This window comes from Mustela putorius, unplaced genomic scaffold (assembly GCF_011764305.1).
Source record: "Mustela putorius furo isolate JIRA1106 unplaced genomic scaffold, ASM1176430v1.1 tig00003983_pilon_pilon_pilon, whole genome shotgun sequence".
Classification (NCBI taxonomy): Eukaryota; Metazoa; Chordata; class Mammalia; order Carnivora; family Mustelidae; genus Mustela; species Mustela putorius.
In genome coordinates this window covers 19,202,077-19,346,255 of record NW_025422123.1, presented here as the reverse complement: position 1 = coordinate 19,346,255, position 144,179 = coordinate 19,202,077, and the positions used below count along the sequence as shown (strand labels likewise).

Genomic DNA, 144,179 nt, shown 5'->3' with positions numbered 1-144,179 from the left:
TACACAAAAACTAAAGAGAAAGAAACCCAAACTTAACACTGAAGAAAGACATTAAAGCAAAGAGAGCAAAAGAGGCAAAAAGGAACAGAGAACTACAAAAGCAACCATCAACAACTAGCAAATGTCAATAAGTACATGCATATCAATAAGTATTTTAAATGTAAATTGACTAAATATTCCATTCAGAATATAAAGAGTTATGGAATGGATGAAAAACAGAGCCCATCTATATGCTGCATACAAGAGACTCCCTGTAGACTTCAAGACACATATAGACTAAAAAGAAAGGGATGGAAGTGAGGAAAAAAAGCTGCAGTACCAATACGTAGACAAAATACACTTTAAAACAAAGACTACAATAAAAGACAAAGAAGGACAATCATAATGATAAAGGATCAATCCAGTAAGAGGATATAACAATTATAAATATCTATACACTCAACACAGGAACACCTTGGTACACACAGAAAAAATTAACAGATATAGAGGGAGCAACTGACAGTAATACAACAATAGTAAGTGACTTTAACATTTAAAGCAATGGATAGATCATTCAGACAGAAAATCAACAAGGAAACAGTGGTTTTGAATGGCCTGTTAGACCAGTCAGATCTAACAGATATAGAACATTCCATCCAAATACAGCAGTATAAACACATTCTCAAGTGTTTATACTGCAAGTATATATGGAACATTCTCCAGGATAGATATGTTGGTCCTCAAAGCAAGTCTCAATAAATTTAAGAAGATTAAAATCATATGATGCATCTTTGCTGACCACAAAAATATGAAACAAGAAATCAAAAGAAAAAAATCTGAGAAAAATGTGGAGGATAACTTGTTACTAAAAAACCAATGGGTCAACCAAAAAACCAAATAGGAAATCAAAAAAATACATGGGGACAAAAGAAATGAAAACACAACAGTCCAGAATCTTTGGAAAACCCAAAAGACTCCACCCCGAAACTACTAGAACTCATACAGCAATTCAGTAACGTGGCAGGATACAAAGTCAATGTACAGAAATCAGTGGCTTTCTTATACACTAACAATGAAAATACAGAAAGGGAAATTAGAGAATAGATTCCATTTACTATAGCACCAAGAACCATAAGATACCTGGGAATAAACCTAACCAAAGAGGAAAAGGATCTGTACTCGAGGAACTACAGAACACTCATGAAAGAAATTGAAAAAGACACAAAAATATGGAAGACCATTCCATGCTCTTGGATTGGAAGAATAAACATTGTTAAAATGTCTATACTGCCTAGAGCAATCTATACTTTTAATGCCATTCTGATCAAAATTCCACCGGTATTCTTCAAAGAGCTGGAGCAAATAATCCAGAAATTTGTATGGAACCAGAAGAGACCCCTGAATCACTCAGGAAATGTTGAAAAACAAAAATAAAACTTGGGGCATCACATTACCTGATTTCAAGCTTTACTACAAAGCTGTGATCACCAAGACAGCATGGTACTGGCATAAAAACAGACACATAGACCAGTGGAACAGAGTAGAGAGCCCAGCTATGGACCCTCAACTCTATGGTCAAATAATCTTCAACAAAATGGGAAAAAATATACAATGGAACAAAGACGGTCTCTTCAATAAATGATGCTGGGAAAACTGGACAGCTATATGTAGAAGAATGAAACTCAACCATTCTCTTACACTGTACACAAAGATATCTCAAAATGGATAAAAGACCTCAACGTGAGACAGGAATCCATCAGAATCCTAGAGGAGAACAGAGGCTGTAATCTCTTCGATATCAGCCACAGCAACTTCTTTCAAGATATGTCTCCAAAGGCAAAGGAAACAAAAGTGAAAATAAACTTTTGGGATGCAGTAAAAACAGTTCTAAGATGGAAGTTTATAGAGATAGAGGCCTATCTCAAGAAATAAGAAAAATCTCAAATAAACAACTTTACATCTAAAAATAGGTAGAAAAAGAAGAACAAACAAAGCCCAAACTATTTAAAGGAAGAAAATAATAAAGGTCAGAGCAGTGATAAATCAAATAGGGACCAAAATAAATAAATAAATAATCAATGAAATCAAGAGTTAGTTCTTTGAGAAAATAAACAAAATTGATAAAATTTAGCCACATTCACTAAGAAAAAAAGGATGACACAAATAAGTAAAATCAGAAACAAAAGGGGAAGTAACTGATAGAAATACAAAAAATTATAAGAGAATATTACAAAAAATTATATGCAAACAAATTGGGAAATCTAGAAGTAATGGATAAATTCCTAGAAACATATAAGCTACCAAACTAAAACAGGAAGAAATAGAAAACCTGAACAGCAAACAACCAGCAAAGAAATTGAATCAGTAATCAAAAATCTCCCAACAAGCAGAAGTCCAGGGCCAGAAGACTGCCCAGGGGAATTCTACCAAACATTTAAAGAACAGTTAATACCTATTCTTCTCAAACTGTTTTCAAAAAATAGAAGCGGAAGGAAAACTTCCAAACTCATTCTAGAAAGCTAGCATTACCTTGATTCCAAAACCAAAGACCCCACTCAAAAGAATTATAGGTCAATATATGGAACCAGAAAAGACCCCAAATAGCCAGAGGAATGTTGAAAAAGAAAGCCAAAGTTGGTGGCATCACAATTCCAGACTTCAAGCTCTATTACAAAGCTGTCATCATCAAGACAGTATGGTATGGCACAAAAACTGACATATAGATCAATGGAACAGAATAGAGAGTCAATAAATAGACCCTCAACTCTATGGCCAATTAATCTTTGACAAAGCAGGAAAGGGTGCAATAGAAAAAAAATAGCCTTTTCAACAAATGGTGTTGGGAAAATTGGACAACCACATGAAGAAAAATGAAACTGGACCATTTCCTTACACCACACACAAAAATAGACTCAAAATGGATGAAAGACCTCAGTGTGAGGCAGGAATCCATCAAATTCCTTGAGGAGAACACAGGCAACAGCCTCTTCAACCTCAGCCACGGCAACGTTTTCCTAGAAACATCACCAAAGGCAAGGGAAGCAAGGGCAAAAATGAACTATTGGGACTTCATCAAGATCAAAAGCTTTTGCACAGTGAAGGAAACAGCCAGAAAAACCCAAAGACAACTGACAGAATGGGAGAAGATATTTGCAAATGATATATCAGGCAAAGGGCTAGTATCCAAAATCTATAAAAAACTTATCAAACTCAACACCCAAAGAAAAAATAATCCAATCAAGAAATGGGCAGAGGACATGAACAGATACTTCTGCAAAGAAGACACCAGATGGCCAACAGACACAAGAAAAAGTGCTCAACATCACTTGGCATCAGGGAAATACAAATCAAAACCACAATGAGATACCACCTCACACCAGACAGAATGGCTAAAAAAACAACTCAGGAAATGCCAGATGCTGGTGAGGATGCAGAGAAAGGAGAACCCTCCTACACTATTGGTGGGAATGCAAGCTGGTGCAGACACTCTGGAAAACAGCAGGGAGGTTCTTCAAAACGTTGGAAATAGAGCTACCCTACAACCGAGCAATCACACTATTGGGTATTTATCCTAAAGATACAAATGTAGTGATCCGAAGGGGCACATGTACCCAAATGTTTATAGCAGCAATGTCCACAATAACCAAACTATGGAAAGAACCTAGATGTCCATCAACAAATGAATGTATAAAGAAGAGGTGGTATATATATACAATGGAATACTATGCAGCCATCAAAAGAAATGAAATCTTGCCATTTGCACAACATGGATGGAACTAGAAGGTATCATGCAGAGTGAAATAAGTCAATCAGAGAAAGACAATTATCATATGATCTCCCTGATAGGAATTTGAGAGGCAGAGTGGGGAGTTTGGGGGTAGGGAAGAAAAAAATGAAACAAGATGGGATCGGGAGGGAAACAAACCATAAGAGACTCTTAATCTCACAAAACAAACTGAGGGTTTCTGGGGGGAGGGCGGTATGGAGAGGGTGGTTGGGTTTATGGACATTGGGGAGGATATATGCTATGGTGAATGTGGTGAATTGTGTAAGCCTGATGATTCACAGATCTGTACCCCTGGGGCAACTAATACATTATATGTTAATAAAAATAATTAATAAAAGAAGAAGAAGAAGAAAAAGAATGCTTAAAAATTCCAGAAAATCCTTTTTTATACCATCCATATTAAATGTCTTTAAAAATAAAGTAAATAATAATAAAGAATTATAGGCCAATATCCCTGATGAACATGGATGTAAAAATTCTCAACAAAATACTAAGAAGTTGAATCCAACAATACATTAAAAGAATTATTCACCACAATCAAGTGGGATTTATTCCTGGGTTGCAAGTGTGGTTCAATATTCACAAATCAATCCATGTGATATGCCACATTAATGACAGAAAGGACAAGAACCATATGATCCTGTCAATAGATGAAGAAAAAGCATTTGACAAAGTACAACATCCATTCCTGGTAAAAACCCTCAACAAAGTAGGGAGAGAGGAAACATACCTCAACATCATAATGGCCATTTATGAAAGATCCACAACTAGTATCACCCTCAATAGGGAAAAACTGAAAGTTTTTCCTCTATGGTCAGGAACACAGATGTCTACTCTTACCACTTTTATTAAACATAGTACTGGAAGTGACAGCCTCAGGAATCAGACAACAAAAGGAAATTTAAAAATCCAAATTGGCAAGGAAAAAGTCAAACTTTCACTATTTGCAGACAGCCTTATATTCTAGGTAGAGAACCTTAAAGACTTCACTAAAAAATGGCTAGAAATGATACAGGAGTTCAACAGGTCACAGAATGCAAAATCAGTGTACAGAAATTTGTTGCATTTCTAAAAACCAATAATGAAGCAGCAGAAAAAGAAATCAAGGAATTGTTCCCATTTATAACTGCAATAGAAACCATGAGACACTGAGGAATAAATCTAACCAAGGAAGTAAAAGATCTGTACTCTGAAAACTAAAGAACACTTATGAAAGAAATTAGAGAGGATACAAAGAAATGAGAAAACATTCCATGCTCATGGATTGGAAGGAAAAATATTGTTAAAATATCTGTACTACCGAAAGACATCTAACATTTAACACAATCCCTATCAAAATACAGCCAGCATTTTTCATAGAACTAGAACAAACAATCCTAAAATTTGTATCGTACCACAATAGACCCCAAATAGCCAAAGCAATCTTAAAAAAGAAAAGTAAAACTGGAGACATCTCAATCCCAGATAAGAAACTCTCAAAGTCTTAGAGAACACAGGCAGCAGCCTCTTTGACCTCAATGGCAGCAACTACTTCCTAAACAGGTCTCCAGAGACAAGAGGAACAAAAGCAAAAATAAACTATTGGGACTTCATCAAGATAAAGACTTCTGCACAGTGAAGGAAACCATCAACAAAACTAAAAGGCAGCCTACAGAATGGGAGAAGATATCTGCCAATGACATATCTGATAAAGGGTTAATATCCAAAATATATAAAGAATTTACCAAAATCAACACCCAAAAAACAAATAATCCAGTTAAGAAATGGGCAGAATGCATGAATAAACATTTTTCCAAAGAAGACATGCAGGTGGCCAATAGACACATGAAAAGATGCTCGATAACACTCATCAGGGAAATATAAACCAAAACCAAAATGAGATAACATCTCACACATGGCAGAATGGCTAAAATAACAACTAAGGAAACAATAGATGTTGGCAAGGATGCAGAGAAAGGGGAGCCCTCTTATACTGTCTGTGGTAATGCAAACTGGCATAGCCACTCTTGAAAACAATATGTAGGTTCCTCAGAAAGTTAAAAAATAGAACTACCCTATTACCAAGCAATTGCACTGCTAAGTATTTACCCCAAAGATACAAAAGTACTGATTTGAAGGGGCATATTCACCCCAATGTTTATAGCAGCATTATCAGCAATAGCCAAATCATGGGAACAGCCTAAATGTCCATCAACTGATAAATGAGTAAAGAAGATGTACACACCACCTATATAGTTCCATGTATAGAGATATATAGTTATACATATATTAAATCTATAATGGAATATTACTCATCCATGAAAAAATGAAATCTTGCCATTTGCAAGGACATGGATGGAACTAGAGTGTATGATGTTAAGTTAAATAAGTCAAAGAAAGACAATAAATAAATACTGTATGATTTCACTTATATGTGAAATCTAAAAAACAAAATAAACAAACGGAAACATACTCTTAAATACAAAGAACAAATTGGTGGTTGTCAGAGGGGAGAGTGGTGAGAGGAAGGAGCAGAATAGATAAAGGGCATTAAGAATTACAAAATTCCAGTTATACATTAAATAAGTCACAGAGATTAAAAGTACGGCATAGGGAATTTAGTTAATATTATTGTAATAACATTGCATGATGACAGATGGTTACTATACTTATCCTGGCAAGCACTCAGTGATGCACAGAACTGTATTGTGATGTAAATCGATGTATTGTACACTTGCAACTAAAATAACACTGTATGTTAATTACAATTTAATAAAAAATAAACAATTTTTCAGGGCACCTGGGTGGCTCAGCTGGCTAAGCATCAAACTCTTGATTTTGGCTCAGGTAATGATCTCGGGGTCCTATACTTGAGCCACACATCAGGCTCTGCACTCAATCAGGCGTCTGCTTTGGATTCTGTCCCTCTCCCTTTGCCCCTCACCCTGCTCATGCTCACTCTCTGTCTCTCTCTCTGCCACACCCCTAAATAAATAAATAAATAAATAATCATTTTTTAAAGGATAAAATAAACAATTGTTTGAAAGAGGGGGAAAAATGACCGTGCTTTTCTGGGAAACTCCAACAGATCATGAGGTATCATCCTTATTGCATATTGTTGGATTTGATTTACTAAAATTTTGTTTAGTTTTTTACATTTATATTTATCTGTAGTTAAACATAAATGTAGTTTTCTTGTGATCTGTAGTTTTCTTGTGATGTCTTTATCAAGATCTGATAGTCTTGTACAATGAGTTGGAAAATATTCCCTCCTCTTCAATTTTTCAGAAGAGTTTATGTATCACTAGAATTTTATCTTCCTTAACTGTTTAATATAATTCACAAGTGAAGCCATTTGTACACAGAGATTTCTTTTTCTCCCAACTTTGAGGTATAAATGACAAAAATTGTGTGTGTGTGTGTGTACATATATGTGTGTATATATGTATATATATGTGCTTTATATATATAAAAATGTATATGTATTTATAAATACATACATATATAAAAATGTTTATATTTATGTGTGTATATTTTTTAACCCAAAAAATGGGATACTCCACAAAACATACGACCCATTTTCTTTAAAAAAAAAATTACAAAGAAAAAAAGAGTGCAGATGAACCTCTAGATTAAAATAAATGTAGGAGGTACAGTAACCAAATGCAATATGCAATATCTACTTCAAAAAGTTGTAGATGAGACAATTGGGGAAATGTGACAACTGACTAGATACTTGTTACATTAGGAATTTTATTTATTATTTTAGCTATGATAAAGATATTATGCTTTATATATAATTTTAGATACATATATATAAGTAATCAAAGATGATATAATATAGTTTTGGTGATTTTCTACAGAACAATATTGATGAGGAGTGGGGAGAGGTTATGGAGGAAGTAATATTGGCCATTTGTTGATAATTGTTGAATCTGGGTAATATATATATATGGGGGGAAATGCATTATTACACTATTCTATCTTTATCTTGGTAAAGTTCTACCTTTATTTTTTCCATAATAAATTTCTTTTAAAATTCTAATAGTCAAACCTTATGCCAGAGACTCTTACTCAGTTGGTCTGGGATGAGGCACTGGCATGTTTTTAAAGCTCCAGATAATTCTACAGTATAGCTAGCATTGAGAACTAACATTACAGGCTGAGTTTCTTAAGGACAAGAGCTGTGTCATGATCCTTTTTATATTCCAAGCAGTACTGGGCACATAGCAGAGTCTCAGTAATGTTAAATGTTTAATGAAATTATAAGAACAGCACTCTGTATTTTTACCTGACTTGGGGAAGATGAGGAAAAGACTGAAGAAATACTGCAACCTCAAATGAAGGCTGGATAAAATAAACTAAGAACCAGCAGCCTGTCTGATTGTCCTTTGTACCGACTTTCCCCTGCCCTCCTTCTGCCAGTCCAACCTCCACCTTCGACCACAGGGAAAACTGTCTTCATTTTAGAGCCACTCCACTTATCCTCCAGACAGTCTGGATAAATTATATTAGACAAGTATGTCAGGGACAAAAAAAAAAAAAATCAGAAACAGTTTTGGTATGTGAGAAGAGGTCTTTAAAATTACTAACTCAGGGGCGCCTGGGTGGCTCAGTGGGTTAAAGCCTCTGCCTTCGGCTCAGGTCATGATCCCAGGGTCCTGGGATAAAGCCCCGCATCGGGCTCTCTGCTCGGCAGGGAGCCTGCTTCCCCCTCTCTCTCTCTCTCTCTCTGCCTGCCTCTCTGCCTACTTGTGATCTCTCTCTCTGTCAAATAAATAAATAAAAATCTTTTTAAAAAAATAAATAAATAAAATAAAATAAAATTACTAACTCACACTCTTTCTGGGATCAACAGTACCAGGATCATTAATGAAAATTCACTCTTTTTTTAAAATAGATTTTATTGATTTATTTGAGAGAAAGAGAGTGAGTGGGAGGGAAGAAGAGAGAATCTAAAGCAGACTTCCCACCGAGCACAGAGCCCAATGTGGGGCTCAATCACATTACTGCAAGATCATGACCCAAGCCAAAACCAAGATTCAGACACTTTATAGACTGAAACACCCAGGCACCCTGAAAATTCACTCTTAACCAGCCAACAGATTTTCCATTTTTGAATTAGTCAGTTGGAGAGGAAGGATCGTGCTCCCAGGTTTAAATCTCATAGAAGTGCTTGGAGGGAATCATTATCTCCTTTGCATTTTACCTATCCACTGAGGACTGTACTTGCCTGCCAATGGCCACCTTACAGGGACAGCTGGATTCAGGCAATAGATGACCTCTCACCAGGACATCTGGGGCTGGTCCCTTCCTTTTCAGATACTTATTTATATCCAGTTGCATTCTGAACATCCCACAAACACCTCAGACTCATCTAAAAAAGTGAATTTATCATTTCTACCAAACCTTCTCTTCCTCTCATATGCTCTAGCTCTAATGATGGTACCTCCATACACCTAATCTAGAAACCCAGGTTAACCTTAATATCCCTCTTCCTCAAACTGGATATCTAGGTAACTGGTGGGTCCTGCCAATGACATGGCCCATATACCTCCTAGCTCCATCTCTATCTCTGTGTCGTGGTTCAGGTTTTCTACTACAGCAGGTATCCCTTCAAATCCACTTGCCCACTTTAGCAGAATAATCTATCTAAAATGATAATATGTCCATGTTATTCCCAGGCATGGAACCATCAATGGATCTCCTTCATTTTCTAAATTAAGTCTAAGCTCCTTAACTGGGTATACAAGGCCCTCTACAATCTGGCCTTTGCATACTTACATAGTTCTCATTTCTAATCACCCGAATTGAACATTTTATGTACTAGCAATTTAAAAATATGTCTAAGTCCACACATCCTTTTTCTTGCTCCTGCACTTTTGCTAAGACTATTCCTCAGGATGGAATGTCCCTTCTCTTCTCTCTAACCTTTAGTCGTCTGACCAGACTCCACAACCTTACCCATACCTTCCTCTTCTACGTCCCAACCAAGTCATCACCTTATAGGAAGTCTTCACTAATCTGAACGCACATATATATATGCATACGCATACACCATCCAAGTTAGGTTCAATGTCCTTCTCGATGCTATCATGACACCCTGGGCATTTTTCTATCACTACAATTAGCAAATGATTCTCCACTCATTTGTTCATATACCTACCTTGTGCAAAGAACTGTAGTCCATTGAGATCCACAGCTGTGTCTTAGTGTTTTAATGTCTCAAAGGCCTGGCTGGCCTACTTCTTGGCATGCAGTAAGAACCAAATATCTTTGTTTTGAATGAATAAACAAAGGTGTGATGGATTAGGTCAAAGCAGGCATGCCAATGGAAAAAGTACAGCAACCAAATTAATGAAATCCTGAATCAAAGCAAGAGAAACAAGAAAGGGGGGGTGAGGAGACAAGAATGAGGAGTTTGAGAGATCAACTCATGGAGCTTTAGCATCTGAGCAGAGGAAGAGATCGTGGATGACTTGGTGGCATCTTCCTGTGGTGATAGAAGGGAAATGAAAATGCAGGGAAAGTTATACTTTTGTGAGGGGAGAGACAAAATAGTGAGTTCTGGTTTGGACATGTTGAATCTGAGGTATCAGAGAAAACAAAGTGGTTGGAAAGATGGGAGTTACAGACACTGAATGGTGTTGAAACCATGGCATTACTTAGTTCAGCCAGAAAAAGTGTAGACTGAGAGTAAAAAGACTATGTGTTGTCTTTGATCTGCATTTTAAAGCTTTTCTTATCCCCTTAATGTTCTCCCTGACACTTGTTTTAACCTGATTTCTTTGTACTAAAATTGATGTGCCCTGGAAGGAAGAAGAATCCAGAGTGTGATCTGCCTGTCCAGTTTCCCCAGAAATAGTTTGACAAGGGGTTGCCTCCTGAGACCAAATGTATCAGGGACAAGACGGAATGACAGAACCTTCTGTTTGCAGAGGAAGCTGGTCCATCACAGATGCTATCCTGGATGGCTACCATTAAAGAATTAAGAAATACTTACACATCTTTCTGCTTTGTTCTACTTTTAAAAGTATGTCCTCAAACTATCCATATATACAAACTTGATTTCTCATTCCTAAATATTACAAGAATTTTAAAAAAATCATATATAGCCACTTTCACATAGGTGTGCACTAGACACTGCAATATGCTTAAGTTCAAATAAAATAGTTTCTGGACCTAACCTAATGGATATAAAATAACAGTTTATAAGGCAGGTTTCGAACTTTAAAGAAATAAAGCAAAGAAAGAATTGCATATATTAGATCTTGTTTTTTCTTTTATTTCTTCACTTGGCAAGATTTACTAAGAATCAATCATTTGTCAGGCTCTTACTACAGCTTAGGAACGTGGTCATGAATGAAACACACATGGTTATTTCCCTCAAAAAGCTTGCAGTCTGTTGTGGGAGAAAGCAATATGATTTGGAGGATGAAAATTAGAGAATGAGGGGAGCCTGGGTGGCTCAGTGGGTTAAAGCCTCTGCCTTCAGCTCATGATCCCAGGATCCTGGGATCGAGTCCTGCATTGGGCTCTCTGCTCCGTGGGGAGCCTGCTTCCCCCTCTCTCTGCCTGCCTCTCTACCTACTTGTGATCTCTGTCTGTCAAATAAAAAAAATAAAATCTTAAAAAAAAAGAAAATTAGAGAATGAAAATAGTGTACTAAGAGAAATAGGTAAATATTTAAATGAACAATATAAATGGCAGCAGAAGGGAGAAGGATGAAAAGTGAGGGAGGGAGGAATTAGATAAAATATAAACAGAAAAGGAAAGGCACAGCTACATAGAACATAGGTGCAAAAATCCTCAATAAAACATTATCAAACCAAAGACAGAAGAAAGAGAAATTAAGGAGTCAATCCCATTTACAATTGCACCCAAAACCATAAGATACCTAGGAATAAACCTAACCAAAGAGGCTAAGAATCTATACTCAGAAAACTATAAAGTACTCATGAAAGAAATTGAGGAAGACACAAAGAAATGGAAAAATGTTCCATGCTCCTGGATTGGAAGAATAAATATTGTGAAAATGTCTATGCTACCTAAAGCAATCTACACATTTAATGCAATTCCTATCAAAGTACCATCCATCTTTTTCAAAGAAATGGAACAAATAATTCTAAAATTTATATGGAACCAGAAAAGACCTCGAATAGCCAAAGGGATATTGAAAAAGAAAGCCAACATTGGTGGCATCACAATTCCGGACTTCAAGCTCTATTACAAAGCTGTCATCATCAAGATAGCATGGTACTGGCACAAAAACAGACACATAGATCAATGGAACAGAATAGAGACCCCAGAAATAGACCCTCAACTCTATGGTCAACTAATATTCGACAAAGCAGGAAAGAATGTTCAATGGAAAAAAGACAGCCTCTTCAATAAATGGTGCTGGGAAAATTGGACAGCCACATGCAGAAAAATGAAATTGGACCATTTCCTTACACCACACACAAAAATAGACTCAAAATGGATGAAGGACCTCAATGTGCGAAAGGAATCCATCAAAATCCTTGAGTAGAACACAGGCAGCAACCTCTTCGACCTCAGCCTCAGCAACATCTTCCTAGGAACATCGCCAAAGGCAAGGGAAGCAAGGGCAAAAATGAACTATTGGGATTTCATCAAGATCAAAAGCTTTTGCACAGCAAAGGAAACAGTTAACAAAATCAAAAGACAACTGACAGAATGGGAGAAGATATTTGCAAACGACATATCAGATAAAGGACTAGTGTCCAAAATCTATAAAGAACTTAGCAAACTCAACACCTAAAGAACAAATAATCCAATCAAGAAATGGGCAGAGGACATGAACAGACATTTCTGCAAAGAAGACATCCAGATGGCCAACAGACACATGAAAAAGTGCTCCATATCACTCGGCATCAGGGAAGTACAAATCAAAACCACAATGAGATACCATCTCACACCAGTCAGAATGGCTAAAATTAACAAGTCAGGAAACTACAGATGCTGACGAGGATGCAGAGAAATGGGAATCCTCCTACACTGTTGGTGGGAATGCAAGCTGGTGCAGCCACTCTGGAAAACAGCATGGAGGTTCCTCAAAATGTTGAAAATAGAGCTGCCCTATGACCCAGCAATTGCACTACTGGGTATTTACCCTAAAGATACAAATGTAGTGATCCAAAGGGGCACATGCACCCGAATGTTTATAGCAGCAATGTCCACGATAGCCAAACTATGGAAAGAACCTAGATGTCCATCAACAGATGAATGGATCAAGAAGATGTGGTATATATACACAATGGAATACTATGCAGCCATCAAAAGAAATGAAATCTTGCCATTTGCGACAACATGGATGGAACTAGAGCGTATCATGCTTAGCGAAATAAGTCAAGCAGAGAAAGACAACTATCATATGATCTCCCTGATATGAGGAAGTGGTGATGCAACATGGGGGCTTAAGTGGGTAGAAGAAGAATCAATGAAACAAGATGGGATTGGGAGGGAGACAAACCATAAGTGACTCTTAATCTCACAAAACAAACTGAGGGTTGCTGGGGGGAGGGGGATTGGGAGAAGGGGGTGGGATTATGGACATTGGGGAGGGTATGTGCTTTGGTGAGTGCTGTGAAGTATGTAAACCTGGTGATTCACAGACCTGTACCCCTGGGGATAAAAATATATGTTTATAAAAAATAAAAAATTTAAAAAATAAAATAAAATGTTTACAGGAGCAAAAAAAAAAAAAAAAAAAAGAATGGCTAAAATCAACAAGTCAGGAAATGACAGATGCTGGCAAGGATGTGGAGAAAGGGGAACCCTCCTACACTGTTGGTGGGAATGCAAGCTGGTGCAGCCACTCTGGAAAACAGCATGGAGGTTCCTCAAAATGTTGAAAATAGAACTGCCCTATGACCCAGCAATTGCACTACTGGGTATTTACCCTAAAGATACAAACGTAGTGATCCGAAGGGGCATGTGCACCCGAATGTTTATAGCAGCAATGTCCATGATAGCCAAACTATGGAAAGAACCTAGATGTCCATCAACAGATGAATGGATCAAGAAGATGTGGTATATATACACAATGGAATACTATGCAGCCATCAAAAGAAATGAAATCTTGCCATTTGCGACAACATGGATGGAACTAGAGCGTATCATGCTTAGCGAAATAAGTCAAGCAGAGAAAGACAACTATCATATGATCTCCCTGATATGAGGAAGTGGTGATGCAACATGGGGGCTAAAGTGGGTAGAAGAAGAATCAATGAAACAAGATGGAATTGGGAGGGAGACAAACCATAAGTGACTCTTAATCTCACAAAACAAACTGAGGGTTGCTGGGGGGAGAGGGGTTGGGAGAAGGGGGTGGGATTATGGACATTGGGGAGGGTATGTGCTTTGGTGAGTGCTGTGAAGTATGTAAACCTGGTGATTCACAGACCTGTACCCCTGGGGATAAAAATATATGTTTATAAAAAATAAAAAATTTTTTTAAAAAATTATCAAACCACATTAAACAACACATTAAAAGGATCATTCATCACGTTCAAGTGGGATTCATTCCAGGGATGTGAGATTGGTTCAATATTCACAAAATCAATGTGATATACGACATTAACAAATTATATAAACCATATTATCTCACTAGACACAGAAAAAGCATTTGACAAAATTCAACATTGATTTATGATAAAAACTCTCAAATCTCAAAGTGAGTTTAGAAGGAATATACCACAACATAATAAAGGTTATATATGAAAACCACACAGCTAACACCATACGCAACAGAGAAGAAAATCTTTTCCTCTAGGAAAAACAACAATGTCCACCCTCACCCCTTTTATTCAACATAGTAGTGGAAATCCTAGCTGCAACAAGAGAAGGAAAATAAATAAATTGGTAAGGAAGGAGTTAAACCTTCACTATTTGCAGAGGATATGATGCTACACATAGAAACCCTGAGATCTCCACCAAAAAACTATTAGAAGCCTTTAATGAATTTAATAAAATTGCAGGATACAACATTGTTATACAGAAATCTGTTACATTTTTATGCATTAATAACAAAGTAGCAGAAAGAGAAGTTAAGAAAACAATTCCATTTTACAATTGCATCGAAAACAATAAATATCCAGGAATAAAATTTACCAAGCAAGTACAGGACCTCTGAAAAGTAGAAGACTCTGAAGAAAGAAATTGAAGACAACACAAACAAATGTAAAGACACAGTATTGTTTATGGGTCTGAAGAATTAATACTGATTGTTAAAATGTTCATACCATTCAAAGCAATCTATAGACTCAGTGCAACCCTTATCAAATACCAACAAGCATTTTTCACAGAACTAGAACAAATAATACTAAAATTTGTATGGGACCACAAAAATCCCAAAGAGTTAAAAGCAATCTTGAGAAAGAATAAAGTTGGAGGTATCACAATCCCAGATTTCAAGATAGACTACAAAGGTATAGTAATCAAAACAATATGGCACTAGTACAAAAATAGACATGTAGATCAATGGAACATAATAAATCAGAAACAAACCCACACTTATATGGTCAATCTAAAATACAAAAGAGGCAAGGATAGTGTATTCTTTCCAATAGAATATTGCAGTAGAATATCACAATAGAATACTGCAAAGACAGTCTCTGCAATATATGGCGCTGGGAAGACTGGACAGCTACATGCAAAAGAATGAAATTGGATCACTTTCTTACACCATAAACAAAAATGAACTCCAAATGGATAAAAAAGCCTAAACGTGAGACCTGAAACCATAAAAGTCCTAAAACAAAACATAGGCAATAATCGCTTTGACATTGGCATTATTGTCTCCTTGGGCAAGGGAAACAAAAGCAGAAATAAACTATTAGTATAAGACCAAAATAAAAAGCTTTTGTACACTGAAGGAAACCACCAACAAAACAAAAAGGCAGCCTGCTGAATAGGAGATATTTGCAAATAGTATATCCAATAAAGGGTTAATATCCAAGATACATAAAGTGCTTGTACAACCCAACACCAAAAATTGAATAATATGATTAAACAATGGGCAGAGGACCTGAATAGATATTTTTCCAAAGAACACATGTAGATGACCAATAAACACATGAAAAGATGCTCAGCATCACCAACCTTCAGGGAAATGCAAATCAAAACCATAATGAGTGGGGTACCTGGGTGGCTCTGGAGGTGATGTGTCTGCCTTTCGCTCAGGTCGTGATCACGGAGTTCCTGGATTGAGTCCCAAGTAAGGTTCCCTGCTCCGCAGGGAGTCTGCTTCTCCCTCTGCCTCTTTCCATGGCTCATGCTCTCTCCCTCTCTCTGTCAAATAAATAAAGAAAATATTTTTTTAAATGATGAGATATCACCTCACACCTGTCAGAATGGCCAGAATCAAAAAGACAAGAAATAATAAGTATTGGTGAGGATGTGAAGGAAAAGGAACCCTTGTGCACTGTTGGTGGGAATGGAAATTGGTGCGGCCACTATGGAAAATAGTATGGAGGTTCCTCAAAATTTAAAAATAAAGATACAATATGATTCAGTAATGCAAATATTGGGTATTAACCCCCCCAAAAAAGAAAAACTTATTTTAAAAAAATATATGCACTCCTTTGCTTGTTGTAGCATTATTTACAATAGCCAAGACACGGAAGCAACCCAAGTATCCATCCTATCAATAGACGAATGCATAAAGAAGTAGTAATGTGTGTGTATATACATACACATATACACATAAATATATACATTAGCTATGAAAAAGAATGACATATAGCCATACACAACAACATGGATGGATGTAGAGGGTGTTATTCTAACTGAGATAAGCCAGAGCCATATGGCAAAATCCATATGATTTTACTTGTATGTGGAATCTAAAAACCAAAACTCAGGAACAAACAAAAAACAGGAACAGACCCATAGATACAGAGAAAAAACTAATGGATGCCAGAAGGAAAGGTAGTGGGAGTTGGGCAAAATAGGTGAAGGCACATGGGCAGTAGAGGCTTCCGGTTATCTAATGAATAATTCTCAGGTTGAAAGTTTAGGCAACATAATTGATGGTGTGGTAATAGCATTGTTTGGTGACTGATAGTTTGGTGACTGTCCGTGTGAAACCTGGGTTTGCTAACTGGCATTTAACTAAAGTCAAGCTCCTACCTCCCACAGAAACTGGAAGACAGTAGCCTGTTCTATGTTCAGGTGTTGGCTGGAACAAACAATAAATTCTTTTGGCAGCCTTGGATTGTTTCAGGCAGAAGCTTTAGGAGAGGCTAGGGTCATCCTAGACCCATCCTAGTGGGTCATCACACACTTGTATGAGCAGAGCATAATGGATAGAGTTACTGAATATTCTATCACATCTGAAACTAATACAATGTTGTATGTCAACTATACTTGCATTAAAAAATTTCTTTAAACCATAAAAAAAAAAAAGCAAAAGCTGCTGTTCATCAAAAGATGTCATTAAGGGGCTCCTAGGTGGCACATTTGGTGAAGGATCCAACTCTTGGTTTCAACTCAGGTTGTGATCTCAGCGTCATGAGATCAAGCCCTGAATTGGGCTCTGCACTCAGCGTGGGGTCTGCTTAAGATTCTCCCTCTGCCCCTCCCCACTGCTCTCTCTGTCTCAAATAAACAAATCTTCATAAAAAACAAAAGTGCTCCAAAGACTAGGAGCAAATATTCACAATAAATAAATCTGACAAAGGACTTTTAACTAGGATATGTAAAGCACCCCTATACTGCCTTAATAAGAAGATGAACAACCCAATTTTTAAAAGGTTTTATTTATTTATTTGAGAAACAGAGAGAATGTGAACAGGAAGCAGGGGGAGGCAGAGGGAGAGGAAGAAGCAGACTCCCTGCAGAGCAGGGAGCCTGATGCTTGGGCTTGATCCCAGGACCCCAAGTTCATGACCTGAGCTGAGAGCAGTTAACTGGCTGAGCCACCAGGTACCCCAACAACCCAATTTTTTAAATGGGCACAAGCCTTGAACAGATACTTCAAAAAAGAGGGCATATGAATATCTAATAAACACATAATTATATCTAATAAACACATATCTAATATCTAATAAACACATAAACACAAAGAGGATTATATATGTATATATATTATATATATCATATATATAAATATATATATATATAAACACTCATGAGGATTGGTTGTAAGGGAAGTGTAAATTAACCTTAATATCATTGCAAATTCACTAAAATGATTAAAATTTTGAAGAATGGAAACATCACATATCAGCAAGAGTGTGGAACCAACAGAATTTTTGTTTTCTCAAACAGAATTTTTATCATTGCTTGTGAAAAGGTAAAATGGTACAACCACTTTGGAAACCTGCTTGGAAGTTTCTTAAATAGTTAAACATACATCTAATCCTATGACCCAGCAACGCTAATGCTAGTGTTTATCCAAAGAAAATAAGACATATGTCCACAAAATGCCTTACATGAAAATGTTCAGAGCACCTTTATTCCTAATAGCCAAAAACTAGAAATATCCCAGCTATCCATCAATAGAATAAGCAAGCTGTGGTATATTCATACAACGGGGTACTATTCAATAGTAAAAATCAACAGACTGCTAACTACATGAATGAATCTCCAAAACGTTATACCAAATTTAATAAGTCAGACACAAAAGAGTACAAAATGTGTAATTCCAGGTTCGTGAAGTTCTGTAGCTGATCAATTTATGTGTTAGAACAGTGGTTACCTCTGTAAGTGGCTGGTGTTGACTGGTCAAGGTGTGACGGACCTTTCTGGTTGATGGAAATATATCTATACCTTGATTATCTCAGTAGAGGTGTGAGTTCTACGGGTGTAAGCATTTGTTAAAACTGGTTTAACTGTATGCTTAAGACTGTGCATTGCAGGGTCTCTAAATTCCATTTCGTCAAAAAACAACATATTTCCTGCAAACAACTCTAGCTCTTTAATGCTCTCACTTTCAGTAAAGAGTACATAAAGATTTGAAAGCTATTCCTATACATGCCCACCTTAATTTTTTTCCTTTTTGACCACGATGAAAAGAGTTATCAGGAGCATCATGTCGAAAAATAAGGGTCACTATATCAATAGCTATAAACCATAGCAGACCAGAATATCAGAGAACACAAATCAAATTACCAATTTCAAATACAAAGAGGCATAAAATAAAAAGGAACATTGTACATTTACAAAATATACATAATAAAGGCTAAGGAATGAAAATTTATTATTTTTTTTAAAGAGATTCTATTTGTTTGAGAAAGAGACAGACAGAGAGAGCACAAGCAGGGGGAGTAGCAGAGGGAGAATGAGAAGCAGTCTTCCTGCTGAGTGGGAAGCCCAACCTGGGGTTGGATCCCAGGACCCTGAGATCATGACCTGAGCCCAAGTCAGACGTTTAACCCACTGAGCCACCCAGGCGCCCCTTAACTACTTTATTTATTTATTTATTTATTTATTTATTTATTTATTTTCGGCATAACAGTATTCATTATTTTTTCACCACACCCAGTGCTCCATGCAATCAGTGCCCTCTATAACACCCACCACCTGGTACCCCAACCTCCCACCCACCCCCACCCCTTCAAATCCCTCAGACTGTTTTTCAGAGTCCATAGTCTCTCATGATTCACCTCCCCTTCCAATTTCCCTCAACTCCCTTCTCCTCTCTAACTCCCCATGTCCTCCATGGTATTTGTTATGCCTTAACTACTTTTAAATGATCGAGCCAGGGACGCCTGGGTGGCTCAGTTGGTTGGACGACTGCCTTCAGCTCAGGTCATGATCCTGGAGTCCCGGGATCGAGTCCCGCATCGGGCTCCCAGCTCCATGGGGAGTCTGATTCTCTCTCTGACCTTCTCCTCGTTCATGCTCTCTCTCACTGTCTCTCTCTCAAGTAAATAAATAAAATCTTTAAAAAAATAAAAATAAATGCATAAAAATAAAAATAAATGATCGAGCCAGATATTTGAAAGCAAAGGTCACTTTCCCTTAGTTTTAAGGGAGCAAGGTCTTAAATAACAAGCCTAGCTACACAATTGTTTCTGTGTATCATCAGGAACTAAGAATGTGGAAGTTATTTAAACTAAAATTCTGCTCCCAATATTAATTTTTATTTATTTTGGGAGACCAGAGATAGAACTAAACAGTTTATTTATTGGGATTTTAGCAGAACACCGTATAGACAATAAACCTAGTTTTTTTGGTGATTCAAATTTAGCAATCTTTTTGTGGAGTAGTGTGATGAAAGTTATCCCTTGTTTCCTTATAATATTTTCTACCGGTCTGGAGACTTTCTATTGTGATCAGAGTAGATACTTTCCCACTTGTTCTTTATTTTCTTGACCTATTGACAAAGATTCTCTCCTTGACCTAAACGCTAGCCAGGTTTCTCTGAGCCCTCTTCCTTACTAGGCTCCACCCTGGGCCTATAAAGAGGTCAACAAACATTCACATAGTTTCGCACAGCTCAAAGCCAAATCCCTTGGATGACCATAGCCCTGGCCTAAAGCTTCTGCCGGAGACAATCCAAAGCTGCCAAAAGAATTTGTTTGTTCCAGCCAACACCTGAAGATAGAACAGACTACTGTCTCCCAGTTTCTGTGGGAGGGTAGGACCTTGACTTGAGTAAGTGCCAGTTAGCAAACCCAGATGGGTTTCACACGGACACCCACCCGCCACCTCTGGCTTTTTGGAAGTTTTTGCTTTCCTAATTCTAGAGCCTTCACTCATCCTCCTCGCTATTCCTTTGTTCTCTCTTTACGATGCCCAGCCAACTCTGTGCATATCAAAGTTGAGCTCAGTTCACACTGGACTCTTTTCCCTGTTGCAATAATATATTAATGTTTAAAATCTGCCCTTACCACTTCAATGTCTGTCTTTGATTCTACTCAGCGGTCACCAAAAACAAGGTGAGCGGGGTAGAGCCTACAGGGGCTCGCAGTCAAATAGCGGATAGAGCACATGCGCAGTAAATATAAACTCAGCTACTCAAGGATAGAGACCAAAGAGTGGCAGAGATTTGGGAGTAGAATGATAGAACTGAATCAAGAAAGCTTTTTGGAAAGGATGCATTATGATAAAGCAAGAAGAGGACACACATCGTTTTAAAAAGAGCGGGGGTACCTGCGTGGCGCAGTCCGTTAAACAACTGACTCTTGGCTTCCGCTCAAGTCCTGATTTCAGGGTTGTGAGATGGAGCCTCACATTGGGCTCCATGCTCGGTGCAGAGTCTGCTTAAGACTCTCTCTCCCACCCTTGTCCTCCGCCCCCAAAATAAATAAATCTTTAAAAAATAAGTTAAAAAGAGCAAATGGTTACAGCCGACCCAGACCTGCCAGAGATGGAAACCAGTGATGGGCATGGATATTGTTTGAGCGACAGACAAGTTTAGCAAAAGTGGAGGGGTGAGGGTCCTAAAGGAACAAAGGAGTACTGGGAGTTAATCCTGCTTGATAGAAAGTCTGTAACTCAGGGGAACACCTGCTTTTGGTTTAGTCACAGAGCATCCCATGACAGTCGTCCTCCTGAGCTGCAATGGGCACTTTCCCAACATGGCCAAGAACAGGATCTACCAAGGCAGAGGGGAGACCGGGTGCAAACCAGGAAAGGCTTCCCAGGCTCGGGTAGCGACCCTTAGGAGAATATTCTGAGAAGCCAGGGATGCAGGGAAGAGGAAAAGCTGAATCAGACCCCCTGAGCATTTCAACCTGTAGCTTTTGTGCTGTGTCTCACAGCACAACGGACCAGAGTCACTTGAAGTCAGTTACTTGAGGTCAGGACGCTGGTAGAGATAAACTTTGTTTCCTTCAACTTTTCAGGGTTTCTTGTTCTGGTTTTTTTGTGCGGTTTTCTTTTGCTCCTCCCCTGGTTTGGTTGGCTAAGGCCACAATCTGAAAATCTGGAGATTCTCCTGTCTGGATAGCAGAGCCCATGTTTAGGTCACCTATAAATAAACATCCTACCACCACAGCTCTCAGCTTTTGGAAGTCCCCCCACCCCTTCCAATCAATTTACTCCCAAAGTATCTCTGAAACCATCTCCAGGGCTTCCCTGGCTCAGATCTCAGATCTGTTACACTGTAACCATCAACTGCAAGTCTCTGCCTCGCTCCACTGTTTCTAGCTCTCCTCTCCGCTCAACCCAGTGTGTCAGAGATCCTATCAATCATGTAAGGCCCAGATCTGATTTTGTCACATCTCTACTGAGACACCCTCAGTGTCTCTCTGCACTACTTAATTGATAAAGTCTAAGCCCGCAGCACAGAGGCATCTGGCCCAAGAATATTTTCTACCTCAGAGTCTATCTCTCCTTTCCTCTCAGGCCAGCCCTCAACACCTAGATCCCTCTCCTTCTCTCTTCTAAGTGTGAGAGAGTTGCCGTTCTTCAGTTATGCCGAGCATTTTCATTTCTCTGTGCCTTTCCTTGCATAGTGTGCTGTCTGAGGCCTTCCTCCCCACACACCGCTGACCATCACTCTTTACATGGCCTATAACATCAGCTCAAGCTCTCCTTCCTCCCGCCAGGAACCCATCTGGACTCCTCCAAGCAAAAGGAATTCTTCCTTCCAGTTTTCCCCCAAAATGTCTCTCTATTGCCATTCTTATTGCTTCCCCCATATTTACCCCTATAAATATACCCTTTGTTTAAATGGTCTTTTACCAGATTATGAAATCCTGGAAGGCAGAAATGGAGTTACATGTACAATCTGACACATAATGATCTATTGCCACCAAACATTTACCACTTGCTCATAGATCTTCATCTTCCTTCCATCCAGACTGTAAATTTTTTGAGGAGTTAAATCATTTTGTTCCGTTCATCTTTCACTTCTTCAGCCCTTACTATTGTGATGAACCTAGGTTATCCTTTTATGTAGATGAAAGGTAGACTAGGTCTAACACTGGGTGATTCTAAGAGCAAGGTGTGGAAATCCAAGAAGTACAGCATACTGACTTTACAAAGGCTGCTTAGGCAATATTGATATTCAGGACCGGAATAGTAACTACTCTCCCCATTTTAAAAATATTTTATTTATTTGAGACAGACAGAGAGAAAGAGAGAGAGAGAGCACAAGCATGGAGAAGAGCAAGCAGAGGGAGAGGGAGAAGTAGACTCCCCACCGATCAGGGAGCCTGATACAGGACTCGATCCCAGGATACGAGGACCATGACCTGAGCTGAAGGCAGACGCTCAACCGACTGAGCCACCCAGGCACCCCAGTCATTACTCTTTCTAAGTAGAAAAGATAAATAGGACCAATGAAGAGCCTCCTTCTGTATGTTCATGTTTACTGACAGCCTACCACGTGCCCCACACTGACCTAGGCATAGGGGGGCATACCAGAGAACAAAACTACACAAAGTCCCTGCCATCTGTGGAGGCCAGGTGGGGAGAGAGACCACAAACAAAGGCTTATAGGGCATGGCCAGGTGGCAATAATTCCAGAAACCAAAAACACTCTCCATTACGCTACTATTAACAACAATAGTATAAACCTGGGTAAGGAGCCAGAGAGTGATGAAAGGCAATGGTAATTTACAAATGGCAAATGGTAGGTAGCTCTCTCTAGAGGATGCTAACATGTGCCTGAAATGTTGCCAGGAGGTCCCCAAGGCCATCCTCACCCCAGGCTGAGGGCAAGCCACTGCTGTTGCTCAGAGCCCAGAGCTTTGCCAATAACGTGCACAAAGGTTTGTTTAAGTATCAAGGAGAAGAGCTAAAGATGTTGGTGAGGAAAGAGATGAATGGGGAAAGAAATTATAATAGAGCCACAAAACAGAACATTATATAATCATAAATGGTGTTTTAGAGATTTAAATCTAGAAACACAGGCTCCAAAATGTGGCATAATAAACTCTACAGATGTATGCTCTCATCCAAAATATAATTATGTATATACATACATCAGCAGAAAGTACAGCAAATGAATATCACAAAATATTAACAGTGGTTGTCTCTAGTTGAAAATCTCACAGGTGAATTCCATTTTTCTTATGCTTTTTTTTTATATTTTTAAGTTTCCACCTCGAGCATGTCTCACTTATACTTCATTTGATTGTGGTAGGAACCAAGATCTACCCTCTTGACTTTTTAAGTGTGTGATACAATATTGTTAACTATAGATACACTGTTTCAACTCCTTTTTCATTTTCATTTTAAAAATATGTATTAAAAATAATTCAAGCAGTACAGATGTGCGTAAGGTAAAAGGTAAAAATCTCTGCTTTATCCAACCCCACTTCTCTCCTGAGCGCTCCCGTATCTGTTATCTGTCAACAGGTTTTTCTGTGCCGTTAGAGAATTTATATATGCAGACATAGGCATTCATAGTATTATTCCTCACCACCCCTCATGCAATCATGATGTGTATGCCTTTATTAATCTATTTTTTCATCTATTAAAAAAAAAACTTAAATACATTCCTGTGTCAGAACATAAAGAGATGCCTCATTCTTTTTTCAGCAACTGGGTAGAATTCCCTTGTTTGTTCTCTTGTTCTATAATTTATCTCACTGGATTGTTTCCAACTTTTTGCCATTGCAAAGAGTGCTGCAAACAACAGCTGCCTGCAATTCAAGGGTTTCTCGGGCCAGCAGTTATCTGATTGATATTCAAGTCCTCAGAGAAAGACCAGCTTAGCTCTTGCGTGCTTGGACTGATTGTGTCTTCACACATCTGGTTTCACCACTGATTTCTGAGGGTAAGAGGATTTCTCTGCTCCTTCAGCTAGAGAGCCATTTCTGAGATTGGCCAGAGTGTCAGGTGTTGTCGTGAGCAACATGTACACGCCTGTGTTGTGTCCTCTTCTAGTTTGCACTGGGTACCATATTAGAGAATATTGATACTGCATGCCCTGTTATAGCATCTTTCTTTATCAGGACATGAAGCACTTTTGAGCCAAGGCTACTCAGAGAAACAAAAGTGATTAAAACAAGAAATTTTGACAACATAAGCTTTTTTGTCTCAATTAACTATGGAAGTACATATTGCTTACAATTGGCAATTGAGTGAACATGGGGCATGGATTTGGCAATGGCGGTAGCTGCCATTATAACAAGTTTCAACCAAGCGGGAGGCTCCTCAAGGGAGTAAGGCAAAACCGGAGTCTTTTCTGAATTTTCAGACCCTGATCTTTATCAACCTGCCTTGCTTAGAAAATTCCAGGCATCTATAAAGCTCAGAAAGCTTATTTCCCTCTTTCCACCTAAACCTGATGAGAACCAATCACAGTGATCGGTTACCTATGGTTTCTAGAAGCGCAGTCATACAACTGAAGTTCTAGGTCGGCGCTCTGCTAAAGCAGCAAAGAGCAAAGTTTAAAAAAAAATGTAGAGATGGTAGAGATGGTAGGTGATTCCCTTAATGTCCTACTCCCTGAATGCACTAGTCTCCATCTGGAGCCAGTCATCAACCATGAGACTGTTGGGTTTAGATAAATAGGACTGTAGCAACTGGGGATTCTGAGCATCTGACCAAATGATGATAAATTCTCTGAAAGTCATTTTTAAAGCCCATGTTTAATGGGATAGACTTTGGTCAGGTCAGAGTCATATGAAATTCACAGCTTCTGGCACAACACAACCCGTCCTTCAGAAGAGTAATCAAATTATACATTAAGCTATTAAAATGAAAGTTTATGCAGTAGGGTGCTTAATCAGAACTGGAAAAGTGGTTCCCTCCTCCTGGGCATTTGCCTTATTAATGAAATGTGGCCAAAGGTCCCATGCTGACCAGACACAAAGGTCCAGATGTTGAGTAAATGTGTAACAGGAGGGTAACAAAGACAACTCCAAAGGTGACTGGGGTGCAAAGGATTGGTTGTTTAAATGTAAAACACAAAAAAAGTTGCTAAGCAAAATTAGAATGAAAAACTAAGCATATGTTTATGTATGTATTACTTGCTAAAGTATATATGTATAAATTGTGTTTTTGAAAACAAAGATGACAGGAAGGAAATAAAACATCACTAGTGAGTTATGGGTAGCTTGGGTCATTTTCTTCAAACTTTAGCATTCTATAATTCAAGTTTTCTACAATGAATCTGTATCACTTTTGTATACCAAAACACATACAGAAAGGAAGTCTTTTTTTTTTTTAAAGATTTTATTTATTTATTTGACAGAGAGATGACAAGCAGGCAGAGAGGCAGGCAGAGAGAGAGGAGGAAGCAGGCTCCCTGCTGAGCAGAGAGCCTGATTTGGGGCTCGATCCCAGGACCCTGGGATCATGACCTGAGCCGAAGACAGTGGCTTAACCCACTGAGCAACCCAGGCGTCCCTCTTTTTTTTTTTTTTTTTTAAACTAAACTGACGTTCAACCCAAAGAGCTGGAATCAGTGCTTATCTAAAAGCAAAAAGCAAAAATAAATAAATGTTTAAAGATTAAAAAATAAATAAAAGCAGATTTAAATTCAACACTCCCTGCTATAGAGATCCTATCATGATTCTTAGCCAAAGCTTACTCCAATAAGGGTTGGGGCAGAGGTTTTGGCCAAGAGATTGTGGGAAGTCTGGTTTGGCTCATGTTTCCAATAACTCTCCTCATTCTGAGACCAGGAAAGGCAAGAGAGGACAGGTGCTTTTGCTTGCTGGTCAAATAGTGATCAAATTCAAATCAGTGACTCAGCAGCTCTATTAGGACACAGAATCACACCTCCTGACCTCAGTCTGCAACTAATGGTCAACAGGTCATTTGAAGGCAGCCTCACAATTATTAAATAAAGCAAAGGTGCTGAAAATAAAACAGCTTATCATCTCCAACAAAGAAAAAGAGCCAAGAGAACCATGGACAAGACTCTTAATTCTTCTGATCCCAGAGATGTGAAAAAATATTGCCAACCTGGAAAACAGGAAGCATCTGGTTATTTTACGAAGAAAGGAGTCAACTACAAAAAAAGAACAAGGAGAGGAGGAGAAGGTACACAGATTGAAGCATTCTTGGTCAGAAAGAGCAGGAGGTGATGTAATGCCTGACATTTGCTGGAATGTGTGCTACTCTGAGGCAAAGGTTGAATATTTTAAGGAAAAGTTAAAAATATAGCATCTGTATCAGGCTCCACCAGGCATGAACTTCCAGAGACACCTATGTATATGGAAGGAAGTAACAGTTTACCACACAACCTGGCTATCACATACCACTTACTGAAGAACTTACCACTGACAGTTGGAAGAAGATGCATCTTTGTTTTTATCAAATAAACTCAGAAAAATAGTACTAAAAAACCTAGGAGTTTCAGAAGAGGTTTGTCCTGCTGCTTACAATGTCCACTGCAATCTTGTTTTTTATTGTTGTTCATTTTTGTTTTGGGTCCCCCCCCTAAAGATTTTATTTGACATACATCCCAAGTAGGTAGAAAGTGGGGGGTGGGTGGGTAGGTGTGAGGAGCAGGCTCCCTGCTGAGCAGAGAGCCCAATGTGGGGCTGGATCCCAGGACCAAGGCTAGGCTTTAACCCATTGAACCACCCAGGTGCCCCTGTTTTGTTTTGTTTTTAAGATTTTTATTTATTTATTTATTTATTTGAGAGAGAGAGCACCTGAGCATGAGGGATGGGGAGTGGGAGGAGGCAAAGAGGTACAAAGGGAGAGGGAGGAGCAGACTGCCCATTGGGCAGGGAGCCAGACCTAGAGCCAGATCCCAGGACCCTGAGATTATGAGCTGAGCTGAAGGCAGGCACTTAACCAACCAGGCCACCCAGACACCCCAGCTGCAGTGTTTAAAAAGTCTTCCCTCATCAGCCAGTCTGGGAGGTACTGACCAGCCCAAAGAAAGCCTAAACTGTGGTGTTTCCGTCAAAGTGTTCAGGAGCAGAAAACCTGCCCAAGTATGTACATCTCCAGTCTGTAAATTGAGATCTACCAAATCATTTCTGCCCATCTTTTTCTTAGCTGTTTATAGGCATGGGTTTTCACTCATGTATCTGTATCTGCCTATTGACCTGTGAGCTGGACCCACATACTCGGAGGTTTCCCTACCTCCCCTGTCCTTGGGATGTGGGGTGCTTGCCTTTCCTGCTCCCAGAGGCAACTCCAAGGACACAGCCTTGAGATAGGGATGTGGTTATTGAGAGCACTGACACTGTACATGACTGAACCTGGTCAAAGCCACCTTATAAACTTTTAAGATTTGGCCGGTGGGTGTGAGCCACAACTGTGAGGTAGGAGCACTGTGGTATTATTAAATTACTGATTTTTCTTTTCTGAAAATACATTTGAGCATCACTTCTGGGGAAACTACAACTTTAAGGGACTCAGTCTCATTTATTTTCCAAAGACGAAAGCAGAAACTAAATTACCCTCATTGTGCCAAGTGGCCATCATTGGTTGGGTTTGTTGTTTAAATTTTGTCAAGAAAATAATCCCATTTCACTCACTGTGCCTTTTGTCATTAGGGAAGGAGGAATGACTCCCGGTTCTAATTACCTCAGTGTGCCTGTCTAATTTAAAGTCATGTTGAGAGAGGCTCCATTCCAATTTCTGGGTCAAGCTGAATTAACCCCAAGCGGAGCCACTGGAAGTTGTTATGTGCAAAGATTGCTGTTACCATTTAGAAATAAGTGCACTACCTAAATTTCGTTAGAGAAAAACTCTCCACCTATAAAAAATTGCCTTATGGGGTGCCTGGGTGGCTCTGTCAGTTAAGCATCTGCCTTCCACTCATGTCCTGATCCTGGTGACCTGGGATCAGCCCTGCATCAGGCTCCCTGGTCGGTGGAGAGCCTTCTTCTCCCTCTCCCTCTGCTGCTGCTCTGCCTACTTGTGCTCTATGTGTATGTCAAATAAATAAATAAAATCTTTTTTAAAAATTGCCTTGACAAAAACAGTTGTGATTTGACTAATCATTTTGCCTCTTTAAATGATGAGTGTTGTGCAAGTTGGATACTCAATGAGCCCACACTGCACTGTGGATACATATCTGTGTTTAGGAGCTATGAGAACAGAAGGTGCTGTGTACAGAAAGGTTGCTTTGAAGCAATATTTGCAAAACATGCAAACATCTGTATCTGTATTTGAAAAAAACAAAACAGGTTTTTGTTGCTTAAAAAAATTGTTGTTTCTCATCTTGCCGCAGTCCAAGATAAGCCTTGTATGCAAGTTCCCTTTGCTTATTAAACCTGCCACCTACAAACCTGGAGGGGCCTCTTCATCCTCTCTCCCTCTCCTCCGAGTACAGAGGCTGGTTTCAGATTTCACCAGGGAAATTCCAGGATGCTGGTGAGCCAACAGCAGGTCCTGCCATCCCCCTGGAAGGAATTCACCAAGGTTTTTATAGACTAATCCCTACACTTGAGTGCACAGAGTCAACATTTATTAGATACTTCTGAACTTGATCATTTCAAAGAATATTTTTGTCGTTTACGGGGGAGGGGGGGATGCCCTTCCTTTTCCCCTTGAGCCATTCTAGCAGATGCAGGTAGATGTTACGCAGACCTGTGCTGTCAGAGCTGCCCCAGGTTGCTCTCACGTACAACTGGAGATCCTATGGCCATAGTCAACCACGGCCACTGGAAACATGCTAAAAAATGTTTAACTTAAAAAAAATGTATACTAACCATCACAGCTTGCCTCTAAAGGACTATAATCTTTTTCTTCTTCAGGTCTTGATGATTCTTATACCTCTTTTTATTATTTTATTATTATTATTATGTATTTCTGTCATCAGGATGAAAGCTATTTGAGGCAAGATTTGTCTTACTCATCTTTTTTTTTCCCTTGTCTTACTCATCTTTGTATGGCCTCTAAGACTTAGCAAGTGGTAGGAACTCATAGGTGTTGAGATGAATTAAAACTAATAATTTGGCATCAACCATATGAGGGATACTGTCCTACATAATTGGTACAAAATATCCAAAGTTGCATTCATTGTATCATTCACATCTAGCAATCAAAAGCCTATTCATTGACCTACATTTGTAGTGGCTAATGTCACTAGCATTCTCCCAGATACCAATCACCCTCACTGATTCTCTCCATGAGCCACCTAGTTGTATTGTTTCTCCTTGTACGGCTTCTCTTCCCGCTTCTCATTTCTTCTGTCCTGCTCCAGGTCTAGTATTTCCTAGCAGGCACCATAGAGGACCCTCCCAATTTGTCTCAGTCCTCTCTAGTGAACCCTTCTCACCACCACCAGGGAAACCTCCCTCATACAGATAACCATTTACTTTTCCTCTGCAAAAGCTTCAAAACATTCTCAGTTACCCAAGACCTAAATGGCCTCTTCAAGGCCCTCTGCTCTGATCTCAGCCAGGCCTAATTTCCAGCTAATCAGTTCCACCAAACCCTTAAGCAGGCCCTTTGCCACTCTGTGTCTTTACGCAGACCGTTCCCTAAGGTTTCCAATGAAATTCAGATTTGTTGGGGCCAAGTTTAACAGAAAGATTTATGGGAGGATACCTGAAACTTCCTTGGCTATTAGAAATCATGCATTTCTTTAGCTGTAAGAGCACAGAAGAACCAAACCTGGAAACCAAGATGCTCAACATCTCTCCTATCCTATATACCATGCAGGGAGCAAACTCCATGGGAACAAAACAATGAATGTACATTTTGACTCTGCAAGGGCAGGGATTTCTGTCTGTTCTGTTCCCTAATCTCCCAAGTTATTAGAACGGTGCCTATTACATAGCAGAAACTAAATAAATACTGGTTAAATGGGGGAAAACATCACAAGGCATGTTGTATATGGGAGAAATTGGGGCCAAGATCCACTTCATGGGTACCCGCTCAGTACTGGCAGTGTGTGAACCCTGGGGACAACATAGGAATCAGGAAACCATGTTCCACTCTTGAGGAGCCTGAAGTTCACAAAAGGAGACAGCATTGAGAGATAATTTGGAATAACTCAAGTGGGGAATCTTTGAAGTTAGGCCTCTATTTCCTCAACGGTCAAGGAATAAATCAGCTAAACCTTCTATGGTCCCTGGCCGCTTCTTAAACATGTCTGTGTATTTCCCAGATGAAAGCCCCTGGAGGCCTGGGCTGTGCCTCTCATCTTTGTACTCCCGCAGTACCTGGTGCAGTACCTTGCAACTAATCTTTGCTATCACCTGCTTTTGTCATTAAACTGACTGGGCTTCAATTTTCTAATTTTTTTTTAAGACTTTATTTATTTAACAGACAGAGATCACAAGTAGGCAAAGAGGCAGGCAGAGAGAGAGAGAGAGAGAGAGGAAGGGAAGCGGGCTCCCTGCTGAGCAGACAGTCCGATGCGGGGCTCAATCCCAGGACCCCAGGGATCATGACCTGAGCCGAAGACAGAGGCTTTAACCCACTGAGCCACCCAGGTGCCCCAATTTTCTAATTTTTTAAGGCAGAAATAAAAGTAGAGGTAAAGAAGAAAACTTCTCCCAACATTCTATTAAGAAACCGGTAGCTGGGGCACCTGGGTGGGTCATGATCCCGGGGTCCTGGGATTGAGTCCTGTATCAGGCTCTCTGCTTGGCAGGGAGACTACTTCCTCCTCCCTCTCTCTGCCTGCCTCTCTACCTACTTGTGATCTGTCAAATAAATAAATAAAATCTTTAAAAAAAAGAAAGAAAGAAAAAGAAACGTGTACCTCCCTCTTACACTGTTGATAGGAATGCAAGCTGGTGCAGCCACTCTGGAAAACAGCATGGGGTTCCTCAAAATGTTGAAAATAGAGCTACCCTATGACCCAGCAATTGCACTGCTGGGTATTTACCCTAAAGATACAAACATAGTGATGCAAAGGGGCATGTGCACCCAAATGTTTATAGCAGCAATGTCCACAATAGCCAAACTATGGAAAGAACCTAGATGTCCATCAACAGATGAATGGATCAAGAAGATGTGGTATATATACACAATGGAATACTATGCAGTCATCAAAAGAAATGAAATCTTGCCATTTGCAATGACGTGGATGGAACTAGAGGGTATTATGCTGAGTGAAATAAGTCAATTGGAGAAAGACAACTATCATACGATCACCCTGATATGAGGAATTTGAGAGGCAGGTTGGGGCATCATGGAGGGGAGGGAGGGGAAAAAATGAAACAAGATGGGACCAGGGAGGGAGACAAACCCGAAAAGACTCTTAATTTCAGGAAACAAACTGAGGGTTGCTGGGGGGTGGGGTGGGAGAGATAAGGTGACTGGGGGATGGACCTTGGGGAGAGTATGTGCTATGGTAAGTTCTATGAATTGTGTAAGCCTGATGATTCACAGACCTGTACCCCTGGGGCATATAATACATTGTACATTAATAAATAAATAAGTAAATAAATAAATAAGAAACGGGTACCCCCAGTAAATAAACCCTATGATATGCGACAGCATAGAAAAGAACAGGCAGGAAAGCTTCCACATTCAGACAATGACCCAGGCTTTGAGCATTTTCTTAACAACCTTAAGCCTTGGCTTCCTTTTATCCATATTGTGTGAAGAATTATACCTGCCTCACAGGATTAAGAGAACCTAATCAGATAATAATGTGAAATTATGGGGCACTTGTGTGGCTCAACTGGTTAAGCGTCTGCCTTGGGCTCCAGTCAGGATCTCTGTGTCAGGCTCCCAGCTCAGTGGGTTGTCTGCTTCTCCCTCTGCTCCTCACCACACCCCCTTGTGCTCTTTCTCAAATAAATAAAATCCTTTTTTTAAAAAAAGTTATGTGAAATTGCTCTCTAAGTATGAAGAACATTCCCTTCCATTAGTTAATACTATTCCCATATGTGTGGCTACAAACCCACTTTGCACTGCCACTGCCTTCTTCCCTAACCTAGTCAACCAAGTAGAGTATAGAAAGATTTTGTCTTTTGTCTCATAAATTCCCTAGATTTAAACTACTGCCTGTCACATGTGTAGAATTTAAAATGTAGGTAAAAATGGACTCTATTATTGTTGGAAATATTTGTTGATCAGTATGAGAAAAGAAAATAAAAAAGTTAGGAAAACAGGTTAAATGTTATAAGTACTTTTGGTTCATTGCATTTAGAAAAAAAAAATGACATACCAAAAAATAAGGAAATTATTCAAAGAAGAGAAACAAAAGTTCACAGAGACATTTACTGCAAAATTATTTACAACAATGGAGAATCGTGGCTTTTAACCCAGCTCTAGTAAAGCAGAATTTATGTAACATATTCTCTTGAGCTCACCCCCAGTTTTTTGGATTCAGTAGATTTGGTCCAACACCTAGAAATTTGCTTCGAGCCCCAATGGCTCAAGCAATGGCTATGGTGCAATTATTTTTTTTAATATTTTATTTATTTATTTGACAGACAGAGATCACAAGTAGGCAAAGAGGCAGGCAGAGAGAGGGGGAAGCAGGCTCCCTGCTGAGCAGAGAGTCCAACGTGGGGCTTGATCCAAGGACCCTGGGATCATGACCTGAGCTGAAGGCAGAGGCTTTAACCCACTAAGCCACCCAGGTGCCCTATGGTGCAATTATTAAATGGACATTTTTAAAAAGATAATGTAGGGGCACTTGGGTGGCTCAGTTGGTTGTGACTGACTCTTGATTTGGCTCAGATGACGACCTCAGGGTTCTGGGATGAAGCCCTGCATTGGGACAGGCTCCGTGCTCAGCCAGGAGTCTGCTTGTCCCTCTCCCTCTGCCCCACCCTCAGCTCATGCTCTCTCTCTCAAATAAATAAATAAAATCTTAAAAAAGATAATGTAGCAATATGGAAAAACATGATAATTGCTTATAAAATGCAAAAATCTGTGTTCAGGGGCACCTGGGTGGCTCAATGGTTAAGCCTCTGCCTTCAGCTCAGGTCATGATCTCAGGGTTGTGGGATCCATCCCCACATCGGGCTCTTTGCTCAGCGGAGAGCTTGCTTCTGCCGGTCTCTCTGCCTACTTGTGATCTCTCTCTGTCAAATAAATAAAATATTTTTTTTTAAAAATCTATGTTCATTCAGAATCAAGCAATACGTGGATTTGAGATTTTATGAATCCTTCAGAAAAAAACAAACAGCAGTTGTTTCTGCCCTTCCCAGAAGCATTAATAATTAGTGGAGTCACTTTAGCAAAATAGCTTAATTTGTCAGGAGACAAGAGGACAAGCCACAATGCAGAACCATGCCATTAACTTATCATAAAAAAAACACAAACCGACAACTACACAACTACTACCAGAAATTGAGAACCCAGAAATGTTGGCATCCTGACAATTTAGTGTGCAGATATTATAGTCACACACATATAAAACTACTGTGGCTCTCCCAGAACCACCCAAAAGATTAAAGAACTTTGACTTTACCATTCGTTAGTGTTGTTAGATTAATCCCTTGGCACCTTTAGCTGAACTGCATTCTCTGGTACTACAGACAAGAAGAATCAAGAAGTTTGCTAACTTTAAAGAAGAGGGGGAAGGCAGAGGGAGAGAGAATCTCAAGCAGCCTTCATGCCCCAGAATGAGCCCGACATGGAGTTCAATCTCACAACCCTGAGATCATGATCTGAGCTGAAACCAACAGATATCTAAATGACTGAGCCACTCAGGTGCCCCAAGAAGTTTGCTAATTTATAAAATAGTGATTTTTTTTTTTTTTTAGTAGTCTCCTGTTTGGAGCCCAATCTTAATCTCGGATAATTTAAGCATTTAGTAGATGAGTACCTTTCCGTCATGCCTCTTCACTTCCCTGGGAAACTGTGTCATGCTCCTCTGTCCCATTAACACAGGCGTGGTGGATGCTAGAATCATTACCAGGTTGAATTAAACCAGCTGTGACTTAAAAGATTCAAGCCAAAGTCCATCTTCTCTCTTTTGAGATAACTACCTCTAATTCCTACTTTGTGGAGAGCAAACCTAGCCATGAACCTCCGAGCCCAGAAATAGCTTTCTTCTCAAAACGGACAGAAAGAAACAACGTACTCTAGTAACTCAATTACTTGTGACATCTACAAACATAATGCAAACTCTTAGCCATGACCCTGCCAGCATAATCAGGGCTAAGGGTAAACTCCCACCAAAGGCACTGTTTACACCAGAGCTGATCTGTAGAAATTTGGATATTAAAAACCTACTCTTTCAGGGGCACCTGGGTGGCTCAGTTGTTAAGTGTCTGCCTTGGGCTCAGGTCATGATCTCAGGGTCCTGGGATCAAGCATAGGGCTCCCTGCTCTTTGGGGAGTCTGCGTCTCCCTCCTCTTTTGCCTGTATTTTCTCTTGGTCTCTTTGTGTCCAAATAAATAAACAAAATCTTTAAAAAAAACAAACAACAAAAAAAAACAAATAAAAAACCTACTCTGTCATCCCATACCAGCAACAGTGCTATACACAGTCAAGACAAGTCAGACAGGACATAATCCTATGCCTTACAGGGCTCTTTTAAAAGAACGAAGGCACACTAAACCTAAAAACAGCAATAAATATAAAATATACAGAAAGAAAAAAGGCTTATTTGGTGCAATCTTTTTAGCAGTGCTACATGCTTCTGATCTCATTTGGGTAGAGAAGCCCCCTGCATTGTTTTGTAGAGTAGTAAACTCATATTCTGAGGATATAGATTTTTCTTCAGGGAACTTGGCTTTCTCCCCAGTATCGTCCCAGTGTCAGAGCCATTTTCAGCCCAACTCAGGTGAAATTTTAATTCTGGAGCGGTCCACGTCCTTCTGATCTGGGGAGACCTGAGGCTTGGCCCCAGTGATGGCTATTCTTAATCTGGGGCAGAACTGGACGGTTTCCTAAACTGTGGGAGGGCTTTAAGGATATGCTGGAGTAAGGTCCAGGGGACCAGTGTATCTCAAACTCCTGAGAACCCACAAGATCAGCCCTCAAGCAATTCTGGACCCTATATCTCCCACTGGCTTCCCTGAGCAGCAGACCAAGTTGAACAAATTTGTCTCCCATTATTGTTCTCTCACCTTCTATACAACTTGTCCTTGAAACCCAGGACGCACTCCTGAGTTGGGGTCAACACTTACCTGGCTTCTGGGTGATTGGAAACTGCACGAGTAATAGGACAATATCGAACACGGGAAGATAATCATTCTCCAAGAGCAATATTCTGAAAAAAGGGGTGGTGCAGTTTTGGAGGAATGGAGTCAAGGGACCGAGGGATTCAAGATGGATGACCCTTCTCACAGTTTTATACAAAAGATCCTGGGGCACTAAGAGAAAACTTCCCAAGCCAGTGCTTCTTTATAGACGCCGGAGCAGATTGCAAATACCATCAAGAACACACTGAAGAAATCCCACTCTTGTGATTAACCTTACCTGTGCCTCACCCTTGTATCTCACCTCACCTGTACCTCTCACCTCAGATTAAAAAGCTCTTTCACATGTGGTATTCATTTGATCCCACGACAATTAAGAAACATCACGCTGGGATGACTGCCAAGTTATCCTGTTACTGCAGAGAAAACTATCTCTAGAAGGTTCCCACTTCAGCCACAAAAAAAAAGCCCTTCCTGGATGAAACCCTAGTGTGCGTCCCCTCCCCCCTCCATCCAGGCTTTTCTGTATGCATCTTTTTATACACAACCTATTCAGCCAAGTCTTAAATTTTTGGATTCATCATAATGTGCTACCCTCTTGCCCTCCTTGCAAGCGGCCTTCCTGGTGCAACATTGGTGAACTCTTCACCACAGATGTGTATTCATCCTCTCCCAAGGTCCTCCATTGTCTAACCCACTGCTTTCTGAAAGAACATGGATGAGGAAGCCATTTTTGTCATTTAAAAGTGGCTTTTAAATTAGTAGCCAAATTTAGTAGTAGCCAAATTTTTTGAAAGCAAAAAGGAATAAGTGAAATTAATTTTTGATGTGGTGAGATGGACATAAAATTCACATTCAAAGGCATTTAGTCTATTCACAGTGCTGTGCAAATATCATCATTGTCCATTTCCAGAACACCTTCATTAACCCAAACGGGAATTTTATACCCATTAAATAGTAGCTCTCCAATTTCTCTGGCCCCAGGTAACATTTATTCTTCTTTCTGTCTCTATCAATTTGCCTATTCCATGTACCTCATATAAGTGGACTCACACAATGTTTGTCCTTTTGCCACTAGCTTATTTCATTCATTTCACTTTCGAGGTTCATCTGTATTGTAGCATGGGTCAAAATACCATGCCTTTTTAAGGTTGAATAATATTCAAATATATATCCCATTTTGCATATGAATTCATCTGTTGATGGACATTGGGGTGTGACTATCTTTTCAGTATTTGCTGCTATGAACATTGGTGTACAAGTACACGTTTGAGTCCCTGCTTTCAATTCTTTGGCTATATACCTAGAATTACTCTAAAACTATGTTTTACTTAACCCAATATATCCAAAATAGTACCATTTCAACATGTAATCTTTAGAGAAAAATGAGATCTTTTATAATCTTCTTTTGTATGAGGTCAAAATCCAGTTGAGATGATAAATTTTCACCAAAATTCATCTGTATTTGGATTTCATAAAACTTAATAAAAAGTAGAATCACATAGCCATGTTGTCCCAGATATACTTTAGGACATGTCCATAAATCAAAATTAAACAGAATTTAAATTCAGTTCCTCAGTCATGTTGCATAAATGCTCAATCCCCACCTGTGGCCAGTGACTTCCACACTAAACAGTGAGGATCTAACTGACAGGCTAGATAGAAATGCTTCTCTCTGCCCCCAGCACGGCCTCCAGCCTGCCTTCTCATCCGGCCTCCCACTCTTCCCCAGCATGGATTCTAGATAGAGAGAGTCTCAGCATTAATTCAAGAAATATTTATTGAGCACTGGCCATGTGCCACCCATTGCTAACTGCTGGATATGATAGGAAACAAAACCATGTTCGCATGAAGCCTGAAACAAGTGGGGCCAGCAAACATAAAAACAAGTAATTTCAGAAATGACTCTATCTTATACATTGTTATAAGCCCACTGAGGAAAAAATGATGCAATGCCAGCGCAGGCAGATATCAAAGAGATAATCACACAAAGAACAATATCTTAGAAATTTTTGAAAAATGTATGGGGAAAAAAAAAAGATCTGATGAGAGTTGCAACAGTGGGTTTTATTTAGAAGGGGAGCTTCTCAAAGGAAACGACTCAGAGAACAGATGGGCTAGGAAAAGAGGTACAGAAAGGGGACAGTGTAAGTGACCAGGCAGAGGGGAGAGCACGTGTAAAACGACTGAGGTGGGAAAAAGTTTCATCTCTGAGAAACAAAGAGAGGAATTGAGTACTGTGCGAGTAAAACAACGGTGCCCTGGGAGGATGGCAGGTAGGCAGGACCTGCTTCATGCAGGGCTTCACATCGTAGGAAGGATTTGGGATTTGGGACCAAGTACAATGTGGTGTTAAAGGATGTTGAGGGATATTGGGTTGGCTGGATTGGCTTTTTTTTTTCTTTTTTTTAATTAAGGCCATTCTGGCTGCTTGGTGGTCCTAACTCTTCAGCATGGAGCCTACAGGGGTCTTCCTTTCCTTCCATATTTTGACCTACTTCTTGGTGAGAGCTCAACTATAATTCTTGCCTTGTATTTACCTATTGTCACTTTATGTGCTGCCCTCCTTTACTGTTATCCATACACTAACTCACTAATGTCCCTTAATCCAACTGGAACCTTTTCCGGCAGGCAGGAAAAGCTGCTCACTCATCTTTGTGTACCCACAACACGAAGCATGGAGCAGATATACTCAGCCAATCTGCTAAATCAGATTTTGTTAGAAGTCTGATCATAGCTTGCTTCTTTCTGCCTGCAAAAAGCATTCTGTGACTTCATTAACTCTGTCTTTAATCCAAATTTTCTGTACTCTGTTTGCCACAAAGACTGAAGTCCCTGATCAAGACGCAGGGAGCCTTCCAGCATCCCTTCTGGCTATACTTAATTACGAAATGTGTATTTGTTTCAGGTAAAGCAAGGGTTGCAAAAGGCTTCAGCCAACATGTGACCGGGCATTTCAGAACTTCAAGGAACTCTCCTTCCAGAAACCTTCAAAGTTCTGGCATGAAAAGTATGCACTTAACAGAGTTCTCAAGAAACAGAAACTCATCTCCAAGAGGTGCTTGCGCTTGGCTAGGTGTACTGTCTTTAGCTAAGGACTCCAAAAGCGTTAGATTTCTTCCCACCTTCCACTTAAAGTGGATTGAAATTTCATCATCTCAGGAAAAGAAAGGTGAACAGGATCCAAACTTTTAAATTTACAAATCTGTGACCTTGGCCAGATTAATCTGGGGCCTGTTCTGACATCTGAAAAGAGCGATAATACCTATTCCTACAGACTGGCTAGGAGAATTAAACTTGAAGTGAAAATATCAAGCAGCAGTGATCAAACTGCTTTCTATGCCTTTAAGTGTTTGGAGGACTAGGTAGGGAGTGGTGGAGGAGGTGAGGGAGTGACTTTTGCCACCAATTGAAAAGTCACTAGGTATCCTGTTAACTTTCCTGGTGAATAAGACATAATGGAAGATAAATCAGACTGGGAGAGCCCATTTATGAAATATTCCAAAAGAAATATTTTCAGTATCACAATTTATGAGGATATAAGTAAATATAATTTTAACCTCAGCAGGGGCAGTCTTTTGTTATACTTCACTCTCCGGAGTGGACACACGTTAACAAATTCTACACAAGCCGAACTAACGGATTAGTATTTTTCTTAAATGATTTTTTTTTTAGATTTATTTATTTATTTATTTGACTGAATCACAAGGTAAGGGGGGGGGGAGCAGGCTCCCCGCTGAGCAGAGAGTCGGATGTGGGGCTCTACCCCAGGACCCCGAGATCACAACCATGACCAGAGCCCAAGGCAGAGGCTTAATAACCCACTGAGCCACCCAGGCATCCCAAATTCACCGATTATTTAAAAAAAAAAAAAAAGAAAAGAAAAAGACCAAAGATGAGTAACGATTTGAAGCTTCTCTCCAGAGGCTTTTCCCCAGCACCAGACTTGGGCTGAGCTGCTCACAGACACGTTGGCTTCCTCATCTCCCTTTTTGCGCCCATCACACAGCTGCACCCAGTCGCGCGTCTGGGGACGGGGAACGTAATACGCTCCCATCTGGATGCTGGGGGGCTGGGTGTGAGGGGCATGGGGGACCCCCGGAATCAAGGCCCCGGCCATCCTCTGATTCCAGGACTCCGCAGTCCGGACCGCACAACCCTCTGCTCCCGGGCTCAGCGCTTCCCCCACCCGCAGTCGCCGGCCGGGTCAGCGCTGGGACGAGGCCGGTCAATGCCCGGGAATGACCCGGCCTGGGCGCGAGCTCGGGGCGAGGAAGGCGCGAGCGCGCGCCTCACGAGGCCCCGCCCCATCGCCAGATGCGGCGCTGTTGGTGCACGGTGATTGGCGGGTGCGGCCGCGGGATGAATGGGGTGACCGCGGCGGGGGAACGGGGCGGGGACGCGGAGGGCGCCCCGGGCGCGGGTGGGGGGAGAGCTGCAAGGGGCGCAGGGCGGAGGCGGCACCGCCCTGTTCTGCGGCCGGCCAACGGTCCCCACACCCAGCGAGTAGAGGAAGGGGTTCCGGGGGGCGGGCTCTGGTTCCCGGGAGGGGCGGGCTTGTGGGGCCCGGAAGTGATCGGGGCTCTAGAGGGCTGCGATGCAGACTAGGGAAAGTGGGGGTGGAAAGGGAGAAGCTGCTCTTTCCCCCAGGCCACCGGCATAGGGCATCCCCGCCTCCTGAGAATCCCTTCTGGGTGCTCCGTGCGTATTGTGCAGAGGGCCTTGCTCTTCGGAGGGAGAGCTGTGATTGGAATCCTCGTCTGGACCTCCCTGTGTGGACACGCAGCTTTTTTCCATTCCTACACCAGTACCCTTTTTTTTAGCTTCATATTTCACGTTCGGTCATTCAACAGATATCTATTATGTGCCTACTTTATGCCTGACACACCCCAGTGGGCAAGGCAGATTCTTTCCTAACATCCTGGAGTTTAAAGGCTAATTAGGCAGATAGGAATAAAAATAAGCAACCAAAACAGTTACAGATTGTGCAAAGTGCTGTGACCTGAGTATTTGCTAGAGACTGAGGAAGGGGAAATGCAAGAAGAGACTGATTTTACCCAGGATATTAGGAAAGACCAATGTGAGAAGGTGACCTCTAAACTGAAGCCTGGAAAAGGGGCAAGTGAACAGTGTTAAGGTGAGAGTATAGCCTTTGCAAAAACCTTGCTGCTTCAATCCCCTTTTTTCATCCTCTGCAATATCTGACTTTTCATAGGACTTTTTTTTTTTTTTTTTTTTTTTTTTTGCACTTCTTAAGTGCAAACACTTTTTACCAAGTATTGTAGTGTTACTATCTCAATTCCTGGCACATACCAGGTCCCCCCAAAATATTCCGTAAATATATAATTAGCACCCACTGATTTCCAGATACACTATTAGGTGCCTAGGACTTTTAAAAGTGACCTGAGCATTCATGAGTGTTTCCTGAATATGAATTTTGTATTTTTATGCTTGTCCTGTGTATCCACCATGGCACCATTTATCCCCTGTCTTTGGGGATTTTTCTTGAACACAGAAACTTTCCAGGCTTTCATGCTTTCAGAGCTTAATTGATCCAATAAACTAACTGGGACTACCTATTAGTAAGTGAATGTACAGTGTGTTATTCTTGTTATATAATGTTTGTGTCCGTTTTTCTGTTTGTGTTTTATTAGTAACTAACCTGCAATTCCTTAATTCAAAGCAATATATGAAATGAAAATTTGAAGGACTTGACTGGCCCACTGAGTTAGAAAATGTTTGTTGGTGTTGGGCTGAGAATGTACATCCCTTCTCAGTATGCCCTCATTCCACAGAGCAGTACCTTGCTTTGTTTACAAAGTGGCATGCCTTGATCTCCACCTCCTCCTTTTGAAATTTGTCAACCTACTCCCATGTGTGTAAATGTTTTCCTGGAAGCACACTGGGAAAGGCAACTTCTTATAACTAAAATATTGACATAGTTATCAAAACACTAAGCATACATTGATTGTTCCAGCAAATAAATAAACTTTATTCATTTGATTCTGTTTTTAAAAAGTAAAACTATTGACTTATCTGTATTAGTTGTCTATTGCTTTGTAACAAATGATCCCAAAACAGTGTCTTCAAATGAATTGTTTTCTCCCAACGTTTCTATAGGTGAAGAATTAGAGCATTGTTTACTTAGCTGGGTTTTATGTTTCAGGGTTTCTCACAGTCTACAATCAAGATATCGACTGGACCTCGAGTCATCTTAAGGCCTTGATAAGGAAGGAAGCACTTCCAAGTTCACTCTTGTGGTCATTGGCAAGATTCAGTTCCTTGTGAACTGTCATACTGAGGACCTCAGTTCCTAGCTGTCTATTGGCCAGAGGCATACTTGATTTCTTGATTTGTGAGCATCTTCAACATAGCCCCTTTATTTCTTCAAAGTATGCAATCCAAAACACTGAATAGAGATTGCCAGTAAGATAGCAGTCAGTTCTTTCCTAACCTAATCTTGGAGGGTCATTCCATTATTTTTGCCATACTCTTTCCATCTGTTAGGAACAAGTTACTAGGATCATGAGGAGCACTTTCAGAAGTCGCAATCATAGGACGCCTGGGTGACTCAGTAGGTTAACTATCTGACTTCAGCTCATCTCACGATCCCAGGGTCTTGGGTTGGAGTCCTACATCAGGCTCCTTGCTTAGCGGGAAGCCGGTTCCTCTCTCTGCCTCCAGCTCCCCCTGCTTGTGATCTCTCTCTCACTCTCTGACAAATAAATAAAATAATTTTTTAAAAAGTTCCAATCATATTATCAGAGCCCATTAAGCTGTTGAAATGAATTTAGGACTCTAAAAGTCTTTTTTGCATATCGTGAAACAGCTTCCTATGTCTTATTTGCTATCTTTATCATGAAGAAAGTGAATGGTCTTTTGAGAGTCTAGTTCATAAACTTTTTTTTTTTAAGATTTTATTTATTTATTTGACAGAGAGAAATCACAAGTAGATGGAGAGGCAGGCAGAGAGAGAGAGGGAAGCAGGCTCTCCGCTGAGCAGAGAGCCCGATGCGGGACTCGATCCTAGGACTCTGAGATCATGACCTGAGCCGAAGGCAGCGGCTTAACCCACTGAGCCACCCAGGCGCCCCTAGTTCATAAACTTTTATGCCTACTAAATATCTGGCATACCACAAAGCTAGAGGAACAAAGATGATACATGACACGTTTTCTGGCCTTGAGTTGGGGAAGAGAGATATAAGCAAATAATTATATTAATATTATAAGTGGTTTTTAAAAAAAAAAAAAAAGTGGGGGGGGGGCCTGGGGTGCCTGGGTTAAGCCTCTGCCTTCCGCTCAGGTCATGGTCTCAGGGTCCTGGGATGGAGCCCGGCATCAAGCTCTCTGCTCAGCAGGGAGCCTGCTTCCCCCACCCCCTCTCTGTCTACCTGTGATCACCCTCTCTCTGTCAAATAAATATAATCTTTAAAAAAAAGGGGGGGGGGAACGGCCTGCACAGAGCACTCTGATTATGAGGAGATAGGAAAGAAACATTTTGTTCTAGGTCAAATTCAAGGAAACATAAAGGGTGGGAGAGGTGGAGACAAAAAAATCAAGAAAAGATTACATATAGTTTAAGACTATGTAGAAGTTAATCTTATTGATCAGCAAAATGCAAAAGTAATGACATACATCTGTACCTTTTATTTCTAGATCTTAAATAGCCTGAAATTGCCTCAGTTATATGCTTCTAGGGTATCTGACAGCATTTTCAGTTTTATATCTGAGCTCATTTTATTGAGATACATCCAACAGAGTGCAATGTGTCATTTAATCATTCACATTAGAAGACAATCCTGTAATGCTCTTTAGCTGAAAGAGAATTGACTTAATGAAATTAACCTTAGGGAATGCACTTAAATTTGGGGGGGAAAAAAAAAGATGTGCTTCATATCCAGATGCTGAGCAATAATTTACAAAACAATTGAATCGCAACACACTCTTGTAGATTTTTAGGTGAATCTCGGCATGCATTCACTCCTGGCAAACAGTGAACTTGAGACTGTAGAAAGAAATTGTACTACCAGTTTTTGACATGTAAGGGCATGTCTGATACTGCAAGGGCACAAAAGCAAGGCCTTTTATAATAATTATAACTAAAATATCACATGATTTTTAGCATGATTAAATCATCGTTTGGAGAACCTGTTTTGTGAATGACAGTATAAGGGCAAAGCATATTCTATACTCTATCCCCGGTACTAAAATCACAAGGAGCACTTACAGAACACACCGGTTAACCGGAACATATTCCACAACAATAGACACCTCATGGCTACTCTTTGCCAGTAGCACTTGATTTTTGGCTAGAAGTTTGGTTATTGTTTGTTTTTGTCTACTCCCCCAAATCCTTAGCTCTTTAATATGTGATAGAATTTTTAAAAATCAAGTTATGAAAGTTATGAAATAACCAACAAAGTAAAAGACACCATTGAGAATCTGTCCTGTTTATAAGAAAATCTTATCTTTAACATAGCTAAGGATTTGAAGAAGTTGAGAACTGAGATTTAAATTCAATCTTAATATTAAAAGTAAATCGATAGTATGTCAGACAGTGCTAAGTGCTAAGGAGAAAAATTAAGCAGTGTAAAAAAGTTCCAGAATATGGGAGACAGGGAGGAAGATGGTGCAAATTTAGGGAGTTTAAGGAGAACACTCTAGGAAGATGATATTTAGAGAGATGAGAATGGAGCAAGAGTGTAAGCCTTAGAGACTTCTGGCATGGTGGAAGAGTAAGGATAAAGGCCCTGAGTCAAGTCTAGTGCTAGGGAGGTAATTGTGGGTAGAAGACAAAGTAGCTTTAGAAGGTCGGAGAAATGACACAGGTGCCAAGTCAAGAAGCACCTTCATAAGCCATTGTAAGAGTTTCGATTTTTACTCTGAACTGAGATGAGAGGTTGATTGATGGTTTAAGTACACAAGTGACACTCTCTGTCTTTGGTTTTAAGAGGATCACTCAGGCTACTGTGTTGAGAATAGACTGTAGGAGGCAAAAGCAGTAAAGGTCCAGGCTATTGGAAAATTCTGGGCATCAGCTTATTGTAACATAAACCAGTGTTCGTGGTAAAGTTGGTGAAAAGTAATGAGATTCTGGATATATTTTGAAGATCAAGTAGACAGAATTTAGCTGATGCATGTCTGTATGACGTCAGAGGAAGACAGAAGCTAAACATAACTCTATGGTGTTTGGCTTGGGAAACTGAACAATTAGAGTTGCCATTTACAAAGCTGGGGAAATCCATAGATTTGAGGGAAAATCAAGAGTTTCTTTCTTATTATTTCAATTTGAGATGCCTTTTAGAGATCCAAGAGAAGTCATTAATAGGCAGTTACATATAAAAGTCTAGACTTCAGGGGAAAATACACTTAGGAGAAATACATTTGGGAGTCAGTAGAGTATAGATAGATCCCAAAGTCATGAAAGACAGTGATAATAACGCCTAAGAAGTAAATGAATATACAGAGGATTGAGGACACAGGCTCCTTTCATTGTCCAGTAACTCCTGGGTAGAGTACTAAAGAGTGTATAAAAGGAAATTGAGAAGAAAAACTAGAGAATCCAGAAATAGTTCAGATTGTTCATTCATTCCACAGATACTTATGAGCATCTGTTCTTTGCCAGAGGTTCTACCAGCCTTTGAGAAAACGTGGCAGACCAGGCATGGGCCATGCCTTCAAGTAGTTCACTTCCATCAGGGTGAACACTCAAGGACAGGAATAGAGATAAACCCCAGTGCAGTGAAGAGGAGTCGCCTCAGAGTAACAATGGGCGTGGAGAAATGACTCCTTGTTCTGCTAGTAAAGGAAACTGCCTTTAATCTATCTGCCTCCCACAAAGATAAGCCAGGCCAATGGGAACCCCTGGCAACAAGATAACAGAAAATACAAATTAGGAGATAAGAAAAAAGTAAGATGGTAGAAAAGGGGAGAGGGGAGGAAGTAGGAACCAGTAGAGACTTAACAGTGATATCCTTAGCATAAACTCGCTTATACCTGTCCTATATTTTAGTCAACTTTCAAATGTCCAGAGGCAAACATAGACTTATATTTAATCTCAAAAGACAGGTTTCATTATGTTATGCAAATACCTCCTGAGCACTTACAGTATTTCATCCTGAAATGAAACAAGTCTCATTAATAAGAATTGCATTCTAATGAAACCTTCCATTGTATTTTTTTAAAGATTTTATTTTTAGGTAATCTCTACACCCAACGTGGGGCTCAAACTCACAGCTCTGAGATCGAGTTGCATGCTCTACTGACTAAGCCAGCTAGGCACCTCTCAATTGTATTTTTTTAATTCAACTACAGATGCTACAACAATGGAATATATTTCCCAAGATGTTAAATTCTTTTTCAAGAGCAATATTGGAGTAACATTCTAATATGCTTGGAAGTGTGTGGTTGGAGGAGATATCAGACCATTGATGAAAATTAAGAGCAGAAGGAAAAAATAAAGAAACACAGGAGGAAGAAGATAAAAAGGAATAAAATTGTTAACTATTTAATGAAAACAATTCGACAATCACTTCTTAGGGATTATTGTACGGATGTTGTAAAGAAAAAGGCAAGAGTTACAGGGTTTTTTGCTTTTGTTTTTGTTTTTACTGCACTGTACCTGGGTTTACTCTTGATAGGTTGGTTATAAGGACTAGGATGACTCCAGCACAGTGTCTAGAACCTGGGTGGCCAAGAATCTGATTCTGACAGTAACTAAGATACTTTTCTTGAACCCTGGCATTGAATCCTAGGCATTCTTTTGATTTATTTTGGGAAAAACAAAAACAAAAACAAAAAACACATGTTTAAGTTGGGGAGTCATTTCAGGTCTACTGCTTTCCTTAAAGCTTTATCCATGAATGTGATAGTGCTGCAATCTACCATAATTCATACTGTGGTCATGGTAGTTTACTCTGCTGCGTGTAAGATGAGCTTCAGGCCGGGGGAGAGGGGAATTCTCCCTAAATCATATATGTATTCAGAACCCTAAGTCTAGCTGGAGGAAGAAAGAGAACATGACTTTATTACTTTAGGTTTAAGAAGAATCAATAGTCCTGGGACACTATCTGACAGAAGTTTGGAAATCTAGAACAGAACATGGAAGCACCAGAGGGGTGATGCTGAAGGTGAGAAGAATTCATTCATTCACTCATTCAAAACGTATTTACTAGGCTCTTAGTATATACCAGGGACTGTACTAAGATCTGTGGGCAAACAGTGAGCAAAATTCAACATGTTTCCCCTCCTGATGGAGTTTACAATCTAAAGCATTGATTTTTAAAGTGGGGGGTACAAGCGTCCTATGGATTGAGCCAGATGGTACAGTTAGGAAACAGCATGCATAAAATATTAGAACTTTGTAGTTACTTTTGCCTTAACCTAAGAAAAAATATTTAATGTATGATTTGACAGTTATATAAGTCCATAATTAAAAAAAAAACACAAATATTTTGGTAGTACAGGCTTAAAACATTTTACTGATAAGTGAGCACAATAAAAACAATTGAGTGTACTTGATATTTTTGGAATACCAAGTTAAATTTGAAACTTTTAAAACCGGGAAAGACAGAACAGAATAGGGTAACAGAGAGCTGAACTAATGCCAGCCTTGGGTTGCTAGCAGAAGAGTGAAGAATCAATAAAATATCTTTACCAAACTCTTCTATGTTTCTAGCACTTACTTTTCACATGGCCCTTATCAGAAATCTTATTTAATCTGTGTATCTCGGTTTCCATTGTAGCATTTACCACTGCATGGTGGTTGTGTATCACCTTAGGCAGAGGGGTTCTTTGAAGTGTATTATTCCTAACAGCTAGCATGGAACTTGACAAACTGAAGCCATTTAATGTTTGTGGTGTTGAGTGACAATTGACTATTAAAAGTCTCAATTATTTGTGTATGTTTAAATTTTTAAAATATTTTATTTATTTATTTGACAGACAGATCACACGTAGGCAGAGAGGCAGGTAGGGGGAGGGGCGGGAAGGGCGGGGGGAGCAGGCTCCCTTGCGGAGCAGAGAGCCCCATGCAGGGCTCCATTCCAGGTCTCTGGGATCATGACCTGAGCAGAAGACAGAGGCTTTAACCCACTGAGCCATCCAGGCACCCCTGTGTATGTTTAAATTGCCTTATTTGTATACAGTTTGTACACCTGTATTCTTACTGCAATGGCCCAGTGCCTGGAACACAGCTGGTACATGATAAACACTACACTGTAATTATGTAAAAGAATTTGCTTACATTAAATGGTTGACTATGCTGGCTCAATGGACATAGGTAGTAAGAAGGCGCAAGGAAAAAGGCTTAATTTCTGGAGCTTGATATGGGGCAAGGGTGGATTACTGGGATGACAAAGGCTTGAAGTTACCCAACACCTGTAAAAAAAAAAAAACAGCGAGGATCTATTTGTGCCTGGAGCACAAAACACTCCGCCTTAAGTGTTTACATTTGTCTATCTGAAAAGGTGTCACTTGCTTGGCCACCTTTCCTCCTTTTAAAAACCTCTGGAATAATTTCTAGAGTAGAAATGAAGTTGGCAGTGACCGCTGAGAAAGAGAGTCCCTAAGAAAAATCACAGTAAGGGAGCTCACTAGAAGATCAATTTTGAGTGCTTTTCGCTGTTGCCTTGTCTTGCTCAACTGCAGGCCTTCGCTCTGGTGGTCCGCGTAGGTATTTAACCCTTTCAGCTAAAACCAAGGGGAACTGGATGCCTTTCAGAATCATAAAGGCGAGTGGGCTTCCCGTCGTCCAAACGCGGCCATACAACCATGCCCTGCCTGGCTTTCCGCGACGCAGGGTTCAGGGCATCAGGAACTTCACCGCCGCTATTGCGCAGGCTCTGCGTTCCACGCAGGCTTATTAGAAGGCGACGGGGGAAAATTGCCCGGACACACGTGAACCCGAGGGCACCAACCCGGGCCTCGGCTCCCCGCTGCCTCGGATTCTGGAATTTACAATCACGAAAGTTCTATTGTTTCGCTATTGGCTCCAGGGCCGCATGACATCATAGCGCTTGATTCAGCCTTCGGGCGCCGATTGGCTGGCCGCGCCATTGTGACGTCACGGTCAGCCCACGTTCTGATTGTAGATACCCGGCGCCTTCCTCTTCCCATCGCGGCGGTTCCGCGCTACCGGAGCCTCCCTCTCACAGCCTCCTCGGCTCCGCTGGCCCCGGGCGCCGCTGCCGCCGCCGCGCCGCTTCGCAAAGCTGCGTCTGCCCCTCGGACTACGAGGTAAGCCGTCAGCTCCCTGGAAACTTCGCCTGGGGCCGCCGCTCGGCCATGACACCGGCGCGGGCGCGCGGCCGGGACGCGAGGGCTGCGACCCCGCCGTTAGGACCGGACCCAGGGCAGTTACGGCCGCCGGCGCGCGTCCGCGTGGTGGAGAAGCGCGGCGGCTCCCGGGGCACGGACGGCCGGTGCGGGAGCGCGGTGCCGGCGCGTGGCTGGGCGCCTCGGGAGTTCCCCTGTGCTGCAGGCTCACCTGCTCCGCGAGGGGAAGCCGCCGGCGGGGACGTTTGCTCGCTGACAGGCGCCGCGGGGACCCACACTGTGCCCAGACCACGGGCGGGAAGAGGACTCTCAGAGCTCGAGCCCGCCCGCCCTGTCGGGATGAACTCGCAGATGAGAGGACCAGGGAAGCGCCCGCCGGGAGAGAGAGTGCTCTCGTTGGAGCAGAACGGAACCTCGCTGAGTTCGGAGAACCTCTGCCGGCTCGCGGGTCCGCTCGGCACCGAGAGCCATGGCGCGCCCTCCCTCGCCCCGCGCGGAGCCCGCGGAGCCGGCAGTGAAGGGACCTCCCCCATCCCCGCCGGCCTTTCCTTTTTCCCTTTCCTCTCCCCGCCTCTGCCTCCCGGAGGGAAGCCCGCTAGCTCAGGGCCACTCGGGTTTTATTAAAACCAGAGAGCTGCGGCCGGCGGTACTCGGGGAGGGATGAGGCCGGCAGGGAAGCGGAGGGGGAGGGTGGGGGGGCGGGGACTCGAGGGCGATCTGGGCGGCCCTTTGGGGAGTCCCGGCGCGGGAGCGGAGGACCGGGAAAGAGGAGCGCAGCGCAGCAGCGGCTCTGGGCTGGCGAAGCCCCAGGTCGTGGCTTTTGAGACTTGTAAGGGAAAGTGCCCTTTTACAGTTTCCACGCTTGCAAGACTCGCTCCTCTGTGCCGCTTCTGCCCGCCCGCCCGCGTCTGGGTGGTGGTGGGGCGGGGGGGCGGGGGTGGGAGTCGTGCCTGAAGCAAGAGTTGTTCTTTTGAACTGTCTCTTGCAACCGTTCCGTTCTCTTGCACTTTAAGGGTGGTTTCGCCTTCTCACGACTGTAGTTAAGCTCATCTCCCGGTTTCTTGATTGCAGATTTGGAGAATGCATTAGGCCAACTTTGGTGCTCCAGGAATATGACTCTTCCGTACGTGGGGCTTACATATGGAAGAAGCCGGTGCCTGACTTATTAGCTGGGCTGGGGAACCGAGAGGTGCCAGCGGTGGGAGTTGGAGGGGCGGAGGGCGGGTAGGATTGTGGCGAGGGAACAGCCTTAATTCTCCAATAACGGACCCGAGGCAGGAAGTGCTTTTTAGAGTTGTGCGGAAGAGCTAATGTTGCTTGTGAGATTTAGTAACGTGTTCTTCTAACTGCTTGGTAGATAACCTGTTGGTTTACACTTGTTTTACTTAAACATCTCAGTCAACAGCATTTGGTGCAGAATCTGCAGATACCGACATGGCGGGTTTTGCGTTCTATGACTGTGGATGTACGCTGTAACTTTGTATATTCGGTTAGGACACGAGTGAATTCCTTTTGTAGTCAGCTTCAGATGCTGCCTGGGATTCTCCTTGTAAGCTCCGCGCTTGAAGGAGAAATGTAGCTCACGTCCCTTTTAGCTTCTTACCCCAGATTATAAATTCTCATTGCCGGGAGCTTTTCTTGTACTGTTTCTCTTTTTGCATTTTCTTTCCCATTTCTAACTGAAGACAAAAAGGAAAATGTCATTGATGGCTACAGATGGCTAATTTTACAGAATATGGAACTTCGCTGAAAAGTGAAAGTAGGAAGCATATTAAAATTTGTCAGATTTTTCAAGAAAAGTGTCTATGACTTCAAACACTATCCTCGTCCCCTTGACCCAATTTTCTTATGTATAAATGGGTGTTTTCTGTTGCAGAATTTTTATAGATTTCAGGAGCTACTAATGGAAGTCTGGCTTGGGGTCCACCAAATAGTGGTTTAATAAATGCTTCCTTATTTTTCTTCCTGGGAAAGTGAGATTTAGAGGATGTGGCCAAGAATAAACCTCAAGAATCTCAGTTTTAATCTTAAAACTTTAGGTTTTCACAGATACAAAATCCAGTAACCTTATGAAGTCACTTTTGAAGTGAGGTAGGTTATCTCATTGCCTGGAACTAGCAGAGCCTCGTTTTTTCCACCTGACCTCTTAGAGACCTTAACGTGTGTGCAAGGATCTTTTTTATTTTTTTAATCTTTTCAATATTATTCAATATTTTCAGTATTATGCTCTCAGCATAATATTGATTGCCATCCTGCTGCTAGAGGTGAGTCTCAATCCTTGGCTGTCTTATTTTCCAGATGAATTATATAATCAAGGCAAAACTGTTTACCTTCCTTTCAGGCAACTTTGATGTCCAAGGAGATAGTAGAGAGTGTGAGTGATAGTTTTATTTCTTTTTTTACTTGGCCACATCCTTTCCCCTAGGACATTTTGATGTTGAATTCCTCTTCTGTGCTGCTAACTCTTCTGTTACTGATGGGATGATCTTTCCAGTAGTTGTCCATAAATACGTCTTCTTTTTTGAGGGACATTCAGTTTCAGGAATCGATGGGAGCCCCTTCTGATTAATAGTTGTTTGCCCTATGTAGTTCTTACCTGTTTGGAAAGCGCTGTCCTTTACTACTTCTTTGAAAGAATTGAGACCTAAGGCCTAGAGATGCCAAGCGACTTGTCCAAATTGACAAAGCCTTGTCTCCAGTATTATACCCACTTTTTCTGTTCTTGTACTGCTAGGATTTGTTCAGTCAGCTGTGTCTAATCTATGTAACTCTGTTACACTGTAACTTAAAAATCTAACCTAGTCAACCTAAGATTGAGTTTGTCATCTTTCAGATCTACCTAAAATCTCTTCCCTTCCTTTTTTTTCCCCCTAGATGTCTTTTTAATTCATTGACTTGTCAGTTATATGTAGTTTGTGTGTGTTGGGAGAGGTTATATACAAAGCTGAATGACACAGTTCTAACTCCAAAGGTCTTCCTGAATTGATTTACATGTTAATTCTTTCATACCCATACAAAATCTATGCCTTGCACTAAAAAGGGGGCAAACACAGATTTCTGGAGGACTCGTGTAACTATGTCTGGGAAAGCTTTATGTGGCAGAGCTATTTATGTTAGACATATCAATGCTTACCACCATAAGATTGGTTAGGATGCTTTCAGTACATACAGGAAACAGAAGACCTGACTCAAATGGGCTTAAATGACCACCTGACCTGAAAAATTCTGGGGGCAAAAGTTCCTATCAGTGTCTCTGCAGTCCTTTCAGATGATGGTTATGTCCAGAGGCTGATTTTGCAAGATGACTGCCAGCAACTCTCTGGAATTCATTAACATATTCTCATGTAGGAACATCATTTTCCATCACCTTCCAAAGAGGGTCCTTGGCTTTGAGGGAATTAACTTAAGCCTGGAAATCTGGTAACCTGGGGACCCACTCCAGAACTGAGGAAGTGGATTTAAATCTCACCTCACCTGTTGAGCTGCCACTGTACCTTCAGTGAGGACCAGTGTGGACACAGGGAAGTCAGCCACATTGTGAACTGGAAGGGACTCCAAGGATATCAGTCCTAAAGAGATGATCGGATTAAAGTGGGTAGAATTGAGTCAGCATTTGAATGTAGCCTTAAATTTCATAAAGGAGTCTTACTGATTTGAAGAGATAGGACAGGCATTCCAGGACAGAAGGAGTTCGGAGAGCAAACATCTGTGGAATCGCTGGGCAAAAATCGAGTAACCCAGTTGGCTGAAGCTGATACTGCAGAAGTGAAAGAAAAGGTTACAAAGGCAAGTTGTTGATGGTAATAATGGCTCTTTATTACTGAGCTCTTATTAGTGTCAAACCCTACAGTGAACGCATTATATGGATTTATTCCAGTTGCTCTTAATTGGTGCTGTGAACCTTCCCCGCTTTACAGATGAGGAGTTGGAGGCTTAGTGAAGTTTAGACCCTTGGCCAGGGTCACTAAACATTCCAGCCCAGGTCATCTTGAGCCCTTAGCCTGGCTGCTCTCCTGAGCTTACAGAGTAGCACTGAAGCTTTCAAACTAGGAGTACATTATGACTGCGGTGCTCCAGGAGTATGACTTATCAGAATGTGTAGGATGGATTGGCTTGGACAGAAGCTAGGACTTGGAGATGGGTTGGGAGGCTGTAAGGCGGCCAAGGGCAGTGAGAAAACCCCACGTGGAACCACAGCCGTGAGCACAGGCTGGGGAGAGCTACTTAATTGTATGAGATTATTTCTAGGATAAGTACATGAGACCTGGAAACCAGTGGATTTGAGGGCCAACAAGATGAAGAACACTCATAAGACGGGTCGAAGAAACGTGGCGTTACAGAGGAAGAAAAAGGAAGCTTTGCGATCAAGTGGAATATCCAGATGGCCCAGATACATATCTGGACAAGCTGCTTCACACACACACATCTCTGTTGGCCACTTTTTTTTGGTCACCCTTAACAGCTCCGTGTTTCCACATTTCATCCATTTTCAGTGTTGCTCATGTTTCAGCATATCTTGGGAGAGACGCGACTTACAACCCCGTGGCCTCTTAAAATCACTGCCGGCACTTCACATTTTAATATTACTGAAATTAGAACGCTTCCCAACTTTTAATGAAGTATCATTGGTGAGAGTAGGAAAAGCCAGTGTTGGTAAACTCATGCAGCTGATTCTGGCAGAACCATGAGTAAGAACCAAGGCTGCTGGGCTCCATCCCTCAGCTGACTTACCTCAGCTAGTGTAATCCGAAAATCAGTGATGCCTCTTGACAGGATTAGTAAAGTGTATGCATAGTTCTTTATTACAACTGAAATAATTTGAGAAGACGGGAAAGCATAGTTGTTTAAGTAGGGGGGCCTCACCTTTGTATAGAACCTGGCTTCCTATCCTAACTTGCCACCAACCAAGAGAAAATCAGCTCTGGGTATTGGTCTCTTTTTCTTTAAGAGATTAAGGTGACTTCCAAGAACTAAATTTTTTTATTTTTACTTTTGCCAAGAGCAAATCCCTTGTCTCTGTTTGACTAGGGATAGAGCATGGAAGTTGAAATCATTTAGGTTCTAGAAAGGCAACTGCAAAATCAGTGATGGGAGTTACAGTTTTCTCTTTGAGGTTAAGCTAGACTGCTGGACATGTTCTGGCCAAGCAAAGTGAATTGTTTAGGAAAGTAACCTGACCTAATTTTGAGTATTGGTAATACAACAGCCCCCCCCCACCCCACTCACCCACACATATCCCCAATCCCCCTTTGAACCCATAAATGTTATCATTAACAAACTGTTTGGTTCTCAATGGGCTCCTGCTAGTATATTTTCTCAGTGGGAACTTTTTTTTTTGACTTGTGTATTTCCTTTTATATTTGTGTGGTCCCTGTATATAAAGTATTGGTACTTAGTGTTCAGAAAGACTAAATTCCCACCCTTCCTCCTCCCCAGCCCCATTCCATTTGTGTTTGAAGTACAGTGATGTGTAACCTTCTTTCTTAAATTAGACATTTGTACTTTTGTTTGATGTCTTTCCTGACAGAGATTTACGTTATCATTTCTTTTTAAAAAGTGTTTCTGTGCTGATACTGTCATGCTTTCTTTTGTTAGGAGAGTAACCATTTTCTTGAAACACCTGCAGTTTCTAAGTATAATCCTACTACGTTAGGGCCCTCTTGCTAGCACATGCTGGTTACAGTTTCCATCTCTAAGAAGTTCTACCTTTGCCCTTTCCTGTCCCCATTGTCAACAATTTCACCCTGTCAGAACAATCTTTATAAGCCCATATTAAAAAGACCTAATTAAAGCCATGCTGGAGAATTGGCCGTTCAAGTGTTTATTGTATCTGTTATACTGAACCATAGAGTACCTGTTCTCCTCTTGTCTTGGTATAATAGCAAATGCTACTACAGAGTAGTTGTTACAAATTTCTCTTTCCCCAAAGAATAGTTCTCATGATACCAAATTTGATAATTATTCATTACCTCTCTGGGAATTTGGCAGTGTGGTGTATGTCTCTAGGGGGTAGTGTTCAGGATACTTCTGCTTCAGTTTTTGGCAGAGGAAGTAAATTAGTATTTACAGAAGTTGTTACCTCCATCTGCCATATTTGTGAGCTGTTATGTACCTCTGTGAAAATTTGAGTTTTACTTCTTACAGAGCTTCTAAATATTTACTGTGGATCTGAGGTACATTTGTAAGAGCATCTAGTATGCCTTTTTTTAAGTAAGCAAAGTTATGGGAAGTCCATTAAAGCTACTGCCTTTCAAGTTAGCAGCCACATGTCCAGATGGGGTTCTAGCTCTGCCACTTATGACTGGGTAGAACTGGGAGGTGGTAATATCTTTGCCTACTTTGGAAGGGTATTCAAACCATCAGTAGTAAACATGAAGGTTAAGTTGGGGGCTGAATTTGATAATCATGGTAAAGAGATCTCTCTCTTGTATAGGATGTCCATTGAAGCATTGTAATATAATAACAAAAGATTGCAAGATACAATAGGGTAAATGCTCTTCAGAAGAAGGAATTACAGATGAGCAATAAGCAGTTGCTGCTTATAAAAAGAATGGGCCTTTTCTGTGGGTGCTGAATATAACTGTTCAACAGCACATACTAGGTGCTTTTCTGAAGTGCTCCACCTATATATTTTGGCCTCACAAAACCCCACAAGATAAGTACCCCAATTTTACAGATGCAGAAATTAAATCACAGAAAGGTGAAGTGACTCATGTAAAGGCTCCACAGTCAGTAGCCGGCAGAGCCAGGTTTCAAACCCAGGCAGTCTGGCCCTAGACAGCTCTCAGCCACCCTGCTACTCTGTAAGCCTGGGACACTAGGTATAGCCATCTTTCCATCTGCAGCTCTAGATACAGAACTAGAGGAAACAAAGTTGTTTCTTATTCATCATTACATTCTGAGAGGTTGACGGTATAATGAATACAGAACTTTTGACAATAACTAAACACAGGTTTAGACAAAGAAAGCTAACAAAATAACATTTATGATCAGTCCTTGAAAGGGTAAACTTTTGTTTGTTCTTAAGTCCTTTTTTCACAATTCTGTACTTAAGCATTCTCTTTTTGGTGTAATCAGCAACACAGACACAGAAGAGTTCTAGAATCTTTGGTGTAAAAAAATCCGTGCCCAAAAGCTCAGTTGCCAATAGGCTGGATTGGTGTGATGGCCATGGGCATCCAGCATCAGTTTCCTTACCTGGCCTCAGCTGCAGCTGGTTTGATTTACAAGGTGTATAAGACCTGAGAGGTGTGGGCTGGGAGGGAAGGGCACCCAGATCCTCTAGGGAGCCTCTGTCTCCAGCTTGTCTGATTTCCCTTGGACGGAGGTGTAAGTCATGTGGATTTTGAAAACATCTACTAGGTCATTCTGACACAGGCCCCGTAAAAGGCCACCTGTTCAGGCTCAAGATAGACACGTTTATCACCACCCTTAGTTCTCTTGGGGTTATTAGAGTCTCTTAGAACTTTTTGATTTTCTTTCTGGGCGTGGCTTAGTAGATCTAACAACATGATGGTTATGTTCCTAAAATAATAAGAGAATCACAAAATTCAGAGTGACCTACATATTAACATGGACTGTGACCAGGTGGTAACTGCTGGCTTTGGACATACTCTGTAGAAGAGACGAATAAATGATTACCAGATTGTATTTGCTTTTAAAAATGCCACATTGTGGCAGACTTTTTTTTTTTTTTTTTTTAAATTTGAGAGAGAGAGAGTGAGTACAAACAGGGAGGGGCAGAAGAAGAAGGACAGACAGACTCTTCGTTGATCAGGGAACTCACACAGGGCTGGATCTCGGAATCCTGAGATCATGACCTGAGTCAAAGGCAGATGCTTAACCCACTGAGCCAGCCACCCAGGGGCCCCAAACTGTGTGCGCGTGTGCGTGTGTGTTTTAAACATATTTGAACTCCACCTCTCCCTCTCCTCATTCACCTTCATAACCTAGTAACATTTATAAAATGTGGGTGTTTGGATTCATTTTAAACAAAGAAATGTGTTCTCATGTCATGTGCCTTATTTATGTTAGACAGGCTCAAATTTAAATCCTTCAAGACTTCTGGGGGTTGCATAACCTATCTTAATTTTGTTTTTCCACCCTCTTTTAATTTCAACCAAGGCTATGATGTTGCCTTTGTGTATTGGTATGAATTAGCTTGAAGAACATGATAATTTACTTTGAATATTCAAGTAATCACATCAGTTAAGAGACTGCAATCAGATAAGAATTATAAATAGCTGCCATAGCAGAAAAGCTTAAAAGTCCCTTAAATGTTTGTCTCCCAGCTTTTATTTATTTATTTGACAGGCAGAGATAACAAGTAGGCAGAGAGAAAGAGAGAAAGGGTGCTCCCTGCTGCACAGAGCCCAATGCGGGGCTTGATCCCAGGACCCTGGGATCATGACCTGAGCCAAAGGCAGAGGCTTTAACCCACTGAGCCACCCAGGCACCCTCCCAGCTATTTTCAATTGGCAGTCTGACTTAGATGTTTAGGAATATGAAGCATTTCTTGAACTCTTTAAGCTTAGTCTTTAAGACAACCATTAGAAGCATGCAAAAGATCTCGATTTCCATGATGGGCTTTGGCCATTGATTTTCTTGAAGCATACTTATAGAGGAGACAGTGGTTGCCCTGTGAAACAGATGAGAGTTTCTCCAAAGAGCCTCTTAAACACAGTATCTCAGGACTTCTATGTCCCCAGGAGAATGCTATAAATACTATGCTTGCTTCCTCTTCAGAGCAGCTCTCTTTCTTGTTTACTTGGCAAGGACTGGTAGGTTTGGAATAGGCTCAGTGACCCCAGAGGAAGATGGCTATGAATGTAGTACACAGAGAGGTGCTTTTCACTGAGCCTTGGTACAGAGCTTCTTGATTGAGTTTATCATCATTTTGAGAAATGGGACTGGCATATGTTAAAGGACTTCCCAAAATAGAAGATTTAGGTGAGTAATTGCAAAGTATTGTTGGAAGACCAATCTCAGTGGGTGATGTACGTGGCCATAGGTTTGACTGTCCACCTAGTTTCCATCTCATTTATTTCTAATCCACCTCTTCTGAGCTGCAGATTCAACTTCTCAGCGAGGTTCACCTGGATGCCCTACAAACATGTCTGTCCTGTTGGCCAGCGTGATCAGGGGCACCACCATCCGCCAGTTTGCCCAAGCTTCAAGCTGGCACTGGTGTTGGGGTCCTCCTCTCCCATCAGCCATGTCCTTCCTTCCCTCACTCTAGCTGTCAGTCCTTTCAGGTTCCTCTCTGTCTCTCTCTGCAGCCTCCCCCCCGCCAACATCCAACCCTTGTAGCACTTCGGATCCTAACTGGACAACTACAGTTTCTCCATGTCTCCTTCCTGTCTTCCCTCTGGTCTGGTCCATATGCTGTTGTCACAGCAGTGTCCTGACACGTTAATAGGATCCTTTCACTCCATCCTAAAAGCTTCATTTTCTCTCTCTTCATTTCCTGCCACTTGATTGCCTGCACCTCTCACCCTGAACACACCACAGACTTCATTTCTGTTCCTGTGCTTGTCTGTTCCCATCTCTGCTCTGCACAGGCTGTGTCTGAATGCTTCCTCCTCAGTTGCTCCCCAGCAAACGGATACAAGAGTAAAGCCAATTTAATAGCATAAAAAGCTCTGTTCTTCATGAGTGAAATCCTCACACCGTAGAGCCTGTGGTCTTTTTGACTGAATCAAATGTCCCCACCCCTGCCTATTTGTATAACCTTGGTTCTGATATCTAACCTTTGTGTGCCTCAGTTTCCTCATTCTTTTTTTTTTTTTTTTAGATTTTTTTTTATTTATTTATTTCACAGAGAGAGATCACAAGTAGGCAGAGAGAGAGGGAAGCAGGCTCCCTGCTGAGCAGAGAGCCCGACGCGGGGCTCGATCCCAGGACCCTGAGATCATGACCTGAGCCGAAGGCAGCAGCTTAACCCACTGAGCCACCCAGGCGCCCCTCAGTTTCCTCATTCTTAATGTAAGGATGACTTTCCTTTTCTTTTTGCTCAGTGTCTGGCACATTTATCTCTGTGTCCTCGGGACATATATACCATCAGGCGTGTGGTAGCTGTCTGGCAATTATTTGCGTGAATGTGTCCTTAAAGATGTAGCTTTCACATATCAGTTCAGTAATCTGTGCTAATGGCTGTGTGAAGATGGATGGTAGTCTGAGAATGCAAAATATTTCAGGAATGAGGAGCCCACCTAGCAGGGGACTGTGGAGAACTGGCTTCCCTGCCTATAGGGTTACCATTTCCTACTCCAAGCTGAGGGAAAAGAGCAGCAAAAGCCCTCGGGCCATACAAATTGCTGGACATCCAACTTAGCCAGGAGCAAAGGTGACGTGTCCTATTATTTTAAAGAACCTTGCTTATTTGCTTATTACCTTGTAAAGCATTCACATAGGCTATGCCAGTGATAGACCACACCCATGGCACTATGCCCAGGGAACGAAGAGAGTCAACTCTGGTATCTTGACATCCAGCTATTTCATGCTAAAATAGTGAAGGAAGCTATGGAGAGGGCCTCTGGATAGAGCAAATTACATGAGACTGGGCAATGTCAGGTGTGTTTGGTGCTCCCGAGTTTTGCTGTTTTTGAGTCCAGTTCTAGGGTCCTAGAAGAAAGTAGTACAAGATAATGCTGCAGAAGTGTTTGGAAATCATGGAAGCCTTTAATGTAAGACTAAGTGGATTAGACTTAATTCTTTAAGCACTAGGGAGCCAATTAACACTTGGTATCAAAGGATGTAGTGTGATTTTCTTAACAGCAAATTCTGCATTTTTTTTTTTAACTTTTGCCTGTCTGGATGCTTTGTATCAAGTGGTTGTGGTCAGCAGAATAGCAGCACCCCAAAGATGGCTGTGCCCTAATTCCCAGCACCTGTGTGAAGATGCCAGGTTACAGGGAAAGGGGAATTAGTGGTTGCAGATGGGATTGAGGTTGTTGATCAACTAACTAAAATAGGAGATTATCAGATTATCTCAAATCATCCAGGTGAGTTTGGTGGTAATCACAGGTATCCTCGATTATGGAAGAGGAAGGCAGAAGACTAGAACAGTGGTGGCACAAGGAGACTTGGCCCAGCGTTGCTTGCTTTCAAGATTAATGAAGGGACCTTGAACCAAGAAATGCAAGCAGGAAGAGGATTCTCCTGTAAGAGCCTCCAGAAAGGAGCGCAGCCCTGCTGCCGTCTTTTTTTTTTTTTTCCCTGCTGCCATCTTTGATTTTAGTCTGAGACTCATTTGAGTCATCTGATATCCTGAAATGGAAGAGGAGTTTGTGTTGTTTTAAGCTCTTTAGTTTGTGGCAGTTGTTACAGTAGCCATGGAAAACCGAAACAGTGGTCAGTATTTGTTTGCCTCGTGAAGGAGAGCTGGGCATTCATCAGTGTGACAGATCCATTTGTTGCAGAGATTGGCTAGGAGGAAGTTCTGCGTGGTAGAGGGGTAAGGACTGATGGGGTGAAGCTGGAGAGGGAGGGAGGAGAGAAAAGAAGGGGATGCTGAAATCGCAGAACTTCTACAGGACTGGAAGCCTGGGTGGCCGGGTGTTTAGGGTGGGCGAGGGATGGAGTATATTTTCGGGGCTGGGCTTCAGGGAAAGTTACAGAGCCAGTAACAGAAATGTGGGAATCAGAAGGAAGAGAAGATTGTGAAGAGAAGTATGATGAATTCAGTTTCTGGCTTACTGCGTTTGGGTTCAGGAACATCACCTGTGTGTAGATGGAGAGAGAGAGCAAACTGGCCCCTGATGTCCAGGACTGGGATGTAGGATTGGGTATCACTGGTCATGATTTTAATCTATATTGTTTCTTTAAATTTCCCCAAGATAGAGACTCAGTGACCCTTTTTAAAAATCCAGTTATGTTATATTCCTTAAAAGTTTAGGTTGTTTTTTTCTAGTGCTTTACAAAAATTATTTCTGCTGCCATTCAGATTCTGTATACCCTTAAATTTTTTAAATAAATACAATTAAGTTAATACTAAATAAATAATACATTTAAGTAAAATAAAATTAACAAACTTCTGTGACCTTCTCTTGCATATTTTTTTCTGTGCTGCAGGCCACCATTCCAGAAGCCTCTCTGGTTCACATTGGTCTATGTCACCTTGCTAGTCACTCAGGGTCCTATTTCCCGGTCCTGAAACTGTCAGGTCTCCCTTACTGAGTCAGGTAGGATAGAGCCCTAAGCAAACCTTGGCTTGTGTGGAAAAAGAGACCTGAACGTTTCTTCCTGTGTCATTACAACAGCTGTTGTATCAATTTGTTGTTGAACTATGTACACCCCTATTTTAGACATGGTTACATCCTGAAAGTTCTTGGTTGCCATTCTTTTATTCTTCATAATGAGCTTATTTATAGTGATTGAAATTACAGCCCATTTCTTGGGAAATGGGAGAGAAACCATTTCAGGGCAACTATGTAGAACTTTTTGAGATGATAGATTTTTTTTTTTCTGTGCACCACATTGTTTTCCCACCTATCTGTTGATGCTGTTTTTTTGTTTTGTTTTGTTTTGTTTTTTTTTTTAAGATTTTTTTTATTATTTATTTATTTAACAGACAGAGATTACAAGTAGACAGAGAAGTAGGCAGAGAGAGAGGAGGAAGCAGGCCCCCTGCTGAGCAGAGAGCCCGATGTGGGACTCGATCACAGGACCTTGAGATCATGACCTGAGCCGAAGGCAGCGGCTTAACCCACTGAGCCACCCAGGCGCCCCTGTTGATGCTGTTTTATCTGTTTGATCGCCATCCTTTACTTGGTGGCATTTGCACCATGTAATTGGAGCTTAAAAGAAGAAAAGGAAGATGTTTTAGCGAAGGCTGTACTGAATATAATCTAAATTTTTTAAAGCCAGTGAAGATAGGAGGTATGACTAATAAAATAATGACTTCCATAAACCACCCATGAAATCACTTTGATTTCATTGAGCTACTTATATTTCATTCTTCAAAAAAGAAAATGTGGGGTGCCTCGGTGGCTCAGTTGTTTTGGGGTCTGCCTTCGGCTCAGATCATGATCCAAGGGTCTTGGGATTGAGTCCTGTGTTGGGCTCCCTGCTCGGCCCTCGCTCTGCTTCTCTTTCTGCCTCTGTCAAATGAATAGATAAAATCTAAAAAAAAAAAAAGTTTCAAAAAAGGAAACTAGATTGAAATAAGAAATCGTATTCATTCTGACTTGACCAACTTAACTTTCTGTTCTCCCTTCCCTTTGCCCTTTGATTAAGACTTACATGTGCTAAAATGTAGGTTGCATTTACCTTAATCAGTATCCTTATAAGACAGAGTCTCCCGAAACACCAAGAAAGCAGAAACCAAGTGCAAAATGGTTTGAAGCCCCTTTAAAAAGAAAAGAAAGGAGAAAGTGTTGGTCCCATTCAGTGCCCATTAGCATGTCAACTTTTTCTTTGAATTGAATCGTTTCCGCTAGTGAAATAGTCTACTTGGCTTATAGGCATTTCTCTGTAACATCTTCCAAACTAAGAAAGCAAATAAAGGAAAGATTATGTAGAGAGAAACCTACAAAAATACCTGCTCTGCAGCTCTGACCTAAAGGTGAGTGCCCTGAGTTTTGGGTGAAAAGTATGGAGTTTCTTCCTAACAGATGGGAGTAGGTAATATACCTTTGAGCAAGTAAGTGTTAAGCTTTGCACAAGATTTATCCTCTCATTGGCTCTGTCTGTTCCAAATAAATACACTTCAAACAGTGAAAGGAGTCATGCTTGGAGAGGTGAAATGTCACTCTTAGATTCTTATTTTGGAGGAGGAAGGAGTGTGTGCAGTTTTCACCCTCTTTTATTCATATGCATTCTCTGTCTATCTCTGCTGACCTGCTTTAAACTTCCTTCAGCTGGGACTCTGCTTTCCTTCTGCTAGTTATATTTCTGTGCACTGTCAGGGCCATACCTGCACCTGACACCTCATTTAGAGGAAGAAAGGAGGTGAGCGCACAGGCCAGCCAGTGGTGCTGGGATTAAACAGAGGCCGTGCTCCAGCCTGGCGGGGGGGGGGGGCTTTCTTTCTGAGGTGGCTACATTTTGAAGTTTTGAAAAACCTGCACAATGCTAGCCTGAAATGAATTGCAGAATGAGTCAAACGAGGACTTGGTGAAAATTGGACAACGGATGTGACAACAGACAAATGGGAAGTCTGGTTTTTTAAAAGGTGTTTTGTTGTGGCAAATTGAAGTCAGGAAAGTGAATTTTTGACTTTCATTCTAAGCTAGCATTTTCTCTTTCTATAAAAAGAATATATAAGTTAACTTCAGCTTTTGTGTCATGGTTGATGAGTAGACATACTGTCTGCTCATACTGATGAGCAGAACTGCCTGAGGTGACTGGGCCACAGGAAACTTGCCGCTCTTGTTATTTATGACTTTAAATTTCAGTTTTGAGTGAGTAACAGTGTCCATGAGGAGTAGCCTCATTTGGAAAGGGAGGGAGTTAATAATCTTTGAATAAAGAACCTTCCAGAGTTCTTATGCCCACATGGTAATGTTGAAAATCAGCTCATCCTGTCTGACCAGTGTTGAATTTCTCATCATACCATACAATATATAACTTGATGAGCTGGTGGGGAACCGTAAGAACTTAATTATCTCCTGGGGGACTTTATTTTATTTTTTAATTTAAATTTAGTTAACATATAGTGTATTATTGGTTTCAGAGATAGAGGTCAGGGATTGATCAGTTTTACTTAACACCGAGTGCTCATTTTATCATGTGCCCTCCTTAATGCCTGTCACCTGGTTCCCCAACCCTTCCCCACCCCTCCCCTTAGTTTGTTTCCTATAGTTAAGAGTCTCTTATCTCATGAGGTACTTTAAAATATATTTATTTTGTTTCATTCATTATTGTTAGCTTGCTTTCAAAATGACTACATTTAAACGAGCTTCAAGTATTTGAGGGTGCAGTTTTTAACTACCACTAAAATATAAAGATAGATTTTGAAGTATATTTGGGGGGCGCCTGTGTGGCTCAGTGGGTTAAGCCTCTGCCTTCAATTCAGGTCATGATTTCAGGGTCCTGGGTTCGAGCCCCACATCAGGCTCTCTGCTGAAATATATTTGGGATAGTCACTGTTAAATTGGGAAGCTGAACTTATAATACCTTTTCAGCAATAAAACCTTGTAGAGAAGGAAAAAATTGTTTACATAATTGTTAATACATTTACTCTCAAATTTTTGGTCTTAGGACCTACACTTTTAAAAATTATTAAGAACTTCAGAGAGCTCTTGTTTATGTGGGTTACATCTTGAAATTTACTGTTAGAAATTATTTTTAATTAACAAATAGTAACACATCTAAATAATAATGAGTCCATTACATGATAATATAAGTAACCTATATTTTCCAAAACAAAAAAATTAGGCTGGTTTGGATCACTTTATCAAATAAATATGTGGGGTACCCTACTTAGGATGATATTTAAAAGTAAATCCTTGCCTTCTAACAATGCTGGTTGCTTGTGTGAATGATCCTGGAAGACTGTCAGCTGTCAGTTTTTTAAAATCCAAAGCAGAAAGGACTAAATTAAGAGATTGGTCTCAATAGCATAAATAGTTTTTTAGATGCTCATTTTATTTTTTTATTTATCCCATTCTGTTTGCTATTTATACATTAATATTTGGGCTTTTAAATTGACTGGTTTTTGGAATAGTTTTTTTTTTTTTAAAGATTTTATTTATTTATCTGACAGAGAGAGATCACAAGTAGGCAGAGAGGCAGGCAGAGAGAGAGGAGGAAGCAGGCTCCCTGCTGAGCAGAGAGCCCGATGCGGGACTCGATCCCAGGACCCTGAGATCATGACCTGAGCCGAAGGCAGCGGCTTAACCCACTGAGCCACCCAGGCACCCTGGAATAGTTTTTAAAATAGCTAATTTATTTTTTGTTCATACCTATTTGATACTGTTTGCCTGGCTTTTTTTTTAGCTGCTGATTTTGGACAGTGCTTTTGCTTTAATAAAAATTTGCTGCATTCTGTCCCACTTCTCCGTCTTGTTCGGTTTACTCCATTTAACTTTCAGAATTTCATGTGTTCAAGAAAGGTCCCTCTGGCCTTTTCTGTGTAATGTCTGATCACGTAGAACTGTAGTTGGGTTTTAGTGGGCACTGCATGCACCTCTTCTTGATTTTACTCTAGGGGATTCTCTGAAAAATCTTCATACCACTAGTTCTAGGATGTGTACATCAGGTACATACTGAACTGCACTATTTGTACATACCAAGATTTTTCCAGGAGATGTATTTTGCACTGTCCATTATAATAGTCATTGGTAGCCACAGTTACTCAGCACTTGAAATATCACTAGTGCAACTGAGGAACTGAGTTTTTAGTTTAATTTTAATTAATTTATTTTTAAATAGCCACATGGGGGTCATGGCCCTCTTACTGGGCAGTGCAGCTCCAAGGGTTTCTGGCAGCTTGTTTTTAATGACTCATGCATGGCTCATTCTTGACCTCGGTTTTTTTGCAGGCTCATCCATTCGTTTTTAGAAGAGCTTTTTGGTGTATTTTTGACAGTTTTAGAAGTGTTGTAGGAGTTAGGTTTCACTATCTGTAGATTGCCTTATCCCTAGGGAGGGAACTAGTGGGAATGTTGAATCTGAAGAAATGGAGAATGTTGATGTTGGCTGCTTTTTATGAGATTTTGAGATGCTTCTAGGTGAGGTTTAAGGGGAAAAACAAGGTGAAGGGAAGGATTTTTAGGTTGGGGAGTCTTGAACAGATTTGTCAGCAGAAAGAATCATCTTAGAGGCAGAGGAAATTGAAGGTAAAAGGAAATGGGAGTTTAAGAAATTCTTGAAAGAGGCAGGAGAGGATCCAGAGTGCAGGTAGGAAGGTGGAAAGCCACTCTTTATGAATTTGAAGGGAAAAGAATGATTTTTTTAAAAGTATATGAACTTTTCTTGATGTGAAAGTCACATAATATTACCCATTTTAAAGTGGACAACTCAGTGGTGTTTAGTTCAACCACAGTGTTGTGCTCCTGTTGCCTCTAATTCCAAAGCATTGTTACTGCACCCGAAGAAGATCCTGGGCCCGTTAGTGGTCACACTGTTCTCCCTGCCCCCACAGCCTCTAGGCAGCCACTAATCGTTCTATCTTGATGTATTCGCCTCTTCTGCATATTTCATGTAAGTAGAATTATACAACAAATGTAACCTTTTGTATCTGGCCTCTGTCGTCTAACATAAGGTTTTCAGGGTTCATCCAGGTGGTAGCAGGTAAAAAATGACAATTCATCTTGACATCCTGAATCTCAGCTAAATCAACAGTTCCTCCAGTTGGAGTTCCATAGGATTAAGGCTTCGCAGAGGTGGACGCAGCATCGAGAGTATTGATGGAATGGCTGACTCTGAGGTCCATTCTGAGCAGGGAGATGCACTCGCACTGGCCAGAGCTGGGAGGGTGGGGAAGCAGAGGTCTGAATCTGGTGATGGTAATCACCAGGAGCAAAATGACTGCAGTGGGGGAAGTGGGGAGGAGGGGTGAGTGGGAAGGAACTTGCTTTAAAGAGGGGGGAGGAGTGTCCTATTTCAAGAGTGAATTTGGAGTCCCAAGTTAGAGAATAGATGTGGAAACAGGAGCCCATCTGAAGTGGGGGTGATCTCTTGTGTTCATAAGTCAGGGTCACCCAGAACTGCTTGCTGCAGTGAGCAGATAGCGCAGATCCAGTTTCCAAGGAGGCAGGTGAGGTGGAAGGCTCTGCAGCTGTGGCCTGTTGGGGACTGATGCAGCTCTGCTGCTCTCTGAGGGCTGCTAACTCAGGTGGAAGCCGGGTGACAGACCTGGAGTTTGTTTCTGCTTCTTTGAGGTTGAGTCAGCCATTCTGGTTGGTGCTGAGATTAGTAATGGAGTCGAGCAGCGCTGACAGCAAAGCCACTGCAGGGCCCAGCTGTCTCCTGTCTCCAGAATGAGGTTTTAAGGACTTCCTAGCTTTCAGAGTCTTCTCCGTTTTGTCCCCAGTCTGCTCCCCAGTATCACAACCCACCGTACCACCCGTTCCACAGAGAGCTCATGGGTTCCTGTGTGCCATGCACTGAGCTGCTGGTACCTGGACCAGACCAGGCCCAGTGCTCGAGGACTTACATACTAAGTAGGTGTTAATGTGTATTTGGGGTATGATTGGAGAGTAAGCTGAAAGTCCTAACCTAGACTTGGGCTTTGGGGGAAGAGTCAGGGAAGATTTCTCCAGAGTGACCAATCTGTTATAGGAAGATTGCAGCATAAATAAAGGGAAACAGGAAGTGGGACAGGTGGATGAGGGCACTTCCATGCATAGGATTTGCCAGAGTAAAGGTTGCATTGGAGAAGGGGGAAGGAAACAGGTGTGGTTGGGGAGCAGAGCACTGGAGGGAAGGGCAGAAGCTGAGCTAGAAGCTGTTGTGAGCTGGTGCATGAAGAGGGCACTAAGCAAAGTGAAGGATTGTTGATTGTATCTAAGATTAAGGGACACGGTTGAGGTGCTTCAGGCAGGAGTGGCCTGATCAAGTTTGGTGGCTTAACAATACTCTGGTGTGGGCGTGGATGGAAGGGGACAGGAGTGAACGCCTGGAAGTCCACTGTCAGGAATTGTGGTACAGGTGGGAAGAGGATGTTGACAAGGAACGTGGGGGATGGCATCACCAGGTGAGAAGGTGACTGAAGCACTGAGCCTTCTTCTTATTCTGTCCTTCATGCCTCCATGCCTCGTCCCGTGCTGTGCCTTCAGTGTGAACTACCCATTCACACTCTGCCTCCTGGGCCTTACGCCTTGAAAAATCCTGAATAAGCTGGTCGCATGCTACTTGTGTGAGGGTTCTCCAGTATCCTGTTCAGAAGCAAGTCATTTGACAAGTGTTCGTGGGGCTCTCACATGTTTGACAGTGCTTCAACTCCTTGCTGACTTGATTTTCTAGCGAAGGTAGTGTTAATCACCTGTAGGTCAGCTATGGGGGCTGGGTGATGTAGTTGAGGTAAAATCAGAGACGTTCCTCAGGCTCACCCAGTATTGTGGTTCTTCCCAGAGTATGGCACCCACTTCTCTCTCCGTACCTTTGCATTTGGAATACCCGTCCCTCATTCCTTGGCCTACCCACACCTACTAATCTTGTGTCAGGCCAAGCCAGTGCACCGGGGAAGTCTCTTGATGGCCCAGCCCCAGATCTCTGCTTCCTTACCCTAGCTCTCACCCCTTTGGCTCTCCTCTTACCTGGTGCTTTTGTGTGTTAACTTTTCATGTGTATATGATTCCAATTACATTAGACAATTTACAGACTCTTAAGGTCCACTCCATCCAAGAGAGTACTTGGAAATAATTCGCATGCATAAGTATCTACACATGGCTTATAATCTTCGTAAATTTCTATGAACGATAGATAAGATATAGGCACTTTAAGAAGAAAAAAAGCACAGCATTTAAATATAAATATCATATATTTGGCTTATGATGCGGTAAGGGGTAGCAACCTAGAACGTATGTTTCAGATTGAAGAATAATTCCCAAATGACTCTACTTTGCTGTGTCTTTCCATCAGTTGTTTTGTGCTTGGGTAGGACATCTAAACATATGAGAAGCTGGTCAGTCAAAAATCAAGTGGGAAACGAATGGCATTTTGGAAAAGAAGTTGTACACTGACCTTTCTCAAAGAACTTAGCGGTGGGATGGGATTTTCACCTTAGATAGTAGGCCTGGAGGGTGGGGCAAGGTTGGAAACTTAGTGTAGCACAGTCTGTGTGGACTAGGGTTACCAGTGTCTGAGAAAAGTCTTTGGCCTTGGGTTAATTTGTACCCCAGAGGGGTGGGATTTTTTTTATGCAGGGTTTTTCTAGTGTTTGTGCGTGTCTGGAAGTGTTTTCATATGTCAAACTTAAAGTTACTACTTCTTTTTTATCTTCTTTGGAAATAAATTTTGATGTTTTATTTTGTTTTTATGATACTCATCCCTCAACTTTTTGTCTTGCCAAAGCCTAGTTATTTCAAACTCATTCCCATAGGCCTGGTTTTCTTTCTTTTTTTAAAAAAAAACTCTTAGCTGTACATACCCATGTTTTTAATGTATATTTTAATAACAAATTTAGGTAATATTTAGAGATAAGATACATCTATAATCTTTACATATGCCTGCATATCCATATTTTAAAGGGATATGGGAAAAGCTCATTATTCATCCTGGCTCTAGAAACTGACAAGTACTAAACATGATGGACATGTTTCTCATTCCCTCTCACGTTAACCTCCAGAACACCCTTACCAGAAGTCTTCACTTATTTTTTTAGTCCCAGCATGGCTGAAATCACAATATCATTATTATTTGCTTTTATGTCACTTCCAAGCAGGCCTGCTACCTGAGATTAATAGGACCTTATTTATGCTGTCTACAGGATACCAAGGTCTTTATGATGATTCAGTGGGTATCACAGAAGCACTGCCATCAATTGTAACCATCTGCCTACTGACACTGTTGTGTTAGGTTGCCTTGGGCAGAAATTGTTCCCCACAGTACATTATTACTTAGTACCCAGCAGTGTGATACAGGTACTTGTGAGTTGCTATTTTGATGCACTTGCTTAATTTCCTACCTAAGTTAAACTTAGTGTAATGTCGCTGCAAAGAGAGGCAGTTACGAGCTCAAGTTGTGGAAACAGTGGGCCAGGGTTTGACGCCCCTACAGCAGGTACAGACTCAGTGACCGTGCGCAAAGAACATTGGTGTGTGAGCTTCCGTTTTCTTTTCTGGAAAGTGAGAAAAATAGCCCTTTACAAGGCTCATGAGAAGATTAAATGGTGCATGTGAAGTGCATGGTAGCCTGCTTAGCATCACTGAGTGTTCAGTGTTAGTTACAATTATGATTACCATTGTCATGTTTTCTGTTTTTAATAATGTTACCATCCTGAAGCCAGGGACTCTCTAAAGGAAGAATATTATGGTTTCATAATGAAATCCTCTTAACTCATTAGTGAGGCGTTACAATCTATAATGGTGGAAGATTTGTTTGATGCTGGAACAAATGAGGACGGAGCTAATGCCATTTCATCCTATTAGACCTTGGATAGCTTATCCTGGTGCCTGCCTGACATTTTGCTGAACAAGTTTTCCTTTCTTTGTGAAAGGAGAGGAATTCTTGGACAGTGTGCCACTTGTCATCATGAGGATTTTTGTGACCCAAGTAGGAGTTGATTCATTCTAAATTGAAGCCATTGGATCCTGTGCCACTTACTTATTCTGGATGTGGTGATTGAGTGAAAAGTCCAGCAAGAGAACTCTTTGGGATTTCTCATTTGTGTCCTGTGAAATGCATATGAAATTTCTCTGTAAGCCAGAGTATTTTTCTGACTGCTCACTCAGTGCCTCTACATGGGATTAGAAAAATCAGGCTGTTTTATGATGCTTTATTGATAAAACTAGTAATGACACAAACTGAATTTGGCTAACTCTGCTACTGATTAGCAAAAATGGCCTATCTTCTGCAAAATGGTGTACACAGTTTAAAAAAAACAAAACAAAACACCAATTGGTAAGTCTTCGTTCTTCAAGTTGTTAAATACATAGAACATTTGGGGTGGTTTTGAGTTTGGATTTTTTAAACTTTTAGGTATTTTTCTTTTAAAGATTTTATTTATTTATTTGACAGACAGAGATCACAAGTAGGCAGAGAGGCAGGCAGAGAGAGAGAGAAGAGAAAGCAGGTTCCCCACTAAGCAGAGAGCCCGATGCGGGGCTGGATCCAAGGACCCTGGGATCGTGACCTGAGCTGAAAGCACAGGCTTTAACCTACTGAGCCACCCAGGCGCCCCAAACTTTTAGTTATTTTAAAGCTAATGTTATGAGCCTATCTTACTAGAATCAAATTTATTGTTTTACAGGGGTTCCCTTGTGGTTGGGTTAGTAGAGTCAGTTAAAAAAAAAAAAAAATGGTCTGTGTCACTAGACACACTAGACAACAGATGCTTTAACTATGTTGTTTAAAATCCACACTTGTTCCCGAAGATCACTATTATTTAGGTAAGATGGAATGTTTCTCTGAGAGGTTTTACGAATTGGTAACTAGACTTAGCTCCTTGGTTTGAGGGGGAATTTTTGTGGCATGCAGACATTTCCACTAACAAATAACCTGAAAGAAATAAAGATTCCTAGCATAAGTGACCTCTTAACACATATCAGCTTATTATATTCACAAATTAATCCTTTAGAAGTGGAGGATACACAGTATTCATTATTCCTTTTCTGTTTTGAGCATTATCTGGAAACGACTCTTTATCCAGATTTTCAGTGTATAATTCGGTGTTTATTCAGCCATTGGGGTTTTGGTAGGATTTATACACACACACACACAGAGCATTTTATATTAGACTAACTTAGGGGGAAAAAATCTCTTTTCCTTGAGATCGTTTACCTAGTCCTTGACCAGGATGCAGTTATATAGGCTGCTCCTGTAGATGATGCTGGTGGGAATGTGATAGGTAAAAATGTTTGGAAAGAAATTTTGCAATATATGTTGACCCTTCAACCTAAATGACCATTTTCTGGGAATCTCATCCAAGGAAAGAACATAGAGCTAAAGTTTTATGTGCAAAGATGTTCATTGCAGTATTATTTAAGATTGGTAAAAATTAGAAACAGATTAAATGACTCATAATAGGGAGAATAATTAAAGCATATGTAAATATTTGAGAACTCAGATTTCTGAAGGAGATGATTACTACAGTGTCAAAATGCAGGATTGCAGGTATGTGCTTTTTTAAGGCATAGAAAAAAGATTCATATTTTAAATATTTGTATGTTTATTATGGAATATTAGCATAGCTCCACGCTAAATGCTTTACATGAACCATCTCCTCTGAAGGTATTATTTTTAGTCCCATTTGAAGGGAATATGCCAGGTGAAGAGAGTGAGGCTGTCAGAGGTCAACTTGTCCACCATCACTCTGCTAGTAAATGGTAAAAGAGGAATATAGATTCTGCCACATTCTTGTTGCTTTTTGTTTTCACTTGAAAATGATACAAAAAAGGGGTGCCTGGGTGGCTCAGTGGGTTAAAGCCTCTGCCTTCGGCTCAGGTCATGGTCTCAGGGTCCTGGGATCGAGCCCCTCATCGGGCTGAGGGCTCTCTGCTCTGTGGGGAGCCTACTTCCCTTCCTTTCTATCTGCCTGCCTCTCTGCCTACTTGTGATCTCTGTCTGTTAAATAAATAAATAAAATCTTTAAAAAAAAAATAGAATAGGGATGCCTTGGTGGTTCAGTGGGTTAAGCCTCTGCCTTCGGCTCAGGTCATGATCTCAGGGTCCTGGGATCGTGCCCCACATCAGGCTCTCTGCTTGGCGGGGAGCCTGTTTCCCCCTGTGTCTCTGCCTGCCTCTCTGCCTACTTGTGATCTCTCTGTCAAATGAACAAATAAAATCTTTAAAAAAAAAATAGTAACAAAATGATACAAAAAAACTTGACAGATTTTTCTGCAGTAAACATAATTTTTTTATTTTTACTGTAACATCGGGGAGGGAGTAAGTGTGGCCCTTAAAGGAGCAGGCTCTGGAGTCCCTCTGTCTGCTGTTGGTTTGACCTTGGATAAAGGGATTCAACTGCCCTCTGCCTCAGTAAACTCCCCTGTCCTGAGAGGATGTGTGAAGGAATGGTAGAATTGAGACAAGCTTGGTAAATTTATAGCAGAAAAACTACTGGCACATAGTAGGGACTGACTATTAGTTGCTATTGTTATAATCATTATGATCTTCAAATAAATTGGCTTGAAAATGAGAAAAAAATAATTTGAAATGGTGGGCTGGTTAGGTTGTCCATGATTGTTAGCTTCTCTTAGATGTTGGTTGATGTGATGGGAAAGTGACTTGAGAAACTCCCTTAGAGCAATTGTTAGCAAACCATTTAGTAAAGGGAACTAGCAGTTTGCTAAATAATTCAGCCTCTAGAAGTGTGTTGTAATTCATCTTAAAGCATTGCTGGTCTGTTTTTTGTTGTTGTTGTTGTTGTTGTTGTTGTTGTTGTTGTTTTTAGGACATGAGTGTATGTCTCTAAACAAATATGTGGCAAAAGTCCCAGCATAGGGGCACCTGGGTGGCTCAGTGGGTTAAGCCTCTGCCTTCGGCTCAGGTCTTGATCTCAGGGTCTTGGGATCGAGCCCCGTATCAGGGTCTCTGCTCAGCAGGGAGCTTACTTCCCCCTCTCTCTCTGCCTACTTGTGATCTCTCTTTCTGTCAAGTAAATAAATAAAATCTTTAAAAAAAAACAAAAGTCCCAGCATAAGCTTGAACTTTAACACTTAACATCATGAACTCAGTGCACAGCTCACCTTCCAAATGGATCCCTTATAAGAGAACATATCAGTTCAGTGAATTTTCAGTAATTTGCACTCTGGGCATTCAGATTGTATGGGGCGCCTCCTGACTCAGCAGGCACGTATGGAACTGTATAATCGATCTGTGATTAATAAGATTAGTACTGGACCAGTACATTTCTAGATGGTCAGAGATTTTCCTGTTCCTTTTTCTCAGACTGCTTGTCCCTGTGCTCCCTGACTCCTTGGGCAGTACCCCATCCAGGATGCGGAGTGGGAAGCCAGAAGCTTGGACTCCCTGCCTCTCCCTCACGTGGCCCAACTCTGGACAACTCTTCTCTCTGGCCCTGCATTCCCTCCCCAGCGTGCCCAACGATGTCCTCCACCTCTGATGTGGGCTACAGCATCTTCTAAGTGACGTGACCTTCACCTCACCTCCTTTCCAGGCTCCCGCACAGCCCCCGCTCTCACCCCACCTCCCCAGTTTCAAATAAACAGTAGAGCCCTTCCCTGCTTCTCCAGCTTCATCTTTCACTTTGCTCTCCCCTCCCCTTAATCCCATCCTCTCCCCTGGCAAGCCATAACCCAAACATGATACTGAAGCCCCTCACCTGACCCATTTGTCCCTATGTAAAATTGACTATTCTTTTTTTATCTTCCCATTTCCCTTGCACATCCTTTTTGTCAAAGCAGCTCTATCACTTTATTACAGTTATTTATCACTTCTCTCTCCCTTTGCTAGACCCTGACCTCTCTGGAGGCAGGTTTACTGTCTCGTGGATTTCTCTGTCACAATGCATTAAATACATGGTTGATGGATGTTTGCTGCTGCCAGGAATGAAGGTGGTCATGCACTGTGCCAGCTGTTGTAGAGAACTTCAATTAATCCTTACCACCACCCCAGGAGTACTGGGCATTACTGTGCACGCATTTATAGATCAGGAAACTGAGGTCTGTACAGGTGAGCAACTTTCCAAGCATCCTATGTTACAATGCTGAGTCAGAGCACAGGATTGTAACTCAAATTATACATATCACAGATTATATTTTCTCCTAGAAATACTGAGAATCTATAGTCCTAAAGGGGCCACGTCATGATGAGTTAAGTGGCAGAGGGCCCATCTGGTGATTTTCTAAGTGATGTGACTGTCAACCACTTAAACATAGGGTTCCTAATACGGGGACTGGGATCCCTAGGATTTGGAAAACTCTAAATGTCAGTTTTATCATTTGTGGATAGAGAAAAGGTCTCTTTTGCTTTCATCAGATTTTTACAGTTGGTGTGGGATCTGCAAAAGGTTAATAACTACTAATGGAATGTTATTTCTATAGAAAATAGAATTTTCCAAAAACCAGAAGATTCATTTATAAGTTAACATCGGAACACAGCCCTTTTGTCAAGTAGAGATTATGTGTTTTGATAACTTGAATGAATGAATAAATGGAAAATTGCCTCTTTGCTATAGACTGAATGTTTGTGTATGTCCCCCACCACCAGATCCATATATTAAAGTTCTAACACACACACATTCTCCTCCCACCCCAATATATTGATATTTGGAGGTGAGGCCTTAGGGATGTAATGAGGTTTAGATGAGGTCATGAGTATGCCCATTATGGGATTAGTACCCCTTCAGAGAAGAGAGGAGATCTAGGCGCCCTCTGTCCCTACCTTGTGAGGATACAGCTGGAAGATGGGTGTGTTGGCAACCTAGGATGCGTGCATTCCTCAGGAACTTAGTCTGCTGGCATCTTGTTTTGGACATCTCAGGCTCCAGAACTGTGAAAAATAAATGTCTGTTATTTAAACCACCTGGCTGTGGTATTTTGTTTTAGCAGCCTGGACTAGGACACTCTCTTCCCTTCTCCTCTCTGGTGGCATGTATTAAATTGTTCATGTCTGTGAAAAAAATCTGGAGAAAAACATAGTACCTTTTAAACATGTCACTGCTTCTGTAATCACATTAGTTTTCTTCAAATAGTTGTTTTCATTTAGTTTCTGTAGAGAAAATGTGATGGCTTTTCCTGACCAAGGTGGGATATTATATATCATTTTATATGTGTCCCCCCTACCACCAATTAAACATTCTTGCCTTTCAGAGGTGGGGGGAGAGGTGTTGAGCTATTGCTGATTTGTGCTAAATTTGTATTTTGAAATGAACAAAAAGATGTAGATTTCAACTGGATGACAGTCCAGTCATTGGAGCTTCAGGGAGAGGACCATGTTCTCTTTTCTCTACCAGCAACCACAAGGCCGTAAACACATTTGGTGCTCTGTAAAGGCAATGTTGTTAAACAATGATACAAGCCATTTTGCAACCTAAATTCTTTTCCTAAAATTTTCACCTGATAGACTTCTCCGGGAAAGAATTTTTACAAGTTCTATATACAAATGGGTGTTTGGTTTTTTCCTCCTTCATTTTCATTTTGGGACTTGTTAGCATTTCTCCCTTGTTCTGGCTGTAGGTGGGCACTTGATTGACTTCATGTTAATTTGATTGCTGGCTTCCCTTTTTTCATTTTGTTACAGCAACCTGGCTTTTATGACAGCTCAGAGTTAAATACTGGTACTTGGGGAGAATTGAAATGAAGGGAAAATCTTTTTATTAGCCAGTTGGAATATTCAGTTACATTAATATGACTTGCTAAAATACTTGCAGTTCCACTAAAATGTAATCACTGTAGGGTCTGATTCTCAGCGTTTCACCTTTAATGGTCGTCAAGGGGGTTTTAAACACAGTGACACATTTGTTGAAAGTAGCACTCGGTGAAAAGCAGGAAAGCATTGCTAGGAAGAGATCTAATCTTATTGGAGAATTTCCAGAGAGGCTTACAGGAGACGTCATCTCAGCCTTTTCTGGAGTGCCCATGTCCTCTCGAGAGCTGTGGGAGTTGAACGACTCCCTCCTGTCTGCCGCAGGAAGAGCCACTGCCCAGCTCACATGTGGCGGGTGCACAACCCACACCCCCAGTAAACAGCGGAAGCATGATGATGGGGACTCTCCTGCATTACACAAGTGCTTCTGAACCTCCTTGTTTCTCAGTGGATTGAAGAGAAAATGGTCAAAAAAATAGAGGAAAGCACAGTTTTTATTTTTCATAGTGCAGTAAGCTTTTCTTAATATCAAACATCTAAAATCTGACAGCTCTCAGCGATTGCTATCTGAAGTTTCCTACATTCCATTTATGAGAATGAAAAGTGGCAAGGAAATTACTGATTGTAGGAACTTCTTTAAAACCACAGAGGCATAGTGTATTTATCCAAATTATCTATGCCTGCTTATCTGCAGACCTGAAAAATGGAATTTGGCATTCATAATTCTGACTGAAACACTCAAACATGACAGAATCCCTCTGAATCATTGTAAATTTTATTTAGGGAGATTTTATTAGTGTTGGTTTGTTTTGTTGTTGTTGTTTTTAAGTAAGCACTATACTGAGTGTGGGACTTGAACTCACAACCCTAAGATCAAGTTGCCTTACCAACTGAGCCAGCCAGGTGCCCCAAGGAAGAGTTTATTTAATATACTTAGTGATTTTCTTATTCTATGAAAACTGGCCTATGTGAGTTCTGTGATTCCTTGAAGTGAATCAGAACTTGACACTAATCAAAACAGTATTCCCCATAGCCTGAGTAGTCTGGATATAAATAAGCATTTACCAAGAAGCTACATTAGACTGGAAATTAAACTTAGTTAAAATACCAGCACTTTGGTCAATGGATTAAGCTTTCACAAATGGAGTCACAGTTCAGACAGTTCCTTTCCAGAATAAACTTTCCTTTACAGTTACACAGAAAGTCACAGCCATGTGTCATTGGATTGGGTTGGGGGTGTAGGGGATGATATTTGAATTTTTTTTTTTTTAAATCAAATGCTTAGTCTTGCTTATCTGTTTTCCTCACTTTTGTGGATATTTTAAAAGATTTCATTTGAGAGAGTAAGCACGAGTGTAGGGTGTGGGGAGGAGCAAAGGTAGAGGGAGAAGCAGACTCTCCTCTGAACAGGGAACACTGCATGGGTGGGGCTTGATCCTAGGACTCTGGGATCATGACCTGAGCTGAAGACAGATGCTTAACCGACTGTGCTACCCAGGCACACCCCAGTGTGGATCTTTTTCTTTTTATTAAACTTTTTGAGATTATTCTGGATTCCTAAGCAGTTACAAAAAATAATAGAGATCCCAAGAACCTTTTTTCCAGTTTCCCCTGCCGAGCTGTAGTTCAATGTCACAAGCACAATACTTACATTGTTACTGTCAAGCTACAGACCTCCTAGCCACATCTCTTCCCTCCTGACTTCACACCATCTCTGACCCCAAACACCCACTCCTCTCTTCTTCACCTCTAAGTTTGTCATTTCAAAATGCTATATAAATGGATTGGCCTTTTTCACTCAGCATACTTCTCTGGAACTTCATCCAGATTTTAATGTCTGTCAATAGAGTGTTCCTTTTTATTGCTGAGTAATGTTTTATGGCATGATCGTTTCCAGTTTTGGCTATTACGAGTAAAGCTGCTATGAACCAGGTACAGGTTTTTATGTGAACATAAGTTTTCATTTCTATAAATAACCAATAATTTTGTTTTAATGGTAGCTTAATATTTAATTGTATGCTTGTACCACAGTTTATTTAGCTAGTACTTCTAGATGGATATTTAAACCACCCCACCCTTTGTTTTTCTTCTGTTACATCACTGATAACAGTCCTATAGGTAAACTGTAATGCACATCTGCTTTTATTTCTTCATATAAGGATTTATAGAAATGGGCTTGAGTATGTGAAATTTTTAAGCTTTTTTTTTTAATTTTTAAGCTTTTTCAACGTTTTTATTTTAAGTGCATCTAATCCCAAAGCGCTTTTTTTGTTTGTTTGTTTAACGTCAAAAACACCATATAGGTCAGCACTTTACACTTCCGCTCCCACCGTTCTCCAGCCCCAGACAACCACTAGTATTCTTTGTATGGATTGTCCCTTGCGGACATTTCATGTAAATGGAGTCATACAATATGTGACCTTTTTTTTTTTTTTTGTCTCTGGATTCTTTTGCTTATTAGCATAATGTTTTCCAGGTTCATTTATGTTGTAGCACATGTGTACCAATACTTCCTTCCTTTCATGGCTGAAGAACATTCTGTTCTGTTGTGTGGCTGTATATATACTATATTTTGTTTATCAGTCAATGGACTTTTGGGATGTGTCCATTTTTTAGCTATTGTAAATGATGGCACTGTGAATATTTGTGTGCAGGTTTTTATGTGGACATATATTTTCATTTCTCTTGGGTATCTGCCTAGAGGTAGAATTGCTGATGTTAAGGTAACTCTGTGTTTCACTTTTTAAGGACCTGCCTAATGTTTTCTACAGCAGACGTATCAGGTGACAGTCCTACCAGCAATGTGTGCATGTTCCAATTTCTCCATATCCTCGCCAGCTTGTAATTGTCTGTCTGTATGTTTGTAGTCATCCTAATGAGTGTGGATCTTATTAAGAGATGGGGCCAGAGCTATTTGAGCAATACTAACTTACTGCTGGGTGGCCCTCCTAACATATGAAAACCCTTTGCATGCTACTTCTCAGTGGTGCAAGTTAGCTATCTCCGGGTTTCTGTAGCAGAGGAGGCAATTGTGAAATTGTGAACCTGCCTCCCACCCAGCCAGAGCACTTGACCTGCTGTGCAACCCTGGGAGGAGCCCATCCCATCTGACTGGCAGCCCTTTGAGCTGTGCTGGTGGGCTAAAGGGCCTACAGAGGCCCGGGGCGAGTACCTACCTGTTGAGTACCTACCTGTCATTCCTGGCCTCAGGTGCTATTTTGAAACAAATGTTTACAGAAACTCTTATGTAGAAAGATTTCTATGCTACATTGTATCATAAGAACAGCAGTTTATCTTTTTACAGGAAAAAAAAAATGGTCTTGGGTACTGTGAGATACAGAAAGGTTTGTGGTTTTCATTTTCATAGGTGGCATTTTGAAATACATAAACTGACAAAATGATAGCTTTAAATGTACATTAAAAAAAAAAAAAAGTCAGCTGTGGTGAATTGCATAGCACCCAAGACATGGACAGAGTAAAGTAACCAGCCCTTCTCAATGTGCCTGGGGCTTTCCTGGGATTGGTTTGTTCCCCCACCCCATATATTTTATAACTTGGGAAACCCCTGAGTTCCAATAAACCAGGACAGTTGGCAGCCCCAAGCCTGTAATCTGCAGAATAAGTAAATGGTCCTTTTTGTTGTTTGAACAAGTTATCTGAACTCTCTGAACTTTGGTTTCTTCATCTAAAAATGAGGATAAATCTTTATTGAGCCTTTGAAAAGCTCGATCTGTAGTAATCAATAAATGCTATAAATAAATAATAAATGTTAGCTTCCCCTCACTCTAGTAATTGAAGTGTTCATATTGTTTTCATAAGCATATTTTGTACTTTAGAAACAGTGCTTTTCATTGCCTTCCCAGTTCCAGTTTAGTCAAGATAGAGGGAGCATTTATTCTTTAGGGCCGAGCTGCCACTAGTGCCTTGGTCATGTGTCCTAACCAGACAGAAAGCCAGCAAGAGAAAAAGTGTTGACTTCGAAGAACCTCTGCTATCAGCCTCACTGACCTGTTGGCTTCTAAGCCTTGCCTCTGTTGCTGAGGAACAAATCCCTGTAAGATTTACAGCTTCAGACAGCAATCACCTATGTCCCTCCAGTCTCTGAGGTTCCAGAATCCCACAGAAGCTTAGCCCGGGGCTTCTGGCTCAGGACCTTAGATGCAGCCGGAGTGGTGCTGCAGCCATCCACAGCTGCCAGGCTCACTCGAGGTCATTGGCAGAGAGCTTCCGTTTCTTGCCATGCTGTCCTCCCCTGTACAACTGCCCACAACCTGGCAGCTGGCATTCTCCAGGGCTCACGATCTAAAAAACAGACAGAAACACAGGGACTGACCAAGGTGGAAGTCACAGTGTTTTTCCAGGCTGATCTGAGAAGTGACACACCATACCTTTTGCTATTTTGGTCATACGCACAGCCCTGATTCAGTGTAGTAGTGGGATTGTTTGGCAGCGGGCATCTCAGAGGTTGCCTCTCATGACACCAGAGCCGCTAAGGGGAACCTCACCATCTCATCCAGGCAGTGGAGTTACCAAGAAAGGCTCCATTTAGGACTGATGATAACAAGGCCCAAGGCAGCTCCCATATCTCAGCCGGTGTCCACATTCTGCCCCTTGTCCCCTTCCAAGGAATATACACAGTTGGCTGTGGCCCAGTACGTGCCATGATTTCTGGTGGTGGCAGCCAATCAGTGGCATCCCGTGCTGCCCGTTCAGGGTGATGAAACAAGTAGTTACGAAATTCCTTTTTTATTTCATTCAGCTTGAGAGATGGGTTGAAAGGAAATGGGGCATTTTTGTTATTTTTTTCCTGGCTGGTGGAGTTAGAGCAAATAGGGAATTGTAACAAAATTTGTTAGAATGAAAAATAGTTTGTCCTTGAGACCACAGCCCTTGTCTAGACTCTGTCAGTGTAATGCAATATATGGATACTGTCTGGGTGACAGAACATCAAGAACTGCAGGGGATTTATTAGCATCCAAAAGCCCAATTTATTAATTTACCTATATGTGAATACATATATATAATAAATATATATTATTTTATAGTATATATTAAAAATAGGGGCACGTGGGTGGCTCAGTGGGTTGAGCCTCTGCTTTTAGTTCAGGTCATGATCTCGGGGTCCTGGGACTGAGCCCCACATCAGGCTCTCTGCTCAACCGGGAGCCTGCCTCCTCCTTTCTCTCCTCCTGCCTCTCTGCCTACTTGTGATCTCTGTCTATCAAATAAATAAATAAAATCTTTCTTTAAAAAATAATATATTAAAAATATGTAACATAACATGTTTATAATATAATACATAATATAGTATAAAATATAACATATATAATATTTATATATGAATATATTAAATATATTGTATATAGTATAATATCACATATATATACACATATGCGGCAGTGGTTCCCAGAGAAGGCTGTTCATCTAAATAACATTTCAAAAAGATGAATTTCTCAGCCTCTAGACTGTTGAATCAGATTTCTAGGAGTGGGTCCCAGAAGTTTCTAGGTATGGTATCACAGTGTCTGTCTTTTACAGCTTCTAGGTGATTCTCGATGCAGACAGATTTGAGTGCTCTTGGATAGGAAACTCTGAAAGGCCTGGAGTCATTCATTTATGGTTTCAACCAGTCATCAGCCACCTGTCAGGCATCAGTCCAGGCTCTCTGCAGCTACCAATGGGAACGTCAGAGGTTTGCCCTTGAAGAGCTTAGAGCTTAATTGGGATTGTGAACGAATGAACAGATAATTACAGTGTAACTGTTAATCACATCATTTAAACAATAAGCTTATAATTTTATCACTGATTGAGATAGAGTGGAAGTGTGGTGATGGGCATGTGAAAAGTAGGCAAGGAGGATTTTGCCGCTCCTGTTTCCATCATCTTCCCCTCTAGGGAAGACCCCCTGAGACCTCTGTTACTAAGTAGCTTAGGTGGATACAACTGGTGTTTGGTTTAACTTGATAATGTTATTTATTTTTTGACAATGTTATTTAAAATAAAATTAATTATCTCATAGATATGAACTCAAACAGTATTGATACATATTGTCACGATCCTTTTAATAAGCATATGAAGAAGCTTCTATGAAAGTTATGTGGGCTGTTTTGTTTTTGTTTTTATTTTTTTTTAAAGATTTATTTATTTTAGAGAGCACTCACATGAGTAGGTGAACGAACAGAAAGAGAGAATCTTCCAGCAGACTCCCCGCTGAGCGTGGAGCCTGCCATGAGGCTTGATCACAAGACCCTTGAAATCATGACCTGAGCTGAAACCAACAGTCAGACACTTAACTGTCTCAGCCACCCAGGTGCCCCTACATGCGCTATTCTAAGATCAGTAAATCATAGGGTAGGAGATTGGCCTCACATTCTGTCTCCACCCAAGTCCTGTGACTTTTGTCAACTCAGCCACTTTCCCAGTTGTAGTAAATGGATAAATTCATTGGGCATCTTCCATGTGCTAGTTACTAGAAGTACAAAAAAAGGTATCTCAGGCACCTCCTTCCACACTGCTGAAGAAGGTCTGAACATTGATTTTTCTTTTCCATCCACAGAGGAGTCAATGGCAACATCCCCTTAACATTCCAGAGGAATTTATCTAGAGACTCAAAAATCTCCATACTGGCAAGTATCATTATGACATGTGATTCATCCAAAATAGAGAATAGTAGAGCTGTGAGTGGTAGATGTGGGCACAGTTCATTGCCCACGGCCTTTCCAGGGAACTCTGATATGGCTTAGCAAAACTCTTAAAACCATTAAATGTGAATTTGGTAATGGCAAAGGTCTTTGTAAGATGATAATACAAATGTACAAATATACAAGTAATACAAATAGGTTTGCAACCTATAATGTGTGCCATGCACTCGCCAGTCTGAGTATTTGGTATGTATTTAATCAAGTAGGAATGTACTGTAATTACTTTTTAAAAAATTTTATTTTTTAAGTAACCTCTACTCCCATCGTGGGGCTTAAATTCAGTCCCAAGATCAAAAGTTATATGCTGTACCAACTGAACCAGCCAGATGCCCCTGTAATTGCATTTATTTTATAAATAACAAAACCAGGGTGTAAAGGGTGAGTCACTTGCCCAAGGTCACATGGCTAGTATGGTGGAGCAGGGATCTGAACCCAAGCTGTATGGCTCCAGGATGTGTGCTCCTAACTACTGCTCCCCGTAAGTGATGGACTCACAGGGATCTTTGTACAGTGTATACTGGTCTACCTTTCAAGAAGAGGGGTCATGTCTGCATCAGTAGTAGATCTGTAGTGTATCTGCATCTGTTGATATTCTGATGTGGCAGTAAGCTGTTTGACACATGGTAGGTGCTTGTTCAATATTTGTGAATTCAGTGAGTCAGTCCCCTTTCAGGTGACTAGTAGAGAGAAAGGCAGTCATTCTGCGAGATTTCTTGGGAGCACAGGAATAAAAGCAGTCAGAGGGATGACCCAAACCCAGGGCTTGATCTTTTGCCTTGTTTCTCACTGCAGCCTTGAGGGGATTAACTTCTTCTTGTCAGCAGAACTCTGGGAGAACAGAGTTCCAAGTCCATCCGCAGCAATCTGGCCTTCATCCCCCAGCCAGGAGAGTTCTGTGTGTAGAGTAGCATTGTCTTTTCCCACGACATTGCGCTTCACCTGAGCGGAAGTCCTCGCCTGTTCTTCTTCTGTGAACAAGTGAGAATGCAGGTGTCCTACCAGAGTAACTTTGTTCAGTGAACCCCTCTCCAGATGTTTGTCAGTCAAGTGGGATGGTGTGTGGGCCCTTTTCTCCCCCTCCTGAGAACTGCGGGAAGAACTTTGAATTGGTTGGCAAGTTCTGTTCTTCAGCTATGATCAAGAATTGCCCTAGAAGAAAGTTTGAAGGCAGTGTTACTCTCCCTCTTCCCACTGCTGAAAAAATTATCTACATCTGAATTTCTCAGATTGAGTATATTTATGTATTGCCTTCCAAAGTAGAGAAATAATCTTTCTCAAGTGGGGAAGAAATTCCCTATGACTGTTTTGGGGGGGAGGGACTGTTAATCATTTTGGTATTTTGTTATAGTTTCTTTCACACCTTATGAGGAGAACAACTCTGTTAGAGTTCTAAATCCCTAGCACTGAAGAGCTCTTCTCTGGGGAATGCCTTCTGTAAGCAGGACTTAGTCCATGTTTCAGGAAGCTCCCTTTGTGGGCTCGTGTGTATGACTGCATGATGCTGTTGCCCTTCTTCTATTTCATAATAGCAGGTGTATCTCCTCATTGATGATATCACCAATAGATAATTGTTGAATGCATAGAACAAATTGCCCTTTGAGGGATTTGGGCTTTACCTAAGGATGTACAGAGTGTGGTCCCATAATACCTGAAAAAAATAAATATCCAAGTCCTATCAAAGTTGAAGTAGATATGTGCTAAACGAGTTGTCAAGACCACAGAGCTACAAGAGGCCAACAGAGAGTCTTTGTATCATCTAATCTGGGCCTGGGAGAAGGGGTTGGAAGTGAAGACTAAGGGAGAGCAGAGAGGAAAGACCACAGATGATTGACTTAAAAACAAAGCCACAGGGGTGACTCCACTGGTTTAGAAGACTGTTCTTCTCCAGCAGTGGTTAAAATAGTAATTCTTAATTAACTGGTGGCACCCAAGGAGTGGGAGATTGGGCACTTCTCTTTTAACCTATCTAATCTTTGTAGTAAGGGAAATTGATTATTGCAACATTTAAAATCCATCTCCCCACCACCACCACACACACACATTGAACACTACACCAGAATGAAGCTGTTCAGCTTTCTTTAACCATGGAGCTAACCCAAAGCCATCCTTTGCAGTGCATATTAGTGCCCTAATTTTGCAGTTATTTATCCAAAGCCCCAAATAGGACTGTGTTTTCTCTCTACATGTGTGATGTATGGTAGACAACATGATTGTGTCAGAGTTTGTTATGCCCTTAGAATGGAGGCTAGAAAGTATGGAAATTCTACAGGAAAAAAGAATAAGCATAGGGCGCCTGAGTGGCTCATTTGATTGGGCAGCTGCCTTCTTCAGCTCAGGTCATGATCCAGAGTCCGGGGGATCGAGTTCCGCATTGGGCTCCCAGCTCCACTGGAAGTCTGCTTCTCCCTCTGACCTTCTCCCCTCTCATGCTCTCTCTCACACTCTCTCTCTCTCTCTCTCAAATAAATAATCTTTTAAAACAAAAGAATAGGGATAGATATGTGCTTTGGCAGAGTGACAATACCACTATTGATGTGGCAGATAATTTCTCTTGAGCCAAGATTTAATCCAGAGTTGTCATTTATTTAAATGTGAGCATTCTAAAGGAATTTTCTTGTCAGTTTACTTTCATACCTGAAATCTTGCTAGTACTTAGATATTCTTCCCCTTATAATCTTTATGACAGTTTTTATATTTTAACATTTCTGAGCAAGGTATGGTTTATGTTCCTCCTCTCATTGCGGAGCTGATTTTTTCCAACCTAGAAAAACCTTTTTAAATTCAGGAAAGAGTGTTGTGACTACCAAATTAAAGCACTGTTTAATTTTTCGTGTTATTGGCAGTCAGCTCGAAGAATGTTCCCATGCCTGCTTAACACAAGTTGACTGTTAAAGAGATGAATGGGTCGGAGAAGAGAAAGTGGAGGGAGATTTCATCCTGACCCCCTTGTAGCTCGTCAGCTCAGTTGACTCAGTTTTACATGAACTATGACAAGTCAAAGAATAAATAAACCAGATGTGATGAGGAAGTTATGCTAAACAGTAGTTAAATGTCTGCAGTAAACACATCTGTAAGCCAAAAGCCATGTCTGACTTGACTGATTTTGCAGGAAAGGGAGTTATCGCAGCAAGCCGACTGCTGCCTACTGTCATCACCTTAGCAGCAAGAAGAGCCAATACTTGACCCTACAGATCTTTACTACTTACCTGTGAGTCCAGGAAATTAACTTTCTTTACTATAGTAAATTTTTAAAAATCTTGATGTCTCTTAAAACAGATTTACCCTAAGATCTTAATACTTTTCAGTTGCTGAACAACCTTCCAGCTTTCTCCCGCTGCAGCTATAAACAGTCAAGATGATAGCGTTTGCATTCTTAGTGAGACCAAAAACTCGTCTTGAGAGCTACGGTGGAAGAACTTTTTATGCCATCTCTCATTAACCCCAGCACCCTTCTGTTGTCACCACCACCCCATCCCCCACCATTCTCTTATATTTTGTGATCCCTCTTGGGAGCCAAATGGAAAGGAGGGGGGTGCAACTGTTCTGCTTAAAGCTTAGTGCAGTGTCTTTTTTCAGACAAGCCTCCAGCAAACTCTTTGATAGCAGATCAAAGGCACGGTAATGCTTATTTAACCTCACACAGATGATTCACCTGGCCATACTCCTCCTGGAGGGAGCTGACAGATGGATTTTCCACATGAGCAGGGCTCTCTTCGGAGGAGAGAGCTGTTTTTGCCATTTTGAGGTCTGCTTACATCAGGGTGTTCAGGTTTCTGCATTTCATTCTGTGGTGGTTGCAATGTTTCTCTTGTGTTCAAGCCTAAGGCACACCTCAGTCCTGTAATTCTTAGTATGGGTGGCAGGAACTTGTCTCAGGACACAGAATTAATATTTGATTCAGAGTGCCTGGGCGGCTCAGTCAGTTAAGTGTCTGCCTTCAGCTCAGGTCATGATCTCAGGTCCTGGGATCAAGTCCCACATCATTGGGCTCCCTGCTCAGTGGAGAGTCTGCTTCCTGCTCTCCATCTGCCCTTCCCCACCCCACCCCCGCCTGTGTGTGTGCTCGCTCGCTCTCTCAAGTGAATAAATCTCTTAAAAAATATTTGATTCAGATATGGGTATGCTGAACTCTCACACCCTCTTATAATCTAGGGTAATTTAAGGGAGTGGCCATACCCCGTTAGTTTTCTTAGTGAGATACTTATGGTGAGGCACAATTATAATACAGTCGCATGGTTACCACAAACACTCCAGAATTTGATAGTGGGAAGTGGCTTGCAACTAAGAGTATCCTTTGAAAAATGTGCATAAAAGAGGAAAATCTATTTTTCTTTTGTGGGGGGACGGTGGAGGGGCAGAGGAAGAGAGAGACTCTTAAGCAGACTCCATGCTTAGTGTGGAGCCCAGCACAGGGCTTGAGATCATGACCTGAGCTGAAATCCAGAGGGACATGCTTAACTGACTGAGCCCCTCAGTCTATTCTAATTTACTTGCTTGCCTCTGATTTCTACCCTTATCCCATTTTTATTGTCATTATTTTTTCTGTGTGGCTTATGAATGAACTAGTGAATACTTGGAATACTGTCATAGAATTTTTTTTCAACAGATCCTGTTGCTTCCCATCATGACCAACTCTGAGAAGCCCTGTAGGTTGAGTGGGCATCAGAGATTTAGGGCTACGGAGGCTGGGGAAGCAATGCTTGGCCTGGTGTCAGTGTGATCTGGTTCCTGGGAGGTGCTGACCACCCCCTTTTCCTGTCTCTTTGGGGAACCAGCCAGATCAAAGAATGGCTTATTCTTTTGCTTCATTTAGGACCCGAGCTTCTCTACCATGGGCCCAGTGCCTGGGCTTGGTCCCTGCTAGTACAATTGTATGGAGCAGCTGTTTTCCCACTTGGCCCAACTTGCCCAAGCTGCCGGTAGGGTGACTTGGATTACTGAGAAGGGGTGTTTTTGGCCCACGGGCAGCCTGGCAGAGGGGGGACTGCAACCGTCCGGCCGCCCACAGACCTGGCAGTACAGTTGAATGTCTTGTGCAAAGTGGGTCATACCGTTCTCATGATCGCAGATCACTAGGCAAAGAGTCCAGGGTTTTTCCAGGACTGTTTGCCTCTCCTGTTCTGTTAGAGAACTATAAAAGAGTAGAGCTGGGCCCATAGACCTCTCAGCAAGTGCCGGATTCACCCAGTAGGGTGGGCCGGCCCCGCCTGGCTGTGAAGAATTCATTTGCTGAGACCTTTTGTACTGTTCCTGTGGCTCAGCAAGGGAGGTGATGAGGAAAAGGGCATGGTGCTGGCAAGCCGCCTGCAGCCAGGAGGATGAGGGGACGGTGGCAGTGAGAGCAATTAAGCTTTGGCATCTTCTGTTCCCAGCCTTTTGGCCACGTGCTCTCTGCAAGCTGTGCCATGTGGTTGCTTTCTGTGGCTCACCACTGAGTGAGCTCCGGGTGCCAGGCGGAGAGTGGGGGACAGAAGGCCTCTCGTGTTGCTGCCATCCACTACCCCTCTCCCCCCGCCTAGCCTGTGGCCTTTGAACATGCCATGCACGTGCTGGCGTTGGGGCTCCTGCACTCACCTATCCCTCTAACTGGAATGCCCTTTGCCTCGATGCTCCTTCTGTTCAGGTGTCTGCTGTCTAGTGCCCTTGTACATCAGGGGGCCTTGTACATTCTCCAAAGTGGATCCTGTTCCATGACCCCACCCCCGACCCCTGCTGTATTACTTGCTTGCTGATAGTCCCTTTACATAACAGATTCTGTATGTGTGTGTTTCTCCGCCAGCGTGGAGTTTTGTCTTGTTCCTGCTGCGTCCCTCAGTGCCTGTGTGCCTGGCACATAGAGGGCACTTGGTAGGTGGATGGCGGGAGTGAAAAAGTGGGTACACGGTACGGACGGATACCAGATACGTGGCTGGCCAGACAGAAACGTGAGCTGACACCGGGGAAATAATGAAAGTAAAGCTTTGACGACAGTTTCTTGGTAACCTGGGTAAAAACAAACACCTGCATCTGACAGGATTACCGTACACGTCCAGCTGTGGGTGTGGTAGAGGGAGTTTGGGGGGAACCTTTCACACGGCAGAGTCCAGCCCAGAATCAGGCCTGTGGTTCACAGACCAGCACTCCACTGAGTCAGGGCCTGTGTGCCAGGGACCATCTCTGCCCATGCTTTCACTCCCTTCCTGTGGATATTCCTCCCTTACTATTCTCCACATATGTTTTGCTAGCTGTTTCATGTGTTCCTAAGTTTGATTGTGAGAAGTTCTGCCAACCTAAGACAGGAATTCTCACATGAAAAAGAAATGCAGTCTAAGAACAGATGTGCTATTACAGAGAAAATCATATGTTGTGTGTGCTTTTGTAGAGATGTTCCATCTCAGCGAGTCACAGGAGTGCTCCTGGGCCTGCCAGCTTCCTCGGGGCCTCTTTTCAAGATGGGTTTAGACTGGGGTTGCTCAGACAGATGGCTTTTCACAGAATTCTTGAATATCTCCAAATACTAAATTTCACAGTTTCTTCTGGTAACCTGCTGCTGGCTTCAGGATTCTTGGACTGAAATTTTACCTTATGTTTAATCAAGCTCCTTTTCTGTTGCTGTGATGTTAGCCTAGATTCTCAAACTGAACGCTGTCCTAGGCATTGTTCTTACAATGATGTGTCGTTATACCAGTTCCTGGGCCTCCTTTTTTCCAAGACCACTCATGTTCTTCCTACCTCCCAACTCTCTCCCACAGGTCAGTTCCTTGTCATGTTTGACTTCTTTTTTTTCCCCCTACTTGTTTCCACCTTTTCTATATCCTCCTCATATTAAAAACAAAAACAAAAACAAAACAAAACTGGTTACAGCCCCTCTGGTTAAATTGGTTAAAAGTTAGAATGATTCCCTTGTCAGGTCTTTTCCTCGTGCTAGATCCCATGTTACTGTTACTTGAATGGCGTCTCGACAGCTGATTAGTATTAAGTACACAGCTTGTTGTAGTATGCACCGTTCTGACACCCACTCATTCGCTGGATGAGCTTGGTTTTGTTTTCGGTTTATAGCCCCGGGCTTCCTTCTGCCCTGTGAATGTCAAGTTTGTTCTAGGTTTCTAGGTCTGCTCCTTTGCCTCTGCCCCTGCTCAGCAACACTCTGTACACAGTAGGTGCTTGGTATTTGTGAATCTCATCACTACATTCATTTCAGCCTTGTTCTCCTTGATTACTGCCTCCTATTAACAGCTCCTCTCTCGGTGATGCTATCAGCTCACCTATCTTCAATTGCTGTCCGCCTTGAAGGGGAAGTTGTGGGTGGGTTGTCAGGATGACTAGGGGCTCACTGATGGCATTGAGTGCACAGGGACCAGGGACAGAAGGCCGGCAGTGCCCTGCTGAGAAACACAAGCAGCCATTGATGGCGGTATCCCTCATGGAGCTGAACCTGTTGCGGACCTACAGCGGAAAACCTTTATTGAGGCCTTACTGTATGCCTGGCACTGCTCTAGGGATTTAATGTGTATTAAATCATTTGATCTTCTTAACCTTTGAGGCAATTACTGTACATTTGCCACCATTTTACAGATGAGAGGTTAAATAACATGTCCAAAGTCACATTGTTAGTAAGTGGACAAAATGGATTTCAAACCTAGGTGGTCTTGGGGCACTGGGTGGTTCATTTGGTTAAGCATCTGCCTTTGGCTCAGCTCACGGTCCTGGGGTTCTGGGATTGAGCCCCACATCTGGCTCCCTACTCAGCAGGAAGTCTGCTTCTCTCTCTCCCTCTGCCACACCCCTGGCTCATGCATGTGCACATTCTCTCTCTCTCTCTCAAAAATAAATGAAATCTGAAGGAAAAAAAAAAAAGTGGTATGATGAAGAGCCCAGCACTTACCCACCTAATCACCTGCCAGCCTGTTATCCTGTATACCTGCTCTCAGCCCCTTTTTGCTTAATACCTGATTTTTATATCTGTAATATGATCCATTCATAAGCTATGTATTCATTAAGTAAAAGCAGGATCTAGATTTAAAATGTTTTGGAAGAAGGTGGATTTGTCGCTGGTGGGCAGCTTGTCCATCAGTGACTCAGTGCAGTAGTCAACATGTTCATAACCTTGTTCCTCCTTGTGCCTGTTTGCTTTTCATTGGGGATTAAGGGGACCTCATGACCTCCATATACATGGTCCACCATCCATCACAGATAAAGTTAAATTTTATTAGAATGATCTCAATTTCACAAAAACAGGATGTTTGTTCTAGGTGATTTTCAGTAGATGATGAAAAAAATAATTAGATACAGTTAAATTATTTTCCAGCTGTTAGACTTTGAATAGATAAAGCATCCTTAAATGGATGGCATCCTTTTTAAGAGGAATTCTGCTTAGGAAATATAAAGCTTAACCAATTCTCAAATCTTCTAGAATTTCTGTCCCCTGAAGAGGTTCAGTTTTGGGCAGGAAAATGGGTCAGAACCAGAATGGTCTTAGGAATACAGTATATTAAAAAGCTGTATAATTTTCAGGATTTCAGAAGTGACCTAGTACTGTGATTGTGTATAATTGTTGGCACTTGGATGTGTAGAGGTTGGTGGCTTCCTGGTTTCCAGCCATGGGTTGAGGGAGTCAGTACCTTTCTTGCGCACCCCACTCCCCACCCCCAACCCAGGGTGGAAGGGACAGGTGTAAGAAGAGAACTCTGGTAACTACTACTTTCTAAGTGTTCTTGGTGGTCTCTGTCTCACTGCTGGCTAGATTGACACAGTTGTAACTACTAGAGTCCACGGATGAAGGGAAGTTTTATCCATGAAATTAGCCAAAGAGCACACATACTTCAGTGCCATAAGCCAAGAAAGAGAAGTATCATTAAATGATTAACAGCTTACTTTAGTTAATAAAACCAATTTTGCCTTTGCCCTTGGAAAGTAAAATATTTGTGGTTAATTCTGTGAAGAGTAAATGTATGCCTTCTAACTTTAATATAGAAAATAGTATTTGAAAAAATACTTAGCTCTACTGTAAATGTATATCTTAAATGGGAAATGTGGGGAGCTATAAAATCTTAGAAGATAAAGGTAAATCTGTAACTACTGATAGACTATATTTCCAAGATGTTTTAAGTGAAAGCAAGCAAGTAATATATACTCCTTAATATAACATTGTTTTCTCTTTGTTCACTATAACCTCCACAGTAAGAATATATTTTATATCACAACATATATCAGCATACTTATGTGATACAATAACAGAGATTTATGAAAATATTCATTCTCACTGGAGGCAGAGAACTCTGATTAATATTACTGTAATTGCTTTCTAATGCTAAGTTGACCTAATCATCTAGTAATGGGTTGAAATCCACAATTGTAAAAACAATTGGTATGACCCCTTTTGTGCTCAGAAGAGAAAAGTCTCGAGGTATGTCCAAGAAATGTTACCATCGGTTCTGACAGTGGGGCTTCGGGATTGTGGTTGGAGCGAAGTGATGAGATTTTTTGTTTGTTTGTTTGTTTTGTTTTCTTTTTTCCATGGACATGAAATACTTTTAAATAATAATTAATGAAGATAGCAAGCAGAGGACTCCATCTCTTCACTGTGGCCTTCCTTTCTCCAACATGGCTCTTCCTTTCTTGCCTACAGTCTTACCTCAAGCTCTGGTTCCTGCCCAGATGGGATCTTCTCCCGTCTGCCGCCTTTTTCAGTCCAGTTCCACTCTTCTCCCCACTGAGATTCCAGCTTCACGGAAAGCATTTTTATGGAACTGCGAAAAGAACTTTAGAAAACTGGCACTTCATTTATAAAGTGAATTCACGGGATTCTGTCTTTCCTTTGGTTTTCAAATTAGACACAGCACACAAGTAACTTTGGGAGTTAAAAAAAAATTTCAGCATAACCTTGTCTGTAGCATGTTCTTTGAAAAGGATTTGTTCTTGTTCTTTTATGAAAAAGCACTGTATAAAAAGCATTTTGAGTAGAGATTAATCAATGTCTGTTTTTCTTAATAGGTTTTAAAATGGAAAATTTTGATGCATCACGTAGTACCTATTTCAAGGCATTGCTAGGCCCCCGAGGTAAGGTGGTTTTGGTTTTGCTCCCCTCCCCTTATGGATACTTATAAATATTGCATGAACAGATTCTAGAAAACATTAGCATCTTCTATGATAAAACTAACGCTTTGTCCTGGATAACAAGGGGCTTAGAAAAGTCCTGTGATGTCGGTCTTGAAGTGGTGAAGTGTCCCTGGCTATTGGAGCAGACCCACAGCTACTGTGACCCTCTGCTGACTGTAGCTGGGGGTTCAGATTATGCTAGAAAGTTTGCAGCCCAGGAATGCTGCAGATTTTACCATCACTGGTGGAACGTTTTCCTTAGTTCTTGCGAGTCTGCAGCTGAGACTGGTTTCCAAAATGCACTGCTGGAGTAATTTAAAACGTGTCCCCTTTTACAATTTTAAAGACTTATTAATGTCCTTTCATGTTGTGTCACATCAGTGGGTAAATATATACACCTCACTTTTTATGCTTTTTTTATGCTTTTTTATACTTCATCGTTTGTTTCCTCTTAGGAAGTAAATCAGCTCCATATTGCGCTCTTTGAATGTCACCTGTAATGATACATGATGTATCTATAAAGAAGGAACTTTTTAGGTTCACAGAGTCATTAAAAAATTGCAAGAAGCTTTTAAATAGATGAAAAGATTCAGTTTCACTTCTGAAAACAGCGAAAGAAATTCAGTCTCTTAGCGTGGTAGAAATGAAATGTGTTTGATAGCAGTGATGATGTGGGAAAAGAGTCTACCTGGTATGACCTCTCTGAAGGGTAATTGTGTCTTCCATTGAAATAAAAATGCACATGCCCTTTGACTCAGCTATTTGACTCCTGAGCCTTCATCCTAGAACTTGTCTTGATCAGATATGCGAAGATAGGAATAAGGGTGTTCTCTGCAGCATTGCTTGACAAGACTGGGAATAATCTAGGTGCCCATCAGGAGGGGGCAGGTTAAATCAATTAGTGTATAGCCAAATGAGAAAAACAAGTTAGATCATCTTGAATATTTACTTGCATTGAGATGATGCCTTATTTCAACCGTATGGGTCAAAAGAATCCAATTTTAAACAGCTGAAACAATAATAAACATGACAAAGATTGAGAAAACTCCTGAGTTTTTTCAGGGACTCAGGACACTTGTTCTTGTCATTTTCTACTTTGTATTCTCAGTATATCAACAGTTGTGTACCTAGAAAAGTCCCTCCACCTTTCATGGCTGCAGAAGCCACAGGTGGCACCTGCCGAAGAGAAGGAAAACATGTGATTGCTTGCATAAATTTGAGAATAAGGAAACTCTTCCCCAGCACCTTTCACCCAACTGCCATTTCCTCAGAGCTCCATGGCCACAATTGTTTCACATGCCCGTGTCTGAACAAGTCAGCACAGGGTGGCAGAGACTACCAGAGTTGGCTCGAGCCCTGGGGACTTCCTGCCTGGAGATACAGTGGGGCTGTAAGTACTGGAAGTATTTGGCAATATAGAAAGAGGTTGCACATATGGCATATGGCCTTATGAAATTTCAAAAGCAAGGTGTAAAATAGAGCATTAAGTGAAAGGAAATGGGAGGGGTTTCTGTGTGTGCATTTACTGTTTGTGATCTATATGTGCACACAAACATATGTAACAGTCTAATGTTAGTTGCTAAATGAGAATTTGTTTTCTCACAGTTGATAGCCAGGGCCCAGAGTTGAGAACACAAGGCATTAAGAACCTCCTCCTTTAAGTCCACTGGGACCACCTTAGCCTAAGTAATGGAGAGAGGAGGGAGGGCATCTTCCTCTAAAGCCATGGCAGGAGCACTACAGAGAGACACTGAGTGAATTTAGAATGTCTGCAAGAAAGGAGACTGACAACCTGTTCTCCAACTGGATGGCTGCTTTTCCTGCAAGATCAAGAGAAAAAGTATTGGGGAAGGTAGCAGGATGGCCCAGTCAGGAGGTCAAAGCGGGGACAGAGACTATGCTTACTAGCTGCTGCTTCTCTGAAGATGGAGGAGGCAAAACGTACATGCGCCTCTGAGCTCCAGAGTAGGTGACCTTGGAGGGGAGATAAGATTGAGGAGTGAAAGGTTTTGGGGGGGTTCATCAAAGCAGCATGCCAAGGGGAATGTGCTGCAGAGGTGGCTTCCTGGGCATCGATCACAGGCTGAAGTTGACTTACAGGGGACAGGTTAACACCTGGGGGAGGGTTGGCTGCCAGGGAGTTTACCCCCATCCAAAGAGAGGGCTGTCAGATTGCTCCCGCAGCTATAGCTGCGTGGAACTAATTTTCCTCATCCCTGTAGGGAAAGGAGGAGGAGAGAGCAGGAGAGAGCTCTCCTCCCCCTGTAGCATCTTTGAAACAGTGTAGGTCTTCTCTCTCAAGCTGCTGCTGCTCCTGTGGTTCCCTAAATAGTCACCGCACTGGTCCTTGCTACCTCACCCCTTTTTATTTTTCTTTAAAAAGTACTGTCCCCTCTGCTGTTGACCATTGCACTCATAGTAGATACTGCCTTTCTCATTGGGGTGACTGTGACTGTCATTAAGCTGGATGAATAGCCCATTTTCTCTGAGTCTGCACCTGCTGGGCAGACTAGCAGACACTTCAGGTGAGGACTCTGGAGTTCAAAAAGACTGTCATTTGTGGAGTTCTGTTATCTTGTGCATCAGTCAGCAGCTCTGGTCGGTAAATACAGTTAGTGGCAAATTTAGCTTTCTCCTTGCTTTCCTTAAGATTCTTTGGAATACGTATTATTTTTACATAGCAAAAACCATGTATGATATGCACATTACTCAGAACACATAACAGGAGCTTCACCTTGTATGACAAATATTGAAAACTCCTGCTTCCTCTTCCAGTTGCTTCGTTGGCATTAGGAACTGGAGTATCAGATGACTATTATAAAATTATGGGGAGAGAAGATTTTTAATGTTTGGGGAAAAAAGTTGTAGTTGTTTTTATATCTGCCTTATTAATCACTAAATATTTTTCTTTTATTACTTTCCAGATACCAGAGTAAAAGGATGGTTTCTTCTGGACAATTATATACCTACTTTTATCTGCTCTGTCATATACTTACTAATTGTATGGCTGGGACCAAAATACATGAAGAATAGGCAGCCGTTCTCTTGCCGGAGAATTTTAGTGGTCTATAACCTTGGCCTCACATTGCTGTCTCTCTATATGTTCTGTGAGGTAGGTCTCCCCCTTAAATGTGCTCTGATCACCGTCCTGAATGGTGTTCCTAAATGAGGAAGGGCAGCTGTGTTGCAGGGTGGGATGGGGGACTGGGAGAGCAAATACATTAATCCATTTTGAGTATGTTTTAAAATTGATTTTTCTAAAATGCCAGAGTTGTTTTTATAAATATGCCTTCTAGAATATCTAAAATAGAAGCCTTTGCTATTGATTGTTTTGTGATGCTTCATATCATATTCAGAATTAAGTAGTTCCAGAAATACATTTATGCAGGCAGAATACAGGGTGGAAAATGAACAAAATGTGAAAAACAGATCTGTAAACATTTTATTATTTAAGCCTTTAATAAATACAGGATTTTCATTTGGAGGTGGAAGAGGAAGGAAGTGGGTAGCAGTTGTGTTTGGTATGTTTTTTGGTAAGTCGGCCTCTTGCCTGATCTGATAACTGTAAATAGCTTTGAGATTTGACAAATTCAGTTTTTAAAAGCTAAAAGGAGTGTACGGTGAGATCTGCGTTTAAGATTTGAATGGTCTGTAAGTTTGGGCCAAATTATTTTTTCTATATAACTGGGATGTTGAAAAACTATTATTTGAAGATCTTGGAGGCAGACATTATAGCTGAAATAAAAATGAAAGAAACTGAAATCAAAACTTAGGTCCTCCCTGTTTTTCATTGTTGTGTAATACAGGCTTTAAGGCTAATGGCGGGGGCGGGGGGAGCTGCCCTCCGAGGGTAAGCACAGTTTGTGTACGGTTTTAGGGGAGGGACTCCACCTTTCAGGCTTACAGTACAAATGTCTCGCAACCCAAAACTATTGTTCTATCTCTAGGTGGAGAATTTAGCCACATACAAACATTTGCAAGCACTCCCTTTTAGATTTTTAACCTTTTATTGTGGCTTTAATTCTCCAAGGAGTAGTAAAGAAGAAGATAAGGGAAGGAGGGGGAAATCAAAATGAATCTTAAATTTGTGTTGAGAGGAAAGAATGAATTCTCCATCCGCCTGAGCCCCCTTCATCCTGCCTCCCTGTCTGTGTGCATGCGGTTGTGTGTGAGAGTGCGTCTGAGTGCTTACACCAGTGCAGAACACTCTGATCGTGAGAGGTATTTATTGCACCTGTGGGAGGTCTGGACCTTGTTCGCCTATGTGTGTTTCATAAGCCAGCTAAAGAGTTTAGGAATAGAATGGTAGATGCTGTTATCATTATGTTTATGCTTGATACTCTGTGAAATGCTTACAACCCCCTTTTTCACTTTTTCTGTCCTGTTCTAGAATGAAGGCAGTTTAATTAGCCTCCAAGATGGATATTGCAGGACTGGAGGCAGGGCAGTGCATAGGAATGACTCCTGGGCGCAGCACTGTGCACGTCTCTGTGTTCAAGGGACAAAGCTACAGCAAAGTGTCAGGTTTTTCAGAGTTAATTGTTTACTTTCCCATAATTGATAGATGATACAGCCATTTCCTTAAGAAAGCTTTTGTAGAGTTTATTGTTATACATAGCAGTATTTTAGAGAAAAAATATTTAAGATTATTAAATCTTCTAGAAATTAAGGATCTGCCTTATGGGTTTCTCAAGCCCTGGAGATAGAGCCAGAACTTCGTAATTAACTTCTCTCAAACAGATCATTCTTGGTGGAAAGAGGGGAAGAACGGTGCTGTATAAATTGCTGCTGTGTGCATAGGACTGAATTTGTATGGTCCAGAAGCACTGTGGTAGGAAATACAGATTTTCCTCTGACAGCTTGGTGAGAACTAGACGTGACATTGAGCCATCTGAGCACTGGATGAAGAGACCTAAGAAATAATACAGTGGAGGAAAACAGTCCTAACTGACGATTTAGGGTAGGTACAATAGTAATCCTAAGGAGGCAGTAATTCTTTAATTTAAATCCAGTTTCTAAAATATGTCCAGAGCAGCTGTTCCTGAGTTGAAAATAAGCCCCACATTTTACTACTTGTTATATGTATTTGCATTTGATTTTTGTTTGACTTTTTTCCCTGTATGTACATTAGTAATACCATTATAACATATCCTTTGTCAAGTTTTTCATTTCCTCTTAGCTCCTGTTTTTTTTTGTTTTTTTTTTTTCTTTTAACTAGGATTTATATTCCATTGGCTGTTAAAACCTAGGAGGGCAGTTACGGAGTTTTATGACAGATCAAACTGAGGAGGTCATATATCCCAGTTGGGCCCCACAGTTCAGCAAAGTGTCCCAGGAACCATTTGCCTGTGGTCACACAGTTGGCAGAGTCTTGATTATTGGGCTTTATTTACCCTCCTGCTTATCTACATATTTGGGTCTGTAAGGAATTTAAAAAATAAATATGTAGTCATTGATAGTTCTGTTTATTTTATTCCGTGTGAATTCACAGCTGCCTTGGCAAGTTCTGGGCTAATACAAATAAAAGTAGCTGTCACTTAAAGGAGACAAAGAGAAATCTTACAAGAAGAGAGATAACAAGGAAGTGAAAGGGAGAGAGTCACTATGAGTTTAAAATTACCAGAAGCAGGAAAATAACTAAATGACAGTTTGAAAATTGTGAAACAGAGTTTAAAATCCAGAAAAAGTCTACACTTGTTCATAGTGACTGTGGTTGATTGTGAGAGAGTAAAAAAGACTTGGATTACATACAGTTTTCTCCAAAAATCTTAGTGTTTATTCTCAGGAAAATGATCGTAGATCCCTGATTAGAAGTGTATTTGAACAGTGATGTGTTTTAGATTAAAAATGCAGGACTTTATGACAAGCCTTTTGGCTTTTAGTTTCTAAATGAGGTGTTAACGAATCACAGTCAAGGGTCACCTGGGTGGCTCGGTCAGTTAAGCATCTGCCTTTGGCTCAGGTCATGATCCCAGGGTCCTGGGATAGAGCCCCACATCAGACTGCTTGCTCAGAAGGGAGCCTGCTTCTCCCTCTGCCTTTCGCTCCCCCTGCTTATGCTCCCTCTCTCTCTGTCACATAAATACAATCTTGAAAAAAAATAAAATCACAATCAGTGGTGAAGGCTCAAATAAAATTTCATAGAAGAGTAACAGCTTAGTTTGTGTTAGTTTCTCAGCATTGTAAATCTGTGCCCTCTGTAGCAAATTTAAAATTCTTGTGTGCCTTTTCTACCCTTTGAGATGGAGGGCATATTTTGTCTTTATTGAAGCCCCCCCCCCCCATGTTTCCCCAAGCTACCTGTAAGTCCCTGAGCTCCAGATTGAGAATGCCCAACCGTACAATGCCAGATGTGGCTTCTCATGATGCAGTATATGTCCAAGCTGGACTCATTTCCATTGCCCCCCACTTCTTACTCCTTTTTTTTTTTAATTTTTTATTTCTTTTCAGCGTAACAATATTCATTGTTTTTGCACTACACCCAGTGCTCTGTGCAATCCGTGCCCTCTCTAATACCCACCACCTGGTTCCCCCAACCCTTCACCTCCTTCCACTCAGGTGTTCCTCTGGGTGTGGCCTCAGCATCCTGTCCCTCACACACTGATCACTGGCTTGGAAGATGGCTGTGATCTCAGTGTTTCTTCCCTCTGTTAATGTGGCTCCACCAAATGTTTCGTGAGTATTGGGGTAGAAAAAAAGCAAATGCCTGAACCATGGTTTTACTTTATTTAACAAAATCATAGATTACAAATAAGATTGTTTTTTTGAGTACTTATTTGTGTTTATTCCCTTGCAGTTAGAACTGCAGTTAGAACTTGTGAATAGGGTGAGAGACTTCAGACATTTAGAACATTTAAAATGCAATTTTAAAGCAGTGGTTGATAGCTGGATAGACGGATCTGGATTGGCATAGAACCAAAACTTCCTCTTTCTTCCCCATTGTATTTCTTACTTTAAATTGTAATTTCAAAACTACTTCAACATATGGAAAGTATACTCACATAAATGATATCTATGTGCCTCACAAATATTGACCTTTTATTATTGGTTTGGATTATTTGTTTTAAAAAGAAAATATTAGGGATAACTGGGTGGCTCAGTTAAACCCCCATGTTGAGCTTACTGTTCAGCAGGGAGTCTGCTTCTCCCTCTTTTGTCTGCTCCCCCCACTGACACTTTCTCTCTCTCTCCCATAAACAAATAAAATCTTTAAAAAATTATTAAAATGCATGTGATAAGCCCTGGGTGTTATACACAACTGAAAAATTGTTGAACATTACCTCTGAAACTGATGATATGCTATATGTTGGCTAATTGAATTTAAATTTTTTAAAAAATATTATAAAAATGCATCTGAAATACAGCCCCTTCCCAGATAAAACTTTCTTCTGAAGTTCATATGTTTCTTCTCTAAATATGTTTTTATACTTTCCATACATGTGTATATTCTGGGAAATTTTTTAATTTATGTTAATGGCTTACTGTTTATACTCTTTCAGATAGCTTTCTTTTAGTGAATATTAAATTGTGAGATGACTCCATGTTGACTCATAGAGCTTTAATTTAGTTAATTTCTGTATTATTTCAGTGTTAGAATTTAGTATACCATTTTAGGAAGTTTTCTTTGCATGAACGTACAGATTTCCATTGATAGTGTTGTATGGAGTACTCTTGGTCTCCTTGTGCAAGTGTGATTTTTTTTTTTTTTTAACTAGATACACTAGGACTTTAATGACTGAATCTGATAGTCTCTTTTCTTTTAGTGGGGAAATGTAACCCATTTTCATTTAGCGTAGTGATTATTTTAGAATAATTTCTATCATCTTTTTTGTGTGTATATGTTTTCTGTGTCCTTTTTTTCCTTCTTTCCTATTTTTTGTTGAATTTTTGTGTTTACTTTTTCATTTACTGATTGAATATTCATTCTAATTCTGTATTTTAGTGTTGTCCATAAGTTCTTAATATGCCTTCTCAACTTCATAAAGTCTACGGTGAATTCTTATTTCCACCCTCCTGAGTCATACAGGACACTGGAAGTTCACTTGCTGATCCCCATCTCCTGTGTGTCTCCATCGCATTTCGTCCCAGCGTTTGTTAAATGTCCTGCACTGTTTTGTCCTGCACAATCTTTGCAGTCAGGGCTTGCTCTTTGCTGTGCTCACTCCTGATCTGTGAAATCCATTCCTCCCTTTGAGGCTCCGTTTCCTTCTCCTGGAGTAGTTCTTTGCTGTGAAGACTCAACTCTCAGTCTCTGTTTGAGCATCATTTTTTAAAAAATATTTATTTTTTTAACAGAGTGAGAAAGAGATCACAAGTAGGCAGAGAGGAGATCAAAAGTAGGCAGAGAGGCAGGCAGAGAGGGGGGAAGCAGGCTCCCTGCTGAGCAGAGCGCCTGACACGGGGCTCGATCCCAGGACCCTGGAATCATGACCTGAGCTGAAGGCAGAGGTTTATCCCACTGAGCCACCCAGGCGCCCCTTGAGCATTATTTTATTGGTCTTTAGGCATAGAACTCTAGATGAAGTTATTTTTCTTCTGCACTTTAAAGATTCATTCCAGAATCCTATTTTTGTTCATTCATAAGTAATCATTTTTGTTCCGGGTAATTTTTAAGTTGCATTCAAAAATAAAACAGTTGTGTGCCTGGGTAGTCATCTGTTTTTATTTTTCTCATTCAGGACTTGTGAGCCTTGGGTCTGAAAAGTTTACGTATTTCATTAATTCAGGAAAGTACTCGGCTCTCATCTGCTCAACTCCGGCCTCTCCTCCCTCTACTATTAAACACATATTAATAGTCCCCGACCCTACATCGTCTCTCCTTGTATTTGTGCCTCATTATCTCTTTCTGATTCACTCACATTTTCATTTGTGTCTACTCTGCTGTTCCATCCATCTATTGAGTGTTCAGTGTAAACGGCTACCTGCTGTTTATTTTTGAAGGTTTGCCACTTGTCTCTCCTCCCCCCATCACATAACATAAGAGTATTAAGGGAGTTTTTTTGTTTTTTCCATGATCTAGATGCGACACTTATCTCCAAACTTAACCACTTGCATTCAGCCACATCTGTGAGGTCAGACCTCTGGAAATAATTATTGAATCTACATTAAATCTCCTCTTTAAAAAAAAATGGTTTGTCTGGTATCCTGGGTAAGCACCCCAAACTAGTATTGCTGGGTGGGGTCATCTCAGGTAAGATGTCTTCCTCAAATACAGGAAAGATTCTAAAAGGACTTAAATGTAAACTAACGTCCTCTTTTCTGCATAATGTTTTGTGGAGGGGCCCTCACTGTATAATTAGGCATCAGTGATGATGGACTTGGTGTGTTTCATGGAGCATTTCTGTGGGTCTTTATAGTTGGGGGAGTTGGTTCTGCTTTTGTTCAGTTTGCTGCATTGCCAGAACCAGAAGTCAGTACTTTTTTTATTTGAATCTTCTTTTGAAGATTTCTGATGCTGCTTTATTGGAAAGATGAAAGAAATGTGCTGGGTGGGTGTTTTGCTTGTACCTTCTAACCCCTCTGTCACTGTGGGGTTGATACAGCTGAAGCATCTCCCCGGGCACCTGACAGCCTGTTCTTCCCTGGGCTCTAGCTTTGAAGGTCCTGATAGAACCACAGAGCAGTTGCTTTGGAAACATTATATTCTAAACTGTCTTGTTTTTCTTTCCCTTCAGACTTTCCGAAAATAGAAATGTTATTGTGGGGAAATAGCATTTGGAAAAACACTTAAAAGACCTGGTAGTTGAATATTGAATTTTTTTTTTAATTATGTTTACCAAAGTACTTCAAAAATTTTTTTTACTATTTTGCTTTTTCTCCTTTAACAGAGGTACAGAGAAATTGAAACATGTGGTGAGATTAATATTTCTCGGAAAGGCCTAATCATTGCCTTAAAATACTTCTCACTCTTAGTTCCCTTGCAACTAAAGTTCCTTGCTCAGAATGAAGCTTTTCTCAGGGACTGGAAGCACCCTGCTCAGTTATGTTCCTCTCACTTTATCTGGCACTGCCCTGAGAGAATGCCCTATATTGGGCAAATGGAGGAAGGGTGCAACCCAGACAGTCTTCCCCTCTCTCCTCACACCCAACAAAAGAACAAGGATTACCTTCCAGTAGAGTGCAAGCTTCGGAGTTGGTTCAAAGCCCGGCCTGACTTCTCTAAACTGACTGCAAACCTTTGGTAACTTGGCCACTTGGAGTTGGGGTACCAAGGAACGTGTCACTGGACAAATCCTCAACTAACGCAGACTTAATCTGCAAAACCAGAGTTGGTAGGTAGCCTGGAGAAGTCTCTTTAAATTATGCAAAGGATGCCCTGGCCGGGGCCTCAGAATACAGGAGGAGCTGCACTGCTTCAGACCTAGTCGTGGGAGTCGTGGGCCTTTGTGCATGGACAGCAGAAAGAGCAAACATCTGGCTAGAGTCATAGCAGAGACTTACATAGTGCTTCCCATGCCAGGTCCTGGGCTAACTCCTTTACTCTTCCTTGGACTGTCACCGCCCTTTCTGCAGAGAGCACATTCCCAGGGAGGCCTGGGATTCGGATCTGCGCCTCAGACCAGTGTGCAGTACCGTCTGGAGATGCTGAGTCTTGGCTTAAGGTTTTCCTCTCCCTAGCCACTTATAATCCATGAACGACAAAACGAGCATTTGCAGAAGCCACTCCTCAGGAGGCCTGAGAAGTGAGAGACTAGGACCGGCAACATACAAGGACAGGGTCTAGGGTTCAGGGGAGAATGCCAGACATCCCTGTTTCAGCTTGGGCTGAGGACAGGCTGTTCCTTTGTGCTTTGTTCTAAAGGCTTTTCTAGTGTACAGAGCCTGTCCTTATGACTTAACCAAGAGTATTCCATTCAGCAGTGACCCATGGGTGTTCCTGGTCATCAGGAAAACAAAACAAAACACTTCTGGAAGTTGTGAGTGTGAAATTATTTTAATGAGCATCCTTATGGCCTGGATGTGAAAGATTTGAAATGCAAAGCCTCAGGCTTTGACCTGACTCTGTTTCATAATAGCACAGCCAAGAGCAGGTAGTTAAACCCTGAAAGAATGAGATACTTTAAGTTTTGGAGCAGCTGAGGTTAATTTTAAATCAAATCTGCTGAAGTAAAGACAGTGAAAGTCTGCTTTTCCTCAGATTGCTTCATGGATAGAGTACCCCATTGTGTTCTTGAATTATTAAGAATTCAGAAACAAGTAAGGAAGGTCAGAGGAACATGGAACTCCTGTTTGAGATTGCAGTTAAACTGAGGACCCGAATACCTGGGTGCTGGTCCCAGTGGTGCCACCAAAAAGCCATGTGACTTTGGGGTATCCATATCACTTCTCATCTCTGTTTCCTTATTTAAAACATGGGCTTGTAGCAAGTCTAAAAAATACACACTCATCCATTCATGTAGAAACAATATAAACTGTCAACCACCCACATACTTGGTATTACTTGGAAATGTCCCTGGGTCCTCTTCTAGATGCAATTTGAATTCCAGTATGGACAGTCTCTTCTTACTCTTCTTGGATAGATGTCTGCTTAGGGGTAATAATCACACAGCTCTCCAGGCCTTCATCACTAAAAGCAGCCAGGCCTTTTGGAAAAGGGTTATCTTGTGGCTCTGACATCTAGAGATATTGGGCTGAAAGGCTGTGATAATGGCCACCCAAGATGACATTCTTCTGCTTATTATTTAAATGTTAAATGACCTTGTTTCTTGAGATGCTTTGGTAGAATTCCAGAAAGTGCCCTGGAAATGGTTATCATGCTGAAGGTCATACCTTATTGGTGGCTATTTGTGGTGTTAGATGAGAACTCACCTGTCACCGTTAGAAATGATTCACTCCATGAGCTGCATCACCCAGACCTAGCTGTGATACTTGCCTGATGTCTCTTCTTTAAATGAAAAGATGCATCAAAACCACCTTAGGTTATTGAATTTGTCCCATAAGAAGAGAAAGCTGCTAGCTCAGCTATAATTCCAGCTCTTTCTGTGCCCCTGGCCTAATTAAAGTTTGCTTTACTCCACAAAGGAGAAAGCACATATGGTTTGCAGTGGTGCTCTTTGTATTTTGATTACTTGGGAAAAGCCAGGTCAAGTAAATAATACCGTAACGTACACTCCATTGCTCTTGGAGTAGCTGGTGTTATATGGAACTGCATGTGGCGGCAGGCTGTTCGCCATGGCCTCCGTTTTCCTTCAAGTACAATCCTGTGTGCTCCTGAGCAGATTCCCAGGAGCCCAGGGTAGAGGGACCTAGCCTTACTTTCCGTGCCTCACCTTTGTCCAGCCTCCTGGCCCTCTGGCTCTGCAGTGTCTGCAGTGGTGTGTTGACTTTCTGGGGACCAGAGCAGCTCTCTGGAAGGAAGCCAGACCCAAGCCCTGAAGGGAAATGGTGGCCAAGGTGACTTCGACTAGATCATTGTCTCTACTGATGTGGTCCTAGGGGCGCTGGAAGGAAGAGCTTTGCAGAGCCCATGCTGTTTCCCTCTTATGGGGAATGGAGGGAGCAGAACCTTCTGACACTGACCCATTGTACACAGAATTGGTGAGAGTAGTCTTAGGTGAATTAACTTTATAACTCAGGGGCTTGGTCCTTGTTGTTATATTATTCTATCCCTTCTGAAGCTGAGGATGTATGAGAATTCAACTCTCCGTGTCCCCCAATTTGATGGGGACCGGTTTTTCCATCTTGTGAACAGAACTCGGATGAATAGTGTCAAATCTAGGTTTCACTAAAATACTTTCTTGTGTTTCAGTTTCTCCATTTGCAAAGCAGAAATGACATCTTTTTTGATTTGGGGTGGGTTTTTGACTTTTTTGTTGTTGTTGTTCGTTTTTGGGTTTTTTGCTATGAGTAATATATTCAGCCTCTATTTGGGGGTGGGTGTGGTGAGGCAAAAAGCAGGGTCTCAGATGCTTTGTTGTTACTTTAGCAACTGTTCAGTACCTCTTGTGTGCAGGTCCCTGTGCTGGGTTCTGTGCATGTGGGAGCCCCAGTCCCCAATGATGTAAGCTGCCCACAGAGCTTAAAACAGACCCTTTAACAAAGGGCTAAAAGGGAACATATGAGCAGACAACTACAAGCCGTGGTAGGGTGAGCTTAGAGGAAGGAGGACAGACTTCAGACTGGAGGTCCAAGCAAGCAATCACGAAGAAATGAGGATTTAAGGGGCACCTGGGTGGCGCATTTGGTGAAGCATCCAACTCCTGATTTTGGCTCAGTTCGTGATCTCAGGGTTGTGAGATCGTGCCCCATATTGGACTCCGTGCTCAGCAGGGAGTCTGCTTTAAGAGTCTCTATTTTCCTCTGCCCTCTCTCTCTCAAATAAATAAATCTTTTTAAAAAAGGAATTTTAAGCAAACTTTGAAGGATAGTTAGAATTTTAAGAGCTAGAGATGGGGGTACCTGGGTGTAGATGGCATTCCAGTTGAAAAGAATAAACTAGTGGTCACTGCTAGCATTTGTTGGGTTTATCCTATGTACCAGGTTGAGCAGGGTAAGCATTTGTACACTCCCTCCACCTCATTTACTTTCACGGCAGCCTAAAGAGGCGCAAATGCTGTTCTTACCCTCTTTACATGAAGAAACGAGGTGTATAGAGAGGGGTACAAACATTTGTCTAAGGTCACCTGGCTAAATGCAGGTTGCTAGGAATTAAAGTACTTCTGGCTAGTGCCCAAACCTGTGCTCTTTGCCCTTGGCCATTGTGGGGTGGGTGAGGAGCAAAAGGGGTCCTTCTGACTGTAGGTCAGGGAGCTGGGAAAGAATGTGAATGCTGTGCCTAGGATTTAGGATTGTGTTCTAAGGAAACTGGGAGTCACTGAAGAGTTTGTTTTTTGGTTTTTGTTTTTTATTTAATTCTTTTTCAGTGTTCCAGAATTCTTTGTTTATGCACCACACCCAGTGATCCATGCAATATGTACCCTCCACAATACCTTCCACCAGCCTCACCCAACCTCCCCCTCCCCTTCCCTCAAAAACCGTCAGTTAGTTCCTCAGAGTCCACAGTCTGTCATGGTTTGTCTTCCCCTCCGATGTCCCCCAACTCCCTTCTCTCCATCTCCCCATGCCCTCCATGTTATTCCTTATGCTCCACAAATAAGCGAAACCATATGTTACTTGACTCTCTCTGCTTGACTTATTTCACTCAGCATAATCTCTTCCAGTCCCTTCCATGTTGCTACAGAAATTGGGTATTCATCCTGTCTGATGGAGACATAATACTCCATAGTTTATATGGACCACATCTTCCTTATCCATTAGTCCATTGAAGGGCATCTTGGTTCTTTCAACAGTTTGGCAGTTGTGGCAGTTCATTGCTGCAATGAAAATTGGGATACAGATGGCCCTTCTTTTCACTATACCTGTATCTTTGGGGTAAATGCCCAGCAGTGCAATTACAGGCTCATAGGGTAGCTCTATTTTTAATTTCTTAAGGAATCTTCACACTGTTTTCCAAAGTGGCTGCACCAACTTGCATTCCTACCAACAGTGGAAGAGAGTTCCCCTTTCTCCACATCCTCTCTAACACTTGTTGTTTACTGTCTTGTTGATTTTGGACATTCTCCTTGGTGTAAGGTGGTATCTCAATGTAGTTTTGATTTGAATCTCCCTGATGGCTAATGATGATGAACGTTTATCATGTGTCTGTTAGCCATTTGTATGTCTTCTTTGGGGTAGTGTCTGTTCATGTCTTCTACCCATTTTTTGACATGATTATCTGTTTTATGTGTGTTGAATTTGACCAGCATTTTTCAAAGAGCTGGAACAAACAATCCTAAAATTTGTAGAACCAGAAGAGACCCCGAATTGCTAAGGAAATGTTGAAAAAGAAAAAACTGGAGGCATCATGTTGCCTGATTTCAAGCTTTACTACAAAGCTGTGATCACCAAGATAGCATGGTACTGGCACAAAAACAGACACATAGACTAGGGGAACAGAGTAGAGAGCCCAGATATGATCCCTCAACTCTATGGTCAAATAATTTTCAACAAAGCAGGAAAAAATATCTGGTGGAAAGGACAGTCTCTTCAATAAATGGTGCTGGAAAAATTGGACAGCTATGTGTAGAAGAATGAAACTTGACCATTCTCTTACACCATACACAAAGATAATCTCGAAATGGATAAAAGACCTCAACGTGAGGCAGGAATCTTATCAAAATCCTAGAAGAGAACATAGGCAGTAACCTCTTCGACACCGGCCACAGCAACTTCTTTCAAGACCTGTCTCCAAAGGCAAAGGAAACAAAAGCGAAAATGAACTTTTGGGACTTCATCAAGATCAAAAGTTTCTGCACAGCAAAGGAAACAGTCTACAAAACAGGCAACCCACGGAATGGGAGAAGATATTTGCAATTGACACTACAGACAAGGGCTGATATCCAAGATCTATAAAGAACTCCACTGAAGGGTTTTAATCACATAATTCAGAGGTCTGCCCCCAGTGGAAGTGCTGAGTGGCAGTGATGAAGGAGGGTGGGTTGCCCTGGGGGCTGCAGGAAGCCTCTCCTAGGAGAAGAGGGCAGTGGGCTCAGGGCCCTGAAGTGGCACTGTACTTTGGGGAATTTCACTGCCCCCCAGACCTGGAGTTCTTTGGCCTCCAGAGATACTGGGTGTTTTAGATACAGACTTTTTCCCCCGATTTATAGGAAGGAGGGACAAGTGGAATTTTAAGGTAATTAGCTTAAGGAGCAAAGCAATCCAACCTGGATACCTTCGGAAAGACATTTTAAAAGAAAGGTATGTGTTAGTCCCTTCTGCTAGAGTTAACAGATCCTTCCTCAGTCTGTGCCTGCCCTTGAGGTCAAGTTGCCTACAGGAATACAAGGAAGAATTAGCTCTCTTCTCCCTCAGCTTCCTTGCCTGTCCCCTTTCCTACCAAGGCAGGCATTCATGAATGCAGTCATCTGCCTCCAGACGCGATAAACCAGAATAGCAGCTGGAAAACAGTGATGGTAGGTCCTAGAATTTTAAATTGATAAGATGCTAACATTTCAAAAACATTTCAAAAAGCATGTTTAGCGAGGATAATCATGGTTAATAAGTTTTTAATTTTGCCAAGTAAGGCTATCGTTTTAAATAAAGGTATCTTTTAAATTGCATAAATACAGGACTCCTGGGTGGCTCAGTGGGTTAAAGCCTCTGCCTTCAGCTTGGGTCATGATCCCAGGGTGCTGGGATCGAGCCCTGCATCCTTTCCTCTCTGCTTCCTTTCCTCTCTCTCTGCCTGTCTCTCTGCCTATTTGTGATCTCTGTCTTTCAAATAAATAAATAAAAGTTTTTTAAAATTGCATAAATATATCTTCATGGAGCACTTTGCTATGTTGTTCTTACTTTTTATCATTTGCAGTAGTCGTGTGAAAACTCCCTTGAGAACCATTCGTTCTGTGTATGTATCCCTCATCCACAGAAGATAACTCATTGGTTCTCTCATGGGTTAGGAGGAAGGGCAGGGAAAACTACACTCTCTTCTCTTCTCTTCACCTCAGGTCTTCTGAGGGCACATATGCCAACACCCCACTCCCAACCACACTTTATTTTCAGGCTTTTTATCTCGATTCTTGGAACTCGGGATACGTCTGCATTTGGGGTGCTTAACCTGCTATGACTTGAGAGCACAATGTTGTCCAAAAGGATGATGTACCTTCTGATAAATTATCCTGCTGTTGTTGGTCTTTCAAAGATAGTGAAGTACAGCATAGTTTATGATCTGTTTATTAAAAGTCCAAATGTAGAAATTGTAGAAAATTAGAACCTTTAGAGATCATTTAGTCCAACCTCATCTTTTTACCTAAAAAGGGCCTGAGGAACTTAGCGAGCTCACCTCAGGTCTTGGGCCTCAGTGGACGGCAGCCTAACTCATCCAGGCTCCCTGGTCTGGTCTTCTACTTCCTAAGGAGAACTCTTCGTCACAAAATGATGCCTCCAAACCCCTGGTGCCGGTCTTTGGTCTTGAAAACCATGTTAACACTTAATACTTTCTTACATATAGAAGATGACAAAGCCAGAAGGCAGACCACAGAAAGGAAGTTAATAGAAGAAAAAGCAGTTTCTGAGAAGGGCTTTCAGTGAGAGTACAACGGCCACACCCGCTGTGGCATTTCTGAGGTCAGATCGGGTGGAAGTTTAACCGTCTGTCTTCAGGCCCTTGTAATCCCTTTTCTGCTTACCCAGCAGGAAACCTGTGGTTCCCACTCCTAGTTGCAGGTTGGAAGTACCTTGAGAGCTTTGTGAAGGCCCCTAAAGAGTCTGGTTTAATGATCTGGGGAGAGGCCAGGCAGCAGCAGGTTTAGAAGCTCCCCAGGTGGTTCTGTTATGGAACTAGAGTGGGAACCACAGCTTTCAGCCCATGGTTCACAAGCTTTGGCTGCATCAAAGTCACCTATAAAACAGCCTGTTGCCATGCCACTGGGCTTCACACCCAGAAATTTCTGATTCAGAAGGTCTAGGGTAGGGCTTGAGATTTTTGTGTTTCTAACGATTCTTGGGCGATTGAGATGCTGCTGGGTTGGGAACCACACTTTGTAAACCACAGTATTGAGTTCTCAAAGGCTCTGTGATCATGTCTGTGAGGCCCTACCTTGATGGTATACCCCCAGAGTTTGTTTTTGTTTTTAAAGATGTTATTTATTTATTTGACAGAGAAATCACAGGGAGGCAGAGAGGCAGAGAGAAAGGGGGAAGCAGCTCTCTGCTGATAGAGGACCTTGAGGTCATGAGATCATTACCCCTGATGATCAGGGCCTGAGATCATGACTTGAGCTGAAGGCAGAGACCTAACCCACTGAGCCACCCAGGTGCCCCACCCCCAGACTTGATTCTGGGGTAGGGTCAAGAATTTCTATGTCTTAGAAGTTCCCATGTAATGTTAATGCAGCTGGACTGGGGAACACACTTTGAGACCCAGGGTCAGTCTTTTTATGCGGGATACCAGATGAGATCAGGCACAAGGCAGGCCACCTCAGATTTCTCCCCATCTATAGTGTGCCAATTGGCCCCCAGAGAGAGTCACCAGGAAACTCAAGATCACTGTAGGCTTTAGGAGGAAGCAGGAAGCTATGGTTTACATGGACAAGGAATAGCACCTCCTAGGTGTTTGTCTAGGACATAGTGTGGACATGCACAGGTGTTCAAATTAAACCTTCCCTCTGGACTGTCACAGTGGGTCCTTAAGTCTCATCTAGGCCAGCTGTCCTCACTGTAGACAAATGAGGAAACCAAAGAGAGCTGGTGATGCAGATCTGTAACCTAGAGCTGGCATGTCCCCTGATTCTGGGGCCCTTTCTGTGACACTGCAGATTTCTGCTTTGTGGACCCAGTGGATGACACAGCAACAGGAGGTAATGAAGGCAAGGCTGGCCAAATTATCCTAGGTTTGACAGCAGTGGTTCTTGAAGTGTGGTCTCTAGATCAGGAGCATCAGGATCACCTGGAAACTTGTTAGAAATATGGATTCTTAGACCCCACCCCAGGCCTACTGGATCAGAAACACTCCCTAGCAATCCTGTTTTTATATGCCCCTGAGGCAATTCTGGTACACCAACGCTCAAGTTTGGGAAGGGCTGAATTTGTGAAGGTGTGATCTCCCCTGAGACTTCTTGTGGGACTGAGCCTGCTGTCAGCTTGGTCAGGGCCTTGGGACAGCCCAGGGCATTGAGAATTGAGTGCCAGCTCAGTAAGGCAGCACCCTGGAGTGACTTCTGGTCCACCCCTTGTAAAACGGAGACTCTCCGGTATTCACACTGCCCAACATCGTGATTTTTGCCGAGGAGCAAAGACTGAAGTTGCGTCAGCCAGCCCAAGGTCAATTGTCAGAGATTCCGAAACAAATGAAGTTTAAGTGAGTAGGGCTTTTCTGATTTCTGATATTGTTGGTGATGGACTTCTTCCTTTTTTTGTTTTAGTTAGTGACAGGAGTATGGGAAAACAGCTACAACTTCTTCTGTCAAGGCACTCACAGTGCAGGAGAAGCAGATATGAAGGTAAGGTCTCTCTCTGTTTTAAATAGTTTGTTTGTTTGTTTGTTTGTTTTTAATTGTGCAAAAGACAAAATGGCTCATATTCTCACTGCCCAAGGTAATTCCTATTGACATTTTTAAAAAATCTATTTCCACATTAAAATTTGAACATGAGTGGTGTAAGAGAAAAACTAAAGTTTCATTTAATAAAAGTAAGTCCCGTTAATGGTTTCCAGGAAGAGGGGCCTGGCGGGCTCAGTTGGTGGAGTATGCGACTCTTGATCTTGGGGTTGTGAGTTTGAGCCCCACATTGGGTAGAGAGATTATCTAAAAATAAAATCTTGAGGGGCGCCTGGGTGGCTCAGTGTTTTAAGCCTCTGCTTTCAGCTCGGGTCATGATCTCAGGGTCCTGGGATCGATCCCCACATCGGGCTCTCTGCTCAGCGGAGAGCCTGCTTCCCCCTTTCTCTCTGCCTGCCTCTCTGCCTACTTGTGATCTCTCTCTATCAAATGAATAAATAAAAATCTTTAAAAAAATAAATAAATAAAAATTAAAAATAAAATCTTGAAAAAAAATTTGTTATTTACATTTCGGGGGGAACAAATAACTACATGCATTTTTCAGCATTTATATAAATGGGATCGTAAAAATAATGTCTTAAATGCTGTAATCATTCCTGAAAGTGCTGTCTGAGGGTGGTCTTTTGATTCTGACTTCCACTCTGAGTGGGTTCTGTTGTTGTTGTTTTGTTTGTTTTGGTAGAGAGAGCACAAGGAGGGGAGCAGCAGGCAGAGGGAGAAGCAGGCTCCCCACTGAGCAGGGAGCCCAATGTGGGGCTCCATTCTAGGACCCTGGGACCATGACCTGAGCTGAAGGCAGACACTTAAGACTGAGCCACCCAGGTGTCCCCAGTGTTTCGTTTTAAATGAAAGACTGCTGCTTTAAATTCAGATGGGCATTCATTTTCTTAAAACTGTGTGGCATATTTAACTGGGCAGGGACCTGACATGGAAAGTTCCGATTCCTTTTCTTCTTTTCCTCATATCCTGGCCCCCTGCCCCCATGCCAGTCCCTGGAATAGCAGCACCACTCAGGAGGTTTTTCTGTGCTGATGGTTTTGCAGGTCACTCCAGGGGGAATAGACAGGCTTCAGGGCTTTTGAACTTTGATCCTCTGGATTTTGTCAGTCTTGAAAGACGTCCATGCCACTTTAAAATTTCCCCTGTCATCATTCCAGACCTCCCCCAGCTTCCCCCCACCTCCCAGTATTCTGTTAGAGGCACTCAGAATGACCAGAGCTCCCAGCCTCTGAAGGACTCTAGGAGCCAGGGGGTGCTCAGGCTTCAGGAGAACCTGGGAGTCTGGGATGTTAGTAAACACGTCAGGGGGTATATTCCAGAAACACCGTAATGGTCTCTTCCTCTTAGATTATCCGCGTCCTCTGGTGGTACTATTTCTCCAAGCTCATTGAATTCATGGACACCTTCTTCTTCATCTTACGGAAGAACAACCACCAGATCACAGTCCTGCACGTCTACCACCACGCCACCATGCTGAACATCTGGTGGTTTGTGATGAACTGGGTCCCCTGTGGCCACTGTAAGTCTTACATTGGGGGGGGGGGGCAGTGCGCAGCACTGGGGACAGGTGTGACAGAGAGGCTGAATTGAAACCAAGGCTTTTAGTGAAGGTGCTATTTCTGTGGATTTCTAGGTCAAACACGGGAACTTTGTGTCCCAGTTGCATTCATGATAGTTTGTGTGGCCTGTGCACTCAGTAAGCTGACGAAACCTTTTTCTGGCTGACTTGGCAAGGTGAGGGAAATACCAAATTCCCAGCCTGGGGCATACAGGGAAATAGGGACAGTGTCCTCTATCACAGAGGACAGCTGTTCCAGGTTATTTCTAGTCCATGTTTCTTAAAATTTGGAAGTCGTTTGACTGAGAGAGGCAGGCCAGAAAGATAGAACCACACCACTGAGGGAGTCCCAGGGAACACGACTAATGATGAAACAAGCTTTAGCTGAAGAGCACAGGAGGAGGTCTGCACATAATGCTTATAGAACGAGCCTGCCTTGTTCCCTGAAGCATGTTAGCAAGGCATCTTCAATGGCATGCACCAAAATTTGAAGTAAATTCCCAAAGACAGATAGATACCTGTTGTTTTTAGAAAGCTTATGGTCTGAGGTCTCATAATTTTCAAAGATTAAGTTGTCTCCTTTAGGTTTAGCTTAGGAGTTATAACAGGTGTCCTGATCAAAATTTCTGCCATCCAGCACTGGTGAATTTGAGAACTTTTGGGTCTGTTCATGTGTTTTTTTCCCTAGGATGGCACTGCCCTGAATTAACTGGCCCACCAAGATTCCCACAGTCATAGAATTTTAGAACTAGAAAGGTGAATCACCAAACCCAGCTCCCTGTGGTTTGGGAGGAAACTGACATAGTAGAAGGTTTGGAAGAACTCGGTTTCCAGTGTGCCATCCCCCCGCTGTGTTTTTCCCACCGTCACACTTCATGGCTCTGGATTATCTGATTTAACTTCCTAATAGGAACAGTGTCTCTTTACATTTTCAAAGAACTCTCAGGGTGGTAGATTTTAACGAGCCCCACTGGGCCCAAGAGAAACAACTAGGACCTGGATGTGACTTGTCCAAGGTCACCCAGCCAGTTACTGTAATAGCCAGAAGTAGAGACTCCCTCCCTGAGCCCCTAGCCATGTACACCTCTGACTGTGCGTGGGAAAGCTGGTGAGTTCTGTTGGGTTGCCCGCTGTGGGGGAGGAGGACAGAGAGGCTAAAAAAGAACTGGTGGTTCTACTGGAAATTAAAAGTATGTGATAAAAGAGGAGTCTTTTATCTCTAAGGAACTGGACTCTGGATTGTTGTTGAAAAAAATATGTAGTCTCAGCAGTGCAGCCCTGGGGAATACTAAGGAGGCCAAGGCTTCTTCCAGCTCCAGCAGATGTGTTAGCCAGCCAGCTTTGAACCTCCTGCCCATCAGCTGCCTTCCCCAGGCCTTCAGCACAGCAGCCTAAAGCACCTTGCATGTAAAGAAAACCAGCTCGCTCTGGGAGTTGATTGGGGTTCTGGCAACAAAGCTGTGAGGTGGTCTCCTGACTCCTGTGTTAAATGCATGCCTGGCAGCCCCAGCTGAGCCCGGCCTTAAAGCACCCCAGTCGGCCTGCCCCAGTGGAAAGGGGGTTCTGAGCACTGTTCCACATGCTGCTTACCAGCCCTACTTGAACACGTCTGTTTTCCGGATTTGAAAGGAATTTTGTTCCATGTAGAACACTGATGCATTCTCCTTCCCAATCCCCCCTGTTTTTCAGCGTATTTTGGCGCCACCCTTAACAGCTTCATCCATGTCCTCATGTACTCATACTACGGTCTGTCATCTGTGCCCTCCATGCGCCCGTACCTCTGGTGGAAGAGATACATCACTCAGGGGCAGCTGGTAAGTCACTCAGTGCCTCTCTCCAGGACTTGCTGCCTGACAGACTGCTCTCCCTGCCTTTATTCACTGTTACTTAATAGAATCTAATGTATATCTTTCCCACCTTTTCTCTTTGATCCAACTAAACTACCTGCAGCCCGCGGAGCAGAGAATGTTCTTACTTCCAGCTGATGCGGAAACTATATCTGTGGGCAGCTAGTTGGGCTATAGAATGAGGACAGGAATCTAATTTCCTGACTTCAAGTTCAGTTTGTTTTCCTTAGTTTGTATACAAAGCATATGTTGCCTGGGTGTGTTTCCTAATTATAATCCAGAACCCAAAAGTGACCACTGTGTCCTGGGTTCTTGGGAGTTTTCGAAGGACCAAGGAGTCCCGAGTGCTTATAGCCATTAGGCAGTGAGGGTGTCGGTAAGATCAGTGCCCGGTGACCACTCAGCCCCCGAGCTGTGAAGCACTTGTTGGCGAGGATGACACCTGCTGTGCTTCAGACGACAGCCTCTCTCCTGACGTTGACCTTGAGGGCCCACCCAGCCGTTGTTGGCACTTGGTGATTACGTCCTACCGTCCTACCGTCCTTTCTGAAGCTTCCCTGAGTTGTCAGGGTATGATTGACGCCTGTTTCTCTCCCTTTGTGAATTCTTTCATGAACCAATTACTGTTACCACTAATGTGAAACACTGACATTTGCTGAGTGTCTGGCACTCGTGCTAAGTAAGCAGGTTTACATGGACTAGTCCAGAAGCCTGAGTTCATGTTCTTATCCCCATTCTATGGATGAGGACACTGAGGCAACAGGCCTAACCCAGCTGACTGAGGGGTATAAAGTTTCAGCCCCAGCCTTGCCTTAACATATTTTTCTAAAGAACCATGCTGATTCCAGTCTTCCCAAGTCAATTGTGATTTTTCAATATTTAAAAATAACAGTCTGGGGAAAAAAATCTGAGAAGATCATCTGAGCTACTTACGTGTTTGACATTTCATTATCACCTCTTTGCCAGCTGCTCTCTAGTCCTTGTTAATTTTTTTCACTCACCTGTGAGGAAGGATAATTGTTCCTTAACCTTCTCGTTATGCGTGAGAAGTGATGTGGAGATCGATTTATACCACACAGCCGTGGCCTGGCAAAAGCAGAATTTAAAAGAACAGACTGCGGACATTGGTCTCCCATTAAGCTCTGCCCTTTGAGGTAGAAGACTGCACCCAGTTTGCCTAGATTTATTTTAAGCACCGCTCCTAGTTATTCCTTAACCTAGAGTACTCACCTTAAAAAAGAGAAGAAAGTGGGGAGGGAAGTAAGTTCTCTCCAGAAGCCCTGGGGGCTGGGCCAGAAATCCAGTGGGCAGAACCCTGCCCCCTGGTGGTGGTGGTGCTCTTGAAGAGTCACCTTCCAGTAGCCACATCTCATTGTAATCTTTCCCATTCAAGATTTATTCATCAAAAAAGAAAAAAGATTTATTCATCAGAAAAATCTGGACTTAGCATTATATCTTGGTAGAAGTTTAAATCTGTTGATCAGCCTTCTTCAAACCAAAGAGGTACATGGGTAAAAAATAGGAAGAGTTGGGGCACGTGGGCGGTACAGTCAGTTAAGTGTCTGGCTCCTGGTTTCAGCTCAGGTGGTGATCTCAGGGCAGTGAGCTCCAGCCCTATGTTGGGCTGCATCCTCAGCAGGGAGTCTGCTTGAGGACTCTCTCCCTCTTCCCCTCACACACTCTCTCAAATAAATCTTAAAAAAAAAAACAGAGAAAGGGGCGCCTGGGTGGCTCAGTGGGTTAAAGCCTCTGCCTTCGGCTTGGGTCACGATTCCAGGGTTCTGCAGTTGAGCCCCGCATCGTGCTCTCTGCTCGGCGGGGAGCCTGCTTCCCCCCCTCTCTCTCTGCCTGTGTCTCTGCCTACTTGTGATCTCTGTCAAATAAATAAAATCTTTTTTAAAAAAATAAAAAATAAAAAAACAGAAATAGGAATTGCACATCCCACAGCAACATCACCAGTTCTCTTTAAACATACAGCCCACACACCCTTCCTTTCTCCCTTAAAAATATAAAGCAAGAAAAAATTACTTGGCATCTCTCTATACAGGGTCCCTAAGGTTTGTGTGTGGGGCGGGGGTGGGGGGATTATGTTTTCCTTTGTTCCCCAGCTTCATTGAGCTGTACAAGACCTGTAATGTTGTGTATGGTGTGTGGTGTATGGTGTACTGATAGGGTATATGTATGGGTTGTGAAATGATTGGGACAGTAACACCCAGTTCACACCCACAGTCACGCTGCATAGCTATGGGGTTTTTTCTCGTGACAAGAACTTTTACGATCTACTCTTAGCAACCTCCATGTATACTATATAGCATTGTTAACTATTCTCCAAATTTTAGAGAAGGTGGTTTAAGCAGAAGGAAGGGGAGGAGAATGTATATGACAAAGGCACATATATAATTTAGGAGAAATTTATGCATGAACGTATGCTTAGTGTCTATGAAGGGACTTCACCTCCAGAAAGGCCTGTGAGTGTCCTTCCATGGACTCGGTGTGCTGGGTGGAGAGCCCGTCTGGTGTGGCACCTTGTCGGTGCGCCATGGCTGCACTCTGCTGTGTCCCCTCTCCCACCAGCTGCAGTTTGTGCTGACAATCATCCAGACCAGCTGCGGGGTCATCTGGTCGTGTACGTTCCCTCTTGGGTGGCTGTACTTCCAGATTGGATACATGATCTCTCTGATCACGCTCTTCACAAACTTCTACATTCAGGTAAGTCTTGCTCTTCCATGGCAGTTGGGCCTTGTGGCCTTTTCAGCAAAGAACCTCCTCTGTTCATTTAAGGAGGATGACCTGTGGAAAGAACCCCTCCTGCGTGCCAGACAGCAGGCTCTGGTGCAGTCACAGTGACAGGGCAACCCCTACCTTTGGGAGGGGACTGACTGCCAACACAGGAGATGCTGGTATCTGTCCCAAACCTCCCGAGTTCTAGATCTTCGGCAGAGGAGCCGGGGATTCACGTGGGAACGCCACGCTGTTCGGCAAGCTCTGTTGTTGCTTTGCTCGCAGCCGACTGCGGGCATGTGACGGGAGAGTTCTGTCAACAGTCCCACAGCCCCGCCGCCCTGAACCCTGGAACTACATAAAATGTCTAAAGAAATGTGCATCACAGCCCTCGGCTGCAGACAGAAATCTGCCCTTTCGTCCCCGTTTCCTCACACCTGCACTGCTCACGTCTGGAGGCTCCATTCATTCCCAAGTGCAGGATGGCAGGTCAGTTTTACTCAGAAGGGTCCAGTTAGGGCAGATTGCCTCCACTGGATTGCTGTGTGGCTCCCCGTTACCCCTGGGTGAGGTGTGTTCTTGCCCCCGTGGGCAGCATGCAGTTCCAGGCAGGTACCAAAGGTCGGGAGGCAAGGCAGGGGCCACGGATATGGAAACAGTAAGGTCCGGGAGGTTGAGCAGCTCCTTGGGGGCGTCCCATGTGGCCATCCTTGTGCACCTCCCCCACCTTTCATCCCACTCCCCTGGGCATGGAGGCACATTCCAGGGAGCTGCCGCATGGGGGGTGTACCCATGTGGGGACATTCATCGACATGAGGGAGGACGAAGGCTGGGAGCTGGCAAAACTGAAATCACTATTCTAACTGCTTGTGGCAGCATAGCGTTGTGTGCATACGGGCCAAAGCCATTGCCGAAGTCCCGAGCAAATCCTGAAGGTGAGAGATGGGAGTGATAGAGAGGTACCACAGAGTGGGGGAAAACAGTGTGGCCATGTGACCCCGATACTCTGTAACCCCATCCAGATACAGAGAGGGCATGGCCAGGGGAAGTGTACTTTGAATTTTCTACTTCATTTCTAGAATAGCCCTTACATTGCAGCCCAAACCCCTGTGAACTTCCTCAGGCGACGCCTCAGGAAGGGAGGAGTGATGGAAACCAGTGGCAGAAAACGTTCCCAGGGTTGCTTGACCACAGACCTTACGTCTCAGTGGCATCGGGTCCTAACAGGAATCTAGGCTTAGAATTAGGAAAGCGGGGCGCCCCCACCCCCCAGCAGAGCACCCTGTCACACGGCCCATCTGCCCTGATGCATTTCAGACTTACAAGAAGGGGGCCTCGCGGAGGAAAGAGCACCTGAAGGACCACCAGAACGGGTCCGTGGCTGCCGTGAACGGACACACCAACCGCTTTTCTTCCCTGGAAAACAATGTGAAGCCGAGGAAGCAACGGAAGGATTGAAGCGGAAGAGTTGAGAAGCCTCCAAAACCCATCGTCTGATTGTAAGCACAGCTTGAGCTGTGCCCGATGCTTGTTAACAGCTGCTGTAACTCGTCCTGCCTACAACAGCGTGATTCATGTAGGACCTCCTTCATCGTTCAAAACCCCTTGAAAATGTATACAGATTATACGTAGGCATAAGATTTAACATTTCTGGGCTCTCACCGACCCCTGCGCTACACTGTGGAGGGCGTATTATTGTAGTATACGACACTGCTGTTGCCTTATTAGTTATAACATGATAGGTGCTGAATTGTGATTCACAATTTAAAAACACTGTAATCCAAACTTTTTTTTTTTTTTACTGTAGATCATGCATGTGATTGTAAATTTGTACAATGTTGTTACAGTAGAGAAACACACATGCCTTAAAACTTAAAAAGCAGGGCCCAAAGCTTATTAATTTAAATTAGGATATGTTTCAAGTTTTTATTCATTTTTTAATAGCTCTGTTTAGGAAAAAAATCAAAGACTGTAATTTATGAAACTAGCGTGTGACACATAATTTCAAGTGACTTGTACATGTGAAATCAGAAACGGCACCTTCAGTTTTGTAATACTGGCTTTAAATCAGGCAGGCTCAAATCTAGTGGAAGGTCAGTTTAACTTTTTAACAGATCTTATTTTTTTATTTTGAGTGCCACTATTGATAATGTAAAAAATGGGGGAGGGCTCTAAAGGAGTCTTGATGAAACCTAAATATATATTCTTTGTCTTCAGGATTTTAGAAAGTATGTAGGATGAGTAGGACATTTAAAATTTCTGAAATGCTAAGTGTTTTTATACAGGAAACAGTGCCCACTTTGCTTTCCACTTGCGAGAGAGAGGGTGTGTACTTTTCAGAAGAGATCATTGAATACCATTTGACAGAATCCCATAGATGAGCATTGTGGAACTGGTTGCCAGGGTCCAAATTTGGATTGGTTTCTGTACTGCTGTCTGTTTTGACACAAACTTCTTTTAAAATGTGCCTAGCTTATAAAAATGAATAAAGGGGGAAAAGGGGACCTTAAAAAAATTTTAAGGTAAAATTAAACAGATAGCTACTACATAAGAGAACTGGGAAATGGGGTAGAGAGAATTTGTTTCATGTAAATCTAATAGTACCTGTAATTTTCTTTTTCTGCTTAGAATCTAAAGATTTGTGTAGAACTGCTTATTTAAAAATGAGACTGCTTATCATAAAATCGTGTCTGTCACCCTTGAGGCAGTGGTCAAACAGATAAGGACTATTGTGCGTGTCATTTTAAAGTGTTGAAATTTAGTCTCTGAATACCTTCTTTGTGGGGAGAAAAAACAGTCATTGAACCACTCGTGATACATTTTAGAAGGTCATCGACAATGTATAAACTAATTGTTGGTTTGGTATTTATGTAAATATCAGTTTATCATGCTTTAATTTTGCACATTCATATTATATAGGGAGCCGATTGGTTCTCTTATTAGTCTTGTGGGTTTTCTGTTTGGAAGGAGTCACAGCATCTGTTTACATTTACCTTATCAAATCTAGAATGTGTATATTTGTAAATGTTATGTCTTCCTAGGTACTAGTTTGCAAATGTCTTTACATATTTCAATACAGAAACTATAACATTCAATAGTGTGCTGTCAACGTGTGCTTTAGCTCATCTGGATATACCCACACTGTTAAATAATGTCTAAACATTAATCATTAAAACTTTTTTGATTACCTGTGCTTGTGTGTTACGTGGTTTATACACTGCTGATTTGGACAGACTGGAGAAAAATCCAGTCTTCACCTTCTAGGAACTCACCCCAATAAATGTAGATAATTGAGGTGGAAAGGTTATATTGTGTAGCTCAGCTCACATGAGGAAGGATCCCCACATAGTGAGGCATGGTGGTGGTTTCTCTGGTCCCCCAAAGGTCCCAGCTTTCCAAACATGCTTCTTCCACTTGTCTTTCCCCCTCCCTCCCCACACTTTTGGCTGTTAGTTATTTTCCTTTCCTAGGTTTACACCAGAGGTCTGCAAATGTTTTCTGTAAAGAGCCAGATAGTACATGTTTTAGGCTTTGCAGTCCATACGGTCTCTGCCCCGCTTTCGACTATACCATCGTGGCGTGCAAAAGCAGACACAGACCATATGTGTATGAATGGTCATGGCTGTGTTCCAGTAAAGCTTTCCTCACAAAACGGAAGGTCTACAGCCATAATTTGCTGACCCCTTCTCTAGAGTAATGAGAGCCCACATTATTCCCAAAACTCTGCCACTTTCTTTGCCAAAGACCATTTTTTGCCCCCACCGTCCCCCAGCCTGCCACAGTCTTGACGTAGAGGTCCAACCATGTACACGTGGAGTCATGACCTGAATGGCCCCCGTCCTTCCATTTCCTGCATAACACACAGTCCCCAGCATAGGCTGGATCTTACTTAGCTTTTGAGTGCCTTCTAATTTGTCATTACCACCTTAAAAATGTCATGTGAAACTGCATTTAGCTTTGGGGTACTTCTGAAAAATACAGAGGACTGCTAGGGTTTTGGTGGTGATAGTCCTATCCTTGCCCTTCCCTTCTAAGTCCAGAACACATTTTAAAAAGAGGACCTTAAAAAAAAAAAAAAGAAAGAAACAGGACCTAGAAATCAGATAAATAAGAATCAAAATATTTCATCTCTTACTGGAAAGACTGGCTTGGTGATGCTAAAACCACAGCAGGATTTATTACCCTGGCCGATAACCCTACTGATGCAAACTTACCAGGGCTGGCCCTTCCATGGCAGTGCTTAGTGGCATTTGTTAGTCTAGGGATGACCTGATGATTAAAATATTTTGAGTATCAGCCCAGTTATGGACCCACCGTAAACTACATGCTCCTTTGCAGTGTTGTTTTCTGTCCTGATGACGTGGCCACGCCAAGAAAATACACTCCCATCTCCCCATCATGGCAACCAGAAGGTTGTCGTCCTCCCCTCAGAGAAGTAAGTGGATCAGAGGGCAGAGCAAGGCCAGGTGTGTCCCCATCCTTTTCTCTCTCAGGGAAGCAAAAGGGCATGTTTGCCCACCAGGATGGAAAGGGGAGGATTCACATCTCCCTTCTTTTTAGCAGCCTAGCTATGCATATGGAAAGGCGGGATAGCCTAATGTGAGGAGCACAACTTGGCGCCTGATCGCCTGGCTGGACTTCCATCTGTGTAACTTTTAGACAAATACAGTGCAGATGCCCTTGGAGCCATATCAAGCACAGAGTAAACCCTCTGTGTGAGCTATTCCCTTCAAGATTGTGTTCTGTGCCATCTACCCACTGGTCTCTTAAAACTCTCAACTACTGTTTTGCTATTTCCTGGCTTGGCTGCTGTCCTAATCCTATCAAGAAAAACAGAAAAGGAGGTTACTTTGGTGTGACACTGTTGAATCAAGAGCTGGAAAGAAACCAGCAATCCTTAGCAGTCAGAATGTTGATCACCTCTATCATTCCAGATTTTACCAGCATTTTCCATTAAGGTTACCATGCCGGGGTTTCTAGAAGCTTTATTTCGCCTTGGGAAAGTAGGGCAGTGCTTCTCAGGATCTGGTCCTCGGTCGTTCAGGGATTCTCCAGAGTTCCAACAGCTCTGCTGTGTGATCCTCTTTGAAACAGGTGTCTCCCACTCTGTCCACATCAGTCGTAGACTTGAAGTACTGAGCAGGTGTTTTTCTGCCGTCTTTATTTGGAAGATCCTGTGCTTATTGGAGAAAATAGAAGCAGGTTAGTGGTTGCCCTTACCTATACCATCATCAACTAATTTTCATTCAAGACACCATTTTAAAGCTCATTTTTGGTCATCTTTGACATTTTTATGAGCTTCACTTCCTCTCTTTTCCAGCATAGCGGTGGCACTCACCCCAAGGGAGAAAGTACCAAGGACAAATTCTTGCTCCTGCTTTCATAAGATACCCAGACCCTGCTTTTGGTGTAAGGTTGTGGCAGGTGGCTCAGGCTCCGTGGTGGACATTGTAGGAACAAGCAGAGTAGAACCCAGCAGCTGACGATGTAGTGATGGCAGAGAACCAATCACACGGTTGTTGGGGGTTGTCCCCTTTCTCAGATGGTCCAGACTCTTGGGAACGGTGCTAACTGCCCCCTCGGTGACCTATTCGTGTTCTTGTGTTGACCAGACCTCGGAAGAGTGTTACCTGGCTCACTGGGAGAGTGCTTGGAACACAGGGATCTGTGAGATAAGGCTTTTCAGTTCCTAAAGGAGCCTGTGTTAGATTGGGATCAAACATGGGCACAGGTGATTTCACAGGGTGCTCTGTGGTGAGTTTGTTGTGAAGTGGATGTATCCAACGACTGTAATAGTTCATGGAGAGAGAGCTCTTCCACTGAGGTGCCCGAGAAGAGCTCTGTGCAGGTGGGGGTTCTTCTGAGCCTTTGTGGACCATCGAGATTTCAGGAGGTGGAGACTGAGGGTCCTCTGGGAGACAGCATGGCGGCTCTAGGAAAGTACAGGAGCCCATAACTGAGAAGGATGAGATGACACATCTGTTGGAATCATTGGCTGTGTAAGAGAAAGTGCTTATTTTTTTAAAGGTGAAGTGGGAAGAGGGTGGAAAGTGGGTGTTCCCATTGATGACATGTGTAGGACGTGGCTGAGAGTTCCCAGGAGGAGGTAGTAATTACACCTTCTAAGGTTATCCCTCGCTATGCCTCCTGCCTACGTGCCCTCCTCCTGCTCTCCTTTATCGGCAGCACTGAGGAGGGACCTGAAGTGCTTGTAAGGAGACTTGGAGCTCACCTGTTAGAAACCCATGGGAGTCTGTCGGGCAAATTCAAAGGGGCCTATGCCCTTGTGAAAATTCCTTCTAACCAAAGAAACTAGCATTTGAAGTCTGAAAACTTGGGACACCTGAAGGCATGGCTCACAGGCAGGATTCCATGTTGGCTTGGAAACAAATGCTTAAGTGATTATGTCAACACATACTATGACTGGCATTCTGTATTCAAACAAGTCATAGGTGTGGGTTTCCCATGACTGATGAATGTGACAATGTTTCAGCAAAGCTAGCACTTTCCAGCGATTGTATGCCCTCCCTTTGACGGGGTTCCCAGTGAAACAGGTACCTATTTGGAGCAAATCATCCAAACCAGTGTCCCACAACCTCATGCCTCCTTGTACCCCTCACGGTGCTCCAGTCAGCAGCAGTCCTTTGTAAGACTATGGGACCAGGCATTGTCGGAGCCCCTTCTGCCTGCCCATGGGTGCCCTCTGCTCTCGGAACTCCGGGTAAGACAGATGAGAAGACCAAGGCTGGAAGTCATGCAATGCCCTTATTCAGGAGAGCAGCCAGGATCCAAATCTTGGGCTTTCCTAAGGGATTGGGAAGAGGAACTTGTGGTGGCCCCAAGCTACACCCTCAATTCCACCCCCATTTTAGCACTAGGATACTTGTCTTCCAGCACGGAAGGCACTCTTGCCCATGCTAGAAGGGGTCTCTGTGCATTGGGAAGGGGCACAGCGGACATGTTAGAACCCAGGCTTTGCCATTCCTTGTGGGATTGCAAGCAAGTTACCTCATTCTTCTGAACTCCCATTTCCTGCACTGAAAAAAGAGAGGGAGATGCTTAGCACAGCTGGCTGGGGTGAAATGCAGAGATAAAATATGAGCTGTACAGTAACAGTCACTTATTCTCAAGGATGAAAGACCCCACAGGTAAGTAAATGAGGAAGAAGGTACATGCCGATAGCTTTTGTATCAGACCTTAAATCTATTCAATCCAAATTATTCGTATTTAGTTATCCTTGGTTGAAGCTCAGTTAATAATACCTTTTGGGGGGCACCTGGGTGGCTCAGATCGTTAGGCATCTGCCTTCAGCTTGGGTCATGATCTCAGGGTCCTGGGATCGAGCCGCACATCAGGCTCCCTGCTCAGTGGGGAGCCTGCTTCTCCCTCTCCCTCTGCCTCTGCATCTCCCCCAGCTTGTACTCTCTCTGTCTCTCTCAAATAAATGAAATAAGTCTTTAAAATAATAATAATAATAATACCTTTTGGTAAGGGAACTCAAATTTCTTTAAAAAGCGGATGAATGGGACATTTAAATTTAGTGGCATCACAAAATGATATTCAATAGCAAAATTGTCTTTCACAGAATGTCTTAAATTTACCACAATACTGAAAATAATCCGTGATTTAAATGTGGCTTTTTATGAAATGGGGTCAAGGAACTTGGCAACCTCTCTAGCCCCAGATCTAAATGAGCACCGACTATGTCCCGGGACCTGTGGTGGGATTTGCAGGGAGGTTGCTGAAGAAGCAGAGGCAGGGAAAGATTGGGAGAGAGCACACAGTTTGGATAAAAGGATTAAAAGTGAACTATGGGTCCAAAAAAGAACCAGAGAAAGGGCGTCTTTCTGGAGACAGTTTTTCTTCTGATCTAAATAGAATTGCTTTCTCCACAGCCTTCCAGATCCCTGAGGGCATTCACCGTTGGGTCAGGTGTCCTGGAAGGGTGTCAGGCAGAGACAGGGCCATGGTCTGAATGTGTGTGTCCCCCTCTCCCTACCCCCAACCCTGCTAGATTCCTTTGTTGAAGCCTAACACCCAGTGTGATGGTACCTGAGGTGGGGCCTTTGGAAGGTGGTACCGTCAGGATGGACAGTCCCTGTGACGGGAAGCCTGCCTTGTGCAAAAGACCCCAGGGAGCTCGCTCCTCCGTTCTGCCTTATAGACAGGGAGAGAAGATAAGCTGACCCTCTGTGAGGGAGTAGGCCCTCACCAGACAGCACCTCCAGTGGCACCTTGGCTATGGACCCCCCAGCCTCCAGAACGGTAGTGTTTATTGTGCATAAGCTGCCGGGTCTGTCATCTGTCAGTCTGTCATGTTCTGTTAACCAAGCCTGCACAATCTAGGACACGAGCCTAGCACCAGGCACCAGTGGAGTGAGGCCCGGGGAACTTTCCTCCTCCCGTCAAGACACCGGCAGCGGTCCTCCCCATTCTGTGGGGGAAGCTGAGTCCAGAGAGGATAGTGACCTGTGACCTGCCCCAGGGGAGTGGGGCCTCTGGAGCAGTGCGCTCTCCTGTTCCCAAGCTGACGCTGGCCCTGAGAGCTCGAGGTGCAGGGAGAGGCCGGCCTGACAGCAGCCCCTCAGACCAGCTCTTCTCAGCGCCATGAATGGCTGCGTGTACGCGAATCGTGCCGGCTGCTTCCTGTCCAACTAGGTGAGAATTTGCCCACAAGTCACATCTTATTGGGAAGATACCCATTACCTAGTGAGGGTTTTCAGTTAATGGATTAGAACGTTGGGAGAGTCACTCGAAAAGATTCCCCAAATATTAAAATGTCTGACTGAAAGCTTTGGAATAGTTAGAGGGCTTTTACACCATTTCCTTCATTGTGAGATGCCGATCAGTAAAAGAAACCGCCGAGTCATAAAAGTTAACACCAAATAATACCTGTAAATTTAATAAAACTTTTTCAGAAGAAAAATTTGTTCATAAAACCTTTTTTAAAAGATTTTATTAATTTGAGAGAGAGAGAGAGTGCACAGGGGGAAGGGAAAAGGGGAGGAAGAAGGACACGCTGACTCCTTCCTGAGCGTGGGGCCCGATGTGGGGCTCGACCCCAGGACCCTGAGATCACAATCTGAGCTAAAATCCAGAGTCAGCCGCTTAACCCACTGCACTGCTGAGGTGTCTGTCCCCTGTTCATAAAACTTTAAAAAAAAAAAGAAAGAAAAACTAACAGTGAGGGGTGCCTAGGCGGCTTAGTGGGTTGAGCCTGTCTTCGGCTCAGGTCATGATCTCAGGGTCCTGGGATCGAGCCCCACATCGGGCTCTCTGCTCGGCAGGGAGCCTGCTTCCTCTCTCTTTCTGCCTGCCTCTTTGCTTTCTTGTGATCTCTCTCTCTGTCAAATAAATGAATAAAATCTTTAAAAAAAAAAATAAAGCAACAGTACTTTCACAAACCCTTCAAAACAGAGAAAACTAATTTCCTCTTGTTTAAAAAAAAAAAAAACTAACAGTGACGCCTATTTATATAGACAATTACGTAACATTTCTCTTTTTCAGCATCACGGTAAAGCTTTTGAGTCTAAGCTTCTCCAAGACACTGAAGAAAATTCCAAATCATTTTGGCTACAGCATCTTGGCCGTGGACTGCTTCCTCCCCTCCCCCACCACAATTCTTCCTCTGCACGTGCCCACTCTGCTTGAGGCATTCTGCATGTTGCTGGGGAAATGACAATGAAAAGATCACCTTGTTCTGGAAGAAAGACAAAGACAAAATAATTACAAAATGTGGTGGCTCTTCTGAAGGAAACCACCAAGGAAGGTGTTATTGTTGAGAATAATCTCTTGGGCACTGTGGGAATGGAGATCATTTTGAGGGATATGGAACAATAGTGGCATAGTTAGGCAATTCTTACTTTCCTGAGCTGAATGAGATCTCACTGGAAGTTTCACGCCTTCTCTAGAAAGTCATCTGAAGCTTCTGATAGCATTCCCTGTTCACCTGAGCAATAGGGCTTCCCCGAGAGTGCGTGAGTCCGACACTAGGCTCTGAGGATTCTGTGAGCCCTCACTCCAAGGCTTGGCAATTCCTACCGCCCTCAGTTGCATTGCTGCTGCGTGACAGGTGGGCTGCTACGTAGACAGCGTGTCCTTTTAACCCTGCATCTCACGCTGGTCTCTCTGAAGATTTTTTTAAAGATTTATTTATTTATTTCGGTGGCGGGGAGAAGTAGAGGGAGTGGGGGAGAGAGGATCTCCAGGAGCCTGCCCGCTGAGTGCGGAGCCCGACTCAGGGCTTGATCTCACACCCCTTGAGATCGTGACCTGAGCCCAAATCAAGAGTCAGACGCTTATGTGACTGAGCTAGCTAGGCACCCCGGTCTCTGAAGATTTTTTAAAGTGACAATTTAGGATTCAAATTACAATGAAATCCAGAGTGAACAGGTAGTGCCAACGTGAACCGATGATAAATGGGTCAGCAGATGCTCCTCAATGTGTGGCACAATCTGCTTGGCCGCCGGCAAGTTTCATTAATGAGAAGAATAAGACAAATCTCCATTTCAGAAAGTCCAAAATGGTGCCTGTGTATGCAGCGGGGGTGTCTGTGGGATCTCACTGCACTCTGGGAGATACAGTATAGATCCAAGCAGCCCACTATTTCTAAGATGCTTGAGAGCAGGAATGGTGTCTAGTCTGTATCTATATCCCTAGTGCGTGCCCAGCACAGCTCCAAACACAGAAGTCTAACAAGTGTTGTGATGAATGAAAGTACTCAGGAAGTATTAGCTGGTGTGATAGTGAAAACAGGCTTTCCGGCCGACTGGATCTGAATTGAAATCCCACCGCCACTCAATAATCATGTGTCATGGATTGAATGTTTGCATCCCCCCAAATGCATGTTGAAACCCTGCCCCGCAGTGTGATGGTACTGGGAGATGGGCTTTGGGAGGCAGTGAGGAGTAGAGGAGGTCATGGGTGGAGGCCTCATGAATGGGATTAGTGTCCTAGTAAGAGTCAGAAGAGAGCTTGCTTCTCTCTGCTGTCTGCTACATGAGGATACAATGGGAAATTCTGCAGCCCAGAAGAGGGTCTCACCAGAACCTGACCACACTGGCACTTTGGTCCCAGACTTCCAGCCTCCAAAACTGTAAGAAAGAAGGGTCTGTCTGTAAGCCACCTAATGAATTGTCCTTTGCTACAGCAGCCTGAATTAAGACACAGTGTGACCTTGTCAAGTTATCTAATGTCCTCTAAAACTCAGCATGGTTCTCTAGAATTGGTGAAAATATATTTTGTTCATGTGGTCTACAGGGGGGACTCAGAAGGATTTATCCACACATAATAGGTGTTAGTTATGCAAGGTGGCGGTATAGCAGAAATAAAGTCTGCTTTCCTTGATAATCTCATCTGTTTCCACAGTAGACAAAACCAAAAGACAACAATAGAATGGGAGAAGACATTTGCAAATGTCTTCTTAGATAAAGGGCTAGTATCAAAAATCTGTAAAGAATCTATCAAACTCAACATCCAAAGAAGAATAATCCAGTCAAGAAATGGGCAGAAGGGGCACCTGGGTGGCTCAGTGGGTTAAGCCTCTGCCTTCAGCTCAGGTCATGATCCCAGGGTCCTGGGATCGAGCCCCACGTCGGGCTCTCTGCTCAGCAGGGATTCTGCTTCCCTTCCTCTCTCTCTACCTGCCTCTCTGCCTACTTGTGATCTCTGTCTGTCAAATAAATAAAATCTTAAAAAAAAAAAAAGAAATGGGAAGAAGACATGAACAGACATTTCTGCAAAGAAGACATACAAATGGTCAATAGATGAAAAAAAGTTCAACATCACTTGGCATCAGGGAAATACAAATCAAAACCACAGTGAGATAACACCTCACACCAGTCAAAATGGCTAAAATTAACAAGTCAGGAAACAACAGATGATGGCGAGGATACAGAGAAAGGGGAATGAATCCTCCTACCCCGTTGGTGGAACGCAAGCTGGGGCAGCCACTCTGGAAAAAAGTATGGAAGTACCTCAGAAAGTTGAAATTAGAGCTACCCTATGACTGAGCAGTTACACTATAGGTATCTACCACAAAGATACAGATGTAGTGATCTGAAGGGGCATGTGTACCCGAATGTTTATAGCAGCAATGTCCACAATAGCCAAACTATGAAGAGAGCCCAGATGTCCATTAACAGATGAATGGTAAAGAAGATATGTTATAAATATACAATGGAATACTATGCAGCCATCAAAAATGAAATCTTGCAACAACATGGATGGGAATAAAGGGTATTATACTAAGTGAAATAAGTCAATCAGAGAAAGACAATTATCATATGATCTCACTCATGTGGAATTTAAGAAACCAAACATCATAGGGGAAGAGAGGAAAAAATAAGGCAAAATCAGAGAGGGAGATATACCGTAATAGACTTGTAACCATAGGAAACAAACTGAAGGTTGCTGGAGGGGTGAGGGGTGGGGGGTTGGTGTAACTGGGGGATGGATATTAAGGAGGTCACGTGATGTGATAAGCACTGGGTGTTATATAAGACTGTTGAATCACTGGCCTCTACTTCTGAAACTAATAATACATTATATGCTAATTAATTAAATTTAAATTTTTTAAAAATCTCATGTTTCCAATAGACCTAGGATGCCAGAGCAGCTCATCTGAATTATAAAACCACCGAAACCTGACAGCCATAATGACCAGCACCCAGAGACTCTCCCCAGAATCCCTCAATGCTCCCAGCCTGCTGGGACCTGACATCATCACTGCTGGGCTCAGGGACCAGGAGGGTCTGTAATGAATCAGCACGTGGGAAAGAGCACGGAAGAGCAGACTAAGGGTCACTAGCTTCCCCCTGCCTTAGGGTCACCTCTGGATGATAGCTTCACAGAGAATAAAATGCTGATTCTTCCCAATGACCTATAGGCCCTCCCTGAGCTGGCCGCCCACCTCCTTGGATCTCTCCCCCTACAACACATTCAGCCACCCTCGAGTCTTCGCTGGCTCTCCGGTGGCTCCTCTCCCATCTTGAGGTCTCTGTCCTTGCTGCTTGTCCCCAGAGAGTCATTTTCACGACTAGTTTCTGTTCTTAAATGCCACCTCCGCAAAGAGGTCTTCTCTAACTACCAGATCTAAAAATCACACACGCCCCCGCCCACTTCCCCTAGACACACACACTCCATTCTCTTACTTGGCTTTATTTTGCTTTGTAACATTTTCGTTATATTAAATATTTGTCTCCCTTCTGGAAGGCAAAGACTTCTTCTCTGGCCAGGCACCTAGGAGAGTCTCACAGGTTTGAATAAACGAACTTGTGAACAAAGGAACCTGAGGTGATTAGTGTAGATGTCGCCCACACTCTCCCGTGGGGGGACTGTAACCTTGTCTCACACCAGAAGGACACTGTGCTGTTAATAGCCCTCAGGTTATCAATACGACATCTTAATCATCTCAGAAAAGTGGGCCAGATATATTTCGGAAAGGAGCATATGACCAGTGAACAGTCAAATCCCACCAATGTTAAGAATTAATGAGCTGTCTGTTCCCTTATGAACTTAAAGTATAAATTCTGCTGCTCTGTGTCAGTCAGATTTAGAATGGAAGACTACAATAGTTGTGAAGGTGAAGGACAGCATTGGGAACTATTTTTAGAGTCCTGCAACAAAGGAGGGTTTTTTTTGTTTTGTTTTTTTTTTAAGCACTCAGTGGAGCATGATTTGATTTTATGAACGTTCTTATCTACTTCTTGAATTCTAGCTTGGGAATTATGATCATCCCAATTTTCCTAGTTATTAGAATTCACAAACACTTATTGCCTAAAGAGAAGGGAATGCAGGGATTTGTCCAGTGAAGAAATTAAAGAAATCCAGAGGTCACACTATTGTTAATTGTCTTTGAGCTTCTTACCATTTCCCCGGTTAGGCATAGCTGGGCAGTGGGGGGCACCCACGGGCAAAGAGGGGCAGTGATCTGCCGAAGGGTTTTATAGGCACGACTTCAGATATTGTAACAACGATCCTTCATTCGCTGCTCCGAGAAACAACTTTTGGGACACAGAGTCAAGACAGAAAACGCTCGGCATCAGCCCGGCGGGACCAGGGAGGGTCTGATGGGGCGAGTTCTGGGGGGTCGTGTTCTGGGGGGGCGCAGAAAGGCAGCAGCGCCAAGGCCCAGAGAAGGTCAAAGAGCTACAGAGAGATGCAGGTGATAAATACCATGAAAGTCAAGTTGGAGAGACAGAATGAAGAGCACGGGGGAGGGAGAGAGCCTTTACAGTGGGGACACTGGAAATCCTGGCCTCGCTTCTCCCCCTCCTCCAGCAGACGGGTGAAAATCAAACTGAAACCTATCAACTTCCTTGGTTTCCTTCCCTGTCTTCCATCCTTTATCAAACCAAGGCCCAGACAGACCACTGCCTGGAAACATCACTCCGTTTTCATAAGGCCAGGCATACCATTGCAAGGGTGTTTGTAATTTTAAAGAAGGGTAAAAACCTAAAAGTGCAACTGAGTGGATTGAGGGGCCTCCAGGATGATGAAAACATCTTATGATGTGAGAAAACAATCCTGGAAATATTATCAAATGAAAAAAATGAGTTACAAAAACAAGTTATCCACCAGTTTATACCACATGTTCTTCCAATTTGTTAAACGGCGGTCATCTGCGTCTGGAAAAAGGCAGGAAGGAAACATCAAAATGTCAACAGCAATTATATCTCAGTGGGAGGATTACAGGTGATACTTATGGTCCCCTTTGTGTTTCTCTAACTCTTCTGAAGGTTCTGCAGTAAACATTCATTTTTGGTATAATGGGGGGGAGTCATTCCATTTTTCGGAAAGAATCAGTCCACCAGCAAGTGATTCAGCCTATCTGAAAGACATACCTTTGCAACAATGGGAGAAAACCGCTTCCCTCTTAAAGATACTTGTTTTCTAAACCATGATTATCTAGAAGAAGAACATGTTTATTTTAAAGGGTTTTTTTATTTCAGTAGTCTCTACACCCAACGTGGGGCTCGAACTCAATGACCCTGAGATCGAGAGCCACGTGCACTTCCAACTGAGCCAGGCACCCCAAACATTTCTGTTTTAGAGGGCAGCAAGCAGCTGTGAGATCTTACACAAGTCAAATCCTTTTCAAATGAATTGACAGCCCCTCAAGCTGTCCACACAGACGTCCACACTCTGTCACTTGGACCTGGCGATTAATCTTGGGTTCCCAAACTCTCCATTCCATGGAAAGTTAGGGAGGGCTGTTCTAGTCTCACAGAAATACAGTCAAGCCTCCTCCTCCTCCTAGAAGGCCAGAGAAGAGGCTGCCTGGGAGAGAGAAATCTCTGCAAGGAGAGAACTGTAGGAGACGAGCCATGAGTCACTCAGTGAGTCACCGAGGAAAACGGCAGAGGCGGCAGGAAACGTTCTCAGCCCGGAGCCCACTAAGGTCTGAAGCAGGAATGGAAGTTCAGCCTTTACCCAAACACAGTGTGGGCTTCACAGCACAATATTTTGACTGTTCTGCCATCTGGCAGTCTTGGTGTGCCGCCAGACTGGCTCTGAATATCTCTTCCACGAGAGAGTCGTGGCCATCCAGATACAGAGAAGGGGCGGGAGTTTGTCCCAGGTCATCTTGGCCAGCAGTCAGGGTCAGAACTGCTTGACATGAGCACCCTCGAACTCCCCTGGTGGTCATTGAGAGACTAGTCAGAATTTGAGTCCCTAAAACTGCTCTCCCACTAGCGTTGTAAGCTGGTTCCTTACGGTGGGATGAAAGACTTGGTCCAGCGCTAGGAAAGCCGAAGGCAGAAGTGAATGAGGAAGAAGGGTGAGGTCAAGCAAATTTAGGGGAAACATTGCTCACTTTCCCCCAGAGCAGAAGCACCCACTCTCCTATTCAAAAGTCTGGCCTTAAAGCAAGGCCAGTGGAGACTGCTTTGAGAAACACATTACCTGAGGGGAATCCTCATGGGCAGGACTAATCGCGGTGCTGGGGGCTTTCCTTAAAATTCCACAGACGAGGGGCGCCTGGATGGCTCAGTGGGTTAAGCCGCTGCCTTCAGCTCAGGTCATGATCTCAAGGTCCTGGGATCTAGTCCCGCATCGGGCTCTCTGCTCTGCAGGGAGCCTGCTTCCTCCTCTCTCTCTCTGCCTGCCTCTCTGCCTACTTGTGATCTCTCTCTGTCAAATAAATAAATAAAATCTTAAAAAAAAAAAAATTCACGGAGGAGGGGCGCCTGGATGGCTCTTGGTTTCGGCTCAGGTCATGATCTCAGGGTCCTGGGATAGGGCCACAGGTCGAGTGCTCAGCGGGAAGTCTGCTTCCCCTCTCCCCCTGCCCCACATGTGCGCATGTGTTCTCTCTCTGTGTCTCTCAAATAAATCTTTTCTTAAAAATCCCACAGATGAGAATAAAAAGCAAACTCTTCACATGGGTCTGGGGCTCCACATAATCTGGCCTCTGACCCCCTCTCTGGGGTGCCCCCGACTCCCCGTGTTCCAAGCACACGGGCTTCCTGAACAAAGCAAGCTCGCTTCTGCCTTTGCCTTCGCCCTTCCTGTTTTCTCTCCTGGAACTCTCCCTCTCCTCGTTCACGGCGGTCTCATGGGCTAGAGTTACAAGATACAATGCAGGACACCCAGTTAAATGTGAACTCCAGATAAATGACGCATGATTTTTTAGGACTTACATGTCCCAAATATTGCATGGGACACACTTAGGCTGAAAAACTTGTCATCGCTTCTCCTGATCAGGAAAACCTGTGTTCTTCCAGCCGGGGAATCCCAGTCCTGGCCCCAGGGCCGTTGCAGGCTTTCCCCTAGCCCCACTGGCCACAGCCGCAGGAGTGGCACAGACACAGAAATAAAAGTGTACAAACTACCCCCTTTGTTTGTGCTCGGGGCTCAGCCCTTGAGAGATTACTCTCCTCCGGACCCACCTGAGTGAAATAAATCTCTGATCCTCCAAGGTCTCCGAGTGCTGCTTGGTTTTCTTGGCCAGGTTCCAGTCCGCATTGCGCAACACTCCCCAACTCAAGTTGAATCGGGTGTCCTGTATTTTTATTCGCTAAATCTGGAAACCCAACCTGGGAAGCCTGAGCAGACTCCTCATCTAAACACCCCCACCCCATGAAGCCGCCTCGCCGCTCTCTTAACTCCTTACCTCTTACCTGTTTTGTCTTTTCAAAGCACTTAGCCCCACGTGAAATTAGATGTTGTTAGCCTCACCCCACTAGCTGGAGAGAAAGTTCCATTGTTCCAGGTAGAGAGAGGCCTTCTGTATCTTGTTTGTGACTCTCTCTGCTAGCAAATACCATTTTATTCGATGAAAGTATACATGAGTGAGTTTTACATGATTATTTTTTTTCCTTCAATCTTTTACTTGAAGGAAAAAAGCAGATAACTTCCAGCACAGAGTTTTCAGTTCAAGGTTTTCTGCTCTTTGCTTCCGTAGCTCCCATGGCCACCTCCATCTGACCCTGGAGCCCTGGCTAATAGCTGTCTTGGTCTCTGAAAATGCCTGTCTTGCTCTCACCCTGACCTTCCTGCACATCCACACCATGTCCTGCCCCCGGAATGGGCCACACCCTCCCATTTGACTTCCCTGACAGCAGGAATTGCGCAGAGACCCATGATTGTGCTTTATGCCTTCAAAATGCATATGCTCCCAGGACGATAAGTGTTTGTCCATTCTCCTGATGTGAATGAGTTGATCAGCTCCTTCCCTGGGAACAGGTTTTGGTTTAGAGAAATGAAAAAGGAGAGAAGCTCCGGGGAGAGATTGTATACAGAACACCTACACAGAAGGCAGGGACTCAGAATAAATGAGATCAGGAGTGACCTTCCGTTGTTCAAGGCCAGCACCTTCTGTCCGCACTAACACCTCCCAGCGCTGGCCTGTCCGCTGTCTGGCTCTCCTGCCCTTCCACTGTCCTCCCCTCAAGAGAACAAGGGTTTCAAGCCTCGTAGACATTGTTGCTTAGCCCAGTGCAAAGCCATCTCTGTGAGCAAGGTTAGATGGGCATCTCTTGACTGCCCTGGAAATCAGGGTTTAGAGAGAGCAACGAGCCAAAGCCATCCCCAGGCCTGGGTCTGGACCTCGATCCCCCTCTGCACAGTGTTGAGCAGGGGGGCAGTGTCCTAACTGGAACAGCAAGTCAATCCCAAGTGAGGAAGCATTGCGGTGGTAGAAAGATGAGGCATACATTCCCATAATCAGCCAAAGTGCTCATGTAGGGCCTCCTTATTGATTTTGGTTTTCTTTGTATGCAAACCTGAATTTCTTTCTCCTATCTGGGTCAGAGCAACCGGAGGGACACATGACTTTCTTTAAAATGAGCCTAAAACTCATTGTATAACAGCTCTCATGGCCACTAAATGGAAGGGTTTCTTGAGAGGAGAAGCATAGCATTTGTAATTAAGTTGATCTGGTTGAATTGTCTTAGAGAAAATCCTTTCGATCCACGGAGACTCAATGTTTCCACCTGTAAAATGGGGTAGATTTTGTTTGAAAGAAAAGAAAGGGTAGGGGCGCCTGGGTGGCCTCTGCCTTCGGCTCAGGTCATGATCCCAGGGTGCTGGGATGAAGCCCCGCATCGAGCTCTCTGCTCGGCAGGGAACCTGCTTCCCTTCCTCTCTCTCTGCCTGCCTCTCTGCCTACTTGTGATCTCTGTCTGTCAAATAAATAAATAAAATATAAAAAAAAAAAGAAAGAAAGAAAGAAAGAAAAGAGAGGGTAACAAACGTAACCACCTCAGCCAGACCTTCTTCCCCCAACAAACATCTTCACCCCACACACACAAACACCCAGACTATTTGACTTTGTCAGCAGATGGAGAACAGCCTCTTTCAATCCCCAAAAGACAGGACAGGAGTACAGAAGGAAAGAAATGCTTGTTTCCGAAATCACGCCATCACCAGAGCCCAGTGTTGAGGTTCTGAGAGCGAGTTTAAGTGAGCTCAGAGAACATATTTTAAGTCTTAAGAACACAAAATTTTCTAACTGTTTCTTCTGGGACAGTGAGATAGTCTTAACACAAATTCAAAATCAGCAAAAAGAAAGTAATAAGAATCCATCCGGACTGCCGTCCTTCTCCAAGGACAAAGAGTTTCTCCAGATTTCTGATTCATCTTGGCAACATCTACAAATAAACCCAAATGACCCAGAGGCTAAATAGATGCAAAGAACTATGAGTGATTGTGTATGCCTAAAATGTTTCTTTATGACACAGAAACAGTGTTCCCATGGTCCTCCAAGCTAGAAGAACGGCCCATTGTAATTATATCTCACTTCTGAGGCGGTAGTAAAGAGCCCAGGGTTGGGGGAGAGAGTTCTCAAAGAATCAGCCCCCCCCCTTTTTTAAGATTGTATTTATTTCTCAGAGAGAGAGCACAAGTAGGGAGAGTAGCAGGCAGAGGGAGAAGCAGATTCTGTTGAGCAAGGAGCCCAATGTGGGACTCGATCCCAGGACCCTGGGATCACGACCTGAGCTGAAAGTAGATGCTTAACCATCTGAGCCATCCAGATATCCAAGCAGGAGGACAAAGACCATGTCGCACAGACAAAAACCACCAAGTGCGGGGTGTCTCCTTTACACCTGGGTCCATCACACGGAAGGGAGGTTTCTGCGTGTGCTTAAAAGAGATCTTTGGAATCAGAGAGACCTACATTCAAATCCCAGCTTACCAGCCATGTGGCCTTGGGCAAGCTATGTGGCCTCTTTGAAGCTCCCTTTGCTCATCTATAAAATGGGGATAATAATGGTACCTATCTTCTGAGGCTGCTGTGAGGTTTAAATGAGATAATGTTTGTAAAAGGGTTTTAGTGAAGAGCTTGGCATGTAATCAGGCCTAGTAAATGTTCAACAGTGTTAGTAGTTGTTGAAATTAGCCCTCAGTTCCTAAGGCTGCCTTAACAAATCACCACAAATTTGGTGGCTGAAAACAACAAAAATGGGTCCTTTCAGGGGGCCAGAAGTCTGAAATCAAGTTTTGAGCAGGGGTTTTGAAGGGGCGGGGGGCTACCTCTGAAGGCTCTAGGGGAGAATCCTTCCCAGCTTCCCCCAGCTTCCGCTGGCTGTCAGCTCTCCTTGGCTTGTGACCGCAGCACTCCACTCTCTGCCTCCACGTTCACACGGCCTTCTCTTCTCTCTCTGACTCTGTTTGTCTCCTCCAAGAACACCTGTCGTGGTACAGAGGCCCATCCGGGTCATGCAGAGAGAGTTATCTTGAGATGCCTCACTTAACACATCCGCTGAGACCTTTTTTCCAAATAAGGCCCCATTCACAGGTTCTAGGGATGAAGATATGAGCATATTCATTGGGGACCACCATTCAACCCACTACAGTCATATTTATATCGTGACTTAGCAAGGAACCCAGTGCTGGCCTCAGACCCGTGCTGGGGGTTCCGGGGCCCGGCCCCTTTAAAAGGCTGTGTCATGTGCCTCTGAGCACTGGCTCAGTCCCACCAGTAACCCTGAACGGCTGGTGGCTAACACCATTCAGCTCCCAGCGAACCTCTGTGCTTTGCCCTGAGTTCTCCAAACCAGAGGTAAGTACACCCAAAGCCGCTGACGTCTGTAGGGGGGGTTTCTGCTGACATCAGATACAGACACTGCCTCGGAGAGGGCCAAGCTCCTGGATGGGGGAGGAAAGCTACCTTAGCTCTCCAGACCCTCGTCGTCCACAGGCTCTTGTTCTTCTTCGTGTTCTGGTATATGGTTCTGGAGTTTCTTACGAAGTAGACAATGTTCACAAACGGCTTCTGTTACTCTCAAATGTGTGTGCATGTAGTGCACACAATATTCATGAGACATGACATCAACCCTTTATGATATCATAGGCATCTAGATTTTGTTAAAGACACTGTTCTTTTTTAAAAGATTTTATTTATTTTTGAGAGAGATGATAGCACACGAGCAGAGGGGAGAGGGAGAAGCAAGCTCCCCACTGACCAGGGAGCTTGATGCAGGCTCAATCCCAGAATGCTGGGACCATGACCTGAGCGGAAGACAGGCACTTAACCGACTGAGCCACCCGGGCGCCCCTTTAATGTCCATTTAAAGGTGTCATAGCAGAATACCCACAAGTGTGCAATAATCACAAAATCGTCATTTTTTAAATTTCTGTGAACTTTCAGTCATATAAAACCCACAGATTTCATTCACTCTTTTCCCCAAACTTGCTGCTCTGAAGATATATTTGCCAGGTGCAAGGAGGGAGCAAATTGGGACACCTGGGTGGCTCAGTTGGTTGGACAACTGCCTTCGGCTCAAGTCATGATCCCGGAGTCCCTGGATGGAGTCCCGCATCGGGCTCCCAGCTCCACGGGGAGTCTGCTTCTCTCTCTGACCTTCTCCTCGCTCATGTTCTCTCTCACTCTCTCTCTCAAATAAATAAATAAAATCTTAAAAAAGAAAAAAAAAAAAGGAGGGAGCAAATTTTATTTAAATATCAGATGTAGGGCACCTGGGTAGCTCAGTGGGCTAAAGCCTCTGCCTTCGACTCAGGTCATGATCCCAGGGTTCTGGGATCGAGCCCCACATCAGGCTCTCTGCTCCGCGGAGAGCCTGCTTCTTCCTCTCTCTCTCTCTTTGCCTGCCTCTCTGCCTACTTGTGATCTGTCAAATAAATAAATTAAAAAATCTTTAAAAAAATAAATAAATAAATAAATAAATAAATATCAGATGTAGGCTGTGTGGACCTCCATGCATCCTCTCGCCCCAGGCCCTGCCAATGGTAACAGCTGGTCCGACTCTGTGTCTCAGGGTCTTCATCTATACCAGGGAGACATCTGCATTTAATGCAGGTTTTCTGGGCGCCTGGGTGGCTCAGTGGGTTAAGCCGCTGCCTTCGGCTCAGGTCACGATCACAGGGTCCTGGGATCGAGTCCCATATCGGGCTCTCTGCTCAGCAGGGAGCCTGCTTCCCTCTCTCTCTCTCTGCCTGCCTCTCTCTCCATCTACTTGTGATCTCTCTCTGTCAAATAAATAAATAAAATCTTTAAAAAAAATTAAAAAAAAAATGCAGGTTTTCTTGATTTAGAATCTCTCTGTCCTGGGGCACCCAGCTCTTGGTTTTGGCTCGGGTCCTGATCTCAGGGCGGAGTCTGCTTGAGATACTCTCTCTCCTCTCCGTCTGCCCCACCCCATCCCACTTGCTCTCTCTCAGTGAAAAACATTTAAGGGGGTACCTGGGCAGCTCAGTCATTAAGCCTCTGCCTTCGGCTCAGGTCATGATCCCAAGGCCCTGGATTGAGCCCTACTTCAGGCTCCCTGCTCAGCGAGGAGTCTGCTTCTCCTTCTCCCTCTGACCTTTTTCCCTCTCATGCTCTCTCTTTCTCAAATAAATAAAATTTTTAGGAAAAAAAAAAAAAAGAATCTCTCTCCCCCTCAGCAGGATGACCCTTAGACCATCTAGGAAGAGGGTTAACACTGCTGGTATTCTGGGGTCCTTGAAGGAAATTCACAGGAATGCAGGGAATAGATCACAACTGGCTGTGTGGAATGCCATCTCCAAAGTAGAGGCCTTGGGCCATCCGTGTTTGATAGGATCGTTTTCAGAGGGCTGCCCTCACTCAAAAAACACAGCCCCTTTACTTGTATCTGCACCCACCCCACCACTTAGGTCCTAAATCTATAAATGAATAGTCCAGACACAAAAAAGCAAACAGGTACAGCTTCTAGCTATCCATTCTGCTTTTTTCTCCCTTAGAACATTCCTAAACCATCTCTTGCTCACTGCTTCATAATCCTTTGCCTTTGTTTCTGACCAGGAGTTGTAGGAAAAATCTAAGTCTGATGGTAAGAAAGTTTAGGACCTGTCCTAGCTAGGGGATCCCAATGTCCTATCTAATTCCAAGGTTCACATGTGTCTCCTGTGATATGTAAAATCAGCATGGGGCACAGAGCTTGACCTTCTAGCCCAAGGACTCACTGTGCCAGGCTTTCCTAACCCTGCTCTCCTGACCTGCCCAGGGGGACACCCTTTTTTAAAAATTCATCCACCAGCAGTGCACCTTTCCTAAATTGCCTAAGATTATTTGCATAGGTTTGAGGTGACCCATCTTGCATCAAGAGTCCACAGTCTGGGACGCCTGGGTGGCTCAGTTGGTTAAGCAGCTGCCTTCGGCTCAGGTCATGATCCCAGCGTCCTGGGATCGAGTCCCACATCAGGCTCCTTGCTCGGCAGGGAGCCTGCTTCTCCCTCTGCCTCTGCCTGCCATTCTGTCTGCCTGTGCTTGCTCTCTCCCCCTCTCTCTCTCTGATGAATAAATAAAATTTAAAAAAAAAAAAAAAAAAAAAAAAAGAGTCCACAGTCCTCCTTTTCTTCCTCTTCCACAAATCAAGGGGTGCTGGAGGACTGCCAACTGATCCAGATGAGTGAAACAAGGTAATAGATCCCAGGCTGTGTATATTACAAACAAGCGTATCACCTGCCCAGGTGAAATACCTTTTAAAGCCTGGGCTTGCACAACAAATAGACAATAGCCAGAGTGGAACATCTAAATAAATTATTCTTGAGCCCTTCCGACCTGGAGGCTGCCACAGCCAAGTTAGAGACCAATATGCAAACCAGCTGGCTGTTCCTGTGGCTCCCTGCCAGTCTCCCAAGGTCCAGCAAAAAGCTCTGGAGAATGTTCCCTCGGTTATTGTCCTGAAAAATCTCTCCACGTCCTCAGGTTCCACCTGCTGGCTCACTCTCTCAGTCTCTACAGGTGGTTCTTGGGTGGGGCAATTTTGCCTCCTTAAGGGACACTTCCGGCTGTCGCAACCTGGGGAAGGGGCTCTACTGGCATCAGATGGGTAGAATCCAGAGATGTTACTAACCTTCCCACAATGCACAGGATAGTCCCCCACCCCCTAATCAAAGAATGATCTGGTCCAGGGATGCCTGGGTGGCTCAGTCGGTTAAGCGGCTCCCTTCGGCTCAGGTCAGGATCCCCAGGGTCCTGGGATCGAGCCCCACATTGGGCTCCTTGCTTGGCAGGGAGCCTGCTCCTCTCTCTCTCCCTCTGCCTGCCACTCTGCCTGCTTGTGCTTTCCTTCTCTCTCTCTCTCTCTCTCTGTGTGTGTGTGTCAAATAAATAAGTAAAATCTTAAAAAAAAAGAAAAAGAAAAAGAATGATCTGGTCCAAAATGCCAATTGCACCGAGGCTGAGAAAGCCACATTGTACACCCTTCACTAGGATACTTTTACTTGCTCTTGGTTCTTACCATCTTATTGACCCCATGAATGATGTTTGGCCACCCCTGGCCCCAAGCCCATTCTTACCTTGAATGTAAACGCCTTTGTTTCTTTTTGTTCTGTGTACTGCAGCCACTAAATAGAGACAAGACTGTCCTCCCCTCACCAGATTCTTATTAATTCTTTCAAACACTGTCTGTGGCTCTGTGATGACATCAGATCATTCCACCATCTTCCACCCCTAAAAATCAAGCAAAGCTCTGCAGGACCAACCATTAATGTTAATGCAGTCTTGGGGAGCCTGGGTGGCTCAGGCGTTAAGTGTCTGCTCAGGTCGTGATCCCTGGGGTCCTGGGATGGAGCCCTGCAGGGAGCCTGGCTCCCTGCTCAGCGGAAAGCTTGCTTCTCCCTCTCCTACTCCCCCTGCTTGTGTTCCCTCTCTCTCTGTCAAAAAAAATAAAATCTTTTTAAAAATGCTAATGCAGGCTTGCTTTTTAAGTGGTGTGACGTTTCGGTTTTTAGTTCTGTTTTGTGAAGTTATGCTATATAACCAGGAAGAGCAATCCCATGCTAAGCCTCCAATCTGTGCTCTGGCTTTTTCACAAACAAAGGATTAATGTGTATCCAGCACTGTTAACTACTTTTGTTCGTGTTGTGACTTATCTCCTTTCTTGGATTTTTTTTTCCCTGTCTCAACCCTGTCTACTCCTTTTTACCCCATAAATTGTGAAGCCTGATTTTAATTTTTCAGAAACATCCTTTAGTTTCTCAACACCTACACTTCTTTATTTTTTTGGAAGTGAGAAGTGTAGATAAGGACAGAACTTCAGGGAGACTCAGAAAGGAAGGAGAGTGAGGCTTCTCAACACCTACACTTCTTCTTTTTTTTTTTTTTTTAACCTACACTTCTTTAAACAAAACATTTCACCATGTAGAAGGCAGAAAAATGTCTGCCTAGCCTTCAAAGATGAACGCACCCTAATCCCCAGAACTTATAAATACGTCACCTTACGAGGCAAAGGGGACTCTGCAGATGTTAAATTCAGAGGAGAGTCATCCTGAACTATCTGGGTGAATTCAACCCAATCACAGCATTCCTTAAAAGAGAAGAACATTTCCCAGCTGTGGTCAGGGAAGCAGAAGTGACAAGGGAGAAGGGTCAGTGCAGTGTTGCTGGTTTTCAAGATGGAGGATAGGAGCCATGAGCCAACGAATGTGCTCAGCCCTCAGAAACCAGAATATGCAAGGAAGTGGATTCCTCCAAGTACCCCCAGGGAGGAATGCAATCTTGCTGACACCTTGGTTGAGCCCAAGGGGACCCGTATCAGACCTCTGATCTCCAGAACCGATAAAAAGTTGTTCTTTGGAATCCACCAAGTTTGTGGTAATTGGTTAAGGCAATCATAGGAAATTAATGCAACCCCACGTTCTCCATCCCCTATATTCATTAATGTCTTTTCCTCCAAAAAACTATTCCTTTTTTTTTTTTTTTGAAAATTTATTTTATTTGACAGAGGGCACACAAGCACAAGCAGGGGGAGTAGCAAGCAGGAGAGAAGGTAAAACAAGCTCCCAGCTGAGCGGGGAGCCTTATGTGGGGCTCAGTCCCGGACCCCATGATCATGATCTGATCCGAAGGCAGACTCAACTGACAGAGCCACCCAGGTGACCCCCCTCCACCCTCCATAAAACTATATTTGACTTGAAGGGACACCTGGCTGTCTCCATCAGTAAAACATGCAACTCTTGATGTTGGTTTACAAGTTCAAGTCCGACGTTGGGTATAGAGATTACTTAAAAATAATATCTTTAGCTCGCTTTGGCAGCACATATACTAAAATTGGAACGATACAGAGAAGATTAGCATGGCCCCTGTGAAGGATGACATGCAAATTCGTGAAGTGTTCCATGTTATATGCGGTTTCCCAGTGAACTGCCGCTCTTCGCAGAGTAACTCTGCGGAAGAAACGGTATCAGTCAAAGTGAAAAAAAAAAAAACCCACTATTCTTGACTTTTTTTTTTTTTTAGATTTTATTTATTTATCAGAGGGGGGGGGAGCGAGCACAGGCAGACAGAATGGCAGGCAGAGGCAGAGGGAGAAGCAGGCTCCCCGCTGAGCAAGGAGCCCCATGTGGGACTTGATCCTAGGACTCTGGGATCATGACCCGAGCGGAAGGCAGCCGCCTAACCAACTGAGCCACCCAGGCGTCCCCTATTCTTGACTTCTAAGAGACATTTTCTTATCTGAAACTATTCTCCTTATTTCCCATGTCTCCCATTAGCAAAGATTGTTCAGACATCCCTTC

At 42.6% G+C, this 144,179-nt stretch overlaps 1 protein-coding gene and 2 non-coding genes across 7 annotated transcripts; 2 read left to right on the top strand and 1 right to left on the bottom strand.

Moving 5' to 3' along the window:
* Nucleotides 1–29,125: 29,125 nt before the first annotated feature.
* LOC123389552 lies at nt 29,126–29,258 on the bottom strand. Its single transcript, XR_006604165.1, has one exon. It is a non-coding gene; the product is annotated as a small nucleolar RNA SNORA44 (small nucleolar RNA).
* A 19,493-nt stretch (nt 29,259–48,751) lies between these two features.
* Nucleotides 48,752–120,924, top strand: ELOVL5 (ELOVL fatty acid elongase 5). 5 transcript variants are annotated; one of them, XM_013045513.2, is made up of 9 exons: nt 48,752–48,880; nt 82,350–82,419; nt 92,467–92,532; nt 95,496–95,683; nt 111,471–111,548; nt 112,953–113,124; nt 114,853–114,977; nt 117,585–117,719; nt 119,049–120,924. In XM_013045513.2, the coding sequence occupies exons 3-9, from the start codon at nt 92,475–92,477 to the stop codon at nt 119,187–119,189; spliced, it is 897 nt and encodes a 298-aa protein (XP_012900967.1). In that variant the 5' UTR covers nt 48,752–48,880; nt 82,350–82,419; nt 92,467–92,474; the 3' UTR covers nt 119,190–120,924. The 5 variants fall into 5 exon arrangements, with proteins under 5 accessions (XP_012900967.1, XP_004771914.1, XP_012900968.1 ...); XM_004771857.3 differs by lacking the exon at nt 82,350–82,419; XM_013045514.2 differs by lacking the exons at nt 48,752–48,880; nt 82,350–82,419 and adding an exon at nt 102,615–102,688 and having other exon boundaries at nt 95,496–95,687.
* A 22,762-nt stretch (nt 120,925–143,686) lies between these two features.
* Nucleotides 143,687–143,788, top strand: LOC123389540. Its single transcript, XR_006604155.1, has one exon. It is a non-coding gene; the product is annotated as a U6 spliceosomal RNA (small nuclear RNA).
* The last annotated feature ends 391 nt before the right edge of the window (nt 143,789–144,179 follow it).

Bases quoted from the DNA above. Each gene is read 5' to 3' on its own strand.
- ELOVL5 (XM_013045514.2), top strand. From the start codon at position 92,475: ATGGAAAATTTTGATGCATCACGTAGTACCTATTTCAAGGCATTGCTA. The intron at 102,689-111,470 runs GTGCAAGCTTCG...TTTTTGTTTTAG, and splicing joins AAGGATTACCTTCCAGTAGA to TTAGTGACAGGAGTATGGGA. The intron at 113,125-114,852 runs GTAAGTCTTACA...CCTGTTTTTCAG, and splicing joins CTGGGTCCCCTGTGGCCACT to CGTATTTTGGCGCCACCCTT.